The sequence below is a fragment of the Amia ocellicauda genome, chromosome 1, assembly GCF_036373705.1.
Source record: "Amia ocellicauda isolate fAmiCal2 chromosome 1, fAmiCal2.hap1, whole genome shotgun sequence".
NCBI classification, from domain to species: Eukaryota; Metazoa; Chordata; class Actinopteri; order Amiiformes; family Amiidae; genus Amia; species Amia ocellicauda.
In genome coordinates, this window is record NC_089850.1 from 1,806,877 (window position 1) to 1,951,055 (window position 144,179).

Below are 144,179 nucleotides of genomic sequence, written 5' to 3' on the forward strand. Positions count from 1 at the left end.
TTATTCTTAAAGCATTGGCAACACCACAGTATCATGCCAATAAAGCTTATTTGAATTTGAATTTATACATCAGACTTGAGTGACCATGGTCTGAGTCAAAGTCCTAGATTTTCGAGACTCAAGTATGAAGTTGAATTTAACGTAAGTGTTGTTCATAAAATTCAGAGAAAGCCCAGATTACAAAGATTAAAGCTTACTTGGTCTGTTTTTCCATTTCTCCTTATTGTTTATTTACAGAGGTGGGACCAAGTCATTGTTTTCCAAGTCACAAGTAATTCTCAATTCATTGCATTTAAGTACCGATTCAAGTCCCAAGTCAACACAGGTAAGTCCCAAGTCAAGTCCCAAGTAAAGGCCGGCAAGTCCAAGTCAATTCACGAGTCCTCAACTTTTAGCTTCAAGTCTTAAACAAGTCATTAGTGTGCTTTGCCCAAATTAGTGTCAGATTATTAATTACTATATGTACTAAATGTATACACATTTTATCCAGAAAGCTTTTAAAATATGTTAATCACTTCACAGTTTAACTTCATTTGAGATGAGGTATAGACGATTTTTTCACTAAGTGCACCCATCTATCTCAGTTCAATTTGTCTACCTTAGGATGTGCTTGAAACTTTCAAGTGTGACATAAACTTAAGGAAAAGCAGTGGAAAAAACACCACAACAGGCAACTATTACTATTACAATGTTGCTCATGATGCAGTAAGTTAAACTAAAAATATATTATTGTTTCAATCATTTAATGTGTCCTATGGGAGAAAAAAATATTAATCATAATAAAATGTACTTACCCTTCACTCCTTGTGTAAGCACTTCCTTGACTTCAGGGTTGACAAGTACATGGTGTACCACCCACTGCAAAGAAAAATTTGGATACAAGACAGCTGCTTTGAGGTATATTGGGTCTGAAAAAGACCCATCTTCTGTGCTTGCCATTTTCACATTGACAGAGATTCCAAGAAATCTTTTGGTCAGAGATGCCTGCAGACTTCTAACCAGGTTGCTTATGAAACAGACCTGAGACTTCAGCTTCTCCAAGTGGTGATTCAGAGCAAAAACAGAGGGAACAACAGAGCTGATGGTAACCATCCTCTCCCCCTGGGTCAAATCTGTTGCTTCTGCAAACGGCTTCAGGATGTCCACCAACTCCTGCAACTGATTCCACTCCCTCGTTGTGAACAACAGCTCCTTATGTCCAGACTGTTCCAGAACACAACTGACCTTTGGATGATCACATTCAATTACTGCCCGTACCTGTCTCAGTGTTGAGTTCCACCTTGTGTTAACAGCAGCTGGAATGCTCCTTTCACCAAATTCAGACTGAAAAACTTCATTGAATGTTGTGCTTGTGTGAAGCAATGAGCTGATTTTTGATGATTTTGAGAGAGAACGCGAGATAATATGTGTTTCTTTCAAGCCGTCCCCCACCACCAGTTGAAGAGTGTGGGCGAAACACTGAAGATGCTGTTTTCTTGCCATAGCAGCATCCAGGGATTGCTGCTCCTCTTGGCTTAGATCATTCCAGAGCTGTGGATCATCAAGTTGGTCCTCATCATGTGTGTCTTGTTCTTGTTCAGTGGGGAAGCACACAGTGAAGGCTTTCTTCCACAATAGACAGAGGTAGGTTGCACTCAATAACTAAGTCAGACAGGACTGAATTGGTTATAGCTTTCTGTTGTGGATGATTGGCACTGTACTTCCCAACATGGGTTTCTATGAATTGTGAAACGGAAGATTGCTGTGGATCATTTGGGATGCTTTTGTTCATCTGGTATTCTTCAAACCTGTGCATGGTAAAGATAATACAAAGCAGAGATGAATTACATTTCTATGAATGACAATATTCAGAATACATATCAAATACATTTGGATGGGTTTAAAATAATTATTTTACAAGTAGGATAATAAACATTATTACATGGCTCTATTTTAAATTCTAATCTACATATCATGTCCATATATTTATTTATTTGGCAAGTAGATTTTAGCCGGTCATTATCACAAAGGATAGATATCCCTTTAACCAGTTATGCTTAAAAAAGCACCAACATGTGTGGTGATCATAATAAATGGCGTTCCTTTATCAAGGTCATACAACGACGTAATAATAAACCGGTCGACACGGGTAGATTTTGCCCATTACATCAATTGCTAACACGTTAAATGTTAAATGCTACTGACCGCAGTAAAAAGAGTTTGCGGTTCGATATGCAGACTTTGTTGGCCTGTAAATCCGTCATTCACTGCCATGCGCTGCCGTAGGCCTATGTTACTGAACCATAGCTGACGTACAGTATATTAGTTAACTTACCTCTCTCTGTGGGTTTTCAGATGCCTCACAAAATTTGACGTTGTAGATGAGGAGTCTGTAATTTTTGAACCACAGGTTCTACATATTGCAATCCTTTTGTTGCCATTAAGGGTGTACTCTTTATATCCAAATTGTCACAGTTTCCATGCACTCACCCTCTCTCTCCACTAGAGGCCACTGTTACCATGCCTTTTCCTTCACTTCTCCCTGCTCTCATCTGTCACTCTGTCTATTAACATTCTGGTCACCCATGTGCACTCCTGTTCTATCCCTCTGTTCCTATTCGTCCTGCACCTTCCTACCAGGTTTCCTGTTCCTTTATAATCCCCTCACTTCCCTCAGTCGGGGCAAAGTTTTGCCAGTGTTAGTTCTACTGCAACTCCGAGCCCTGTTCCTCCGAGCCCTTGTTCCCTTGAGCCCCGTATCTGTCTTGTTCCCTTGACTTCCTGCCTGACTTCACGAGGTCAAGGGAACCTGCCTGTGTGTTTGCTTGATCCCACAAACCCCGCCTGTGACCTCGACCTCGTTCCTGCCTAGCCTTCATTGTCCTGCATTGCTGTTTCCTGACCCGCGTCTGTCCGACCACACACTGCACTTGGGTCCCCTGTTCCTGTGCTCCCCGAGGTGCAACTGTGACACAAATGCTATCATTTTTGGTATCATTTTTGCTGTGTCGTGTCCAGTCCTTATTTGCACACCAGTGGTGTTCAAACTTGGTCCAGCTTTCGTGGAAGCTAATTGGTTGGTTGTCTGATTGGTTGAATGTTGAAATGCAGATTTGAAAATCAAATTTATCCATTTATTTAGGAAATGAAATGTAAAACTCTTTGGTTTTAGAAAGTACAAGTCTTTCCAAGTCAGAGGGCTCAAGTCGCAATTTTTTTATCAAATTTGTGACTCGAGTCCGAGTCAAGTCTAAGTCACGTGACTCAAGTCCACACCTGTTTATTTATGTTTCTTAACACTATCAACATGAAATAAAATAATCTAAACTCTGTAAGAGACCATTTCCACTGTTAATTTTCCTAATGATATACTTAACATTAGTAAATAAAAGTAATTAAAAGTATTTTTTGTATCACGCTGCACAATGTTTTATATTATACAAATATATAATATTAAATATATCACATTGTATTTTAGAAAACCCTGTAAGCCTTGGATAAGGACATCAGACAAATAAATAATAAGTGCATTTTTCCTTCAATTAACCCGTTAGCCTACTTGGTCTGGATGTATATGGTCTGGATGAATTTCAAGATGCCAGCTTTTCTTCTATCATTCTCTGGCATAATTTGCATTCATCACTTGATTTTAACAACGCTACATTTGTGGAAAATTATTAAAGTCATAAACTGTAATCAGAGGAACAGCAGCGGCCATTGTCATCACTGGGTAGTTAACCTAGTAAGACTCCAACTCTGGTAGAATGTTTTGTTGCACAGTTCTCAGTTGTAGTAGGATAGCCATTTTGATTTTTGCACACCCCATATATTCTTTGATTCAATATGTATTTTAGATTAAGAGTTTGACTTTTTGGTAACACTTTAACCATAAGTGTCTAATATCTAACATTATACAGTGAGGGAAAAAAATATTTGATCCCCTGCTGATTTTGTATGTTTGCCCACTGACAAAGAAATGATCAGTCTATAATTTTAATGGTAGGTATATTTTAACAGTGAGAGACAGAATAACAACAAAAAAATCCAGAAAAACACATTTCAAAAAAGTTATAAATTGATTTGCATGTTAATGAAATAAGTATTTGACCCCTTCGACTTAGTACTTGGTGACAAAACCCTTGTTGGCAATCACAGAGGTCAGACGTTTCTTGTAGTTGGCCACCAGGTTTGCACACATCTCAGGAGGGATTTTGTCCCACTCCTATTTGCAGATCCTCTCCAAGTCATTAAGGTTTCGAGGCTGACATTTGGCAACTCGAACCTTCAGCTCCCTCCACAGATTTTCTATGGGATTAAGGTCTGGAGACTGGCTAGGCCACTCCAGGACCTTAATGTGCTTCTTCTTGAGCCACTCCTTTGTTGCCTTGGCTGTGTGTTTTGGGTCATTGTCATGCTGGAATACCCATCCACGACCCATTTTCAATGCCTTGGCTGAGGGAAGGAGGTTCTCACCCAAGATTTGACGATACATGGCCCCGTCCATCATCCCTTTCATGCGGTGCAGTTGTCCTGTCCCTTTAGCAGAAAAACACCCCCAAAGCATAATGTTTCCACCTCCATGTTTGACAGTGGGGATGGTGTTCTTGGGATCATAGGCAGCATTCCTCCTCCTCCAAACACGGCGAGTTGAGTTGATGCCAAAGAGCTCGATTTTGGTCTCATCTGACCACAACACTTTCACCCAGTTCTCCTCTGAATCATTCAGATGTTCATTGACAAACTTCAGACGGGCCTGTACATGTGCTTTCTTGAGCAGGGGGACCTTGCGGGCGCTGCAGGATTTCAGTCCTTCATGGCAATTGTTTTTTTGGTGACTATGGTCCCAGCTGCCTTGAGATCATTAACAAGATCCTTCCGTGTAGTTGTGGGCTGATTCCTCACCGTTCTCATGATCATTGAAACTCCACGAGGTGAGATCTTGCATGGAGCCTGAAGACTCTGTATAGGATGTTGAAGAAAGTGTTTTGTGATAATGATATAATGTTTTATATTAATACTAGCATTAAAAGTAGTTTGTATACAGACTGAGCAGATTAGATTTAGCAGGACAAGTAAAGGGTCAACAAGGTTGGTTTGTTAGAAACTCCTGTCAGTAATGAAAGATTACACAGTGCTGAAATAGCCTACAGATGTCTGCTGTGAATTTGTTTATGACTTAATCGTTTCTCAAGATAGGCAGGAATTGTTTCTGTTAATGGGCGATTGACACTAGGTAAATGACGACCGTGGGATCGCATCTTCCTGGTGCACATCAAAGACAGACATCTGCTTTTTGTATCCATCACCTCTTCACGGGAGGACAGATCGTAAACGGACCCGGACCTGTATCTTCTGATTGGATGAACAGCCATAAGATGTTACGTCATTTTTCCTATAAAGTTGTACTCATGTTTGTAAATATTAAGTCTCACTGAAGGAATTATTCCTGACGTGGGGCTTCCGAGCGGCTCGATTAAAGTTCTATTTGCTTTATCTCCATGACTTCTCCACTTATTTCTGAGACGGTTCTACAGAGCCCCAGACCGAGGGAGACAGTTATTTTGTGTTTCTTCCATTTGCGAATAATCGCACCAACTGTTGTCACCTTCTCACCAAGCTGCTTGGCGATGGTCTTGTAGCTCATTCCAGCCTTGTGTAGGTCTACAATCTTGTCCCTGATATCATTGGACAGCATTTTGGTCTTGGCCATGGTGGAGAGTTTGGAATCTGATTGATTGATTGCTTCTGTGGACAGGTGTCTTTTATACAGGTAACGAGCTAAGATTAGGAACACTCCCTTTAAGAGAGTGCTCCTAATCTCAGCTCATTACCTGTATAAAAGACACCTGGGAGCCAGAAATCTTGCTGATTGATAGGGGATCAAATACTTATTTCCCTCATTAACATGCAAATCAATTTATAACTTTTTTGAAATTAGTTTTTCTGGATTTTTTTGTTGTTATTCTGTCTCTCACTGTTAAAATACAGCTACCATTAAAATTATCGACTGATCATTTCTTTGTCAGTGGGCAAACGTACAAAATCAGCAGGGGATCAAATACTTTTTTCCCTCACTTTATGTTAGATAACATAAACGAGTCAGTGTTTAAAGACGGGTATGTTTCCTTGCATAATAAGTTGACTAAACACACAAATGTAGACAAAATAACTTATGCAGCTCTCTACGCTGTCCTTTTGTCTACAGTGCTTGCCCGTGTTCTACCCCAAAGGGAACAGTAGCATGAGCCTATGAGTTCCAGACATATTGCTACAGTCAGTACCAAATGCATCAACAGAACAAGGCCTGAAAAGTACTTGTTAAATATTAACTCATGAATTAACTACTGCATTAATTAATATTTTGGTTTATCTTTCTTCAAGTCTGAATAATCGGATGTAGTTACTAATGCAAATACATTTTGAAGTTAACATGAATAAAAATTACTCATTTCAATTATATATTTAGATGTTTGTTAATGTTAAGAGTAAAATGTAATTATTTGATGAAATAACATGAAATACCTTTGTTAACAAAGAAAAAGATTATCGATATATTTACAGAACATGAACAGTGCTTATTCGTGTTAACTAATGCATAAGTGTCATGGGTGGTAGAGGCACTACAAATAAAAATCAACCAACCATGATTAACTGAGGCGGAGGGTTCTTGACTACCCAGTGTTCCCCGCGCAGGCAGGTATGTACGCTTAGTACACGAGGATAGCAGATGCAATGTATACCACTTATTGTACACAATATCTAGCACAGTGGCTTTCAAACTGGTCCTGGAGTACCCCCTGCCCTGCTGGTTTTTGGTCCAACCAAGGTCTTAATTGCTTAATTGCATCCTTAATTGACCTAGAAAGCAATATACCATTCAATTAAGCAATTAAGACCTTGGTTGGATCAAAATAAATAAAATGGAGAACAGGGGCAAAAACTAAACCGCTATGAAGATAATTTAAACAGCTAAGCCAATTAAAATGCCTTTAAATGGGGATAAAAATAGTCCTAAAAAATTATAAAATTGTTAAAAGATGTAGCAGTCTTCTGTAATAATGAGGTCTCTAACTACATTCTAAATTTGGCAGTCAAGAAAGCGAGAGAGAATAAACAAAATAAAGCACTCAGTCCAATTTCACACGGAAATCCAGTTCCAGAGACGCCCTGTTGTGCCACCAGCAATAAGAAGTCCCGTTATGCTTCTGTGTACTTCCCGTCAGTCCAGTGTCTTGCACACTCTCTCTCTCTCTCTCTCTCTCTCTCTCTCTCTCTCTCTCTCAAAGCTGCGTCCTGTGCTTTCAGTGTCCTAATTGTTTCCAGCTCCCTGCGCCCGGCTCAATCACAGTTTGGACGTAAGCCGTGTTTCTGTCACTCCTACAATATCATAGTCACCCACCAGCACTGTGGCTTCTAGGTCTAACATCTTGTTCCTTATACTCCTGGCATTGAGGTACAAACATTTCAGGACTTTCCTACTAGCAGTTTCCCTTTGTTTTCTTTCCTTATTGGAACATCTCCCATTGTCAGAGCTCCCTGCCCCCCTGGTCCCTATACAGTCCACATACGATCTGCTGAACGCTTAAATCCTTGCCAGGCATGCTGGGTATTGTTTTTTACCCATTTCCTCTTCTCCCTCACCTATCATCCAGGCTCCAAAAACATCAAAGCAGACGCTTTATCCCGGCAATAGCTTGTAGACTTGTCCCCCTCAAAGGAGGACTCCCCACTGCCCTTGCCATGGCTGAAGAGCTCTTCTCGCAGGTGTTCAGGTTTTACGGGTTATATCATATCTTGACCGAGGCCCCCAGTTCACCTCTCGGATGTGGTCTGCCATTTTCCACCTTCAAAATATTAATGTCAGTCACTCCTCAGGGTACCACCCACAGACCAATGGACAAACCGAGAGGCTCAACCAGAAGATTTGACATTTTTCCGCACTAACTGCAGCTGTCAGCAATTGGAATGGAGCAGACTCCTTCCTTGCGTGGAGTATGCTCAGAACGTCTGTGTGAGTTCATCTACTGGTCTCACGCTGTTCCAATGTGTGCTTGGCTATCAGCCTCCCCTATTCCCTGGCAAGGAAGCTCACACAGACGTGTCTGCAGTTAACGACTGGTTTTCTGGCAAGATGCACATGTCCATCTTCAGCGTACAGTCCGGTGCCAGAAAATGCATGTTGACCGTCATTGCAGACCAGCTCCTCAGTTCCGGCCTGGGCAGGAGGAATGGCTGTCCATGCAGGACATGAAGCTGTGGCTACCTTCTAAAAACAAAGCCCTCGCTTTATTGGCCCCGTCAAAAACCTCCAACAAATGAATCGTCTCCTACCAGCTGAAACTCCCTCCTCATCTTCGCATCTCTCTGACGTTTCATGTTTCTCTGTTAAAGCCTGTTGTTGCTCCACCTTTCCCTTCAGTCATCAATCCAGTGGCCGCTCCTCCTCCCATTGACCTCAATGAAGGTCCCACTTGTACAGTCACTCCTCCAGTCCCGGCGGCGGTGGGACAGACTGCAATACCTTGTTGACTGGAAGGGCTATGGTTCCGAGAAGCACTCATGAGTGGATGCCTCTGACACCCTCGACCCTTCCCTTCTCTCAGATTTCCACAGGGACCACCCAGACTCTCCTGTTCCTCAACCCCATGGTCGTCCGCGTCGCCAACCCTCAAGAGTTGCCAGTAGGGCCAGTTCTGTTACATCTGCTCTCCTTCCCCAGTTCCCCATTTTTTATTAACTTTTCAGTTACTCTCTTCTAGTGTATCAGCAACTTACATTCCTTTCTTGCTTCTTATTAAAAGTTGAATTGCTTCAGACCTATCTTTGATATCAGAAAATGACCTTCCAATGTAGCTGGCAATTTAGAGGATAAATATTATTATTCATGCGTAATAATGGTAATAATATTGATGAGATGGAAAGGCTGCCAACCTGACACCTAACTGGCTCCACCTGGCACAACACAATCACCGGAATTCTCCAAACTCCTTGACTAGATCACTTCAGTCTATTTACTATAACCAAGACAGCAGCTTTGCTGAATTAACTTCAATTTAGGCAAACTAGAGGCAAGATTAACTTCAATTAATCAAAAACTTAATTGAAAATAAAATAAAAACAAGACTAGGAATGCTAAGAGTGCCTGAAAGTAGAAAAACAACAAGGTAGCTCTCTCTCACCTGTCCTGTCTCTGGCTTTGGCAACTGTCTGCTTATGTTTACCTTAAGTAACTTTTATCTAACTGCCACCAATTTAACCAATTGAACCTGAAAGAGCATGTATTATAGTTTATAGATATTGGAAAATTATTGATGACTATCAATTATCCTGTATTCTCCTAACGAGAGGTAAAGAGAATAGAAAGTAAAAATGTAACTGTCCTCCCACTCAGGGGGTCTCTGTATGTGGTCTCTGGTCTCTTATACCTACAAACACAAACTGTACAGTTTATTTTTTTATTTTTTTGCGGAACAATAATTTATTCTTCGATTATACAAGAAGTTCCCAGAACAGGAACTGAATGAGAACAGATCTGTATTAATAATAATAAATAAATAAATAAATAAAAGGGGAAGAGACACGGACAGAGACCGTAACAGCACGACAAATCCTACTGAAGTCTAAGTGTTATTATTATTATTTATTTATTGGCAGATGCCCTTATCCAGAGCGACTTACAAAATCTTAGTGCAATACAAAGTCCAAAAATACAGTGCAATTAAAAAAATAATACATTTTACAAATTCCAATTTACATAAATGTATACAATATATGAGGTCTTACATCCTGGATTGTAAAAGCTGAATGCAGGCAAGATGTTAGGTCACACTCAAGGGCCAAGGGAAAGGGAGCATAGCTGATACGAGTACTAGTATGATAAAATGTTGTAAAGTGCTATCTTACAGGAGAGTAAATGACTAAATTACAAGTACTGTCTGAAAAGTTTTGAGTAAGTGCCAGAAGGAGGTCAAGGACTTTTGACTTCAGTGGGAAGGTCGTTCCACCACTTAGGGGCCATGGAAGAGAAGGAGTGGGTTCTGGAGGAAGGGGAGTGGAGAGTTAGTCTTCTGGCACCAGAAGATTGCAGTGGTCTGGAGGGGATGCATGGGGAGACAAGGTTCTGAATTTTCCTTTTCTTCATTAGAACATAAGAAAGTTTACAAACGAGAGGAGGCCATTCGACCCATCGTGCTTGTTTGGTGTCCATTAATAACTAAGTGATCCAAGGATCCTATCCAGTCTATTTTTAAATGTTCCCAAATTTCCAGCATCTACCACATTGCTGGGGAGTTTTTTCCAGATTGTGACAACTCTCTGTGTGAAGAAGCGTCTCCTATTTTCCGTTTTGAATGCCTTGTAGCCCAATTTCCATTTGTGCCCCTGGGTGCGTGTCCCTGCTGATCTGGAAAAGCTCCTCTGGTTTGATGTGGTCGATGCCCTTCATGATTTTGAAGACTTGGATCAAGTCCCCACGTAGTCTCCTCTGTTCCAGGGTGAAAAGGTTCAGTTCCCTCAGTCTCTCCGAGTAGGACATTCCCTTCAGACCTGGAATAAGTCTGGTTGCTCTCCTCTGAACTGCCTCTAGAGCAGCAATATCCTTCTTGAAGTGTGGTGCCCAGAACTGTACACAGTTTTCCAGATGTTTTTTCAGCTCAAGGCCGGATGTATCACATTGCATAAATCAGGATACATCTGTTTTAACGACACAGGAACCCAACGACCAAAGACCTGAACCCAAGACAACACGTGATTGGACCCTTCTCGTAGCACCAAACGTCATTTTATCTATAAATGCTGTAACATTCTCGTTCGACGAGACTAACTGATAGGACCTTCCCAAAAGTTTCTCCCATGCTGGCACTTTAATAAACATATTACTTTCTGTAGTATAAAGCCTTGTCCACTTCTTCAAAAGGTTCTTCATCCACTATTACAGCATGGAAGGAATAGAACTATAAGAAGTAACATATGAGAAAGACCTAGGAGTTTATGTGGACTTATCACTTTCCCCATCCAAACAATATGAGGAAGTAATAAAAGAGGCAAACAAAATGCTACGGTATATTTTCAAAACTATAGAATTGAAAACAAAGTAAGTAAGTAAGGTAAGACTGTACAACACAATAGTTAGACCTCATCTGGAATACTGTGTACAGTTCTTAAAGGCTTAAAGGCATTCAAGACAGAAAACAGGAGACACTTCTTCACACAGTCATCACAATCTGTTTACCAGCAATGTGGTTGAAGCCAACAATTTGGGAACATTCAAAAATAGACTGGAAGTGGGCCTTGGATCATTTAGTTATTAATGGACACCAAACTAGCACGATGGGTTGAATGGCATCCTCTCGTTTATAAACTTTCTTAAGCAGGTGCTGTCAGGTTAAAGCCATAGAAAATGAATCAGGCAAACTTCTATTTTGAGTTTCTAGATTAAGTACCTCTATTAATAAAGGAAGTAATAATTTATTTATAATTCAGGAGGGAAGTTATCCTCTCCTGGAGATTTACTGGACTGTAATTTTTAAAAATAAATCTCAGGTATAAATCACCCCAAAACTCTAAATTCCAATGTTGTTTAAAATTAAAATATCAGTGCATTGTGTGACTGAAACAATAATAAATAAAGTTATATGTTGTATGACCATATGGAAATTGAAATTGACTTGATTGGTAAACCATATTATGTTTTGTGGCTTTCCAACAGAGTGACAGCATCAACACTAGTAGAGTGGGGTATTTTGATTATTAATAATGCAACCAAAAAAAAGAAGATGTGCGGCCCATGAGGACTGGATTTCTCTAACTATGATTAGCTACATATTTGCTGGACACCTATTGGAATTGGTAAGATTATTTACGTTTTTCCAACATATATTTCAAATGACCATAAGATGCAAACTACTGATCAGAAACTCACGAAAATGGGTATGGTGGTAGAAATATATAGGAGGTTGTCCCTTAACATCATACATACATTCTGGTGGCCATATTGGATTAAGTGACAATTATTGTTCTCTCTCTACACTCGCTCCCTGGGCCCCCTCTTCGCATCCCATGGATTCTCCTACCACTTCTATACTGATGATGCCCAGATCTTCTTGACCTCCTTTCGGCGCTTACTCAAGACACATCTTTTCAGACAGTACTTGTAATATTTGTCCTTTTAATCCCCGTTAGATAGCACTTCACAGAGTTTAATTATGCTTCTTGCGCTTTTGATTGTTTTCCTCCTTGCTCCCTTTCCCATAGCCCTTGACTGTGACCCTACATCTTGACAGCACTTAGCTTTTACTGTCCAGGATATATGACCTCACTTACTGTACTTGCCTGTGTAAATTGGAAGTTGTAAAATGTATTATTTTGAATTGCTATGTTTTATGTAAATTGAATTTGTAATGTTTGATGCCTGTACTTAACTGTATTTTTGCACTTTGTTTTGCACTGATGTTGTAAGTCGCCCTGGATAAGGGTGTCTGCCAAGAAATACAAATAATAATAATAGAGTACATTTATGAACTGTTACATGCAATGCATTTGGACCTGAAAAAGACAGGGAGCTGTCACAATTTTATATTGTCTTTGTATTTATTGTAAGATTTTTTTTTATATATGTAATTCATGTGTTTTGCGGGGTAAACACATTTGTTTACCCCGCAAAACACATGAATTACATATATAAAATATAAAATATAAAATGTGATATGTTAATATCACAGGTTCATTAACCTGTGATATTAACATATCACATTCATATTATATAAATATATACTTGGCCCCGTGCACTGCTACTTGCAGGTATATTTTTAATTGGTTGTAGTAATAAATTCTCAAAAAACAAAACAAAACAAAAAACGGAATAAAAATTGTGTATTAAAAAGTGTCTGGATATATGAATACCTTTAACAATTTTTTTTTTAAACCATTATTGTTAACTTAATCTTTTTTAACTTGATGTTGAGTTGAAATAAATTATTGGAATTAAGTTGTCCATACTTGTAGGAGTTTACTTTTTAAGCTACTTGATCGACGTTCAACACTGATTACACAATACTACTTACTGGCAACTTAAACTCGTTGCAAATTGGAAATACTTAAAACAATTACGTGCAAACTGTTAAGTAATTTCAACATTTTTTCTTTAGTGTGTGTAATCAATTAAAAAATAATATATCGTTTGTAAAAATAAATTAAAATGTGTGCCAAATTGCATTACTATGACTACTACATTTTACGTTGTACATCAATAGCAGTGACGTATGTAATTAAAAACAGGCTGAGCCATTTGACTTGGACACACTGAAAACACATAGGTAAAGTTTTGCATGATTACTATAATTATGAACAAATAAATTCAAATAATTAATTTTAACTTAACGTCTACACCAAGTTGACTATATCCAAGTAAGCAATACTTAAATTGTTATTTTATTCGTTTGTTTTAGTTAAGTAAGCTGCCATTAATTAGGCAATCGCAACTGAAGAACTGCTGCAGGAGTTTGGTGATCCAGGAAAGTGGTAAGAAATGAGGGAAACAACTGATTCACCTGGATAAACCGTAAATCTTGGTTATCCGAAGAATTCCTATCCATTATCTCACCAGGTGAATCACGCCATTGAAAAACAATACAAGTATCCACATATATTTTATTGTGGACAAAAGGGTGCACATGACGTCTCATCATTCAACAGAAACTTCCTAGATTCAACGTTCATGAACACAGTGGATTCTGGGTATCAAACCATATTACATGGCTCCACTTTAATTTAGTTGGGCAAACTACAATTAATTTAAGATTACTTATATATAATCATTATTCATTTTACTTACTTTTTTGTTTTCTTCAAACTTAAATATTTTAAGTAATTCTGATCTGCCACAAAATAAGTTTATGTTCACTTAAGTGATCTTAGTAAAAGCAACAAAAACAATGTTTTAATTCCCCTGATAACACAAAACGTTACCATAACGTTGTGTGTTATCTGGAATTTAGGAATATTAAATCTGTATAATGTACTTGACCCACAATTAATTGTTTTCAGTGCTGTGTCATGATCGCATTCTGTAATCAATCTTTATCTTTCAAGATCAATAAATTTCTAAAAAAATCAACATCCACACAACCATAACTTTAGTTACTATCAACTCAGTTAAAATGTGTGAGGGGTAAGAATGAGATTACAGGTGTAGGATTACACTGACCTGTGATGATTGTGAAATTTAGGAATATACGCATACTTTCGGTATAAATACGTTTCATAGTTGTGCGAATCACAATCTGATTTTATTGCGGGACTATTGTAACTTGAACATGTTAGCCAACTATATTAATATTTAAACAACACTCACACGACTAAATTAAATTATTCGCAATGCGGAACCTGCGATTTAAGAAAGAAACACCCTTCTTTTCGTCTTCTTGTGAACATTACACTTGACTAAAGCGGAAGGAATGTGAAACAATTGTGGTAGGTAACACTAGAGGTACAAGCGCCTGGGTAGTGTTCAGGGTACACAGGTGGTTTTTTCTCTCTCTCTCTCTCTCTCCATACTACTCAAGAAAATACCAGGAAATACAGGTGTGCAAATAAGGTGTGTTAGAAACTTTGACCAACGGGAACTTTTATTGAAACGCCATTGGTAATAAATGACACTGAGTGAGATTCTTATAAGAAACTTATTTTAATTACGACAGTAATCAAGTTGAAAGACACGTTTTATAGATTTTCAGCAATGGACGGAGCTTTTAGAAATTACAAGTGGCAACGCTGCATGTGAGACGAGTTTGTACAAACGGAAATATACAGTCTACGTGTACAGCTTTTTCTTCTGTGGATTTACTTTTTTGTTTGTTCTGGATGTAATTTTAAGATTAAGCGGTTACGTTAAAATGGGCACTACAGTACGACCAACATGTGCTTGTATTTGCCAGACCATCTTCCCTTGTTTATTTAGTGGAAAGGATGACACAGAAGAAACCGACAACAACAGAAAAGAAATCATAATTGAAAATATGAATGCGACAAATAACCGAGCTTTGCCACCCCTGCCACCTCCAGACCCCAGTTGTTGCTATGTCGCCCTATATGATTACACTGCTCGAACGGAAGACGATTTAAGTTTTAGTGCGGGTGATAAACTGGAAATTCTGGATAAAAGTCATGGTGAGTGGTGGCATGCTAGGGCAGTAAGTGGGATCTCGCTGAATAAAGAAGGCTACATCCCAGCTAACTATGTGGCTTCTGTGGAAAGCCTCGACGCAGAACCGTAAGTATTATATATACAAGCAGTGTTTTTATTTCATTATAAACAATTATTCACGGATTACTGTCATAACTCGTGTATCAAAATCTTGTCGGTCAGTAAAACAGGTGGTATTCCTTAACATATTGCAAATCTGACATATCCAAACTATATGCTGTGTAGCTATAATTATACGCTACTGTTGGGGAATATTTTATTGAGATGGGTCGTCGTGTTGTTGAAATTCCAAAAGGTATTGGGAATCAATACATAAACAATGGATCATATCCGTATAGTAAAAATAAATAAATAGAACATGTGGGGACTGGAAAACAGCAAACTTTGTTTTCAGGAAGTAATATTCTTAAATGTACTAGACAGCATTGTTTATCATGAGAGTGATAATAGGTCAATGGAATAAAGTTTAATACAAAACTATATTGAAGTCTGTTGCCTATAGATTTAATTATACAGTATAGCCTATATGCTGATTGTTTATCAATGGTAGTTTGTAGACACTGAGTCCGCATGTCCAATTAGAAATCAGTTGCACGTTTTCCTTAGTGTAAAAAGCGTACATTTCTAAACTGACCCCTCAATTGTTTGCCCTGTTCCCTCTGATGAAAACACTGATAACGCGTTGACTGGTTTATACTAGTACTTCTCTCGTCTTTAGACGCAGATGTGTATAAAAATATGTCCAGCTGTGGTTGACTAGCATTCAACGACAAAGTGTACTTTTGTCAACATTATCTAAACCTATACGTTCTCTTGTTACTCACACAAAATAACCCAGTTCGAGCAATTGATCGTAGTCGAAAGTATAAACCAACACTCACTGGTTGTTCCTGCTCTCCTCTGGGAGTATCTCAGTGACATGACTTGCCTATCCATCATTTTTTTTCCCACTTCAATAATTAGAATATACCAATGAGATGTGCATTTACTTAATTGAAATGGTCTGATTATAATACATTCCTTTCTCTCTTAACTAAACTGCAAGGTAAGATATCTGCTATCTGCTTTTAAGTCACAGCTTAGCTGTCCAAATAACTATTTAAAAATATTTAATGATTAATCATATTAATATGAATTTGTTTATAACCCTAATTTCAAAATGAAGTTTATGATGGGGCATTTTTGGGTGGTTCATATGGAAACATGGCCTATATTGGCAAAGATCAGATAATTAAATAATGTAGCTCATCATGAAAAATATAACCACAATAGCACATTTCAGGGTGCAGTAACAAATAATCAAAAATAGTATTACATCAATCAATCAATCAATTTTTATTTGTATAGCGCCCTTCGCAGGGTAGCCACAGAACGCTTTACAGACTGGTAAACATACAACAAACGTACAGCAAAATAATACATAAATACAATAAAATAAAATATAGACCTGTAAACATTTTACATGATCTAGAATAAATTGAGTGAACATTTAAGTAAATAAACCATTTAGGCACGGAGGAGAGAAAAACAAAAAAACTCCTATGGATGGCATGTAGGAGAAAATGAATCTCTGGGGGTCCACGGCTTAGGGTCTAGGCCTAATGGTTGCCTCCCCTCCAGTCAGTATGATTATTACAGCATCAAGGAGATCAGAAAGTTCTTTATCGGTACTGCTGGCTGTGCTATTCCCTCTGGAGGAGGCCTCTCGCTGACCATCGGGGGTGGGGGGGTTGGACCATCAACAGATTTTGGGTTGTGATGGCTCGTCAGACCTTGGGTGTGGATGCCCCGTTGGCCCTCCGTGGTGAGGTGCCTCTGGGGTGGGTTGTGCCTCATCAGACTTCCATGGTGGTGGACGAGGTGCCTCGTTGGACCCTCAGAGGGGGCTGTTGCTGGAAGACAAGAAGGCAGTCGTGCTCAGATACTGGTCATGCAGTGCAGGACATTTCCAAAGACAGTTGTGCAATTGCATGTCCATGGCACACCAGCGGCACTATGGGAAAGAAAAACAGAGACTAAACAGATGAGTCTTCAAGACATGATTTAAAGGCTAAGACAGAGGGAGAAGGAGATCTTTTAAGTAGGAAGTGCTTTAAATGTTAATAAGAGAACTTTAAAGTCTATCCTGTAGCGCACGGGCAGCCAGTGAAGAGAAGCCAATACTGGAGTGATGTGTTCATGTTTTTTTGTTTTAGTTAGAATTCTAGCAGCAGCATTTTGGACTAACTGAAGTGCAGAAATAGCTCTGTTTGTGCTGCCTGACAGAATGGCATTACAGTAATCCAATCTAGATGTAACAAATGCGTGTATCAATTTCTCAGTGTCCTGTAATGAGAGGATTGTCTTAGTCTAGTAATGTTTCTAAGATGGAGGAAAGAAGATTTTGACACATTCTGAATGTGTGATTCGAAGGATAGATTATGATCACAGATGACACCCAGGTTTCGTGCCATCTCCTTAGGGGAGAAATTAAAGTTATCATTACTCAGTTTTGTTAGTGCATGATGAACAGTTCGATTTTTGTCTCCTAAATTTAGGACTATAGTTTTGTCAGAATTAAGCATAAGAAATTTTTTTGTCATCCATGTTTAATCTCAGTCAGCAAATTAGTTTTTCTAGGTCTATGGTATTGTTAGGATTTACTGACAGATATAATTGTGTGTCGTCTGCGTAACTGAAAGTTAATATTATGTTGTCGAATTATATCACCTAAAGGGAGCATGTACAATTAAAAAAGTATAGGTCCAAGGACTGAGCCCTGTGTAGTTCTCGTTAATCTGTACATATTGGAGTCTGTTTGACAGATATGATTTAAACCATGACAGCACATTGTGAGACAGGCAAATACGTTTTTCTAAGCGGTGTATCAAGATTTTGTGGTCGATTGTGTCAAAAGGCGCACTTAAGTCTAATAAAATAATAACACTGGTGTGCCCTAAGTCGGAGGACTGAAACACGTAATTCAATACTTTTTACAGGGCCGTTTCTGTACTATGGCCGGAACGGAAGCCTGATTGGAATTTTTCATAAAGATGATTATCGGTTAAAAAAGCTTGCAATTGGTTTGCAACTAGTTTATGTAGAACCTTAGAAAGGAAGGGAAGGTTTGAGATAGGTCAATAGTGTTTAAGTTGGTTTTGGTTGGCACTGGATTTCTTAAGAAGTGCTATTTACAGCTATTTACATCTTTAATTACAGCTATTTTAAACGATTCAGGAACAGATCCTGAGGAAAAAGAGACATTAATAATATTGTGTATTCTGTGAATAATTAATGGCAGAGATTATTTTAGTAGTTTAGTGGGTTAGGGTCTAGTGCGCAGGTTGTTGTTTTCATTTTAGAATTAAGGAGACCAATTCCTGGTGATTTACTACGTTAAACGAGTCCAAGGTAGGCAGGGGCTGTGAAAGACTGCATGTGTCGGCTATAGTATCTGTGTATGTTTCCTGTTCTATCTGTTTTCTAATGCTGTTAACTTTGCTATTGAAATGATCCATGAAGTCACTACAGGTGAAATTGGGGGGGCTTTACCTGCTGGTTAGTAAGTGTCGCTATTGTGTTAAAAAGAAAACACGGGTTATTCTTATGCATCTCTATTAAATTGGAGTAGTTGGCAGACCTAGCAGAGGACAGGGCCTGCTTGTATCTTATTATACTGTCATTGCCATGCCATATGGAAGACCTCTAGTTTTGTTTCTCTCAATTTACGCTCACATCTACAGCATTCTGTTTTCAGTGAGCGAGTGTGTTCGTTAAACCATGGTGAGTGTTTTGTTGGTTTAATTTGTCGTGTCCTTAATGGGGCTACTGTATCTAAAGCAGTGCTTAGTGTATTGTTGAAATTATTTAATAATTAATCTACAGATCCTGTAGATAAAGCTAGCATTTGGCAACAGAGTAGTGAATTTATGAACAGTCAATCCTATTTGTTGCTAGAATGCACAGACATCTTTCCACTTTTACAGAACCGGTAAACTGATGCACATCATAGATATAACTAACTAGAGCTACCCAAGAGGGTAATTGTTGTTTCGAGTAGTTTTTACACCCACTGAATATAAAACATAACCCTTAAAGAAAGAAAGGAATATGTGGCTAGCCATGTTTGTACTATATGTTAAAGCCCATTACTTACTCTTTTGTTAACGTAAGAGAAATGTTGCTGACCTTTTTTCACTTTTCTAATATGGTGAAAGATTGCTTATTCATACCCTTGATACATTGTAACAAAATGCAGTTTCATAAAACTTTTTATAAAAACAGATGTTTGCTGAAATAAACCATACAGTAAAGTCCTCACTTTCTTCCTCACTGTGATTGAGGAATTAATTTACACTAAGTAATTGTTTTTTGTTTTTATTATGTTTTTACTGGTATTGTAAGGTAAGCTTCAAATAAAAATGTCTTCATGTTTTAGAGTTCATGCAGTATACACCATGTATATATGGGGTAATGCATTAATTTAAAATATGTCTTAATTCTTTAATCTTTGTCAATAAAATGTATAAGGATATGATCCAGGAGATTTGCATTACTCCTCAAATCTAAAGTAGCTACACTAACCTCACAAAATATGGGTTGCAAGTAACGGTTACATTAAATTACATACTTATAATCTTCACATTAATCATTTCACTGTTTAAAACCATTTTATATTCTTCAGTTCTTAGTAAAATAACTGCCTTACAACATTGCCACTCCTTACAAATTCAGAAATAATGGATACATGTTGAAATTAAGCCCTTTTTCACATATTTTATTCTTCTATGTACTGATTAGCATAATTTCAGGCTGACTTTATGGTGATGTCAGTTTTACCCTTGTGATTTCTTTGTTTTATGATTTATGTTATATATATTTTATCATAGTACAATTTCATTTTGATTAAACTACACAATGGCTGTGATAGCTGCCTATAAATACAGTACTGGTCAAAAGTTTTAGAACACCCCCATTTTTCCAGTTTTTATTTAACTTTAAGCAGTTCCAGTCCAGTGAATAACCTGAAATGGTACAAAGGTAAGTGGTAAACTGCCAGAGTTTTTTTTTTTTTTTTTTTAAGTTTAGGTTACCAAAAACTGAAAAATAATGTACATTTCAAAGTTACATATACTATGTTACTACTCCCTCTTAAGCATTATTTGGCTCTTGTGCATAGAAGTTAAACTGTATACCTACAATATGCACATTGTTTGAAAGCTTATTCTCTACTTATTTGGCTTATTGGCTACCAGCGTGTTTCATTCTCAAACACATCCAATTTACAGTTTCCGTGTCGCCAGCCGTCATTCAGAGCCCAGGGGGTAAACAAGCAGTCTGCTCTAGGGGGGTCTCATTCAGACAGTCACAGATCACTCAGTTTCGATCAGATTTCTTTGAAAATAGGTTTTGTTTTGTTCAGAACAACCTAACGATTAATCCAGTATTCAGTATTATTTGATGTTCTATCAAACACAGAAAAGTTCAGATCCAATTTTGTAAAATCGTTGTGCATTAGTATACTGTAAACAGAGTTTTCCATCTTGACATTTTGAGCGCTCATGTGTTGCTTCTACCAAAACGTGGATGGTCTTATTTTGATCAGTAGACTGTCTGGTTCCAGAATATGTCATAATTGTTAATATTTTCTGAGATTTTGTACTCCTTTTTCAATTAAAAACTGGAAAAATGTAGATGTTCTAAAACTTTTTACTGGTAATGTATATGTTTTTAATATATGTAGAAATGTTTGATTCTTATATTTTATTATGTGCCAAATTGTCCCCTTTTTGTATATTTAAAAACATGTTAAAATTTGTCTGTAATTCATGTCACCTCATGGTGAGGTTAATTTATACATAAAATATATGGATTACAGACTAAAACATATTTATATATAGCCAATATACAGACGGGTGACACATTAAAGGAGAAACCTGACTAAATGAGTGGAGGAACATAACAAATGCAGATGCCTCCAAACAGGTGTACTGCATGATACAATTAAGTAATTTACATCCTATCATGCTCCGTGGCATGTATAAAAATGCTGCGCAGGCCCAGCTGATCTTGATTATGGCAAGAGGAAAGGATCTAAGTGACGTTCAAAGAGGTGTCATTATTGGGGCACCATAGGCACTGTTCTACAGAGATGTGGAAAAAGTGATATGGTCAGATGAGTCATCCTTCACCATATTCTTGATAAGCGGGTGAGCGCATGTGTGGCATACACGAACAGAACAGTACAGGCCTGACTGCTTGACCCCTACAGTGAGGGGGTCCGGAGGCTCTGTTATGCTGTGGGGGGAAATTTACTGCCATGGTTTGGGTCCACTTGTGCCCTTAGAGGGAAGGGTCACTGCAGATCACTCCTGATGGGAGTGGTCTCTTCCAGAATGACATTGCCCCCATCCACAGGGCACGAGGGGTCACTGAATGGTCTGATGAGTATGAAAATTATGTATATGCTATGGCCTTTGCAGTCACCAGATCTCAACCAAAATTAAACACTTATGGGAGATTCTGGACTGACGTGTTAGACGGCGCTCTCCACCACCATCAAAACACCAATTGAGGGAATATCTTTTGGAAAAATGGTGTTCCATCCCTCCAGTAGAGTTCCAGAGACTCGTAGAATCTATGCCAAGGCACACCGAAGCTGTTCTGGTGGCTCGTGGTGGACAAACACCTTAAGGAGACACTTTATGTTGGTTTTTCCTTTAATTTGTCACCCGTCTGTATTTCAAATATACAAGAAATAGGCAATTTTTGTCATATGAAATGTATAATGATCATACATTTCTACCTTATATTACTATATGTATTTGTTCAGAGTATTTTAGTGGCTGGTACCACTTATTGTTTCCTAAGATTAACATTTTTGAAAGATGTCATAAAGAGTTTTAAGGAATCAAATACGTAGGCTACAACTACTCGAAATTAAACACAATGTCGGTTTTTAACTTAAGCTCTATTTTTTTCAGTTGGTATATTACCTTTTGCATTGTGGTTAATGTGTGACCTATTCTAGGAAGTCATTCAGGATAATGTTATATGTATAAAGTTCACAACTTGTAGAAATCCCCTTGACAGTAAGTTCAAACATCAAATCAGTATTGTTTCAGCCAACTTCAAATAAAAATAATATTAATAATAAATAGTAAGGTGGCACCTAAGAAGCAAGACAGGATTTTAATTAAAGTAAAATGCTTTTATTTAAAGGGATATTAATTGCAGTTAATACATGAATATAGCAGTTAATATATGATAACATAATAAATGAAGACATGAGCATTTCATTCCATATACCTTGTTTTCAGAAGTGCTGAGTTCTTTTAAAGATTGTGGTTATAAAACTGTTGAAGGAGGCCATTTTGTTAGCTGCAGTGATAGTCCTTGATGTCTTCAATAATTGAAATACTATTAAATAAAATCTGTAAATGCTTCCTCAAACAAATGTTCCATACACACATGTTGTATAGGTCTAAATACACAGTGCCTACAGAAAGTCTACACCCCTTTTAAAAATCCCCACCTATTGTTTCACTATAGGTTGTAATTAAAATCCATTAGAAACATTTTACAAAAATTTACACCACTTCCATGTGAAAAACGCATTATAGAAATTTGTAGAAAATGTATTAAAAATAAAAAGTTAAATAGCTTGGTTGGATAACCACCCCCCTAGGAACAGCAATCCTAAATTAATTCAGGTATAAACCAGCCCACCTGCTCACTGATTGGGTCAGGAAGAACTGTTACTTAAAACTGCTGGACCAATGGAGACCCAGGATCCACGCCTCCCTGTAAATCCCGCCCTCACGATAAAACAGTGCCAAAACTCGTTTTTAGAAAAACTATTTCTAATCAATAGGTAAAATAAAAGCTGTTCCTTATACTTTATAGGCCTGTGTATTATGTTTACTTGTTTATTTTTAACCTTGAACTTTACATAAAATATACATGTATCAAAGGTTGATTCCCCTTATCACTTATTTCCCATCAGACCAAAACCAGTATCACTTAAGAACATAACCTCTGTGGATTACTGTACTTGCTGATAAACATATGACTAAGACTGGAAGATATAAACATGCATACTTTGCTGAAAGTTATAAAGGAGCAATTATAGTAAACTCAGGTTACACAACAGCATAGACTCATGTGTCCTCCAGGGGGGTTTATTCCACCCATGTGGTGTGTTGCAGTAACCGCACAACAACACCAAGGTGTTGCACCACTCTCATTGTGCGCAAACTAGCCAGTCACCTAGCCCCACATGTTCACGCTATGTGAAAGGTAACATAAACCAATAACACAAATACAGAAATGCATGATCTGGACAGTCCCACAATTACAGTGCTTTGTGACCTCACTCCTGTTGAATACTGCATATTCCTACATGCAAGAGAAATCAGTCCCCAACAAGACTAATCACGTACGGCTCACCCTATAACACAACATGTAGCACTAGTCGAGAGGTGTACCCCCGACACGCTACAATATGATGAGGTCCACAAAGAAATCCTACATATGTCAGTGTTCATAACATCAGAGTATTCCAAAATGTCAGTGTTCAATCAGCCTGTTTCAGGGCATTGGATGTGTGTGTGTGTGTGTGTGTGTGTGTTTGTTTTAATCTCAGTTAAGTCTTACTTTTATTACCTGCTGTCACCAGATTCAGATTACATTTATATATATATATATATATATATTTTTTTTTATAGGAAATTGTTAGTTTTATGGAAAGTAAGTCGAAACAAGACATAAATCACATAGCAGATTTTAAAGTAATATGTTGAGCACCTTGACTCAATTTGACTTAATATGACCTGATAACAATTTTGTCTCTTCTTGAATTGTAGATGGTACTTTGCAGAGACTAAGAGAGCAGATGCAGAAAAGTTGCTATTGTCTGAAGGAAATAAGCATGGAGCATATCTGGTCAGACACTGTGAAAGCCAGAAAGGAGACTATTCTCTTTCAGGTAAGCTTTTTGCTTTTTTTTGATGAGGATTTTGAAAAATATTACACAAAATAATGTTAACTGCTTTAGTTAATGTTTACTCATGTCAAGTTTCTGATGTTTTAATTCTTAACCATGAAAAATCAATAACTGCTATAATATGAAGCTATTATTTAGGTGGCAAGTGGGTATATTTCTGTCTATAAAGTGTATTTATTTGTTTTTAGAGATCATAAGTTATCATTGGAAACAGCATTTTTACCCTGAATACATAAATATATATTAAAACTATCATTTTTTAAAATATCATATAGGGTTGCATCATGTTGAAAATCGTGAATGCGAAAGGTGGCACATTTATCACTTCCTACTACACTACTTCAAATCCACACTGCCTAAACAAAATCTCTCGTTCCAGTGAGAAGTGGAGAAATGTATTACTTATATAGCTGATATTTTAGATCTTTAAGAGGAGGCAGAAACAAAAAAGCTAGAACAAAAAATGGTGCGAAAACCAAAGCATAAAGAAAGATGATAAATACTTAAGCATTTGTCACTTTCTCTGCATTCCACATCTATTTATTTTATTCACCGCATTACCAATATGTTTATTGGTAGTAATGAGACCTAAAATTCTTGATTACATCAGTAATATATACAAAACAATATGGAAAACTTGATTTAAAGTAATATACTACATAGCCAAATGCAGTGGTAGAGCAATGATTACTTTGGCTCCCCCACCTCCAATATACATAAACATACACTTGCATTCACTTCACCCAGTCTGTTGGATAGAGTTTTACTAGTGTTCAGAATGACCTTTTGGGAATTGACACAAAGGAATAACAAATGGTGGTCACCTCTGGAAAACTGGCAGTGATAGTTGTTTTCAACAGTCAGCTTTTTCAGATATTTCCAGATGGTAACAGTTGTAATAAGAAGGGATATGCTTGCTGAAATGAGTAGAAAGTCCTTCACCTCCCTCATATGTGGAGCAAGTGTGCATGTCGTAGGTAGGTAGATAGAAAGTCCAATTCATCCAGAAAGGTAATGAGTAGGCCCAGACGGAATCTGCGGATGTTTAGTCTAAATTCTGCAGAACTTTTTCTGTAAATCATGCTGAAAATCTGCATGTATTCATTTTTATATTGTTTTATGCAACAACAACACAAAATAAATACTTGAATTATTATTTTTACTTTATTACACCTCAGTAACATAACCAATATATACACCCATTAGATTGAAGCATTAAATTACAATGCAAGCCAACTACATGTGTTTACCCTCTAAGGTCCTTCCCCCCATTTTCACCTGATTTTACTGTTGTCATATTTTTACTTATAACTCTGTAACTACAAGGGCTAGAGGCAAGTGTCAGCAAGTGAAACACAGCACAAACTGAATTTATGGTCAATATAACACTTTTTTTAGTGCTCCAGGCAGACTTTTGACACTGGACAGTGAAACTTCAAAGTCTTATGAAATTGTGTAAAAAAGAAGAACTCAAATCTGACCTCCAGAACAGAAATTACAGACATTTATATTAGTCTACCAACAGCCGGAATAACTATATATAAATAAAAAAGAATACTAAATGGGGAAACAGAATTCAAGAATATTGTCACTTTAGGCATTACATATGTAATTGCTATTCTTTACTGTTGCTGTAGTAACTCATTCCAGCCACAAAGCTGTAATGGCATTTTATTCTTTCACATAATACACTGTCTATGACTTTCATAGTGCTATAAACAGACTCTATGATTTGTTTTTGAAAGGTAACCTAGAAGAGGTCGAACGTTCCCTAACAGTGTTTATCACAGAGTGTAGAACAGGGGTGGGGAACTACCGGCCTCCGGCCATATACAGCCCCTGAGGCTGTTTGCTCCGGCCCTAGAGTCCATTTGAAAAAAATAATTTCTGTGACATATACTTAACACTAGAAGTGCTGAGCTTATGTATTAAACATCTCTACTGCATTTTATCTGCAAAACACGAAAATAAATAAGTTATAAACACATTTACCTAGAATAGCCAAAATTGGGTTATTTTCACCGGTCATTAAAATACATGATAACTCAAATATAACCCATAATCCTGCCTGCCCTTTACAATAGAGTCAGTCTGGCGCTCAAGCGGTGATGTCTACCTGTCTACAGTCTTTCATGCACTTTCATGCACACACATTGTACCGCATTGCAGGTGTTTTCTTACAACTGTAGTCAGATTGAGTGGATACAGTGATTACCCGCAAATAAACATGGATTCGAAACGGAGATTGAAGAGAGCTCGTTTTGGAAATGCTGTGTGTATGAACATGACTGATTCAGGGGCATCAGTGATACTGGGAATGACAATGATGATATGTGGGTTTGTGCCAGTGTGAAAACATTGCAAGTTAAACATTATTCCAATATTTACGTTTACACTTGTTTCATTATGTTATTGTATGCTGTTTTGAGCTTTTTGCTTATTGTAGGCTATATAGTTATTTATGTTTTGACTGCAGTGCGTGCGTTTAGAAAAAAGTGATTTGTTCTTGCATTAGAATGTACGTTTCATCTGTATTAATGTTTTGATGTAGGTGTATTAATTATGGTTGTGGCCTGTCAATACATTTTTGAACACTCGAATGGCCCTTGATAGGAAAAAGGTTCCCCACCCCTGATGTAGAAGCTCTCCGTGAAGAGGTTACTAGCATTTACGTGCGCCATTTTCAAATTGCTATTAACAAAAATTAAAAGAACCATCCAATCCAAATACTACCTAGATTAGTAACCTATCAAATACAGTAAACATAAAACTGTGTGTCAAAACTAAAAGCTTTTTTCACTGAACACCGATGTGAAAAGCCTGCCTCTCCTATTGAGTGACAGGGAGCAGCACCGAGATTTTCATTCCCTCCCCTTCTCCCCTAGAAGCTCAAGCCCAAATTGTGGTTTCACGCACACCTTTAATGAAGGTGTCATTTGATAGGTTATATCCCCACCAATAGCATATTACGAACCTTTTTGTACCCGAAGTCAGCAAGTTAGAAACAAAGGTTTGTTTACTTCAACACGTGTGCTTGCTAGTCTGAACATAAAACGCTTGTGTCGCCACTCATGTGGGAGGTGGCCGTACCCCTCTACTTTTTTGGGCTCTATAATTTGCAAGGTTTTAAATGCAACATACGCCGTATATTTCTGGGGAAAAAAGAAATTCGATCACAAACCACCATTTCCCATCAGCAGCGGTATCGCGCATGTATTCCAACATTCCATTCTATAATAAGCGATGACGCACAGGTTTGACTGGAATCTTAATGTTGTATTTCTTATTTCCTCTTTTAATTTAAAATGTCAATGCATGCTTTTTGCTGTTGTTGCATATGACTGTGGGAGTCATTAGAAGTGTACATTTTTATTATTGCCCATATTATGAAAAATGCATTAATGTATATGACAGACAGGAAACTAATAAACTGAACCCTAGTTGTGGATTTGTCTTGCTTTTATTTAATATCTGTTTTGTTAAAAACCAAAGCCAATAGCGCAGGTGTATTACTGATACGGTGGTTTCTGTGAGCTATTAAAGTATGTAAAGACAACATTCAGTAGAAGAGCAGAATTAGAGGTGGCAAGGTGCAAGAATCGTGCATGACTTGGGAGATGGCGAGGCTTGAGATGCAGGTGCAGGAAGTGCGGAGAACCATTCGCTTAATTTGCAAAATGTGGATTCTGTAGTTGACAGGATATGAAAAGAGATGAGGAAAGTGAACGACTTGACCTCAGAATGTAAAGCTCTGGCAGATGAAAGGGTCCGAATGGAGACAGAGAGGAAAGAGAGGGGGGTTCGGTTGTTTGACGCTGAGGTGAAGATAGATAAACTGAAAAAAGAATTCAGAAATGTTTCAGACAGATTATCCCAGACGAGTGTTAGAAATGTCAATAAAAGGATTAGACGTAGAGATGACAAAAATCAAGAAATACAGAGAGAGGCACTTCAGCTTAAGGAGGAGAAAGATCAGCTTGCATTGGCTAATGCTAAGTTAGAGCAGAGCACTGAGGTGCTAAAGGAAGATATGCAGAAGCAGATGGTAAAAGAATAGAGACCATGAAACGTATTTACTATAAAAGAAAATCTGCAATGGGTGGTGAACAGAGTTTAAGTGTGGCAGACAAGGTTAGAGAGTTATATGAAGAGGTGCTGTTCTAGCGGGGTGAATATGAAGAAGTGAGAGTTGGACAAGTTCTTAGAGAACAAGACCGAAACATACGTGGAAAATAGATATACGTATTAAGTGTATATGGACTTAGTTGCTAATATGGGAGTTAGCACACATAAGGCATCTCGGGTTGCTAGAGTAGTTTTTTAAAAACTGGGTGGTACACAGAAAGACTACAGAGTACAATTCTTACAGAAAATGATTGGACTCTCTGCACAAATGGGACAACAAAAATACGTCTTTTTTAAGGATGGTGCAAGGATGCATTTAGGACTCATGGAACAGTCATCAGGCTCTGCTCAGTAAACATTTGATACTGTCAGAGAAATGGTTCAGGACATAGTCAGATGTGGGGTGTGTGACTTGAATGTACATTTTTACATTACAAATCTTGCCGGGGACAGAGCTGCACCCAAGAAAAAAATAAATTACATTTTGTCTCAGTACAGATCAGATATTCTTCCAGAGATCATGGAAGACTTTGAACAGCATAGTAAGGCTGATAAGGCTAAACTTAAGACTTTTCTGTGGATTGCGTTTAGTTTATGGTTTGGCTTGTCAGGCTGATGTAACAAAGTGGAGACAAAGTAGTTAGTTTGTGCTTAGATTGGGTACACAAAACAGTAGGAGAAAGCAGGGTAGTTAGATTGATCAGAACTGTATGCAAGGCAATGCAGGAAGATGCTGTGAAAAAAAGTGGAAAACCAGTGCAATTAAAGACATTTCTGTTAGGCAAGGACAAATCTGAATTTGTGCCACTGGTACCATTCAAAGGTAACAGAATGAACTAGGGCTGGGCGATATGACGATATTATCAATTACATCCTCCAAAAGATAGGCCGCAAGCTCAGCCGCTGCCCGTTCTGCCTCACTCGTAGGTGGTTTTTTGGTATTTCCGAGGAGATTACGGGCAAATCTGTGTCTTTTCGTTCACATAAAGTAAAAAAACAACAACATATGAATCCAAATTAACATGTATTTATACTAAAGGAATACAAATATGACTACAAAAGATTTAGAAGTGAATAGTTTTTCGAAATTACGATTGTAAAATTATGTGAAAGAAAAGACACAGATTTGCCCGTTTTCTCATTGGAAATAGGTAAATTTCAAAATGTCACTGTCCTGGTCACAAACTTTGCTTTTGTGGGGAATAATAGCCATTTTCTATACTTTTGAGGCATAAGCAATTAGGAAATAACACTTACTACCCAGGAACAAAAAAAAAAAAAAATTGTTACACAGTGTAATCGATCCCTCAGGTCCAGGACGTGCTGTACCATAGAGGTCCGGGAGGTCGCGGCAGCCTCCCAGTCCTCCTTTATTAAATTGAGGATTCCCCTTGGCCGCCTCCTGTATAATAGCTCAAAAGGAGAAAAGCCAGTAGAAGCCTGGGGAACCTCATGTACCAAGAACAGCAGGGGTGGTAGTAACTTATCCCAGTCATGAGCATCTGTGCTTACAAATTTACTGATCATGTTTTTGAGGCCATCTGTTTGGGGATGATAAATTGAGGTTCTGATGGACTTAATCCCCATGGACTTAATCTGGGAAGAATTCCCTGCTGTTTTAATGTATGTATTTGTGTTTAATATTATCTGAACTGTTTGCAATTACATTGTAAGCTATTTACAATCAATGTGGTATTTATAAAACACTGGTATAATTGTTTTGTTAGTGGCATATGAAAACAGCCTTGCATTGTGCCTGCAGTTATTTTACTTGGTACTTGGTCACGTTACAGTAATGTGCTGCAAACATTGCAATTCTCCTGGCAATAGATACGCAGTTTTAACAGGATACGATGATGACCAAAAGTAAACCGATTTATTGATCAGTTAAAAAAATGAATTTGCGTTTCAGTTCACACTACTTAACTGAAAGTAAATATGCTTTGAAAACGTAAAAACGTTTGCCAGATTTTTTTCCTGTTGCACCCCATTCACACTGGGTTTGAATGCTGGAAAATTGCTGGCAAGGATGCATTCACACAGAAAAGATTGCCAACAAGAGCGCTGTAGCCATGGGACCGAGACGCTACAGATGCCAGTGGATCCGGAGAGGAGACCCGGACCGACACTCTGTATGTGTTTGTACAAGTTCGATCATTTCCCCGTTTAAAGATATGGCCATAGCAGTAAAATACTCCGAGATGGATATTTAGGAGACATTACGCTACCGTGTTATTGTTTATTTGTATATAGGCAAAACAATCATCATTCGGCAGCGCGACGCTGGTTATAATATTCACAAATATAGTAGTCTATATTGTTGTGTTCTGTATAAATGCATACAGTGTGTTTAAATAGACAGTTTGATGCGGTCACTATTCAGACTGTTGTCATACGATTATGAAAATGAATTGCTTTGCTGGTCACATTCTGCACAACATGAACGCACCCATGTATTATTTGGTTGTATCGGAAGTAGTCAATGTGTTTAGACTACATGTAGTAACTATTGCCATCATTAATATTATTATTTATTTATTGGCAGACGCCCTTATCCAAGGCGACTTACAAATTAAGAGCAATACAAAGTGCAAAACTACAGTACAGTTCCAAGCATAATGCAATTTACAATTTACACACCTGTATAGGAAATATACAGTAAACAATACAATGTAGTCATGTATGTATTTGTTATTGTACACGTTATGCTGCCATTTTTTATATGCACTAATCATGTAAAATGTAAATATCCGGTGTTTTATTAATACAAAAGGAACCAAGCTCACTTGATTATTGTCCTGAGAAAACACGGAATCGAATCACGACAACGAACCCGAATTACGAATTCAGCACGTTTGTACACAATGCAATGTTGAATGGGAGCACACTGATACATTGTTTCAAAGCAAAAGAACCGAACCGATTTCATTTGAAACGAACCCAGTGTGAGGGGGTAACACGTTTGCCTGTACAGAGATAATATCTTTTGTATAATTTATTGGTACATAACTTCTGACTTGTGTGACAATAGTCAGCAATACATACGCCAACCTGTTGGTTGATCAATAACACTGACAATTGCTGCGACTATATTATTTTCAACCTCTGCCATTTCTAACAACCCGGTCAATTAGACAAGGACCCCTGCCGGAAAATTGCCGGCAACAATTTGGAATCAGTGGCCGATTCACACAGACCTTGCCGGTGTAGGATACAATAGTTCCCGACCATAAAAAACTTCCCACCACCCTTTCCGGTTCCGTCGCTTAGATTTCTACACAATGCTGAGCGTGCATATTTTTAAACTTGAAAACTCATATGAGCAAACTCTATTTCCCAGCGGCAACTGCAAATTGACCTTGAAAACTCCTGGAATACATTGGATTAATGGAAGGAAACTGCGCTTTGTTTTAAAGTAGAATCATTATTTCCCAGCGATATGGTGGATGTTGATTATTAAATATTATACTATTAGTATTTGTAAAACGAATACACATTGATGTTAGATTAGTTATTTAACGGATTTGTTTTTAATACTCTAATTTAAAATTTAAAGTTATATGTGTATGATGTGCAAAAGAGTGATATTTGTTGACATTTTGTCAACGCAAATATGAATGTATGCAAACAATGTGACCTTTATTACAGAATCTACCCATACTTTCCACATGCCTGTCTGTAGCCATAATAATTAATTGTTCATCTAAAAAAACGCACCCCACCCTGCCTCCCTTTTATTTAATAAAGTACAGTAATACATGCAATGATATAGAACATCTTATTGTATTTAATACATGTAACTAATGGTGTGAACGTGTTTAATTCAAATCATCCAAATTATTTTCTCAATTTAAACGTATCACTATAGATAATTTAATAGATTAAAGGTTGTTTTACATTGGCCACATTTATATAAATTCTGATGCTGTATTATGCCACATAATCCTTATTGTTTATAAAAAGTTATGTACAAATATATGATTGATTTTTGCAATTTCTGTATTTTATATAAAGTCCACATACACCGATCAGCCATAACATTATGACCACCTGACTAATATTGTGTAGGTCCCACTTTTGCCGCCAAAACAGCCCTGACCCTGACCCAGGTGTGCTGTGGTATCTGGCACCAAGACGTTAGCAGCAGATCCTTTAAGTCCTGTCTGTCCAGCACATCCCACAGATGCTCGATTGGATTGAGATCTGGGGAATTTGGAGGCCAATTCAGGTCATGATAACGAGATTATCAGTGTTATTCACTTCACCTGTCAGTGGTCATAATGTTATGGCTGATCGGTGTATCACTGCATGGAATAGTACAGCGTATTGCAGTATTTTGACAGAGTATTTGAGTATTGACTCTTTATTAATCTTAACATGAATTACTTACTAATTAAATGCATCAGTGAGCCGCTGTAAATTGACATAATTGGTTGATATGTTATTAAGGAACATAGGATTAAAGATTTCGAAAAAGTGCTTTTCACACAAAAGTACAAAAGTACAACAAGAAAAGTCCCACTGGGAAACGAACGTGTCTTCTATTTTGCTGTGCAAACATTAGTTTAACACAGACTATTATTATACATCTTTTCAGTGTGAATGGGGTTTAATATTACATATTATATTTTACTTTATCGTCTAATTTAATTACTATACTGTAGGAACATTTTATTGTGTTGCAATACTAACAACACTGCAAGTCAATGTTAAACTCCACACTTCCAGCGCTATGGTGCCGATGCACACACAGCACACAGCCACAGCTCAGCGCTGCTCAGTCTGACTGAATGGCGGCGGCGGCTCTGGCAGTGGAATGTCGCAGGGTCAGTGTGTCTGCTCTGCTACGACATTCCAGTCTGAACACTTGGAGCGGCTGCACAGAGCTGCGTTTCGGTGCAGTTTCTGGCCAAACGCTGGACTCGCACCATTTGACAGTGTTTTGGGTTGTAGTTCACACACATCCAAACGTTAGACAAGGGTACTATGATAACTGTGGTGGTTAATATTTTAACTTTTATTAACTTTTAAAACATCCAAGATGGCGGATTTGACATTTATTAGGGTTAAAGTCACAATTTCGTTTTTTTTTTTTTTTGTGGTATTGCGCATATATAAGTTAAGGCATAATCTAACCATTTAAGTGTATAACAGATTTTTTTTTTTTTTAAATCGATCAACCACACTACGGGTAAGGCGTTTTATTTTTTTGTGTCTGATTCCATTTTTCTACTTTGTATTTGGTTTTCTTGCTGTATCGCGTCTTTCTGCTCTGTCTGAGAATCGCGTCTATTCTGTATGGCTTTCCTGGCTTCCCTAAGTGCGGTCTGTGAGCTCTCGCACCAACACACAGCTCAGCGCAGCCTAACCTGCTCGGATATGTTTGGTATCATAAGAAAGCTACAGCCCTGCCCTGTAAGAAAATGACAGATACGTGAGCGACAGGATTCGGAATAATAATAATAATAATAATAATAATAATAATAATAATAATAATAATAATATATAATATATAATAATAAACAAAGTTGTGTAATATGGGGAAACAATAATAATACGGATCTGACACAAGATGCATGAGAGTTGACAGGTGTGCTTTTATTGCTTCTATGTCGTTATTATTTCCACACGTCTTCTAATAGGAAAGTATTTTTACATAGACTAATATTAATTTAACAAAGTTGTTGGTTACATAATAATCAATTAAAATGTATTAATTAATGCGGAAACGATTTGTGATAGAGACTTGCGTTTCTAGCTGCTTAGTTGAGATTCTGCTGAAAAGAACCATGTGCGGTTTGTTTACATTGCGTCTTTGCCGGCATTTGCGCAACTGCAGAACATAGGCATAGTATTGACCAATGGAAAGGACGTTATTATGTATATGTCATCAGCCTAGACTGTATGGATATCTAGCCAATCCAAAGACCCTCTGAAAGCCCTGGAACTCAGGTGTCAGATTACACGCTGCCCCAGAGCGCACTGGTCAGGCCGCAGATGAGAGACTGTGTTGCATGATATGCTATTACTTGGGGGATTTTGTTATGTTACAGGAAGTAATACTTTAATTTCACTCATCATGTTTTAAGTTTTATTTTTATACATTTTCCGTGGGCTCGAGTAGATTCTGCGGGCTTGAGTAGATTCCGCGCTTTTTTGTTAACAATCTGTGCCCGCAGACTCCGTCTGGCCCTGGTAATGAGTTATAATACAACTTTTGAATAAACTTTGGAACTACGATGATTGATAAGTTTACTTTTCAATGTTGTTTTATAAACAAATCCGAACAGAAAATTGGTGCAGTGCAGATATCTATAATATATATATATATATATATATATATATATATATATATATATAAAAACACAGGGCCTATATATATATATATCCATTAAGTTTTTGACACTGTTCCAATACATTGTTCTATGTTTTTAATTAAAATCGGAACTAAAGAGCAAGTTATTCAATAGGTTTGTGTTTATGTTTTTGAACCGTGATGACAGATGAATGAAAAACGTGCAGAATGCAATTTTAGGTACCCGCCCAAAGCCACTTTTTCCAGACACAATGAAACATTTACCTTGTCAACCTTGTAAAAAAATTATAATCTGAATTGAGAACTTTTTTATAATTAATTGATTTATACATTAATTTATTGGCTCATTTATTAATTGACAGATTAATTAAGAATTAAAGATTTTATTTTAACCCTTGTAATGCTCCATATTAAGCAATGCACTGAATGGATTAGATTTAAGTAATTGACTGTTGACTACACTGTAAAAAATCCAGAAGACTTTTTAGAACACATTTCTGCAACACTTTTTGAACACTTTTTGGTGTTCATAAATTAAACACTGTTGATGTTCAGTTAAAGAACACTAGTGTTTTTAATAAAAACAGTAAAATGTAAATACATGCATGTACTTATAGAATTGCAACAGTTTTTGAAAACTTTTGGGTGTTTAATTTGACGTAGGTGTTCAGCTGCAGAACATGCAATTGATATTAAATTCTGGATTTGTCTGCGATAAAATAAATACAATTCACATTGCAACATATCATTCATATTTTTACCAAACTATTGAAAACAGGTTATTTTAACACTCACATCCCATTTCAGTCATCTAATTGTGCAGTTTCTTCAGATTGTTTAAATAAAAACATGGGACTTTTTTATTTTCTTATTCAATCTTAACATTTTATTAGTCTTATGTCCTGGAAGCAGAACAAATGTGTTTTTTTACATGCAATACATCAAACTTTCTTACTCCACAGTATTGAAGGCATTGTACTTGATTTATAAGAGCACATGTTCTTTTAACCATATTTTGATGCAGTTTGCTATTTTAAGTAATCTTGGAAAAAAAAAGCTGTTAATTAACAAATAAAATTATGTATTTTTACCTTAGTGTTTGATAGAGCTGGTGATTCTATTTCACCTTATTTGTTATTTGAACATAAGAGACCAGACATTACTCACTCACCCTTGAACTCACCTTCTTGCACTTGCCTGATTAAGCTTTCAGTTTTGTAATTGTGATTTTCTTGTCGCCAGTAATTTAACAATGTTCAATTAGGATGCCGATGTGGCTTAGCAACATTTGATTATGATTTAAAGGTAAGTGGTTCGAAGGAAAATAAACATTGAAAAATGTACGGATGCAAAATACTAAATGCGAAAGAATAAATGAATAAGTAAAACGCACCTGCGGCGTGATCGTCCTTTACAGAAGTGTCACAGTGTCTCATGCTTGCTGCCTCACTGTTACAGTGACCTTTTTTCATTAAAGAGTTTCATAAATTTGATGAACTTGCTTGACTTCACATCCAGAAATGGGTCATTTAAAATGGTCTTCTGCAAGAACTCTAGTAGCTGAGAATAAATTTTAGGATAGCTAAGATTAGACACGTAATACACAGCCAACAAAATCACAACTGCATCACTAACTCTATTTGCCTTGGTGTAGATACTGCACTGGTCGCCAACAACAATGGCTTCCTCCAAGGTGTCTCCTGAAGTAAACAGGATCAGCTTAAGTGCACTCCCAGCTTTGGACATCTGGTGTCTATCAACTTCAGTGCTCGGTATATACTAAAATTACAAAAAAAGAAAGAATTGGGCAAACCATCTTTAACAAAACCAAACCATCTTTAACAAAACCAAACTATAGGTCATTCAGTTGATTAGCACACTGTAAAATTGAATTTACTAAACACCATTATGAAATTACTGCTTTTTATTCATAATTGTTCCCCTTCTCTGGACTACACAAGAGCTTCCATGCATCAGTCAATGTCCTGTTGAAAGTATAAGCATAGGTCTGTCTGAATAATTACATTGATTACAAGCACGTTTTCATTCTTACACTAAGAAATACATTTATAAAACACATTAAAGAGGTAAGCCAAAATGTTCTGAACAAATATAGCGAAAAAAAAACAACTAAAGGTAGAATGTATTTAAAACAATAACTGCACATTATACTTTCCAGTATGAGAGCAAGAAGTAATCATATATGAATACCTCTTTCATCTCAATAACAGGACTTGTCTTTTCGCCTCTTCCCTTACAGAATGCCATCTCCTGTTCCAAGTACTGTAGAACAGCTATATCCTTCAGCTCTCCTTAAAACAAATGTATTATTTTAATATTCTATAACAATTTATGCAATAATAATGCAAATATTAGTAGTTTTCCCCCACACTTATGCAATAGTAACCATATATACACACACACACACACAATTTTGCTAAAATGTATGGTACACATAAGCAATTAACTTAACATATATTACTTGCACTGGATTCGCCATCATGCTCTCCACAGTCATCAACACATCCTCCAGTTTTCCGAAAATGTCTCCTGCATCATGTCCGTTTGTAGCAAGGAGGAAGTCATAGAAAACCTACAAAACAAAGACATTGTTGAGAACAGGTCAAATGCATTTATCATGTTTGGAATCTATAACTTAAGATACTTAATTGAATATATACCAATAGTTTATTTGACATGCTACTTCCTTCACCTTCAACATAACACAAACTTTAAAAAATCTAACTTACGTAATCCCCTTCCTCAAAACAAGGGTATTTCTCCAGTATTGGGCTTAATTTTCCATGAGGAATGGAGGACATCCACATCCGGCGGTTGTTATGAATCTCTTTTAACAGCATCTTTACATGGCTACCATTTGGTTTCACTTTCTGCCACTCTTTTTTCAGCTCTTCGTTTTGTCTGTTGTAGTCTTCCACGGGCAATAACAGAGACACTGCAGGTCCAACCTCATACGTTTTTTTTGGAGGAGGTGGTCCATTTTCTGATCCATCTGAATTTTGCTTTTTGTCTTTGTGGTGGATATGTCTCATCCTTTGACTCAGACATTTACAGAAGTGAGACTAAAAAGAAAAGCAAAAGGGTTGTAATTGAAGTCATATAATAAAATGTGGAAAGCACAACTTTTAATGATTGGTTATTTCAAATTGTGGAGAAAAACATGAAGAATTGGAGGAGGAAAAAATTGGGTTAAAAAAAACAAAAAACAGAAATGATACATACCCAAGGATGAATTCCCAAGTGGGATATGGAGGGGTACTGCTGTAGCATTTTTCTCCCAATTAGCTGATAATCGGCTGAAGTCATGGTTTCGTAAACAAGATAATGATGAGCAGCCTCATCAATCATTCGATTCCAAATGCTGGAAGCCATGTTGTTTTGAAGGTTTGCTTTTACATATTGCGAAAAAGTAGGCAATAGTGCTTTTCCTGCAGACACGTCTGGAATGAAAGGGTAAAAAAAAAAAAAAAAAGTTTAATGTAGTTCACAGGTCAGAAATCACTGCATTTAGATTTACTTTATTCCAAATACTATACAAGCGGATTTAACATGTCTGTATGATCAGGAATCACTACTCAAACCACACTAGGTAAAAAATAAAAATAAATACTGGAAACAAATTGGTTACATATCACTAGCAGAAATACAGTATTAAATCTCTTTCTGAGACCCTGATTAGAATTAATTTATTAAAAAAATAAAAGACAATAAGTACTTTAAATACCACTTATATTTGCAAAAGGTGCATTGTCAGGAAATCTATCCTAAACACTGGGTCCTGGAACCATCTCCTGCTGGGCCTGCGCTCCTGTGTCTTGAGCTGACTGAGTCAATGGGGGTGTTGACTGGCTCCATGCTCCTGAAGTATCTGTAGTACTTTTCCCTGACAGTATTGCAGCACTTCATCCTCATCCACCTCAGTTCCGTCCTCCTCTAGCACTACTCTGCACTTGCCTGCTGGTATGCTACGTTTTTGCTGACCTATATATATATATATATATATATATATATATATATATTGCAAATTGAAATGCAGTTATTGTTGTTTTTTTACATCACAACACTAACTTTTTAATACTAAGTATACTGCACTTAATACTTCAGACATTACACACATTAAATAATGTATACATGTTCTAGAACATGCATATATGCACTTTTGACTACATAATGATAATAGTCACATAATCAACACATTTCAATGTATAAAAATGATATGAACATTTACCTGCAAACAGGAGATCAGCAAGTTTATCACAATTAATCATCTTTTTGTTTTTTCGGTCACAACTCCAAACCTTGAACACTGCCATTGTCTGTAAAATAAAAATAAATAAATCAAATGCACTGTATAATTTGCATACATATAATAAATATTATGAATTAAGTTTATTAAAAAAAATTTAAGATATTTAATTTGAACTGACCTTTTATCCACAGAATGTCTTTTTTTCCCTTGTTATTTCTGTATTTGATACGTCACTGCCAAGAGGTGTTGATATACAAGATTGTACAATCATTTATTTTACTCTTAATCCTAAAAAAAACATGTCCAGCTCGGCGATGGCTTGTCAGACCTTGGGGTGTGGGTGCACTGTTAGCCCTCTATGGTGGGGTGCCTTTGGGGAGGTTGTGCCTCATCGTGCTTCCACAGTGGGGTATGAGGTACCTTGTAGCCCCCTCAGAGGGGGATATCAAAACATCCTTAAAAGTATACTGCAGCAGTGCTATCTCTGCAAAATACTATTTTCCTGGTATTAAAACTAATCAATTTCTCATTGAAAACCCAGCTCCCTTTTTGCTGGGAGGGGAAGGGGAGTGGTTTAACATCACCGTAACTAAATCTAACAAATTTAAGTGATTAAAGATTTCGCAAGGCCACTTTTTATGAACAATTCATATGAACCCTTGTGAAAAATGAAAATAAATAAATAATAGAAAATACAACCTACATGTAAACCATAGAATGAAATTCAGGATTTATCTATTGCAAATGAATACAAGATAATTGAAATTCTTCATATTCAAGTAAGGGACTAGAATTATTTTGTACAGTCATCCCCCGTAATTGATTCCAAGACCGGTGATGTTAGTCGAGACTAGAGCCCGACCGATACAGGTTTTATGGGTCCAATACCAATAATTGGGAAGCATGGATTCCTCAAATCTCTCCCTGTCAGAGTGAAATTGTGTCAAGGTGGGATTTTTACATTTTACATAATAAACTTAAATGTTTATCACCTAAACAATAAGGGCAATAAGGGAGAATAAAGGAAAAATATAAAAATATGCATGTTCTATACATTAGAACAAAGGCAGACACATAGTGCATAAAAAAAGCATAAGATATTGTTAAGTGCTGACATAGCTTATATTGGCATTTTACAATCGTCAGGTTCACAAGTCCTCCTCAGTCCTCAATAATGTCGATACAACAGGTTGTATTTGTAAGTGTAACTTATTTAATACTTATGTTAAACATATTGCAATACGAATCCTAGCCAAAACACGATGTACGATTTGAAATAGTTTTATATCATGTATAGTTTCAGTTTGATCCAACATTGTCTGAGATGCATTTTTTCACTCTCATTTTCTTTAGATTTTTCACTGTGATTGGAGTTTGCATGTCATTTGGAGACCGTTTTTGTTTGCTGATATCCAGTCAACATCTTCAGCGAACATTTACTCTTTATTTTAATTTCTATTGTGAATTTTGAAACGTTTTGAGAATTAGGGCTGCGACCAACACTGCATACTAGCGTACTAAATAGTATGTCAAAACAGTATGCCACCATTAGTAGTACGTCCAAATACACAGTATGAATATCATAGTATGCAAAAAGTACCCAGATGACATACTTTTTCCGTTTTGAAAACAAAGTATGGGAGCACTGGACACTTTTCAATCCTATAAGGCCATATGGAAAAATTGGGGTGTGTCTGATGTGTTCATTTCATGTCTGAGAAATTGGCGAACAACTCGGTTTTCAATTGTAATTAGCAAAAACTGTACAGATAGGCTAGCTATGTTAAGAATGACTGATATGAATGTAAATAAATAGTCATCATCTTTTGTTTACAGGAAATAGTCATTAAACCATGAAAAGAAAGTTAAAAATGGCGCAATTTGATTACATAATGAATGCGTCCAAATTCGTGCGTTCTGTTAATCTACAAGCTTAAAGTATATACTTCTGCAGTACATACTTCAGTGTAACTTCAGTGTGTAGTATGTAGTATGTGGTTTTGGACGCAGTCAAACAGTGACCAATACCATGGATACTCAAATGCAGCACAGCTTTCAGAAACACTTTCCATTGGTTAAAAGGGTTTTAATAAAACAAATTTGTATTGCTTTTAAAAGCTCAATGGGTTTGTTTTTGTTTCACCAAGAGTCAGAAGCTTCCAGCGGAAAACAAAAGCACCATAACTATGTTAAAAAACAATGATTAATAATTATAATAATGACTGTAAAACCAAACAAACATGTATTTATTGTTTCAAGCCTGATAATGGATTTTATGGTAATTTGAAAATATTTAGCCAATAGCTGTAGAAAATGTCGGTGGAATATGTGCCGATACAGATACTTCTGTATAAGGCCGATATCGCTGCTCTGGGCCCTATTCAAGACAGATGTTCCCATAAACAACATGTAAAAATGGGGTTCCAGACAATACATTTTGACCAAGAATACAATATTTTTATTCGCCCAAAAAATTTAATCTGATAAACAAATAACAATTTAAGGAGGAGGCACTTCAACAGAAAATAAAATCGAAAAGTCACTATTCAAAGCCTTCCTGAAAATTCATGAGTAAACGGTAAACCTTTAAATGAACTGAAAAAAAAACTGACTGCAGAATAAAGCTCTGGGCAGTGTGGCCAAACATAAAATGCCACTAGTAGCACAAAATCAATAAAATTCTAACCCAAAACCAGCCCAATATATATGACAAACCCAAAGTAAATCAATGTGTTGTTTTCACTACATTTACATAAACACACTTTCCCATTTTTTCATGTCAATATTTTTGTAGTTAAACCATTTACTAGTAATTGTATTACAAATAAAAATAATTGGTAGCTAAAGCAATATGCGAAGTGTACCAACTTGTTAAACTATAGAGGTTTTGTACACAATCGATGTGTCACTAGAAAAACAAACGTGTGCTTTCAGTTTTGTTGTTCGTGGATGTTCCGTGACAAGAACTTTAAGTTCAGGATTCGTTAAAAAAAAAAAATGAAATCGTAGCCTAATTATCAAAACGTTGGAGCAAATAAAAGCATCCAGTCCTTTCGTAAAAGTGCTGCATTTTTACGAAATTGTTTTTTATAATTGTAGGCTATGATAGGAAAAAAATGCCCAAATGTATTTTCCTGTTTAATAGGCTAAGGGGAGTCAAACTTAAAATGACACTTTATTGACATGCCTATCCCCCCTCATCAACAATATGTAAAAAAAAAAATATTTAATTTCTGTACCCTAAAAGTCTAATTATACCCACCATTCCAATATAAGGTTTCACTTTAAAGAGGTGAAAATAATAAATGCAAAAATGTTGTTTTTACATTATGTCTGTAGTCCTGTATAATCTATAGAATAATATATACTATTGTATTAGTACTGTATAATCTGTATTATAGTATATAAACTGTCAGTCATAGACTTGAATTTGTACAGATATAATATAAATGTAAGCCCAGCTTCCCATGAAATACAATAATACTGCAAAATTAAAATACAATTGGTTTGATGATCTATAAGTATTTCTGTTACTAGTCTTTTATTTGTATCATTACAGTTTTGGACATAACTGCAGTGAAGCATTACAGACTACGAAGATTGGATTCTGGAGGCTATTTTTTATCAAGAAGAAATGTTTTCAGTACCTTAAGGGAACTTATAGAACACTATTCAAATCACGAAGGTCTTTGTGTTTGTCTCGGTGAGCCATGCAAGAAGGTATGATTGGAATAAAGCTTGTGAAAAATTTGACAAATACTGTAAAGATCTACATTATTTTGCACTACTTGGAATTTATAAAGTTCTTATGTCAAGTAGATTTAACTGTGATTTCAAGTTAAATCTTAAAACAGAAAGCACAGATTAACAGTAGCCAAGAAGCCTTATAAAGGCTATCTGGTTTATGATAAGGATTTGCAATACCACAAGGGTGAATTTAATAATTTGTCTGTTCAGAAAATTAGATTGTCAATGATCTGTCAATGTGGTTGTAATCCAGAGAATAATTATGGTCAAATAGTTTTATTTTTATTATTATGTGATTATACTCATGAAACATAGAATGTTTGTGGTAGACGGAGGTTTATTTTATGTTGTTGATTTCTATATTCTTGTTATTTTTGTAGTTGGAGACTCCGCAGACTCATGGCTTATCCTACGATACCGTGGATAAATGGGAAATTAGCCGCAGCTCTGTCAAACTGCTTAAAAAACTAGGAGCAGGTCAATTTGGGGAGGTTTATGAAGGACTGTGGAATAACACTACACCTGTTGCAGTGAAAACTTTAAAATCAGGTATAGTAATCAGTACACATTGAATATATCATGTTGGACACCGCTAAAACACATACTAATATTGTGGATATAGATATATACACCGATCAGCCATAACATTATGACCACTGACAGGTGAAGTGAATAACACTGATAATCTCATTATCATGGCACCTGTCAGTCGGTGGGATATATTAGGCAGCAAGTGAACATTTTAACATCAAAGTTGATGTGTCAGAAGCAGGAAAAATGGGCAAGCGTAAGGATCTGAGCGACGTTGACAAGGGCCAAATTGTGATGGCTAGACGACGGGGTCAGAGCATCTCCAAAACTGCTGCTCTTGTGGGGGTGTTCCCGGTCTGCAGTGGTCAGTACCTATGAAAAGTGGTCCAAGGAAGGAAAAGCGGTGAACCAGTGACAGGGTCATGGGTGGCCAAGGCTCATTGATGCACGTGGGGAGTGAAGGCTGGCCCGTGTGGTCTGATCCAACAGACGAGCTACTGTAGCTCAAATTGCTGAAAAAGTGAATGCTGATTCTGATAGAAAGGTGTCAGAACGCACAGTGCATTGCAGTTTGTTGCGTATGGGGCTGCGTAGCCACAGACCAGTCAGGGTGCCAATGCAGACCCTTGTCCACTGCCGAAAGTGCCTACAATGGGCACGTGAGCATCAGAACTGGACCACGGAGCAATAGAAGAAGGTGGCCTGGCCTGATGAATCACGAGTTCAAGGTGGATGTGGGATGTCCAGCTGTCCATTTGTCCAGCTGTGGGATGTGATTGACAAACAAGTCCGATCCAACTTACAGGATTTAAAGGATCTGCTGCTTATGTCTTGGTGCCAGATACCACAGCATACCTTCAGAGGTCTAGTGGAGTCCATGCCTCGATGGGTCAGGGCTGTTTTTTTGGCAAAAGCGGGGCCTACACAATATTAGGCAGGTGGTCATAATGTTATGGCTGATTGGTCTATATTTCCCTGAATATATAAGATTCAATATAAATCACAGTTCCGGTCACTGTTTTGAAGTACTTGTTACCTTTACCTTTGAAATTTGAATTTGAAAGGGGATCTTTCCTAACAATATTGCAGTTGTCCAACTATAGACTAAAGACTAATAAATGTGAGCAGAGACATTGATGTTAACACATTAAAGTTGAATGTTAGGCTTCAAACTGTAAAAAGAAAATCAATATATGTGCTATATTCATTTAGTCTCAGGGGTGCAATACTACTTGTTAAACCAATCATAACAAAACTTCTCTCTTTGTAACCACATGCAATTCATAGGCCTAATGGGACTTGCACTTTATCCAAAGACAAAGTAATCTGTACAATTACATTGAGGCTTCTGCATAGATAGTAATGCACCTTAAAAATCACATCTGACTTTTTTTTTTTTTTTTCCCAATACACATTTGTTTAGGTACTATGGAACCCAAGGACTTCCTCAGGGAGGCACAAATAATGAAGAAGTTGAGACACCCTAAACTTATCCAGCTCTATGCTGTGTGCACTGTAGAGGAGCCAATTTATATAATTACTGAACTGATGAAAAATGGAAGTCTGCTTGAATACCTCCAGAGTAAGCATACTCCATTGATAAAGATCTCTGCTTATTAGGCAGCTCAGCTAAAAAATAGTATGAAAATAATTGAGTGGCCAAGTAGCTTACTTCCTTCTGTCTGCATAATTGTTTTTTCATGTGGCTGCTAAACTGAGTTATACTGAGGTATTTTTTATTTTGCTTTTTAAAAGTTGCATTATTTCATAATTGTCTTATTTCTGTTTTATGGATTGTAGATTACACTTTTTTTTCATTCAAACATTGTAACAAGTCGTGGTGTCTGACATACCTTTTAAAAGCTTAAAATATGGGTAGGGCCAAGATCACATTTAACTTTAACCTACCCATAAATCACACATTTTGTACCTTGTTGTGCCTTTGGGTACATATTCGTAATCTGCCATTTGTGAGTAGGTCAACATTTATATTTTGGTCAGTAAATTGGAGATTAAATATTTTCTGTCATACTAATAATTTAATTTATACTCCTTTTTTATGGTGATAATTGATTACTGTATAATAGGAATGCAACGATTATAGATTTTGATGGTACGATTATAGTCTGAAGAATAATCACGGTTTCACGATAATTATGCATTAATTTATTTAAACACTAGGGATGTACAGTGAGGGGAAAAAAGTATTTGATCCCCTGCTGATTTTGTACGTTTGCCCACTGACAAAGAAATGATCAGTCTATAATTTTAATGGTAGGTGTATTTTAACAGTGAGAGACAGAATAACAACAAGAAAATCCAGAAAAACGCATTTCAAAAAAGTTGAATTGCATGTTAATGAGGGAAATAAGTATTTGATCCCCTATCAATCAGCAAGATTTCTGGCTCCCAGGTGTCTTTTATACAGGTAACGAGCTGAGATTAGGAGCACTCTTTTAAAGGGAGTGCTCCTAATCTCAGCTTGTTACCTGTATAAAAGACACCTGTCCACAGAAGCAATCAATCAATCAGATTCCAAACTCTCCACCATGGCCAAGACCAAAGAGCTGTCCAAGGATGTCAGGGACAGGATTGTAGACCTACACAAGGCTGGAATGGGCTACAAGACCATCGCCAAGCAGCTTGGTGAGAAGGTGACAACAGTTGGTGCGATTGTTTGCAAATGGAAGAAACACAAAATAACTGTCAGTCTCCCTCGGTCTGGGGCTCCATGCATGATCTCACCTCGTGGAGTTTCAATGATCATGAGAACGGTGAGGAATCAGCCCAGAACTACACGGGAGGATCTTGTTAATGATCTCAAGGCAGCTGGGACAATAGTCACCAAGAAAACAATTGGTAACACACTATGCCATGAAGGACTGAAATCATGCAGCACCCACAAGGTCCCCCTGCTCAAGAAAGCACATGTACAGGCCCGTCTGAAGTTTTCCAATGAACATCTGAATGATTCAGAGGAGAACTTGGTGAAAGTGTTGTTGTCAGATGAGACCAAAATTGAGCTCTGCTGCCTATGACTCCAAGAACACCATCCCCACTGTCAAACATGGAGGTGGAAACATTATGCTTTGGGGGTATTTTTCTGCTAAGGGGACAGGACAACTGCACCACATCAAAGGGACGATGGATGGGGCCATGTACCGTCAAATCTTGGGTGAGAACCTCCTTCCCTCAGCCAGGGCATTGAAAATGGGTCGTGGATGGGTATTCCAGCATGACAATGACCCAAAACACACAGCCAAGGCAACAAAGGAGTGGCTCAAGAAGAAGCACATTAAGGTCCTGGAGTGGCCTAGCCAGTCTCCAGACCTTAATCCCATAGAAAATCTGTGGAGGGAGCTGAAGGTTCGAGTTGCCAAACGTCAGCCTCGAAACCTTAATGACTTGGAGAGGATCTGCAAAGAGGAGTGGGACAAAATCCCTCCTGAGATGTGTGCAAACCTGGTGGCCAACTACAAGAAACGTCTGACCTCTGTGATTGCCAACAAGGGTTTTGCCACCAAGTACTAAGTCGAAGGGGTCAAATACTTATTTCCCTCATTAACATGCAAATCAATTTATAAATTTTTTGAAATGCATTTTTCTGGATTTGTTTTTGTTGTTATTCTGTCTCTCACTGTTAAAATACACCTACCATTAAAATTATAGACTGATCATTTCTTTGTCAGTGGGCAAATGTACAAAATCAGCAGGGGATCAAACACTTTTTTCCCCTCGTTGTTTAAAATCACTGAGCATTCTTTAATTAGAGGTTTTATTGTACAACATTTCTTTTATGGCTTTTGTTTTTAACAGTTGCTGCCTTTCGAAACAGAAATCATACAGTTACCAAATAATACAGTACAAAATAATTAAAAATAAACAAAGTCTATATCTCTTTGGAATTAAATATAAGCTACCTCTGTAAACATCCATGTCATTATTTAAAAACAAAACAAATGGAGTCAAAGGCTACAGGGCTCTTTTGATCAACTAGCTTATATTACAATTTTTTTTAGTATTTTCTATTTGTGTATTTTTTTTATTTATTTTGGACCTGAGTAGAGAACTTGTGAAACATGGTGGAAAAAATTATCATTGGCTTTTGACTTACTTAACAGTTGCTGCCTTTTGAAACATAAATAATACAGTAACAGTGAAAATAAATGACAGTGAAAATAAATAAAAAGAAACAAAATCTATCTCTTTGGAATTAAATATAAGCTACATATTAGCTATGTCTTTCCCCTCTGAACAAACCAAGGAGTCAAAGGCTGCAGGAGCTCTGTCTTCATCAGGGTTCTTTTCACAAATTACACAATTATTTACAGTCCTTTCAGTTCATATTATAGTGCAAAAATGTGAGCATGTTCACATTTTCAGTGCTCAGTCTTGACCGCTGAGGAGACAGGATATGGCTACTTGTACTGAACACCCTTTCCGAAGGCACACTTGTAGCTGGGATACACAGGTACTTTCTGGCCACTTTCGAAAGCATTGACATTTCTTCCTCATGTGCCTTCCATCAAACCAGTGGGTCAGCATCAGCACTGATTGCAGGAAGGGACAAGTACAGTTTCACCTCAGAATCAAGTTTTTCTTGGCATTGCACTTCCTTTTGCTGCTGACCTGTTCTTACTTGTTGTAGCGATTCACTGTAACAATCCAGATAGGCTCTTCTCTTTCCTCTTGGTGGTGGTGGAGGTGCTTTGTGTGGTTGCTGCTGGAGGCTGTTCTGTGTCTGGAGGTTCTTGTGTTGTAAGTGACAGTGCTTCATCATTGCATGCTTTGACTGTGCAACCCAGATTCTCAGCAAAGCTACCCTTAAACCTGGGATCCACAAAACTGGATATGTTCAGCACATTCTTCATTTCCTCTGTATATCTTAGCTGCAGTAGCAGGTCTTCTCTCATTATCCATTTCATTTGTTTATTGAGAGTGCTGTCTTCCTCTTGATCTTGAAGTATCTCAGTGTTGATGTGCTCCAAGACTGTCTTCAGGGAGGAAAGTGTGACCTGTCTCTCTGAGGCCAGGATGTCAGTGAACTCATGGAGAGGGCAAATGAACTGGCTTACTTCCTCCAGGACAGTGATGTAATTGTCTTTATGTATGAGATGCCATGTGCTTCTGTCTCCTGCTAGCACCCCACAGACAGCCTGCTGCTGCTCCAAGAACCTGGAAATCATTTCAAATGTGGATCCCCACCTGGTGACCACATCGTGAATCAATGCATGCTCAGGGATGTTAAATTCTGCCTGCTTGTTTTTAAGCTCTCGTTTCTGTTTCCAGCTTCAAGAAAACACTTGCACCAAATGTTGGCATGCTCTGGTAGCGGATTCTACCCTTGGCATCTTGAGGACTTTGGAAATGGCCAGATTTAAATTGTGACCAAAACAAGAAAACCAAGCACAAGGAAAATGTTCAAAGGCTTTCTTCATGTTACTGGCATTGTCTGTTGTAATTCCAGACAGACTCTCTTTCTTTGTCTTCCAGTCCTGGAGCATGTTGTCCATCATTTCAGTGATATGCTCTGCCGTGTGGTCTTCTGCCGTGTATCTCAAGACAGTGAGACTTAAGTTGAAAGATAGTGAACTGTAAAGCTCATAAAAGGTTCTCCTCCACCACCAGTGCTGGTCCACAGGTCTGTAGTTGCACCAAACCATAAACCCTCTGCCAGCTGTTCCTCCACACTCGCTCATATCTCCTCGTACATGCTTGGGATTTTGTTTCTGGAGAAGTAGGTTCTTGTTGGAATTTTGTATTGTGGCACTGCACTTTTCATTAGATGAAGAAATCCATGTTTTTCCACAATCTGAAATGGCATCATGTCTTTTGAGATTAAATAGGCCACAGCTTTATTCAAATCTTGGGCTTGTTTTGAAGAGGGAGCATAAGACCCACACTTCACCAAGGATTCTGCAACAGTGGGTTGAACTGCAGTAGTACCAGAGGTAGTCTTTAGCTAAAAGTGAATAAGAACAATGAAAATAAATAATCCATGCCAAGATGAACTTCAATTGGACTTGCAGTAATGACTTGAGTTGATTTCTAAATTCTAATCCTAACCTACTATACCTAGCGTTTACTCAACACAGATGGGAGGAAGCAACAAGATGTAAATGGTCACACTGAAGCCCTTGAGGGGATTACATGCAGTTAATGAGAGTTAAATTATGAACGGTTTAATGCTCATTTTCCTGCTTTGCTGCCGTTGGTTTACATTGCACTCAACTCATAGCCCAACTCTTAACTCACTGCTGCTTCGTTGATTGTAAGTGACACTTTATCTAATTCCCTACCAACTCAATGTTTCATTAAGTAACTTGCCACTAAAGTATTTTTTTTTCTCGGTTATTATTTGTATTACCTTGACTTGGGCGTGTAAAGATGGATGGTGATCTCGAAGATGATGTATCAAATTTGAGGTGTTGGACACTTTATCCGCGACTTTTTTTCTGCAAGTTTTGCATATAGGATATCGGTTGTCTTTAAGTATTCTTTAAGTATCCAAAATACTCCCACACTGACGACTTTAGGCGTTTTTTCAGGGGAAACAGAGCAACAATGGTTGGTCCCTCGGTCATTGTTTTGCAAATTTTGCTAATGTAGGTATCCCCCCTTAAAGACAAATGTCGCTCTCTGTACAGCACAGCATTTTAAGCTAGTGTAACTTCGTTTTCATTCCGTCTGCAATATGCAGGTTGCGCCGGCAATGTTTGTTTAATTTTCCTCACTGTGTAACCATTGTTCATAGAAAAATAATGTACCATAATGTCGTTTAATGTCGAGTGAGAACAGAAACACACAGTGTAGCTGAGCTTGTACAGTTACAAAACGGTAACGTGTGAAATCGTTTAATCGCTGAATCTCTACTGTGTAATTCCATGGAGATAGATAATCTTTTTTTTTTTTTTTTTGCTGTGAAATTGGCTAAGAATCTGTGTTTGAGTTAACCCTCTATTGCTGCACATCATGTGCAACTGACTAATACCCCGTTTCCACTGGCCACGTTCAGCTGCACCTCAGCGTGGCCGTGCTGTAACTGTACACCTAAACTATACACAGCAGCGTTTCCACTCTCAGTGTCGTGAGGTATAGCTGCCCTAGGAAGGGACTGTGAGACACGAAAGGTCAAAACGCATCCTGGACGCTCGGCACTCTGGGATTTAGTGATTTAAATTGGAGGCTGAAATACCACTAACATTAAAATGCAATAAGCTTTGGGCTGAAATGTTTTTACGATATCTAAGACAGTCTTATAGTATAAGTTATACCAGATACTCAAAAGTAGAAACCGGGACACGTTGAAACAATATATAAAACAAATTACAACACTTAAAATGTAATTTAGTTTATTTTGTTTACCAGCGCATCATAAATAACCGTGTTACTTCTCCCTGTATCGTGAGCCAATTAACATTGACAATATAGCTTAATTTAAGTGTCCTAGATATTCGCCCTTATTATTTATCTGTGGGAGAATGAACTGCGTTGCATTATTAAATACAGCGCGCTGGGTTTAAATCTGTCCCGTGTAGCCGCTACATATCTACATCATGAAATAACACAGTATGACAGTCACAGCCAGTTTCTTAAGCAAAACTCATACATGTTTATATAAATACGACAACACTCTGGCATCCGTAACTTACTGGAACAGTTTTTCCACAAATTCAGTGTCAGCGTGTTTTCTCTGTATACCTGCAGCTTTATCAATGTTATCAATAACATCGCGGGGCATCAGCTTTTATAGGGAATGCGATTCCTTTAAAAAAATACCTTTGACACTGTATTGAATGGAGCAGTTGTATTAATCGCTATGTTTTGTGATGTTTGTATTTCTGCAGTCGGTAAAGCGTCTATATTTGGATTACCATTAACATACACTCACCTAAAGGATTATTAGGAACACCATACTAATACTGTGTTTGACCCCCTTTCGCCTTCAGAATTGCCTTAATTCTACGTGGCATTGATTCAACAAGGTGCTGAAAGCATTCTTTAGAAATGTTGGCCCATATTGATAGGATGGCATCTTGCAGTTGATGGAGATTTGTGGGATGCACATCCAGGGCACGAAGCTCCCGTTCCACCACATCCCAAAGATGAGATCTCGTGACTGTGGGGGCCCAATTGGCACTAAGGGGCCTAAAGTGTGCCAAGAAAACATCCCCCACACCATTACACCACCACCACCAGCCTGCACAGTGGTAACAAGGCATGATGGATCCATGTTCTCATTCTGTTTACGCCAAATTCTGACTCTACCATCTGAATGTCTCAACAGAAATCGAGACTCATCAGACCAGGCAACATTTTTCCAGTCTTCAACTGTCCAATTTTGGTGAGCTTGTGCAAATTGTAGCCTCTTTTTCCTATTTGTAGTGAAGATGAGTGGTACCCGGTGGGGTCTTCTGCTGTTGTAGCCCATCCGCCTCAAGGTTGTACGTGTTGTGGCTTCACAAATGCTTTGCTGCATACCTCGGTTGTAACGAGTGGTTATTTCAGTCAAAGTTGCTCTTCTATCAGCTTGAATCAGTCGGCCCATTCTCCTCTGACCTCTAGCATCAACAAGGCATTTTCACCCACAGGACTGCCGCATACTGGATGTTTTTCCCTTTTCACACCATTCTTTGTAAACCCTAGAAATGGTTGTGCGTGAAAATCCCAGTAACTGAGCAGATTGTGAAATACTCAGACCGGCCCGTCTGGCACCAACAACCATGCCACGCTCAAAATTGCTTAAATCACCTTTCTTTCCCATTCAGACATTCAGTTTGGAGTTCAGGAGATTGTCTTGGCCAGGACCACACCCCTAAATGCATTGAAGCAACTGCCATGTGATTGGTTGGTTAGAAAATTGCATTAATGAGAAATTGAACAGGTGTTCCTAATAATCCTTTAGGTGAGTGTATAGTTATAGCGATAATGAGGGATTACAAATATAAATAAAATATACGATTCTTCATGCGAATGATCACATACAAATTAGCTTCTGTTTTAAATATTTTAATAGTTTTAAGATAGTGTAAACAGGGGGGAGCTAAAAACTGTGCCATTTAAATAATTTAGAGAGAATTTACATTTGATTTCAATCCAGGACGAATATTTAATGTTTGCGTGTATTTATAACAAAAAATGTATTTCGTCAGGGCACACTGTATTGCAGTCCGATGCAGTCCATTCTCCGGCAAGATTTTCGCGATCTTTTCAACCACTCTTAAATCTGTGCCAAGCAATTAATCCTGTGTGTCACTTTTCCACCGTGCATTAATAACTGCTCCAGATTAATTGTTTTCCCAAGGTAAACACACATATTACTTCGTGAAAAAGTTTCTACCGCATCGAGAGCGGCCGCCATTACTGTAGTTACAATTTCACAATGCAGACGCTCTGAGTCAGGCTGCGTCAGGACGTCACATTACGTGCCTCGGACCAGTTTGGGACTGGCCGATACGATATACGAAACTGTGCCTCCTGAAACTAGTTCGGGCAAAGGCGGAGGTGCAGCTGAGCCCTAGTGGAAACCCCCTGGCACGGCACGGCCACGCTGAGGTGCAGCTAAACGTAGCTAGTGGAAACGCGGTATAAGATGGAAATAGTCCCTTTCAGAATACACTTCATAGTTAATTTGCTATATACTATGCCAGTAGAAAAAATATAATCTTAAAAATGCTTTTGTGACTATCAGTATACTAAATGGGCGCAAGTACTCACATATATATATATATTTTATTATTATTATTATTTTGTTTGTTTGTTTGTTTCTAATTAGTCATAGCTTATTTTGTTAATGTCTTTATAACCACTTGTTTGGCTACAGACTGGGCTTCCTACATAGACATCTGTAGGATAACAAATTAATTACAGTTCACGTAAACAGGTAGCGAAGAACTCAATGCCCTAGTTATGGGCTATTCACACTATAGGGATTATGTGTTGCATTGAACATTTTAGATTTGAACCCTGTTTAACCCTGTTAAATGTTTGTGACATATATGTTACACAGGGTTGTTGAGGGTTAATGTATATATATTTTTATACTAATATACAAGCTATTAAGCAGATTGATTAGTACAGATGTTACTGACTAAACTGGTGTTCCAAATAGAAATGTTGAAATTTGAATACATTTCCCACAAAAATGTTAATTGCCCACATTTATGAACTGAAACTTCATATAAATCTTCTTCTCTCCAGTTAAACTAAAATTAGCTTTTCCTTTTCTTAAGACTATCTGTTTTTTCTCATGTAGAGGATGGAGGAGCAAAATTGCGGATTCCTGACCAAATAGAAATGGGATCTCAAGTTGCTGCTGGAATGGCTTACTTGGAATTGCAGAATTACATTCACAGAGACTTGGCAGCAAGAAATGTGTTGGTTGGAGACAATAACATTTGCAAAGTTGCTGACTTTGGACTGGCTAGAGTATTTATGGTAAGCTTTTTTTTCAGAAATGAAAGGATAGGTTGCAAATGCCATTGGCCTCTGCACACATCACGCAAAACAGGTCCTAACCACTTCCTGTTATATAAAACGTGACGTCTGTGCAGGTTCATCCTCTTTTGCTGGGAGCTAGGACTCCCGCATGACCTTGCAACCCTTGGACAGTGCTTCCTTTTTCAGATAACTGGGGTTGCAACCTATCACTATCTATCGGAAGCACTGCTCACGGGGGAGGGGTTACTGTATAACATAACCATCACAAGTGAGGAAGCAGCGAGCTGATAAGGGAGCCTGCCCCGAGGTGTACCGCTAGGGAACCTCGGCAACACAACTCCAGACAGTAATCCCAGGGGCCCAGTAGGGCTGCACCTGGCCGCCCAGGAGAGAGGACGGCAGTCACGCTCTTACTGGGAACTCTTACGCCCTCCACTTACAATAGCAAAGCTGGCTGCTCTACTAGTGCAGCTAGGAGCGAGGCTGTAATCTACTTGCACAATATATGGCGTGGGCAATCAAGCAACTTGTGTGGCCATATCATGGCAGTGGACCCCTAATCCACACAAAAATCAACATATTACACAGTGGATTAGTCACCAGAGCAGCCAAACTGAACACAACAGTATATACAGCGAGGCAGCAGGACGTTCATGCTGCCTCCACGCAGTACAGGAGCATCCTCACTCAACTTACCAGTACAGAATGGACAGCTCCACTGTGCTGTTAGACTTACAGTATTGTTCAAATGACCTATGTACACCACAGGGTGCAGGAGCCAGCTCATACGTCACACACGGAACATCGCATAGCTAGGAGTGAGGCCTCACCAGCTCTACAATGTCATCACAAATTAACTATGTACATTGCGGGGCACAGGAAACTTCTCATGCACTCTCCGCACAACCACAGGAGCCGTGGCCACCAGCTCTACTAGCATAGCTAGGAACAAGGCCACTCCAGCTCGACTGTGTTGTGACAAATTAACTATATACACCACAGGGTGCAGGAGCCGGCTCATGCGCCACACACGGAACACATGGGCAATTGACGCCTGATGAATTGCACAGCTAATGCAGGGCAACTACAGCTCTTACCTTGTGAATAAATTAACTATGTACACAGCCGGGCACTGGAGAAGCGCCCTCCGATGTCGGACAACCGCAGCTGTTCCCTGCTCCGTGGCATAACACAGCCAGAGCGGGCCACAGACCTGCTGACCAAGGAACTATATACACAGCAAGGCAGTGAGAACAGCGGCAGTCTACTAATCAAGGACGGAGCCACAGACCTGCTGCTTACACAATATATACACATAGCGGGGTACAGGCAAGATGTATGTGCCACCGCAACACACTGTAACAATGAACAAACTATATACAGGGTGGCCTCATGACAGACCCTGGAACACATCGACAGGGTTGTCAGCAAGTCCAGGTGCTCGACTGGAAGACATAGTCTCGTGGAATGAAAAAACGTGGTTCAATAGCTCCATGCAGACCCTGGAGCCATCTCCCACAAAACCGATGCACGCTGGATGTACGAGCAGGGTGTGTAACTCGATTATGCATTTTGCAGAGCTGATTGCAAGAAAAAATGCCATCTTAAGTGACACCAGCTTCAGCTCAGTTGATTTCAGTTGCTCAAATTTGGCTTGAGAAAGTGCATCCAGCACTACATCAAGGTACCATGCGGGCACTGAGGGGGTGCGAGGAGGCTGTAGCAGTCAAGCTCCCTTCAGAAACTGTGCAGACCGAAAATGAGACCCATGGGGCTCACCATCGATCCGAACATGATGTGGAGATGGCCGCCAGATATACTTTGAGCGGACAAGGACTTGCCCTGGTCCAACAGCTCCTGTAGAAATTGTAATATGACCCCGACAAGGAAAGTGACTAGGTCATGTCATGACCTCCATCTTGGCACCAGGTGCTAAACGTCCGCCAGCGGTAGGAGTACTGTGACCTCGTAGAGGGAGCTCTCGCCAACTGGATAGTGGCTACTTCCGCATCTGACAGACCCCAGGTCATCAAGCGATCCCGCTCTGGGGCAGGCCCAAAGCTGGAGCAGGCCTGGGTTGGGGTGCCAGAGCGTGCCCTGCACCTGGGCCATCAAGTCCGCTCGTAGTGGGAGCTGCCAGGGCACTCCATTCAGGAGGGAGGTCAGGTCTGCGAACCAGAATCTGCAAGACCACTTGGGTGCTATCAGCAGAACTGTCGCTTGTTCTTGCCTGATTTTCTCCAGGACCACCTGAAGAAGGGGGAACAGTGGGAACGCGTAGAGAACATAAGAACATAAGAAAGTTAACAAACGAGAGGAGGCCATTCGAACCATCGTGCTCGTTTGGTGTCCATTAATAACTGAGTGATCCAAGGATCCTATCCAGCCTATTTTTAAATGCGAGACAGAGGAGACAGTGCAGCCACGTGTGAGCTAGCTCATTGATTCCTGAGCAGTCTCGGACAGAGAACCATAGTGGGCAGCAGGTGGACTCTGCCGAGGCAAAGAGATCAACTTCCGCTCTGCCATATCATTTCCACAGTTGTTGGATCACCAGCGAGTGGAGGCGCCCTACTGAAACCAGGGTGCCTCCCCGCTAGACAGTACAGTCTGCGCAACCTTCTTGCCTGTTTGCCACTGCTGTGTTGTCTATTTGGACCAGCTCTCGTCTGTCAAGTAGGACTGGTAAACAATGACACAGTCCAAGGAGTACAGCCTGTAACTCCAGGACGTTGATGTGGAGGGCCTGCGTAGGCACCGTCCATCTGCCTCGGACTCCACATCCATTGCAGACCACTCCCCAACCTTGCATGGAGGAGTCTGTTGTCATGACAGCTCGGTGGCAAACTGGCCCCAGGGGCACACCGAGGGTTAAATTGTGAGGGCTCCGCCACCGACGGAGTGCCTTCCAGCACACTGGAGTGATTGTGACTCTGCACCACCTGAACCTGAACCACTACTGCAGCGGCCTCAATTGGAGGAGGCTGAGGGGGAGGGTCTGTGATGCAGCCGCTAGGAGGCCCAGCAGCCTTTGACAAAGGGACACCCTGATGCGGCTTTCATCTGGAAGAAGGAGAGACATTCGCGTATGGAAGCTCCGTCACCAGCTCTCAGCCCGCATGCGGTCCTCCTCCCAGGTCACTTGTCTGCTGTCTCCATCCAGGAATAGAGCAGACAGACTCCCCTCCGAGGAGAGAGGCAGAGATCCAGGGCTCCAGAGCCCCGGCTATCACTTGCCAGAGTAGGTATTGGCCTGATGCGCCCGCTGACAGTGCCCAGACAGATGGGGCATAGGACCTCCCCACTCCAGGCGGGCAAGGTGCGTTGTCTGCAAGCAGCACAGTAGGAGGAGGGGGGTCTCAGTCTCAGGAGGCGGGGGTGCCAGTCAGTGTTTGCACCAGGGGGCACACAACAACTGGGACACTACCACAATCAGAGTGCCTAGCGGGACTGGCCGCTGTAAGGGTGTCTCCACCCGGCAACACTAGTGGACACGGAGGCACTGCAACACCAAACCAAGGCTGTGTATCCAGACACCAGAGTGTGGGATACAAGCACCGCGTAGGCCCAAAGGCTTAACCACACCGTGTGTGCTGGGGTTTCCAGGGACACCGGGTGATGCGGGGTCTGGGGTCCGAGGGGGCTGAGGGTAGTAGGCCACTAGCCAAAGCAGGGCCTAAAACCAAGGCCTGCACACACAGACAAGGGGCGAAGCAGAGCTCGATCCCGGCAAGCTGAGAGAGCGAGATCTCCTACAGCTGTGGGCTGTAGTGCGGGCGCAAGCCGGCGGAGGAGGCTCTCACGCAAGCGAGATCTCTTACGACACAGAGACTTAGACCAGGCAGCTGGGCCTCGGATTTTACTGCCGCTGCTAGCAGTCCTGCTGTGATGGAAAAAGCCCTGTGGACAAAAAATAAACACAGGAAGCAGTCGGAATATATAAGGCACTGTATAGACATGACTATTTATTTTTAAAAGCTCTTTGTTTTTGAAACTGAAACCGAAAGTGCATGGACAGAACAGAATCGGATAGCTATCATTAATAACTAACACAAAATAAATAGACACAGTGGTGAAGACGGTGTTGAACAACACAGCCGTGAAGACAGCCATCTGAAATACACAGAAAGGCAAGTCTTATGCACGAACAAGACACAGAGAACTCACGTTTTCAGGTCTAAGCGAAATGACAAAAGAGGACGAACCTGCACAGACGTCACAGAAACCCCCTAACAAACTATTTTGTGTCACTCCAAGAAATGCCTGTCCCATACTAATGATTGAGTCTTATATTCATAAAACGCTCAACAGCTCTTTAGCCTACTTATTCTAAATGTTTCAGAGCATGCCTACATTAAGTGTTTCATGACACTTAATCTGGACAGGCTTGGTTACTGTGTAATTTGCTCAACATCATGCATCAGTCTGCTGTTTACAGTTGAACTGTCTATTAAAAAAATATACATGTTAAATATGCACATTAGTAATTAGTACGGTAATTAGTTTATCAGAGTAAGCTTTTATTAGGGAATCAATGTTAGACTCACAAGGGTGTGTGTGTGTGTGACAGAGAGGTTAATGATAGACCATTGTTATTTATGGTTAAAGGAAAAAACAAGGATAATACCTTTTATTTATTGTACATTTGTGATTTTTGTAATGTTTGTCTGCATAAGGTGCTTGAAACTTAAAATGAAATAAATGGAGTAGGATTAATATGAAGTATGTACTATAATAGTGAAAAACAACTACTGTTTAAATAGCCTTTACAATATTCTATTTCAATTGAGAAAGCTAACTGTGTTGTAGAAGTGCCATTAGTAATGTGTGTGTGTTTATACCTCTTTACATTTCAATAAGCCTTTATATATCAGCATACACTAGGTTCCTGTTTGTTACAAATGTCACAATCAAAGCAAATTATCATGATCATCAGTTTTTATTTATAGAGCGCAATTCACATCAAAAAGACATCCCAATTTCATTTACATAAACATAACTATTAAAAACAGATATATGTAGTATGAAATGTTAAATACCGAAGGCAGTTCACCAGAATGTAATCATACAATGTGTTCTCACAAAAAGATGGAGAATGAAAATGTCTATGAGGCCAAAGAGGGCACTAAATTCCCAGTGAAATGGACAGCGCCTGAGGCAATTCATGAAAACAGGTTTACTATCAAGTCAGATGTGTGGTCCTTTGGAATCCTGCTGTATGAAATAATGACCTTTGGAAAGATGCCATACCCTAGTAAGTATCTTTTGTTTTTTCTCTTTTTAGTTCCTTGCTAATTTATAATGCAGTAAATGAACCATTAACCACTTCAAAACCATGACTTATGCAGGTACGTCAAATGAAAACCCTCACTCAGTACCATGCTGTACCTGCGTACATCACGTTTCTTATTCTATTAGCAGCTTTCAGATTTTGTCCCCAAAGGCAGTGTATTAAAAGCCGGGGAGGGCAATTATGTGACTTTTTTTTTTAATCACATTTTGTTTAGAGCAGAATGTACAATCCTTTCACCTTTTACAAGTATATAAATTGAGTGTTGTATTATTATTATTATAAACTAGATTGCGTTATCATATCCCACAACTTGCTGGGCGGGCTGTTTGAGACTGCGCTGTCTGACATGAGAAGCATCTGATCAAAGAACGCCGACACAAATTTCCGCTGATCTGGGATCCACCAATGGGATCAGTTGGATACTGCAGATCTGGGCAGAACAGAGCAAATCTGTGCTACAAGAACACGACCACCTTTCTTCACAAACCCTGCAGAAATCGATGTAATTGGATGACTTAATTTATTATTATTTTTATATTATTTTAGTTTTTATTAAAAAAAATAGAATTGCCAATCATTTAAGTAACAACTTAATTATTGTGCATCATACATTTACATTATATTTTTTAAAATATCTCTGAATCTCTGTGCAGAACTGCGCTTCTCGAACGCGACCCTTGTTTTGGAATTAAGCCAAATATCGAAAATTAATTCCATGTGTATTGCGTGTTGACGTAAACAAACAAACATGATCAATGCACAATGAATGAAGATGAGGAGTAGTGTGGGTGAAACTTCACAGCAAGGTAACCCCAGTGAATCTGTCCCGAAGAAAGGTGCGTTGTTGATATTGTGGACATGATTTAGTTTCAAGACAGCTGACACAGAACAGGGAAACATAATTCAATGTCAGTTGTCCTATTATTTTTGCTTTACGAACAGTATAAAATGGCCATTAAAAAATACCACCATACCATCAAAAATGTGAAAAATACCGTAATACTGTATTTTGCCAATATCGCCCACCCTTAAGTTGTAGTTTTGTTTTTTGTTTTTTAGCAAATGCTGTACAGTGCTGTGACGAAATATGTTCAGAAAACAGTGCTGAATATAAGGCAATGAAGCAGGCTTTGTGGCAGTCAGATCCATCACAATGCTGCACAAAGCCCTGTAGCGCTTTTATAGCGCATCCCTCCAAGTTTATTATATTGAAAATTCCAAAACATGGACAGAACAAGCCAGTGATGGCACAGGTTTTGATAGAGATTGAGTTTTAGTTGCTGTTCATTGTTTATTATTATAGTGTTTCAGTGTGTTTTCATTTGCATTTTAGTGTATTGTTTATTGTCATGTGAGTGCCAGTGTATTGTGTATTATCTGTAGTTGTTTCATTGTTTTGTTTATATCCATTTTAGTGTGTTTATTCCTATTATAAGTTATTTATTCATAATGAAGTATAATATAGCTAAAAAGTTATTTAGATTGCATTTGCATTGTTTTCTTTGTTGAAACAAAAACTTGTTTTTATCTTTTTACTGAACATGAATATGTCCGTCTTTGGAGGCTAGATATACATAATAAAAATTAAACCCTTTAGATCTATAACATGGCTGTTGTCACAGTTCCCTAGCCCTGACCCTCTTCCTCCACTAGAGGCCGCCAATGTTCTCTTGTCTTTTCCTGCTCCCTTCACTGCTTTCCTTTTTTCATTCTATCAATTAACATTCCTCCTCACCCTTGTGCACTTCTGCTTCTGTCCTTTGTTCTCATTGGTCCTGCTCTTGTCTTCTTAGTTTCTGCTCTCCTTTATAAACCCCTCACTGCCCTCACTCTGGGCAAAGTGTTGTCAGCTCTACCTGGTTCTCCTTAGCTCCTGGTTCTCCTTAGCTCCTGGTTCTCCTTAGCTCCTGGTTCTCCTTAGCTCCTGGTTCTCCTTAGCTCCTGGTTCTCCTTAGCTCCTGGTTCTCCTTAGCTCCTGGTTCTCCTTAGCTCCTGGTCCTGTACCTGTTTCTATTGACCTCCTGGACTTCGACCTTTTGCCTGTGACCTCGACCTCGCTATTGGATTCTCCTTGGTTTCTGTTTGCTCAGTGTAGTAGCTCTGCACTTGGGTCCTTTCTCTATCAGCTTAACGGTCCTCTCATGAGGTAACCGTGACAGAACACTTTGCCACATCATGGACCCAGTAGATCTCCTCTTTGATTTACACCAGGGAGACCGTCCCTTAGTAGAATATGTTAAGGAATTCTGCGTTTTAGCCAACCAGACGCAATTTGCAGTCTGAGACTGCAACTCCTTCGGCTCTGCCTCCAGTGGCGCCACCTTCCTTGGCATGAATACTTTTGAGAGCCACTGTAAAGGTTCTATACATCCATATATACACCTTAATTAAACCATGTGGCAAAAGTTATATAGATCTATACAGATACATAATACAACTTACATACAGAGAGATGTGGGAGATTATAAATCTGGACTACAGTAAAACGTTCCTTGATTGTTATCAAAAAATTGGTCATGTTGCAGGACTGGCAACTATTTCAAGGTTGACATTAATCCATACAATAAATATTCATAAGAGTCCAAGCTCCTATAAGCTTTCTGAGCTTCCTTTGTGTAATATGGAGACTTGTCTATGACTCGAGATAGTTTTCAGTATAATACTTTTTTTAGTTATTGTTGTTCCTTCGACACAGTAGAATATCAATAACTGTTTCAGGTAGTACAGGCACACTGATTTGCAATGGAAAATGTATTTATTTTCATAAATTGTGTAGGTCTATTTTTTTTAATTAAATATTTTTTGGTTTTTGCACCAAACTTTTTATACCCTCTTGCTTATCTACACTTTCTATTATATGCCAAGTGGTTTGTTAACTAAATATATAGTAGTATCTGTATTTTTAACCTTAAAAGCACCAACATATTTCACCCCCTAAAAGTGCAAATGGGGGTACTTTTGGACCCCAATTGTAAATGATGGAAAAATTACAGTTTCTATCAAACAGTAACACTTTTGTAACACAAGTAAATGGTTTTAAATCCCCACAATAAGCATGTATTTGAGATTTTTCACACATTCATAGCCAAATTTGTTGTTTTAATACAAATGTTTTTATATGTTATGGAGAGTTTTTTTTTTTTTTGTAAACTAATTCATCCATTGAAACTGGTCATGAACATTCAGCTTTCGGTGGTCCCATTCTGTGAGCTTGTGTGGCCTACCATTTCACGGCTAAATTGTTGTTGGTCCTAGAGGTTTCCACTTCAAAATAACAGCACTTACGGTTGACCAGGGCAGCTCTAGCAGGGCAACGATTTGACAAACTGACTTGTTGGAAAGGTTGCATCCTATGACGGTGTCATGTTGAAAGTCACTGAACTCTTCAGTAAGGCCCATTTTACTGCCAATGTTTGTCTAAGGAGATTGGATGACTAAGTGCTTAATTTTATACACCTGTCAGCAATGGGTGTTGCTGAAATAGCGAAATCCACTAATTAGAAGGGGTGTCCACATTAGGGATGTTAATGATTAATCGAAGATTGATTAATTGTTGATAACAATTTAATCAACGGCAATAAATTTGATCGACGTAGGCCATTTCAATTTAGTATCATTATGTAATTGTTTTTGGAGGGAAAACTACCTGAAGAAGCTAGCGGTAAAATCCAAAGAAGAATGAAGCGAACAAAAAGAAGCGTGGTTTGGGATCACTTTGATTTAAAAAAGGATCATGTTCACTGCAAATGCTGTGATTCTGTGTTAAAATATAACACCATGACTATGCCAATGATGTTTCACCTGACAAATGCAGAGGCTGCGTCCCAAATCGCACACTTGCTCCCTACACCCTTTGACAAATGTACACTTCGCGTGAGTGTGCACTTAAGTGAGGACGGTGTAGGGTGAAGCTAAAAGCGCTCAATGGGACACACTTTAGTGTCAGCATTCAGCATCTTTGCCTTTGACCGAAAAAGTAGCTATATGCAGTCTTTCTTGTCATCTGTCTCTGTATTTAATTAACAATAATAATAATAATAATAATAATTTTGAAATATCATTCGTTAATATCACCTCCTAGTTTTATAGGATACTACTTCAGTAATTAATTAATTGATAGGTGCCTAACGTTGATACATAAATAAACAATTTCTACAACTGTCTAGCTAGCATTACATTACATTTATATGCAGCCGGCGCTGCCATATTGTCCCAATTGACTTGTCTCCGCCTTTAACGCACAGAGTTCTGGGACTTCCGCATAAGTGCGCTCTTTTGTACACTCCGCCGAAGGGAGCATTGAAAAGACAAACAGCGCGATTAGGCTCCTGCACTCGCTCCCTGAGGGATTGGGACAGCGTTTAAGATCAAACAGTATGGCCACCGTAGTACTTCCGCCCCGCAAGGGAAGGGAACGAGGGAGCAAGTGTGCGATTTGGGACGTGGCCATACTGTTAATGACATGTTACAGAAACTACACACACACAAATACAAATAGCATCCTGTATGTACAGATCTATATTGTCTTGCATATATTGTTTATACATCTCTGTGTTTGTGAATTTCTCCTGCATCCATTTTTATATGTTACTAAATATTTGAATTAAATACATATATGGCGTTTTAGATGTTAAACTCCATAAAATGAATGGGCTATAAATACGTTCTTCTCCAACCGCCAGACCCGCAGTTTATGTGATAAGCTTTAGCCCACTGAATAATATAAGAAATATAGCCGACAATATGGACTGTAATCAAATTAGTAATTGTGAAAGATTTACAAGAATATTCATTGGTGAAACGCGATTTTCTGCACATCATATATTCATTATTTATTGTATTAGATTTGTACCTGATACAGCGCTTATCTGATCTGCTCAGCAAGTTTCTAACTTTCCTTTGGAATTTAATCCTGATCTCGTCGCAGACCCGGGTCTCTGGATCAATGCCTTGATCAGTCACTGTTTGATCATGAATGCTAATCGTTCATTCCGTACATGGAAAGCAAAGTACATTTTACCTCTTGTCCAAAATTGCCCAGCATGAAATATGTGGGCATTTTGTGGGATAAAATGTGAATTATATTAACAAAATGTGCAGTTCGAGGGACAAAATACTAATTATGTGCACAAATGCGTTTCATGGATGAGGAGTCATTTAGCAGACGCTCTTATTCAGGGCAATTTACATTTATACCCATTGTTACAGCTGGGCATTCTACTAGAGCACTACTAGAAGTACTTTGCTCAAGGGTACAACAGCACTACCCACCCTGGATTTGAACCCCCAACCTTCTAGTTATAGACATAACCACTACTCCACAGGCTCTGCCCCTTCAGGCTGCCCCAGCAGTAAAACCCCTTAAAAAACGATCTGCCGCTGCCGCTGAGAAGATGGCCATCCTTTCCCGACCCGCACACGCCATTGCCCAGAAAGCGAGACGCTGTTCGGCCTGCGAATGGATGTGCGATTAAGCTGATTTAACATGTTGTGTTTTATAGTATAAAATATTACCCAGTACTCACCAAAGCGAGAGACAAGGAGGAAAACCCCTTTGAAAGTGAACTGTCTGAAGAAGACTGAGCAAACATTACTATGAACTAGTAATAACTACTGTTATTTACTGTTATTGTTAATTCCTCTAAAATTTTAAAATTGAATTAATATTTATTTATATTATTTTATATATTAAGTCGTTAATAAATTATTCTAATGTGTTACACTTTAGTGTTGAAACAGTTGAATTCATATTTCTTCATACAGTTAATGTTACTACCATTATTACTGCACACTAATATTGATTGACAATCGCATAAGAGACCAAGATGACATGCGAAATACTACTAATAGCAAATTGCAATAGTAGAAACCAATGTATTTTTTTGGCTGGTACAAGGCAAAAACTAAATTTTGGACCCTGGACGCGGTCAAACAGTCCGACAAAACACTGTCGGCTGCCCGTTGTATTTTCTCTCAGCGCCCCTAAAAATAATACAACAAAGGAATCCAAGAATGAAGAAGTAACTCCGCGAAACAGTTAGTAACCCCGCTCTGACACCGGAATAAACAAGCTCTGTGAAGTTTCCCCCCCACTTACAGCACAAACGATAAATTACATATCATTCGTTTGTGCTACGTTTGTGTTTTTGAAATTATATTTGTGCTGCTTTGGTTTTGAAGATATTAACATTTATTTATTTTCGGCGAGTGACGTCACTCAGCCCCGCACAACAACAGAATCAAACCAAACATATCTCTTTCGTTTGTGCTACGTTTGTGCCAGTTTGCGCCGTTGAAACTAATGTTTGAACTATTATGGTTTTAACGTTATTCAAGATTTTTTATTAAATGAGTGACGTCACTCAGCCCCCTACAACATCAGAATCAAACCAAACATATCTTGCTAGTTTGTGCTACGTTTGTGCTGATTTGTGCCGTTGAAACTAATGTTTCAGCTATTCTAATATTAAAGGTATAACGAAATTAATTTATAATTACATTATTTTTGCTGAAACTCCTATTGCATATGAATAACAAACACACTAGGCTAAGGTCCTAGAACTAACAGAATAAAAAAAACAGGATCCAAAAACAGGATTGGATCTGGGCTCACTAGATCCGGATCATGAAAAGGCTTTGTAGGAAGCGGATCAAGATCCGGCGGCATTGATGCGAGTGTGTGATCCGGTATTGAGCAGCGCTACGGGACTGTGAGTCTCCTGTTAAACCAGCTGCCTGACTGCTGCTGTATCTGACCGCGGCTCCGCAGCTGCAGTGACAGAGTCAGTAATACAACTTTCAAAAAACTAACGGCATCCAGGCTACGATTTTGGTATTGATCTCAATTGTACTAAACGGATCAGAGCTCAATCTGAGCTCCAACCTGATCACAATTCATGCGACTTCATGGAGTTCGCCACCGTCACGGATATCGCAGGTATATAAGCAAAGGCAAAACCCATGCTGGGGTCACACTTCACGATTTTAAGCCCGATTTGGCCCTCACGACAGATCGGCACTGATCATCACGACAAGCAGCCTGGTCGGGGCACGTCCCCGCTGCCGATGGTCGTGTAGTGTGAGACTGGCTGCGATGCGATCGCTCCGATCTGATCGTAAGCTTGTCGGAGCCCCTACGATTTTATTAAACATGTTTAATATTTACGAGAGTGACGTGTTCAGCAGCCAATGAGAGCCCAGCTGACTGAAGAAGAGAGAAGAAACAGGAAGAATAAACATTTCAGGAGAATTGTGATACGTATTTATTAAAATACTTCAAATACCAATGGTTGTTTTGGGGCACGTTATTTTAAAATACTACACGCTTTTTGTGTATACAGCAGCAGCGGCTTGTGGTCGCGTTGTTTCCGCAGTTTTGCACAGATCTGCAGAAATCCACTGACCCCATTGGTGGAGCAGCGCAGATGTGCGCTACACTAACGTGACCTGTACATGTGCACGTCCGTGTTTGTTGACCTTTTCGCTGTGGGGATCACGCGTGTTTCTGCGAGATCTGACGGCTGTGACGCAGATCGCCACGACAAGGATGTCAGATCAGTCGTGTAGTATGTGTTCTCCTGTACTTAAGCGATCGTGTAGTGTGCGCTCCTTCACGACGCTAAAGACACATATTCGGTGCAAATTAGTCGTTAAATGTGAGCTGCCAACTGTTCACAAAATCGTGTCGGATTGTAGAAATCGTGTAGTGTGACCCCGGCATGGTGTTTGGTGAGGAAGGTGTATGAAAGCAATATATATTAACACCACATAACATATTAATCCTCACAGACATGACTGATCCTGTAGTGGGATGAACTGCGAAGCGCAATGATCGCAACCACATTTTTGAAGCTGCGTTTGGCGTTGAAAAGCAGTAGGTGACATTATCAGTGTAGACAAGTCTGGTTAAGCACAGATAAACAACAGAAATGTGACCTTAAATCATTTACAAATATTTGCACTTTCAATAAACAGTTTAAGGTTGAACAGTGCATTCTGCTTTTGTGTTTATGGTGAGGTGCAGTTGGTCTCCGGTTTTTATTATTAGGTTTTTATTTGTAAACTGATGTAAAAGCTATTTCTCCAGCAGCCGCGCAGCAACTGAACACGGCGGATGACAGCTCCGTTTGCAGCGCAGAGACTCCCACAGGCTCTGAATTATTATTATTATTATTATTAATAATAATAATAATAATAATAATAATAATAATAATAATAATATTGTAGTTGATGAGCTACAGAAACAGTGACGTAGCTTGCGATAAGCACACCAGTGCGAGAAACAGGCTGTGTACTTTGTGCTGGGGCAGAAGCAGACTGATTAACATGTATTGGGAAATGGAGTGAACATTTATAATTTAATGTCATTATATCTTTAATATTAGAATAGATTAAACATTAGTTTCAACGGCACAAACCGGCACAAACGTAGCACTAACGAACGATATGGAATTTATCATTTGTGCTGTAAGTAGGGGGGCCAACTTCACGGATCTGAAAAAACACCGTCGGCACCCCCTGCTCCGACACCGGAAAAAACGTCAGCACCGCCCCCCCCCCCCCCCCCCCTACAAAAACGTGAAAGTCTACAAACTAGAGATGGGCAGTTTGATTCTTTTTAGTGACTCGATTCATTTGATTCAGTTCAGTTTAATGAATCGATTAATTTCTTTCATTTCGTTCACTGATTCAGTGACCAATGCAGCCCAAATCAGGATTGGTTAGATAGACTTGAACCGGAAAGAACGAGTCGTTCACTGCACACCACAAAAGCGAAGAAAAGTCTATATTTGATTGGATTAAGTTCAATACAGTTGTGACATATATATTTAAAATCCCGGAGATAAAAACAGTTTGAAGCATTAACATTATTTAGCCAACACGATTAATCTAATTAAATGTAATATATTGTTTGGACAAGGGCGTCTGCTAAGAAATAAATAATAATAGTAATAATAATAATATCATTACATAAATGTCTTACGCATAGGTGTATCTCAATTATTATTAATATTAATAATTATTATTATAGGTCATTTTGTTGATTTACCTGATTTAACATTACAAAAACAGACCTCATAGCAATTTATTATATATTTTAGTTTTTTTTGGCAGACGTAGCCAATGAATACGGACTGTAATACACACACACACACACACACACACACACACACACACACACACACATTATGTACAGTATATAATATTGCATAAACGTCTAATCTCATTTTCTGACAGTAGTCTATACTCGGTCTGGATTATGTAATTGACGCCATTTTGGCTCATACATATTTATTTTTTGTGCACTAAGCAAGAGGGAATATGGAACCAACATGGCACATACGGTCTTCAGTTTTATAGCACTCTATGACTCGTCAGGACGAACGAATCCGCCAGACTGAGAGTCAGAGAGTCATTGAACGAGATTCGATAGGCGGGTCTCCAGCTCCTGAGCGCTGCTGCTGCTCACAGGGTGAATCAAAATAGCCGATTCAATGCGGACAGTGATCCGATTCCCATTGTTCACCAAAATGATTCGCGAACTGCACATCTCTACTACAAACGGCCCTCACTACCGACTGCTACACCGTGGACCGGAGAATCACATCAGCGTCACCTGCCATTACAGTGGCGGTGAGTGCAGGTGAAGTCCGCAGTCCTGCCAACCGACAGTATGCCAGTCCACAATACAGTGGACCACCCTGCCCAAAAACTAAGAGTCATTTAAATGTAAAACTCATCCAAAGATGGTGAGTCCGGTTGTTTTGTTCTTTTTAAATATAGGTTAAAAATACCTTTTCAAAAAATGATCTTTTGACTCAATTTCTGTTTTAAAATATGTTTTCATGTTTAATCCAAAAGTGAGGTAAAAGCGTTGCCAAGCAGGCAAAATACATTAGAAACAACGTTGTTTCAACGTCATATTTCAACGTTGAAAATACATTGAAAATTGATTGGATTTGCAAATGGAATCGATGTAGAATTTTCAACGGTGAAACAACGTTGATGATTCAACGTTGGATCAACTTGGAATAATCTACTTTGATTCAAGGTTAGATAGGCAACTTTGAAATTTCATAGAAAATTGGTTCCATTTGCAAATGGAATCGACGTTGAATCGTCAACGTTGATTCACTGTTGAAAATTCACCGTCGATTCCAATTGCAAATCCAATCAATTTTCAATTCAACGTTGAAATATGACGTTGAAACAACGTTGTTTCTAATGTAATCTAATATATACAACATTGAAATTTACTTGCAAATTGGTTGGATTTGCAAATGGAATCATTGTCAATTGTCAACATTCCTTCAACATCAATTTAATCAGCAAATGCAAACAAACAGAAAGAGAGTGATGACAGTTAATCTGGGGGGAGAAGAAAAGAAAACAACTAAAATACACTTTCTTGGTGTTAACTATACAAAAACAGTAGAGGAAAAAACACTGTACAGCTTCAGGATGGACCTAGAATGAAAACTCCAAACATCGTTTGTGTAGCTGAAATTACTTTATTGTCATGTGTTAGAAGAAAGACAGAACCCTGCACATATTGTGTAAAAAATAACACAAAATGTGTCATATTATTTGTGTAGAATTTCTACACTGTATATTAAACCTGAAAAACAGATTTTAAAAATGCTATCAATCTTTTTAAAACTAGTTCCATGCAAGTTATGGTTAGAGAGCACTTTTATACAAACCCATAGTTTTTCCAATATGTTTTATACAGGTCTCCAGTTGAAAGTAAAAAAAACAAAAAAACTATGCACCGACATTTTTCAAATTTCAAATATCATCAACGGTCACTCATAAAATATTTTAATTGTAGTTACTATTTTGATAATGCATTTGATTAATGCACACATAATACAGTTTTGTTATCCTGTACTGAAATATTTTGCTAGTAAAACTAGCCGTTAATTACTTATTTAAATTTACGAAACTCACTCATATTTTTCCTTTAGAGGAATGTGCTTAAATTGTAATATACCTTCATAATTTTCTACAGTATATAGCAGTTAAACATTTAATCAGCAAATACCCTTTCAATAGCCTACACTATATATATATATATACACTCACCTAAAGGATTATTAGGAACACCTGTTCAATTTCTCATTAATGCAATTATCTAACCAACCAATCACATGGCAGTTGCTTCAATGCATTTAGGGGTGTGGTCCTGGTCAAGACAATCTCCTGAACTCCAAACTGAATGTTTGAATGGGAAAGAAAGGTGATTTAAGCAATTTTGAGCGTGGCATGGTTGTTGGTGCCAGACGGGCCGGTCTGAGTATTTCACAACCTTGAGGCGGATGGGCTACAACAGCAGAAGACCCCACCGGGTACCACTCATCTCCACTACAAATAGGAAAAAGAGGCTACAATTTGCACAAGCTCACCAAAATTGGACAGTTGAAGACTGGAAAAATGTTGCCTGGTCTGATGAGTCTCGATTTCTGTTGAGACATTCAGATGGTAGAGTCAGAATTTGGCGTAAACAGAATGAGAACATGGATCCATCATGCCTTGTTACCAGTGTGCAGGCTCGTGGTGGTGGTGTAATGGTGTGGGGGATGTTTTCTTGGCACACTTTAGGCCCCTTAGTGCCAATTGGGCATCGTTTAAATGCCACGGCCTACCTGAGCATTGTTTCTGTCCTCACTCACCTAAAGGATTATTAGGAACACCATACTAATACTGTGTTTGACCCCCTTTCGCCTTCAGAACTGCCTTAATTCTACATGGCATTGATTCAACAAGGTGCTGAAAGCATTCTTTAGAAATGTTGGCCCATATTGATAGGATAGCATCTTGCAGTTGATGGAGATTTGTGGGATGCACATCCAGGGCACGAAGCTCCCGTTCCACCACATCCCAAAGATGCTCTATTGGGTTGAGATCTGGTGACTGTGGGGGTCAGTTTAGTACAGTGAACTCATTGTCATGTTGAAGAAACCAATTTGAAATGATTCGACCTTTGTGACATGGTGCATTATCCTGCTGGAAGTAGCCATCAGAGGATGGGTACATGGTGGTCATAAAGGGATGGACATGGTCAGAAACAATGCTCAGGTAGGCCATGGCATTTAAACGATGCCCAATTGGCACTAAGGGGCCTAAAGTGTGCCAAGAAAACATCCCCCACACCATTACACCACCACCAACCTGCACAGTGGTAACGAGGCATGATGGATCCATGTTCTCATTCTGTTTACGCCAAATTCTGACTCTACCATCTGAATGTCTCAACAGAAATCGAGACTCATCAGAACAGGCAACATTTTTCCAGTCTTCAACTGTCCAATTTTGGTGAGCTTGTGCAAATTGTAGCCTCTTTTTCCTATTTGTAGTGGAGATGAGTGGTACCCAGTGGGGTCTTCTGCTGTTGTAGCCCATCCGCCTCAAGGTTGTACGTGTTGTGGCTTCACAAATGCTTTGCTGCATACCTCGGTTGTAACGAGTGGTTATTTCAGTCAAAGTTGCTCTTCTATCAGCTTGAATCAGTCGGCCCATTCTCCTCTGACCTCTAGCATCAACAAGGCATTTTCGCCCACAGGACTGCCGCATACTGGATGTTTTTCCCTTTTCACACCATTCTTTGTAAACCCTAGAAATGGTTGTGCGTGAAAATCCCAGTAACTGAGCAGATTGTGAAATACTCAGACCGGCCCGTCTGGCACCAACAACCATGCCACGCTCAAAATTGCTTAAATCACCTTTCTTTCCCATTCAGACATTCAGTTTGGAGTTCAGGAGATTGTCTTGACCAGGACCACACCCCTAAATGCATTGAAGCAACTGCCATGTGATTGGTTGGTTAGATAATTGCATTAATGAGAAATTGAACAGGTGTTCCTAATAATCCTTTAGGTGAGTGTATATATATATACACACAAACACATATACATATATGTGTATTTATGTATGTATATTAACGGATATATATGTCTACTGTGTGTATATATATATATATATATATATATATATATATATATAAAAAAAGTGTGTGTGTGTTTTATTTATTAAGGGGAATTTTGCGCATTTTTTACCGTGTCACTCAAAATACAACCATGAAAAAAGTACGGACTGGGGAAATATAGTTGTTTGAGAGGATATTGTGTTTGTTATCTGGGGTCTGTTTGATTGTTTTGACTGTCACAACGTGTATTCAACCTGAAAGCAACGTATATTTCGACGTTGATGAATAGTTGCCAAAACCACGTAGAATAGTAGTTGTATTCTTGTAGATCCACGTCGCAACTAGATTTCAACCACGAAACAACGTTGAAATGACGTCGAGTGACAGCTGGGTTGCACTTTATCATTGCTTTTAGGGTTAAAATAACAGAAGAGAAGTATTTTTCACAGGAGCTCAAATATCAAATATTCCAAACAAGACCTGGCTTACTGATCTGTCATGGGTGGGAAAAAATAACAATAAACATTGAACATATTTAATGAAATTGTGAAAGGCAGATCAATTCAGCTAATTTCAGATTAATCAAAATACATACAACCAATTGAGTAAAGAGTGACGCATCTCTCTGACATGGAACCAGCCTTCTAGTAGGCTATTATTTTGTCTGTTGTATTCTGTTTTTTATTTTTTATTTACCACTTAGTTGCTAGCATTCTCTGAGCAGCATGCCTACCAGGCTAAATAAACACTTGTTGATCTGCTTCAAGTTTCCTTTTATACACTTTTCTTTAAAAAGCTTGAAATGAGTACCATTGTGTACCATAATGTATTATCTTTTTCAAAATGAAATTACATGGATCTTCACTTCAGTTGCCAGTTATGTTTTGATAACCTGTAATTGCATTTTCATATTATTAATTTATTATCATATATTAATTTCGATCTCCTAGCTGCAGTTTGAAAACATTTGAAAACTAATCCATATTTTCTTATTTGTTCTTTATTGTCTTTCCTTTTCTCTAGCTTTGACAAATTATCAGGTTATCCAGAAGCTGTCCTCGGGTTATAGAATGCCTTGCCCTCCTCTCTGCCCTCCAGTGCTTTATGAAATAATGTTTGACTGCTGGAAAGATATTGATTCTGATAGACCAACATTTGAAACCCTGCAGTGGAGACTGGAGGACTATTTTGACCTGGATATGAATTCCTACCATGATGCTAACAGCTATGGAAGATAACTCAAGAAATACAGCACCAGCAAATTCATCATCATTTGAGGTGGAATAACATTAGGGCAGATCTAGTGTAGCAAAGGATTACAATACAAATCGGACACATTTTAAAAGTACTAATAACTTTTTAGATTTTATTTGTTTAATTACCTTCCTCTTCCGGTGATGGATTGCATCAGAGTTTAATGTTAAATCTTAGTTTGACATTAATTCCGAGTCCTGACCTCAATATCATAGATGACCCTGGGAGGAAGAATGATGCATCAGGAAGTCGCCACAAGAACACAAAAAATTGGGCTGTGGGAGGAATTATAAAGAATTCCTCTACTCTTCTTTCAAATTAATTCCATTCATTATTAAAGCCATGATGTGGGCCTACACCTTATAATGAACCTATGTCCCCATTTACACTTATGGCAACATCTGAACACTGACAGCTACCAGAAGCAGGATCAAACTGCCCCCAAAGGACAGAATTAAATTTGAGTAATTAAGGTGTGCATTGAGTTGCTGAAATAGCCAAATCCACAAATTAGAAGGGGTGTCCACATACTTTTGGCCATGTAGTGTATAAATAGAAATGTAGTGTCCAGTTTATGTTCCTAAACCAAGATGAGACCCTAGTCTTTACTGTATACACTACATATGAAAAATAATCGTTACAGAAAACAATTACCTATCTTGAAATAAGTACATATTTTTAAATGAATTGTGCCATTAATTGTATTGTACCACATTTGCATTGTATCTTAACTTCAGTGATAGTACCCCTTTTGTGATTCTTAAATACTGAATGAAAAACTAACCACAAAAAAAACTCAATCAGTTGCTCCTGTACTATAAAATACAGTCAAGTGGTACAGTACATACTCTTCTGTGTTGAAGTCAAAAGTTAAAAATAATCGTCTGATTTACACAACAGTACTTTATTTTATTATATATTGTGATGCAATTGTTTACTTTTGTATTGTTAAGACCGTTGGTGTCTACTGTCTTGTCACTTTTATCAGTGAGATCACAAGTCAGCCTGTACATCATAACACAATCTTTAATCTGCAAATTCAGATTTTGTTTTGTCTTTCAGTTTAAGCAAGGGTTAAGGCTACATGCTGTTATATTTTGCAAAGGTAAAATTACAAAAGTTTAAAAAATCATCTGGATAATGCACCTTTTTTTGTTTATAATCATAAAGAAACCAAATAAAATCATTTGGATGGTAAACTCTATGATGAAGTTTACATGTGTGTTAAGTCATACTTGAGCCAAGATTAAATATCTCATCTCATGTTTTTCATGGGCTGTGTGCATTTTATTTGGAAAGAGCTGCTGTTAACCTGATGTAATTTAAATTAAGCAAAAGGGTGCTGTAATTATAGGTCATGATCAGTTTGGAATCTATTGATAGATGTCTTTGCTTATTACCAATAAATATATATTTCTGAAATCTGTCAGTGTTTTTTTTTTTTTTTTTTTTAGACCGGACAGTGGTATGTGCGGTGTCATAGCAGAAGAGAATTAGTTTCAGAATATACACACACACATTGAGAGTTGTGCCAGTGGGGTAGACTTGCTCCCAGACTTTCTGAACCTTATTTAAACCACTTATTGATTAATAATCTTCCGTTTCCTTTAATCATCTCATGATGTGTTATGTGATTACAATTACATATTATATTATTTATAGTCAGTTAATATGTCTATAATTTCAGCAAATGTAAGCCCTGGGAATCTAATGCTGTATGCACAAGTGAAGACCAAACATTGTGGGAAGCACCCAAATCACACTTTTTCACCCTACATTGCCTAATTTGACCTGATCATGACAGCAGAACATTTTATATAAGCTCAGGCATTCTACTGACAAAACAAAATTGTATAGAAAATGTAGACCCCTGATAGTAGGAATACAATTATTTTTCTAAGCATATTTTCTACATTTAGCTCATGGCCTATTAAAGAGAAAGCTAAAAAGGGTGGTTTACCTGCATAGTGTACAGTGTCCCAAGATCATTACATTCTAGAAATCCATCCATCCATCTTCAAAACCAATTATCCTGGTGAGGGTCACAGAGAAGCCAGAGCTGATCCCAGCTGGCATAGGGCATAAGGCAGGAATACACCCACAATGGGACACTAGTCCATCACTGGGTAACATATACAGGACAATTTAGGCCAATTAACCTAACCTGCACAGATTTGGACGGTGGGAGGAAACCAGGGTGCCCAGAGAAAACCCAGGACTCAAACCCAGGATACCTGGAGCTGTGAGGCAGCAGCACTAACCACTGTGCCACCATGCCACCCAGTCTTGCAGTAAATGCATCATGCTGTTTTAAAAACAAAGGATGACACAAGGGCTATAATATGGCTATTCTGGTCCACCATATTTTGCAAATGACAGACAGGGTGAATTAAAATATTGCTACCAAAGGGCAATGACTGATCTTCCTGGTGAATTATTATTATTATTATTATTATTATTATTATTATTATTTCTTGGCAGACGACCCTTATCCAGGGTGACTTACAACATAAGTGTAAAAATACAGTGAAGTACAAGGCATCAATCATTACAAAATCAATTTAGCTAAAACAGCAATTCAGAATAATAAATTTTACATATTACAATTTACAATTTACAATTTACACAAGTACAGTGAGTGACTTCCTACATCCTGGACGGTGAAAGCTAAGTGCTGTCAAGATGTAGGGTCACAGACAAGGGCTACGGGAAAGGGAGCAAGGAGGAAAACAATCAAGAACACGAGAAGCATAATAAAAACTGTGAAGTGCTATCTAGCAGGGATAGAGGACTAATATTACAAGTACTGTCGGAAAAGAGCAGCAGACACATAAACTCAAGAGCATGAGGGTGGAGGATCAGACTTCGTGACAGGTTGTGTAGGATATTTATGGGGTATGTCAGGCTGTTGAAGAGACAAGAGAATGGTGCTGTGGGCAGAGCTCACTGCCATGTTCATTGCCAGCGGCTGTGTATCATAAGCTGACAAGTGAGCCTGACCACAATTATACAACCCACTAGGACCTGTGTCCAATAAAGCAGCCTGTCACAGTGAACTACTACACACGCATTCAACCATTTCATAAACCAATGACAGTTTTTAGTTTTACCTGTTACTTTTTATATTTGAACGATGGACAGGATGAAAAAGTAAAAAAAAACTGTTAGTGAGACGATGTGGTCTATAGAGTCAGTGTAGATAGTTCCACAAAATCAACCATCATAGTATTAGGACATGTCTAACTGTGTAAATGTACACACTTTGAAAACATATGGTTATGTTTAACACACATTAAGCCATGTTAAGCATTTTAGACTCTCCCTCTGTGTTGTGAGCCATGTTTGATGAGAATGGAGATCGATAGTACTACTGATCATTTAGGATGCCTTATCTATGCTTTGTTTTTTGGAAGTCAGTGAGACAAGAATTGCAAATGCACAGCAAGAATTGTGAGCATGCAGCAAGTGCCATGTGTGCGCAGACAAAACAATATTGAACTAATACAGAACAGAATTGTAAATGTAAAATAAAAACCGCACGTGTAGAAAATTCAGTTTTGAGTGTAAAAGTTGTATTTCTGTGCTTGCAATTTTTTACAGAGAATTCACTCCATATCTATATTTCTTCTCAGATTTGTGGGATAGATTTGCATGAGTTATTTTGTGTTTGAAAATCACAGATTTTGTGACTCGGTCTTGAACTTGACCTTGCATGACTCCGACTCAATTTAGCATAAGCTATAATTCCTTTCAAAAGTATGAGGATAAATAAATAATAGATCAGAATTTTGTTATGCAGTAAAACTTGCCCCGACTCCAATTGAAACCTAACTGCAGTTATACAGGTAGATATGAGAACGAATGATTGGTGGCCAAACAAGACACAAATCAATTCGGACACATGTGCTTTTTTAAAATAACAAATTATATTTTTCAAGGATATACAAAAAATATAAAAAACTATGACAATACATATTGCTAAATGTTCATATGCGATAGCCCTTTAACATTGAATACGATTTTTAAACAGCAGTGTGGAGTAGTGGTTAGGACTCTGGACTCGGAAGTGAAGGGTTATGGGAGGGTGATCAGTGCCAAAATTAAGATGAACATGATCATGAAGATGATTATGAAGATGAACATGGAGATGATTATGAAGATGATTATGTTCATTGGATTAGCCAATAAGCACACTGGCTACCTACCACCCACTAGCTCTGATTGACAGAGTTCAATGTTTTGTCACATTGAAAAAGAAAAAGAAATACAAGAGACGCTACAAAATTTAAAAGCGCACTGAGAAATGTAAATATATACAGGTTGAGAATAATGAATGAATAAATAAATGATGAAATAAATAAATGATGAACTAAAAAGATAGGCCTAAATTTCCACATATTTATATATTTATTTATTTATTTTCTCTGTGTATTTATTTTTAATATTAGAATGGATAGTCCTCCATATTCTTAAACTGTTTAACTCCATGAAATTAAATATATTTGTAAAAACTCTATATATCTAAAAACATCCATCCATACATCATAATTCGAACCCGCAAAATACCAGACTCACAGTCATGCGCTTTAACCACTGCATATACACCGATCAGCCATAACATTATGACCACCTGCCTAATATTGTATAGGTCCCCCTTTTGTCGCCAAAACAGCCCTGACCCAATGAGGTATGGACTCCACTAGACCTCTGAAGGTGTGCTGTGGTATCTGGCACCAAGACGTTAGCAGCAGATCCTTTAAGTCCTGTAAGTTGCAAGGTGATGCCTCCATGGATCGGACTTGTTTGTCCAGCACATCCCACAGATGCTCGATTGGATTGAGATCTGGGGAATTTGGGGGCCAAGTCAACACCTTGAACTCGTGATTCATCAGACCAGGCCACCTTCTTCCATTGCTCCGTGGTCCAGTTCTGATGCTCATGTGCCCATTGTAGGCGCTTTCAGCAGTGAACAGGGGTCGGCATGGGCACCCTTACTGGTCTGCGGCTACGCAGCTCCATACGCAACAAACTGCAATGCACTGTGTGTTCTGACACCTTTCTATCAGAACCTGCATTCACTTTTTCAGCAATTTGAGCTACAGTAGCTTGTCTGTTGGATCAGACCACACGGGCCAGCCTTTGCTCCCCACGTGCATCAATGAGCCTTGACCGCCCATGACAATGTTGCCGGTTCACCGCTTTTCTTTCCTTGGACCACTTTTGAGAGGTACTGACCACTGCACACCGGGAACACCCCACAAGAGCTGCAGTTTTGGCGATGCTCTGACCCAGTTGTCTAGCAATCACAATTTGTCCCTTGTCAAAGTCGCTCAGATCCTTACGCTTCACTTCAACTTTGAGGACAAAATGTTCACTTACTACCTAATATATGCCACCAACTGACAGGTGCCATGATAACGAGATTATCAGTGTTATTCACTTCACCTGTCAGTGGTCATAATGTTATGGCTGATTGGTGTATATATCCTACCTATATCTGTATATGTAATGTTTGTACCTCAATGCCAGGAGTATAAGGAACAAGATGTTAGACCTAGAAGCCACAGTGCTGGTGTATGATTATGATGTTGTAGGAGTGACAGAAACATGGAAAATGGAGTAGCATTATATATCAGAAATGACACTGAGGTAGAATAACTCAAATTAGATACTGCTAATGAAGCAGAATCTTTGTGGGTTAAACTTTTGAATAAAAGATCTGAAGGATTAGTGGTAGGAGTGTGTTACAGATTGTACAATGTAACATCTTTCTGACTATGTAATCAAGACTGCATGTAGCAAGGATATGGCTGTTATAATGGGGGATTTCAATGTCCCAAACATAGACTTGTAAAGCCCAGTTGGGACTACAGAAGCAGAAATAGAAATGGTAGGGACTACAGTTCCCATGAGGCTGGTGTGTACCATCCGGGGGGGTTGTAAGTAAAGACGTTCTGTGTATAATCACGGTGTGCTGTCTCCTGTTTTATACCTGTTTATACATGGTGTCAGAAGTGGCGAAACACATACCTACGTAATACAGCTTAGTTTAGTTAGCGAAAAGAGGCTGCGCGTTTAGTAAAAAAAAAAAAAAAAAGGAACGGTAAAAGACCGAATTTAATACGCGGTGCAGGCGCAGTGAAAGCTGCTGTGTGTGCATGAGCTTTTTTAGTCTGTGAGTTGCTAGGCAAAGGGCCAGCTTGGCAGTGCAGGCAGAGAGGAGAAAAGCAGGGAAACGGGACATAGAAAGACTTTCCCTGAACGTAAATCTACGAGGGAAAACACAGAGATGGCATCGACAGCGGTGCAAGTTATACACCCGGAGCCTTTCGACTTCGCAAATCCGGTAGAATGGCCACGATGGATTAGAAGGTTTGAAAGATTTCGCATCGCATCAGGGCTTAATGTTAAACCAGAGGAATATCAGGTCAACTCCCTTGTGTATGCAATGGGGGATGCAGCTGATGATATTTTAGCAGTTTTACCATTAACTGATGTAGATAAAAAGAATTATGATAGTTAAAGAAGCGTTTGCACGGCACTACATAGGAAAACATAATGTGATCTTTGAGAGAGCTCAGTTCAATATGAGAGGTCAGAAAGAAGGTGAGAGTGTGGAGTCATTCATCACAGCTGTACACAAACTTGCAGAACATTGTAGCTTTGGAGTTCTAAAAGAAGAGTTCATAAGAGACCTAATTGTACTGGGAATAAGAGACAAAAGACTGTCAGAACAGCTACAAATGGACTCTATACAAAAAGTGAGACAAAGTGAAACTGTTAAGAAACAGCAAACAATTCTGCACAGCAATGCTGGGGGAGGCAACACATCAAACGTGGATGTTCTAAAGATAAATATGAAAAAAGGGAAGAAACAGACATGGCAAAAGCCACACAAGGAGCAAAAGTCAGACACTCACAGAGAGAAGGAGTGCAGCCGGTGTGGTCGAGGATGCAAACACTCATGGAAAGATTGTCCAGCTAGAGAAGTGGAGTGTTGAAAGTGTCTCAAAAAAGGGCATTATGCTGTAGTCTGTCGTACAGGTGAAGCAGTACATACAGTCATGGAAGTAGGACATAGACACCAAAGACTTTGCTTTTCTAGGGGCAATTGATTCAGAGACCTCAGAGCCATGGATGGAGGAAATCTGCCTAAACGGAGACAAAGTTAACTTTAAACTCGACACTGGGGCAGATGTCACGTCTATACCTACAGCGGTATACAAACCTGAACGAAATGCTTGCTGCTGTAAACACAAAATAAATAATTTGCACCAGATACATATCCACCTAAGGTGGAAAGCTGCTTTAAAGGTGGAATGGCAGCAAATGGCGCAATACCTCACAGAACATTTACCTTGTGACAGGACTGGCACAGCTGCTTGGCAGACCAGCTATAGAGGCTTTAAGACTAGTGTGCAGAGTAGGAGAAGTCAGAGACAATACAAATGACTTAAAAGCTGCATATTCAGCTGTTTTCCAGGGATTAGGGGAACTAAAAGAGCCTTATCACATTGAGCTCGAAGCAGGAGCCAAACCCTGTGCCCTTTCCACACCTAGACGGGTCCCTCTGCCCCTCAGAGACAAAGTGCATGTTGAGTTAAATTGAATGGAAGAGATGGGGGTGATCTCGAAAGTGACTGAGCCCACAGAATGGTGTTCAGGTATGGTTGTCATCCCAAAGCCTAATGAGAAAATAAGGATTTGTGTCGACCTCATTCCCCTGAATGCAGCTGTGAAAAGAGAGTACCATATCCTGCCAGCGGTGGACCAAGCACTGGCAATGATGACAGATGCAAAAGTTTTCACAAAGCTGGATGCCCAATCTGGATTTTGGCAGATTCCGCTCACACCAGAGTCACGACCCCTCACAACTTTCATCACTCCTTTCGGGAGATACCAGTTCAACAGACTCCCCTTTGGCATTGCATCTGCACCCGAGCATTTCCAGAGGAGGATGTCTCAGATGTTAGTGGGTTTTGACGGGGTTCTCTGCCATGCAGATGATGTTATAGTGTGGGGCAGAGACAGGCAAGAGCACGACCAGAGACTGCACAGGGTGCTTCACAAAATGCAAAAGGAGGGCCTCACTCTGAACGAGAAATGCGAGTTTGCAAAAGAACACGTAATTTTTGTGGGACACAAGGTCTCAGCAAAAGGCATTGAGCCTGACCCTGATAAAGTTAAAGCAATTCTCCAGATGCCAGAGCCAAAAAAATTTCATCATCTCATGGGCATGGCTAATTATCTAGCTAAATTTCTACCTCAGCTGGCCACAGCAACCATGCCATTGAAAGAGCTGCTGAGGAACAGAAATGAATGGATTTTGGCAGAGCTCCAAATGATGGCTTTCCAGAAGCTGAAAGAGGAACCAAGTTCTCCAAAGGTGCTTGCGCAGTACTCCAACTCAGCAGAAACAAGCGTTGCTGCCGATGTATCAGCATACGGTATCGGAGCAGTTCTCACCCAGAAGCAGATTGATCGCTCCTGGCAACCAGTGACATATATTTCAAGAGGCTTAACAGACACAGAGAGGCGCTACATGCAAATTGAAAAGGAGGTGCAAGCGGCCACATGGGCATGTGAAAGACTCACATCTTACCTCCTAGGGCTGCACTTCACACTGCTGACGGACCACAAGCCCTTGGTCCCACTGCTGAGCACCAGAGGCTTAGATGACCTTCCACCACGAATTTTGAGATTTCGTGCTGCTGCTGCTGCTGCTGCGCTTTTTATATGACATTGTCCATGTTCCTGGGAAGAGTCTCATCATACCCTTTCTAGGGCTCCACTAGGGGATCCGCCAACGGCAGCAGATCTTCAACTGGAGAAAGATGTCCTGGTCTTCATCGACAGTTGTATCCTGTCTCCCTGCCACAGACAAACGACTGGAGGAGATCAAGAGGGCACATCAGGAAGATGAAATTTGCAAAATAGTGACAAAATACTGCCACACAGAATGGCCAGAGAAACACAGATTTAATCCAGAGATTATGCCATACTGGCAAGTCAGAGCAGATCTTCACATCTATGGTGAGCTTCTCATGAAAGGAGAAAGACTGGAAATACCATGATCTCTGAGAGCTGAAATAATACAGAAACTCCATGAAGGACATCAGGGGATTTCAAAATGTAGAGCCAGAGCCCAGGAGTCGGTATGGTGGCCTGGCATCTCATTTCACATAAGGCAAATGGTGGAGAGATGTGAGATCTGTCAGACACATAGAACACAGTACAGAGAACCACTGCTACCCACCAAAGTACCAGAAGGCAAAAGGTGGGGAAGGATCTGTTTGAGTGATCCAAGAAGACTTACCTGCTAATAGTGGACTAATTCTCGAGATTCATTGAGATAGCAGAGCTCAGGCCCACTTCGGCTGAAGTTACTATTCGGGCTATCAAAGAGGCCTTTGCCCGCCATGGGTCTCCTGAAACTGTGGTGTCTGACAATGGGCCACAGTTCTCAGCAGAGGAATTTAAAGGTTTTGCAAAAGAGAGTAAATTCACACATAATCACAAGCAGCCCACGTTACCCCCAAGCAAACAGCGAAGCAGAACGTGCTGTACAAACCGTTAAGAATCTGTGGAAAAGAGACACTGATCAAAGCAGAACACTGTTGGCATATCGAGCCACTCCAATGGAGCACAGGTTTTCACCTGCTCAATTACTCATGGGGAGAAACCTGCGAACCTCTGTACCCCAGTCTACAGCCAAACTAGACCCTAAGTGGCCGGATGTGAGGGTTTTTCGAAAGAGGGATGAGCACGGGAGGCGTAAGCAGACAGCACACTACAACCAGAGACACCGCTCCAGACCTCTCCCAGAGCTCACTTCCAGACAGAAAGTTTGGATCACCACAGAGGAAATTCCAGGAGCAGTGCCAAGACCTGCCAACACACCAAGGTCATACTTAGTAGAGATGGAAAGGGGTCTTCTCAAGAGAAACAGAATCCACTTTCGGCCTACAGGAACTATTATTAGTTCCGGTAGAGTTTCAAAGGCACCGGAGAGACTGGACTTACACAAAAAAAAAAGTGTAAGAATGAAGAGGTGTTCATTAAGTCTAAGATAGTTTAAAAGTGTTATGTAAGAGAGCACACAATGTTATGTTAAAAGAACAGTTTATTCAAACAGAGTATTGCTGAGCTAAAAGGAGGTGGTGTAGTGGTAGGGACTACAGTTCCCATGAGACTGGTGTGCAACTTCCGGGGGGGTTCTAAGTAAAGACATTCTGTAGTATAATCACGGCGTGCTGTCTCCTGTTTTATACCTGTTTATACAGTTGAGATGGTAAATGACTGCTTTCTAAGTCAATTTGTCAGGGAACCAACCAGGGAGAGCACATGCATTGACTTGATCTTTTCAAATGACCAAGATAGAGTCAGAGGGACACACTAATTAGAGAATCAATGGCAAACTATGATCACAATATGGTTAGCTTTGAGGCACACTTTAAAAAAACAAGGACCAAGTCTAAAAAAATGGAAAAGGGATAAGGAAAGCAAAGAGGGAAATAGAAAGAAACATAGCTCTTAGAGCTAAAACTAATGCAAAGAGGTTTTTTCAATACTTCAATAAAGGGCAAAAATAGAAGTATCTTGGAAAACAAACAAGATGTGGCAAATGTTCTAAGTGAGTATTTCACAGAGGTTTTTACAGTAGAAAAAACAGATAACAAGCCACAGGTTAACAACTGAAGACTCTGTATAGGAAAGTTGAAGAAAGTGTTTTGTGATAATTATATAATGTGTTATATTAATACTAGCATTAGAAGTAGATTGTATACAGGCTAAGCAAAAGGTCAACAAGGTTCATTTGTTAGAAACTCCTGTCAATAATAAAAGACCACACAGTGCCGAAATAGCCTACAGCTGTTTTGTTGAAAATCCGTTTGTGACTTAATTGTTTCTCCAGATAGGCAGGAATTGTTTCTGTTAATGAGCGATTGACACTAGGTAAATGACGACCGTGGGATCGCATATTCCTAGTGCACATCAAAAACAGACATCTGCTTTTTGGATCCATCACCTCTTCACGGGAAGACAGATCGTAAACAGACCCGGACTTGTACCTTCTGATTGGATGAACGACCATAAGATTTCACGTCACTTTCCTATAAAGCTGCACTCATGTTTGTAAACATTAAGTCCTCACTGAAGGAATTTCCTGACGTGGGGCTTCCGTGCCGGCTTGAATAAAGTTCTATTTGCTTTAGCTCGACGACTTCTCCACTTATTTCCGAGACGGGTTCTACAACAACTATTCCAGTCAAATCCTAAGAGAGATCAGGATAAATGAGGAGGAGGTACTACAGGGACTAGCAGAATTAAAAACAAACAAATCACCTGGGCCAGATGGTATATTCCCAACAGTACTTAAAGAAATTAGGGACAAAACTGAGCCAGGAAATTACAGACCAATCAGTCTAACCTGCATTACTTGTAAAATGTTGAAAACAATTATTAGACAGAAAATATAGGAGCATCTTAATGAAAACCATATTCTTGGAGATAGTCAACATAGGTTTAGACGAGGCAGATCATGTCTTACTAATTTATTTGAATTTTTTGAACATGCAACTGCAGCTGTAGATCACGTGAAAGCATATGAAATTATATACTTACATTTTCAAAAAGCTATTGATAAGGTTCCACACCAAAGACTGATCCTTAAATTGGAAGCTGTAGGCATTCAGGGTAATGTAAGTAGATGGATTATGAACTGGTTGATGTATAGGAAACAGAGGGTGTTAGTGGAGTTACACAGGGATCATTACTAGGGCCTTTGCTTTTTCTAATCTATATTAATGATCTGTACTCTGAGATAGTTAGCAAACTTGTCAAATTTGCAGATTATACTAAAATAGGTGTCTCGCAGATACAATCTCGGCAGCACAGGTTACACCGGGCAGATGAAATTCAATGTGGACAAGTGCAAGGTATTACATGCAGGTAACAAAAATGTCCACTATAATTAAACTATGGGAGGGATAGAACTAGATGAAGTAATGCATGAGAAAGACCTAGGAGTCTATGTACACTCCTCACTTTCTCCATCCAAACAGTGTGTGGAAGCAATAAAAAAGGCAAACAGAATGCTAGGATATATTGTCAAAAGTGTAGAATGTAAAACAAGGTAAGTAAAGTTAAGACTGTACATTGCACTAGTTAGACCTAATCTGGAATACTGTGTGCAGTTCTGGGCACCACACTTCAAGAAAGATATCACTGCTCTAGAGGCAGTTCACAGGACAGCAACCAAACTCATTCCAGGGTTGAAGGGAATGTCCTACTCAGAGAGACTATGTGGGGACTTGATTCAAGTCTTCAAAATTATGAAAGGCATTGACCACATCAAACCAGAGGAGCTTTTCCAGACCAGCAGGGACACACGCACCCGGGTACACAAATGGAAATTGGGCTTCAAGGCATTCAAGATGGAAAACAGGAGACACTTCTTCACACAGAAAGTTGTCACAATCTGGAACAAACTCCCCAGCGATGTGGTTGAAGCTGAAAATTTGGGAACATCTAAAAATAGACTGAATAGGATACTTGGATCACAACAGAGTAAAATGTAGGACTTGATTTAACACCTCCCTTTATCTATAGATACCTTGCAAGTGAATAGATGCGTCTGTGTACATTTTCCCAAAAAGAAAAAAAAAAAATATATATATATAATATGGAAACTATTAAGTTTTAACTTCCATTGAAACACGTCTCTCCGCCATTGCTCTGTGTTGAAATGTCTGACTTCTGACCAGTTTCTATGGCAACATTGTAATAGTGGACAGTCTGCATCTTCATGTTAAATCATGTTCATGTTCATAATCATGTTCATGTTCATCTTCATAATAATCTCCATGTTCATCTTCATGTTCATAATCACATTCATCTTAATTTTGGCACTGATCACCCTCCATAAAGAGTTGTGGGTTCAATCCCCAGATGGGGGGTACTGCTGTTTTACCCTTGAGCAAGGTACGTTACCTAGATTGCTCCAGTAAATGCCCAGCTGTATAAATGGGTACAGATGTAAAAATAATGTGATATGTTGTAACAATTGTAAGTCACTCTGGATAAGGGTGTCTGCTAAGAAATCAGATAATAATAATAATAATAATAATAATAATAATAATAATAATAATAATAATAATATGCCTAGTAAATGAAACCCTAAATCTAGAACGACCCCCCCTCCCCCATTTGTTTTTAAACAAATAAATTAAATAATGTTTTGTGTGTGTCTGTCATTACAAAACAAGAGTAAAATTCTTCCCCCACTACTAGATTAGGACATTTAAAATACATACCGAATCAAAGATTATATGGTGTTTGCAAAAAACTATATGACTATCATACTACAATTGATTTAAGGATAAAGTAGAGTAGGACTGTGCAACAAAATTAGGTTATTATTAGGTTAACTTACAGTGATAGCAATGGTTGCTGATCTTCCACCGATTATAGTTTATGGCTTTACTAATTTTACCACAAAGGCAGCGTTGTTGAAATCAAGAGCTGAATGCAAATATGGATTGAAAAGATTGAAGAAAAGCTGGAAACAACAGGCATCTTTCATGTGTACATCTAGACCTGGAAGTGGTCTCTGATTACAACTTATATTTTTAAAGTGTAACAAGAAAGCCAAAAAGGGTTAATTAAAAAAAAAACAGCTGTTATTATGGCCTATGAGGGCCAAGCGATCGAGTTTGCTGTTCTTCCATTCGCCCTGTCGCTAGCCCCACGCACTTTGTTCAAGTGCATAACGTCGTGTTCGCCCCCTTGCCTTGCCAGGGGGTCCACGTCCGCACAGGCCCTCCATATCAATGTCCTGGAGTTACGAACATTGCTCCTCGGACTGTGTCATTTCCTGCCAGTCCTACGGGACAGACGTGTTGGTTTGGATGGACATCACAGTGGTGGTTGCTTATATCAACAGGCAAGGAGGTCTCCGGTTGCGTAAACTGTACTGTCTAGCACGCCATCTGTTTCTGTGGGCGCAGCTACGGCTCCGCTCTGTCAGAGTAGTTCACCTCCCTGGCCTATCCAACACGGCGGCGGACCTCCTCTCTTGGGGAGGCCCCCCGGTTTCGGAATGGTGCCTCCACATGCTTGTGATACAACAACAGTGGAGCCGGTTCGGCAGAGTTGAAGTGGAACTCTTTGCCTCAGCAGAGTCCACCCACTGCCCACTATGGTTCTCCATCCAAGACCGCTCAGGACCCCTAGGGATTGGCACGCTAGCCCAAGCATGGCCGAACTGTCTCACCTATACGTTCCCACTGTTCCCACTTCTCCCAGTGGTCCTGGAGAAGGTCAGGAGAGAACAAGTGACAGTTCTGCTGGTAGCCCCACGGTGACCTGATCGCCCTCCTCAACGAAGAGCCTTGGCAACTCCCAGTGAGAGCGGAATTGTTGTCCCAGGTGCTGGGCATGCTTTGGCACCCCAAATCCAGGCCTCCTTCAGCTTTGGGCTTGGCCCCTGAGCGGAAGCATTTGATTGCCTGGGGTCTGTCAGACGTGGTAGTAGCCACTATTCAGTCAGCGAGAGCTCCCTCTACGAGGTCGCAGTACTCCTACCGGTGGTGGACGTTTAGCACCTGGTGCCAAGACGGCGGTCAAGACCCAATTAATTGTCCCATTGGGGTCATATTAAAAATTTTACAAGAGCTGTTGGACCAGGGCAAGTCCCCATCAACGCTCAAAGTGTATCTGGCGGCCATCTCCGCATATCATGTCTGGATTGTTGGCGAGCCCCCTAGGTCTCATTTCCTGGCTGTGCAGTTTCTGCAGAAAGCTCGACGGCTACGGCCTCCTTGCACCCCTTCACTGCCCGCATGGCACCTTAATGTAGTGCTAGACGCACTTTCCCAAGCCCCATTTGAGCCACTGAAGTCAGCTGAGCTCAAGCTAGTGTCACTTAAGACTGTGTTTTTTCTGGCAATCATCTCTGCAAAATGCATGAGTGAGTTACATGCCCTGTCCATACACCCATCGTGTGTCCGTTTTGCGGGAGATGGTTCCAGGGTCACGCTGCAGCCTAACCCTGCGTTCCTCCCAAAAGTGCTGTTTCCATTTCTAGTCAACAGGCCTATTGAGTTGATGGCTTTTCATCCTCCTCCCTTCGCTTTGGATCAAGAGAGTCGGCTTCACCTGCTCTGCCCTGTGTGGGCCCGCAGGTGCTATTTGGAATGCACAAGGACATTTGGCGCTCGGACCACCTGTTTGTGTCCTATGGAGCATGGACACAGGCCGAGGCATTTTCAAAGCAGTGCCTCTTGCATTGGATTGTGGACACTATTACCATGAACTACAAGTCCACCGGGACCCCGGTGCCTGAACACCTGGTGGCCCACTCCACTTGAGGAGTTGCCACATCATGGGCCCTTCTTCAAGACGCCCCCTTGACAAGATATTTGAGCGGCTGCAGCTTGGGCTTCGCCGATTACATTTGTCCAGTTCTACAGGTTGGATGTGACAGGACTGGTCCCTTCCATTGGGAATCTGGTGTTGGCTGCAGTCAAGTCCCAGCAGCCCACAGGCTCTGGCTCCTGATTTCCTCTCCCAGTCTGCCCCTGTTAAGCACATCCTGATGGAGCTATTTGAACCATGTCTTTCCCTTCCACCAGACTATGCCTTCCAGTCGAGCATCCATGCGAGCTGCTCCTGGACTTGCTGACAGCTTGTCGATGTGTTCCCAGGGTCTGTCATGCAACCTACAGGTACGTTATCTTATGAGGCCACCCTGTATATAGTTTGTTCATTATTGCTCAAATGCAACTCCAATTATCTATTATCTATCAGAAGTGATTACATCTCTTAAAATGTACAAAATAATTCACTACATGCATAATAATTAACATAGATTAATTTAAGTAATTTGATTACATTTGACTCTTTAAATTTAAAACCCCTACTATTAAAACTCATTAAAAGGCTCTGATTTAGGAAATTATTAATTCAATTAAGGGTTCAATTAAGTAATTGAGAACTCGGTTGGAACAAAAACTAGCAGGACATGTGTTACTCCAGGACAGGTTTGAGAACCACTGACCTAAAGGAAATAGCTATACTACAACTCCTTCTTAATTGCTTCTATCAGGCTCAAAATGGCCCACAATTAGAAATATGTACTGCCTTATATTTACTACAAGTGCATTATGTTGGATTCTCAATGCTGGTGGGATGCGGATTGCACTAATTTAGTAAACTCTTCATGTCTTTTTTATTCCTGAATTGGCAGCCCCAAACCATGCAGCCAGGTCAGTACCTAAATCTCACCTTTTGCGTTGCTAGTTAGAAACACCTACCTGACTCTGAGCCATATATCTTCTAATGTGTCCTTTTACTTTTTTTCCAATATTTTATGTAAGATTTATCCATGGATCTAGTATGAACCCACTTATTCTAAAATAGATACTGAGTGCCTTGTTACTTCAGTGCTGACATTTAATTCTGGATAAGCCCATGGGGTGGAGAACTGATTTGCCGTGGACAGGCTGGAGGACCCCTTGCATATATAATTTGGCCATAAACTGTACAAAAAAATATTTCCTGTTGCTCCGCACATGCATAATCTAGTCTATCGACAGCACATAGATATTGGTGAGTGGCATTCCATCCAGGGTTGCTTACATTGATCATGATCATACCATGTTGCCTTTTACTCTTAGACCAGTGGTTCTCAAACTGGAGCACCCCCAGGTGGTACGCCAGACTACCCTGTAATTTATTGTGTGCACAGAAAAAATTGTAATTAAAAAACATAATAATAATAAGAGACGGGTTTTCATATTTTCTATTTTAATAAAAAATATTTATTACATCTATTAAGTTCCTGTTAGCTATGTCGGTACTGCGCGCGCAAATACTTGAGTGTTTATATCACTCTTGAGCTTTCAGAGAGATAGTTTAGCGCCACATTCACCAATAGAACAACTGAAAATGAATACCTCACAAAAATCAACTATTATATCACGGCTGAAAGGACAAGACTCCAAGAGGACTGATCCCAGCTCCGATAGATCAGATACACATGTTGAGAATAATAAATCGGTCACCGACACTAGCTCTGATGCTGAACCCGATACAGACGGCACTGCTGGTGTTAGCAAGTGTTGTAAAACGGCAACAAGGCAGTACAATCCAAATGATCTAAGTTTGGAATTTACTTACACCGGGAAGGAGGAAGAGCCAAGACCACAGTATGTCGTGTGCTGTGAGATTCTCAGCAATGAGAGCATGAAGTCAGCGCATCTGAGGCGGCACATAACCACAAAATATACGATCTTGAAGGATAAGCCTGTTGATTTTTTTCAAAGGAAACTTAAAGGTCTGAAGCGCAAGTCCACCATAAGGAACAGTGCTACTGCAGTTTCCAAAGCACAAGAAGCACCTTACCATGCTAGTCTGCGGATTGCTAAAGCAGGTAAGCCCCACACTATTGGTGAAGAACTTTGTTTACCATTGGCAAAAGAGCTGACGCATATTAATGTGTGGAGAAAAGCTGCTAAACAGCTCGACCTGGTGCACCTTTCGAATGACACAGTCACCCACAGAATTATTGAAATGGCAGATGATTTCAGAAGTATGCTGATAGAGCGCATTAAGATAAGCAGATGCTTTTCACTACAATTAGATGAGTCTACTGATGTTGCCGATTTGGCCAATTTGAACGTTTATATTAGATATGAATTTGAGGGCCTGTTCCATGAGGACTTTTCTGTTCTGTAAGCCGCTACCAACAAGAACTACAGGGGAGCATATTTTTCTTCTGAATGAATTAATGTATTGAAGAGAATGGCATCAACTGGAAAAAATGTGTCAGAGTTTGTACAGACGGTGCCAGAGAGATGACAGGCTGACACAGCGGTGTAATTGCACAGATTAGAGAGGTCGCTCTGGATATGAAGTGGACGCACTGCAGCATCCACCACGAGGCACTGGCAGTCAAGAAAATGCCTGATGATTTAAAATCTGTGCTAGTGAATTTCATCAAAGCCTGACCAATTAATTCAGGCCTGCTCAGTCTGTTTTGTAATGAAATGGGCAGTGAACATGTGCAGCTTTTGCTACATACTGAAGTGAGATGTTTATCAAGGGGCAGAGTGCTCACGAGGCTCTTTGAACTGCACTGAACTGAACTGAATCTGCGAGGTACAGATGTTTCTGCATGACCAGAAATCTTCTTTGATGATCCAGTATAGCTGGTACAATTAGCCTACCTGGCTGATATATTCTCACGTTTGAATGAGCTGAATATAGGACTGCAGGGGCTCTCTTTAACAATTTTTGAAGTGTCTGACTGCTATGAAGAAAAAGCTACAGCTTTTTGTTAATAAAATCAAGGCAGGCAATGTCTCTGCTTTCCCAACTCTGAAGAACCATCTGCACACATATGGTGTGGCACTTGATGTTGCAGTTTGTGATGTGATTGTTGTGCAACTCTTGTCATTGGAAGAACAGTTATCAGAGTATTTTCCAGTAGAGGCAACACCAACGTGGATCAGGAACCCCTTTACTGTTGATGTCACAGGAATACCCAAGGATCTGTCCTGTGCAGGAGAAGTTGCTCGAGTTATCATCTGATGATACTTTGATGTCAGAATTTAAACAACTGTCACTGTTGAACTTCTGGCTCCAAAGACAAAGTAACTACCCAGCCCTCTCATTAAAGTCTGTGTGGTTTTTGATGCCTTTTGCTACTACCTATCTTTACGAGAAAGGTTTCTCTGCTCTCACTGCAATCAAGACAAACTATCGCAACAAAGTGAATACTGAGCCAGATCTGCGTTTGAAGCTCACTGCCCTCGTCCCTGACATTGCAAGGCTTTCCTCGGCTAAACAGGCTCACCCCTCTCACTAAAATGGTAAGTGCTCAGTGCTATTTTTATTATTTGTGCATGTGTGTGCGTGTGCTCATGTTGGTCATTGAGATTTTCTTTGGTTCCTATGAGAAGGTGACTTGTAGGTGGTACTTGGATGCTTTGGTTTGATCATGGGTGGTACTTGGTTAAAAACGTTTGAGAACCAGTCTTAGATAGATGATATCCTGAAGATAAGAGTAAAGGGAGAATTGTCCATGGTTGTGTGCTGTTAGAGCAAGTTCTTAAAAAAAATGCTCTAATATTTTCCCTGTATGGCCCATCCTGTTGGCCAGTCACATCCAGTTTCCCCTTTGCAATTTTGTAAACCCCAGCCATACAAGTCAGGAGTTCCAAGAAGATGATGGTGAAGGCTATTGTATACATCATTACGAATTATCTGAAAATACAATGTTTGTGCGCCACACTCCTGAAATTAAAAATAATGACTCATTAAGCATTTAATCCACATACAGGTTACAGAGACAATGGGGAATATGGAGATTATGTGGATTTTTCTTTTGTGCAATATGGTTTAGTTTGAGACCAGTGCTCCCATCTAGCTTTCCCTTCTATGTTTAAGGCTACACTGGTATCAGTGGTCATTAAAACAATATATGGCCCATGCCACATGGGGTCCATACCAGACATGGGTCCAAGTCATAGTTCTGCAAGTCAGAGACAAGTCTCAAGTTTAAACCTTCGAGTCTTGAGTCAAGTCTCAAGTAATGATGGAAAAGACTAGAGTCAAGTCCCAAGTTACAGGGTTTACATCAAGTCAAATCCTGAACTGGGGCTTCCAAGTCTTCAAGTCTTACTTTTAAAGTATAAATATATTATTTTCATTATCATTTTATTTTTATAGGTTTATTGCCTCAAATTTAACAAACTTATTTAGTTGATTATATAGGACTTATGTATGTCGAATGCTCCCTAGGTCCAAATGGGTATTGACCTACTTGTATTGAATTTTGAACTTGAATTAGAAAGCCTATACAGTTATACAGTGGAAGCTATATGGTTACCATTGGATACTATTAACACTATATTACTATTGGCTGCTGTTATTGTTATGGGGATACAATGAGGGTTTGGGGGGGGGGATTTGGTCATGAGGGCTGAGGTTAGCCATGTATATCTCCGGGTTGCAGAAAAAAAGAGATACACTGATACCTCTGCATGCAGTGTAACTCATTACTCATTAGCACAAATCAAAATCATCCTCACAGAAATGCTCACTTACCTCAATTTCCTTTCCTTCCCTCATCCACTGTATTAATAGATTCTAAACTTATATTCAAATATATGATTGTAGATACACTGTACACTGAATTTCTGCAACATATTAAAAATAATCCGCTGAGAAAAGTTATGCACCTGAAAACTCAGGCATTTAGAACTCACGCAAAAAGGTTAAAGAGGTGAAATTGGGTTATGTGCCTAGGTTGGAAGGTTCAGTTGCTTTGGATACTGTGTCTAAAGAAAAAATAGAACATATGGTTATAAGCCATAATCTGTATCATATGTCTTGTGTATGCGTTTTTATATTTTGGAGGCAAGGTTGAAATATGTCCACACAATAAACAGTTAGGCTGTTTATTTATAGAAATTAGGAAACCATTTTGGGGGCCTATTCCCTGTTCACAAACAGTGCCACAGCATGAAACTACTGTAGGTTTAAAGGGGACCCTTAATACTATCAATTGGACCAGACATTATTTTTGGGCCATTCTTTTAAATGAGAGAAATCAAGCCTCGGAACACTCACAGTGGATGGAGCAGTGGGATTCTGTTCAGTTTTAGAAAATGTGTATAAATTATTAGGCTTCCATGCACAAACTTTCAAACAATGTTCTAAAGTGCTCATAAATGCATAAAAACTCACGGAACTTGGCAGTGTTGTAGAAACCACTAATACCTATATATACAGTGAAAACTGCACATACTGGCCACATGGTGCTGCAGCCACATTGTGAAATACTAAAAAAATCTTCTAATCCAAAACCAGTTGACATATGCATATGCCACTTCATAGTCATGCACACCTTGTGCCACACTAGTATGCTTGTTCATCAGAAGTCAATTGGTCACACAGTTTGGCCACCATGTTGCATCATCCTGTGACACTTCCGGTGCCTTCTAATCCAAAACTGTAATGCCCACTGTGCCACAAATTGGCATGCATGACACTAGTACAGAGTACTAGCAAGGTGGTTAAAGGGTTGCCCCAGTGAAAAACACATTTACAAAGAAAAAATACAAACGTTACACATTTTCTAAATAATGGAATACAGTACACACATTAAGCTCTACACATATGTTCATGCCCATCCCTTGAACCTACAACCAGAAAATGAAGTTTATAGGGTACACGGTTAAGTTGCCATATTGGATCATGCATTTTATGTGTGAGCATATTAAAACAGCTACTGTTCCGGAACTATAGGACCCAGTGTGCTCAAACTATACTGCATAAATATTGTAATCTATCAAATTTGTGAAAGGCAAGTAACTGGCGTGCAAAAACATGCCCGCAACAGACCAATGAATATGTACATTTCAAATTTGACCCCAAAAAACCCCCATAAGAGATAGTCAAAGTTGAAACAATAATAACTGGCAGTGTTATTCTTGATTGTAGAGAGTTTCGTCACCACTGGTTAAACGGCGTTGCCGTCACAAGATGTCACAAAGATCTGTCACAGTTGATGAAGCCGCGTTGCTAGGACACAAAACGTGGCTGCTGTACATCAATCAAAATGACAGTTTCACATTTAAGCCAGAACATGACATTGCTTTATGTAGACCTCTACCTCCATCTGTGGACAAATTTTGCAATTTGTTTGCATTCATCATCTTGAATATCACGGGCATTAAATCTACACATATATGCTAGAATTAATTGTACCTTGCACAATTGAAACATGTAATCAAGACATGTATATTAAAGTCCACTGAGATTGAAATACACACTTCAAATGACACAAATGAAAACCTCAAATGTATACTACAGTACTGTGCAAAAGTTTTAGACAGGTGTGAAAAAATGCTGTAAAGTAAGAATGCTTTAAAAAATATACATGTTAATAGATTATATTTATAAATTAACTAAATGCAAAGTGAGTGAACAGAAGAAGAATCTAAATCAAATAAATATTTGGTGTGACCACCCCTTGCCTTCAAAACAGCATCAATTCTAGGTACACTTGCACAAAGTCAGGGATTTTGTAGGCATATAATCAGGTGTATGATTAAATATATACCAAACAGGTGCTAATGATAATCAATTCAATATGTAGGTTGAAAGACAATCATTAACTGAAACAGAAACAGCTGTGTAGGAGGAATAAAACTGGGTGAAGAACAGCCAAACTCAGCTAACAAGGCGAGGTTGCTGAAGACAGTTTACTGTCAAAGGTTAAACACCATGGCAAGACTGAGCATAGCAACAGGGCAGGCAGACAGGGGTTTCCAGATGTGTTGTCCAAGCTCTTTTGAAGAAGCACAAAGAAACGCGCACAGTTGAGGACCGTAGACGCAGTGGTCGGCAAAGAAAACTTACTGTAGCAGATGGAAGACACCATGCTTACTTCCCTTCGTAATCGGAAGATGTCCAGCAGTGCCATCAGCTCAGAATTGGCAGAAAACAGTGGGACCCTGGTACACCAATCTACTGACCGGAGAAGTGTTGTCAGAAGTGGCCTTCATGGAAGCCAAAATATTTGTTTACTTTCATAATAAACATGAAAGATCGCTATGTTCTTTGCCACCGTCGCTTCAGCAAAGCACCTCTCACGCGATAAGAACATAACATAAAATTTAATTGTCTTTTGCAAATCAAAAGTAAATAACTCTGCTTATGTGAATTTCTCCTCCATATCCGTTCTTATATGCTATTACATATTTGAATGAAATGGATATAGGCGTTTCATCTGTACACTTTTCAAAATGGATGTTAAAAATACTTCCTTCTCCAACCGCCAGGACCTGCAGTTTATGCAGTAGACTATACTTAATATAATATAGCGGACAATCTGGACTTTGTAATAAAATTAGTAATTGTGAAAGATTTATAATCATGTTGATTGCTCAAACACCTGTTTTTCTACACATCACATATTCATGTATTATTATTATTTATTTTATTAGCAGATTTGCACTTCGCTCTTGTCTGTCTGTCCTGATCTGCTCAGCAAGTTTCGAACTTTCCTTTGAAATTCAGTCTTGATCACGTTGCAAACCCAGGTCTCTGGATCATTGCCTAATTATTCACCTATTTTATTATGATTGCTAATTCTTAGGGCACTAGTGTTGAAAAGTGTTTTCTGCATTGATCTGAGCAGCTGTAATGGACAGACATTTGTCAGTCTGCTTACATATGTGCATACCGATTTGTGCACCAGTTTACACACTTTATTTATTTACGTATATGCACTCGTTTTGAAAAAAATAAGAAAAACACTAAAATGTTCAATGTAAATGCAGCGTTTCTGACCTGAAAGTGTTCTGTGAGATTCATATGTGAAAACAGTTTTATCCAACTTTTAGTTTTTCAGTTTCGTCACACAGGAGCGGCGTACTGCGAGTGTATGTGGTACTGTAACGTGCTGTTCCCCAAGGGGGTTGGTAAGGAAGCTGGGAATCCACTGTGGTCTCACCCTTGAGTTGTAATTGGAGAAAGTGTCTGACTGGCGGGGGAAAGTGTAGGATAGGACGAGTTTGGGAAGTTAATGCGTGTGTGCGTGTGTGAGGGGCTGCAGCTTGTACGTTGTTAGAACAGACCAGTTAGTGTAACTAATAGGACAATAAAAAAACGTTACCTGAAATGTTCTCCTTCGAGTCTTTCCTCCTTACCAATCGGGGACTCGTAACAGTATGACACGTCAGTGGTTCTAGTATTAAATAGCTTGATCTATTGTGTAGGCCTACCTAAGTAACATAAACGTGGTTCAATACAGTTAATTAATGTACAGGGAAGCTTGATTTTATTTTCAAAGTTAATATGCAATGGGGAAACACAAAGCCATGTTTCCATCCAAGCTTTTTTATGCGTATTATCTAATGAGAAAAGCTGGATGGAAACGACAAAATTCGACAAAGCGATCATGTAATAATTGTAACAGGATAAGCGGGCCATCGGCGGCAAATGTGAACGCTTGAGTCATGCATCTCAACACCTGCAAGGCATTGGTCCAGAATTTTGACGAGACAACATCTGTGTGAATGTAGTTATAATGGTTTAAAACATGGTTTCCAATATCAAGTTAGGAATCAATGTTAGTGTACACATTATTAATAGGCAGGCCACGTTTGCTCACTCAGTATTCCCGGAATTAACTCTCGCTAACTACATTTACATTGATATGAATGAAGTGTTACAATGGTCTGTAAAGTTAAAACAACTATCGTTAGCTACACACTTGTACTGTACTGGTAGTAGGTGTGTGTGCCCCCGTGTCCCCCTGTATATTTTTGTTTTCTTCACGTTAATTGCCTGCAGTGGAATGAAAACACTTTAAATAAACCAGTATAACACGTGACAGCTTTTACTTGGCTCAAGTGCATGGGTTTATATTCAAAAGCACAAAAACAAAAAAACCTTTTCCTCTCAAAGTGCACCAGATTGATGCATTGAACTGTTAACATTTTCTCCTGGAGGGGCATTCCCCCAGACCCCCTAGAAGGCTCAGGGTTCAAAAATCCAGTCATACTGTTAAAATACATTTAAAATGTGTAGCTGACCTGCACTAATCATGAGTATTTCATTTAGTACAGAGTATGTGTGTTTTTGTGATGTTACAGTGCCTTGTCAAGGTATTCACCCCCCTTGGCATTTTTCCTATTTTGTTGCCTTACAACCTGGAATTTTAAATTTATTTTTTGAGGGGTTTGTATCATTTGATTTACACAACATGCCTACCAATTTGAAGATGCAAAATATTTTTTTATTGTGAAACAAACAAGAAATAAGACAAACAAACAGAAAACTTTAGTGTGCATAACTATTCACCCCCCCTAAAGTCAATACTTTGTAGAGCAACCTTTTGCAGCAATTACAGCTGCAAGTCTCTTGGGGTACGGTTCTATAAGCTTGGCACATCTAGCCACTGGGATTTTTGCCCATTCTTTAAGGTAAAACTGCTCCAGCTTCTTTGGATGGGTTCCGCTGGTGTACAGCAATCTTTATGTCATGCCACAGATTCTCAATTGGATCAAATGGACTAGGCCATTCCAGATATTTAAATGTTTCCCCTTAAACAACTCTAGTGTTGTTTTAGCAGTATGCTTAGGATCATTGTCCTGCTGGAAGGTGAACCTCCATCCCAGTCTCAAATCTCTGGAAGACTGAAACAGGTTTCCCTCAAGCATTTCCTTGTATTTAGCACCATCCAGTTTCCCAGTCCCCGTCGATGGAAAAACATCCACACAGCATGATGCTGCCACCACAATGCTTCACTGTGGGGATGGTGTTCTTGGTGTGATGAGAGGTGTTGGGTTTGCACCAGACATAGCAAAATATTAGTCTCATCTTCTTCCATATGTTTGGGGAGTCTCCCACATGCCTCTTGGCAAACAGCAAATGTGTTTGCTTATTTTTTTCTTTAAGCAATGGCTTTTGTTTGGCCACTCTTCAGTAAAGCCCAGCTATGTGGAGTGTGGAGGCTTAAAGTGGTCCTATGGACAGATACTCCAATCTCTGCTATGGAGCTTTGAAGCTCCTTCAGGGTTATCTTTGGTCTCTTTATTGCTTCTCTAATTAATACCCTCCTTATCTGGTCTGTGAGTTTTGGTGGGCAGCCCTCTCTTGACAGGTTTGTTGTGATAACATATTCTTTCAATTTTTAAATAATGGATTTAATGGTGCTGTGTGGGATGTTCAAAGTTTCAGATATTTTTTTTATAACCCAACCCTGATCTGTACTTCTACACAAGTTTGTCCCTGACCTGTTTGCCACACTCCTTGGTCTTCATGGTACCACTTGCTTGGTGGTGTTGCAGACTATGGGGCCTTTCAGAACAGGTGTATAAATACTGAGGTCATGTGACACTTAGATTGCACACAGGTGGACTTTATTTAACTAATTATATAACTTCTGAAGGTAATTGGTTGCACCAGATCTTATTTAGGGGCTTCACAGCAAATACATATGCACGCAGCACTTTTCTGTTTTTTATTTAATTTTTTAAAAGTTTTTTTTTTCATTTCACTCCACTAATTTTGATTATTTTGTGTATGTCCATTACATGAAATTCAAATAAAAATCCATTTAAATTACAGGTTGTAATGCAACAAAATAGGAAATACGCCAAGGGGGATGAGGCACTGTATATTTCTGTCTAGTGTTGTATTTCAAAGACCATAAGTACATTGTTTTTGCAAATGCTCAATCCTTGAAATGTTTTTAGTTGTAGTCCATATTGAGGGATATCTGAGCTTTTCTTTAAAAACATTAAACTATTTGAATTGGAATAACAATTACAAAAAATGTCTAATTTGTCACAGCTTCTATGTTGATTTCATATTGGTTTCTTAGATTATTTTACCCTAGGTGGCTACAGTGACACATGGAGGATAACAGTTTAAATAATGGTTACATAGGAAGTCAAGTAAGGAACAAAAAGATATAAAACTATAAAAACAAATAAAGCTATACAATCTAACTTAAAATATGCAAATATCCTGTTGTAATTTGATTTGAAAATTGTTGTCCTGCTGTACAGTGGCATAGTGTAATGTTACATTCTGCATTACAGCCCAAAATGTTTTCCTTTTTTTTTTTTTTACAATTTGTAATCATATTATACAATACTTACCAGAGCACTAGGATTAACATATTGCCGATCTTTCCTTTATTCAGTTTTAGTTTTTTCTCTTGGAGGACATATATGTAAGCATGTAAATCATAGACAGTGAAATGAATTAGGGAGGAAAAGCCTTAGAACTATGTGATACTTAGAAATATATGGTCTAATAGACCTGATTAAATACATGTTTATTTTTTTATTTTATTTTTTTACAAAACAAAAGCCGATCAGGCATACAGATACATTCAATTGTCACAGTTTTTCATGATGCTTAAAAAAACTCTGTTCAAAACTATTTTGTATGTACAGTGACTGAGATTTGTTTTTTGTAACATTTTTTAAAAGATACATTTTCTTAAGATCTAATTTTTGTTCTATTTTATATTTTGTAAAAAACAAAAAGTTAGAGTATGCATTCTACAAAGAAATCTGTTTATGAACAAAATAAAAAATAACATTATCTAGAAAAGAAACAAAACAAAATGCTATCATAGAAACAGCTTTTGTCAATAGGCCTCCAACACTTTATAGGATGAGAATGGCTTGACAAAATGGTAGTCTAAATTCCCACAGTGAGGACACTGTTGCACATTGCTGTACTCTGAAAAATACTGCATCCCCACTCGTACATCTATCACAGGCTTCCCACAGTGCTTGCAGTTCAGACGAGCCTGTGAGTGAACAAAAAGTAAAAATGCATAAGCAATTCGGGAACACAGATTTCTAGCAGTTAAGTATTTGTATTTTGTACTATTGGTGGAAGCAGTCAGATTATAAGCATGAATTCAGTGATAAGTACCTGATATTTTGATAAAATCTACTAAAACAAAACATCCACACAAATGCAAAACATAACTGTCTTTCTAAAAGCAATTACAAAATAAAAACATTTACCCAACCCAGTTGGTACATAACACTGTTTTGGTTGTGTCAGTAACTGTCAAGACACACTCTCGGTACACATAGGAGACTGCACCAGCAGGACCAATTTCGTATGTTGGCATTGTGGTGTTTTGGAGCATAATATTCTAATTCTTACATATACATGAAATACATTCAGACCAGGAAGATACATTATTTTTGTTTTATTTTTATATACACTTGATTTAGCCTTAAAGGAGTGATGTACATCTGAAGGAATCATGCAGAACATCTGGAAGTCATATCTACTGGTGAGTGCTCTGAAAAGGCCACTGTCCTGATGTTTTGGATTATATAATTATTATACAATGGTTAAATAAGGAACACCAAAATGGGAGCATTTATGTTTTCGTTTCAGTTTTGTGTGAAGTTAGCATTCAAATAAGTTACATGCATCGTTTCTGATAAATGGGGAACACAAAAAAGGGACAAAGCACTTAAATAACTTTATGACTAGCAGAAACTAAAGCTAATGGTCAATTGGAAAGGGTAGCTATTAGGGAGGTGGGGCCTCCATGGACTTGTTTGTCCAGCACATCCCACAGATGCTCGATTGGATTGAGATCTGGGGAATTTGGAGGCCAAGTCAACACCTTGAACTTGTGATTCATCAGACCAGGCCACCTTCTTTAAATTGCTCTGTGGTCCAGTTCTGATGCTCATGTGCCCATTGTAGGCACCTTCGGCAGTGGACAGGGGTCAGCATGGACACCCTGACTGGTCTGCGGCTACGCAGCCCCATATGCAACAAGCTGCGATGCACTGTGTGTTCTGACACTTTCGATCAGAACCAGCATTAACTTTTTCAGCAATTTGAGCTACAGTAGCTCGTCTGTTGGATCGGACCACACGGGCCAGCCTTCGCTCCCCACGTGCATCGATGAGCCTTGGCTGCCCATGACCCTATCACCGGTTCACCGCTTTTCCTTCCTTGGACCACTTTTGATAGGTACTGACCACTGCAGACCGGAAACACCCCACAAGAGCTGTAGTTTTGGAGATGCTCTGACGCAGTCGTCTAGCCCTCACAATTTGGCCCTTCTCAAAGTCGCTCAGATCCTTACGCCCATTTTTCCTGCTTCTAACACATCAACTTTGAGGACAAAATGTTCACTTGCTGCCTAATATATCCCACTCACAGACAGGTGCCATGATAATCAGATTATCAGTGTTATTCACTTCACCTGTCAGTGGTCATAATGTTATGGCTGATCGGTGTATATATACATACAAATACACACACACCACACAGTATTAGAAGCTCAGTTTCAATTAGAGGCTTTTAGAGTTTTGCAAGACACCATGCAACAATGAAGGGATGCTGATACTGTGTTTTCTTGGACAGATGTGGTTTTACTAATTGCAAGGACACAGCTGTGACATAAAGAATTTAACTATCTATTTTATCTTTGCATGTGTTTGACTTTGGAGAAAGCTGCTGCTATGCTTTGTTTCAAAATGTTGATGAACATGTGAGTTTTGCAGACTGGTAACTGTTTTGTGTGCACAACATACACGTTGGATTTGCATGATCATTTCTGAGCAGAACAAAACAAAAAATATCTATGCACTCCGAATTTAACAGTCTGTTTTCGCTGTCTATTTTGCACTTTTTAGATATATAAATGTACTCATTGAGTTGATGTTATTGGAACTCTTCAAATGCAGGTGTAAATTCGTTGCTAACTATTTTTTTTCTCAAAAAACTTGAATAACTTTTTTTCTAATGAAGTGTGGATGTGGTTACAAGGAGAATTATGGGTTGTAAAAAAATAATGAAACCGTTGTCATCTATGTTTGATCATTTCTTCTTAATATTATTGCATTTTGCAATAAGCAGAGAATCTTGTCATGGTTTTAAGCCTTCACCCTCTCTCTCCACTAGAGGCCGCTGTCTCCCTGTCTTTCCTTTCCCCTCATTGTTCTCTTCTCACCTGTCAATCGCCTATTAACATTCCGGTCTCCCATGTGCACTTGTTCACTCTTCCTCTGTTTCCATTGGCTCTGCACCTTTCTTCCCAGTTCCTGCTGCCTGTCTTAAACCCCTCACTGCCCTTACTCGGGGCAAAGTCTCGTCAAGCAATGCTTACGCCTCCGAGCATCAACCCCCGACCACATTTTCGCCCAGCCCTTGTTTGCGCTGTTTGCCTGATCCCCCGACCACGACTCTGCCTCGCCTTTCTTGCCCCGACCCACGCCTTCCCAACGATCCCTCGATCCAGCACTGTACCTGGGTCCTCTGTTCCCGAGGCACACATGACAGAAGACTTCGCCCAAAATGGACCCAGCAGATCTGCTCTTCGAGTTACGCCAGGGAAACCATCCCGTGGAGGCATATGTCGAGGACTTTTGCGCTCTGGCAGCTGAGGTGGACTTTAACGAGGTTTGCCTCCAGGCCCTTTATCGTTGGGGGCTAAGCGAACCCATAGCCTTCTTGCTGCGGGCAGGTCAATGCGACTGGACCCTGGTCACGTACATTGACGCAGCGCTGCGGTTGTGTGGCTCGGCCTTTACAGTAGGAGTTGTAGAGCTGTTGCCGCCGTCCACCCAGAGGTCCCGAACCAGAGCAGTTGCCGGCTCCGCCCTCGACGGTCCTGGCGCCTGTGTCTTCGGCTTCCATGCCTCCCAAGGCTCCGCCTTCTACGGCTCCCAAGGCTTCCATGGCTCCCAAGGCTCCGCCTCCCGGAGCTCCCATGGCTTCGCCAGTCAAGACTCCCCTGATTTCCACGGCTCCGCTTCCCGAGCCTTCTACAGCTCCCAAGGCTTCCATGCCTCCCGAGGCATCCACGGCTCCGCCTTCTACGGCTTCTGCGGCTCCGCCTCCTGCTGCTTCCACGGCTCTGCCTCCAGTGGCGTAGTCTCCCGTGGTTCAGCCTCCCCTGGCGCCGCCCCTTGTCTGCGCCTCCTCCCTCGGCTCTGCCTCCTGTGGTTTTGCCTTCCTCGTTGCCGCCCCCAGAGTGTTCAGCACATCTGCCTGACCTGCACCCTGTCCCTGTCCGGTGGTCCTCTTCCAGACCTCCGGACCCTGTCCTAATCCTGTGGCCGCCTTCCCGGCCACCGGACCCCGCTCCCGTCTTGTGGTCGCATCCTAGATCTCCGGACCCTGTCCCGATCCTGTGGCCCTCTTCCGTACCCTGTCCCTCTCCTGTGGCCGTTTCCTAGACCTCCCGGCCCAGTCCTGTCATGTGGCCGTCTGGCCCGTTTCGGCTACGCCGATTGTGGAGAGGGGGGTACTGTCATGGTTCTAAGCAATCACCCTCTCCCTCCACTAGAGGCCGCTGTCTCAGTCTTTCCTTTCCCCTCATTTGTTCTCTTCTCACCTGTCAATCACCTATTAACATTCCGGTCTCCCATGTGCACTTCACTCTTCCTCTGTTTTCTATTGGCTCTGCACCTTTCTTCCCAGTTCCTGCTCCCTGTCTTAAACCCCTCACTGCCCTCACTCGGGGCGAAGTATCGTCAAGCACCGCTTACGCCTCTGAGCCCTGTCTCCTCCGAGCCCCGACCACGTCTTCGCCCAGCCCTTGTTTGCTCGGTTTGCCCGATCCCACGACCCCCGCCTGTGACCTCGACCTCGACCACGACTCTGCCTTGCCTTTCTTGCCCTGATCTGCCGGTACCTGACCCCACGCCTTTCCGACTATCCCTCGATCCAGTACTGCACCTGGGTCCTCTGTTCCCGAGCCCCCGAGGCACACGTGACAAATCTGAACATTCCCAAAATAACAAACAAAAAGAAAATAACCTTTCACTGCCGCATAACTGTGGACCCTTGCATTAAGACATACCAATTATTTAAATTTGATTTCTCCTCCATATGATACAGATCCAAATTTACCAAATAGCTACAGACATATCTCGCATCTCCTATTCCTATCTATGGATTAAGAGAGAGTAACTGCAACCCAACTACACTGCATTCTTAATGCTAATGACATTTATGAAAAAAATAGGCTTTTGTACTGCCACAGTACTGACAAAGTAGTAAATAATTAGTTGTTGTCCTCTGATTATTATGATTGTTAGATTTATGTGTGTCTTTTGATACTATTGACCACTATATCTTAATAGGCTTAGAACCCTCATAGGCTAGAATCATAGCTGACATGGTGTGCTTCCACTACTTTAAAGTTGAAGGGTTATGAACCTGCATGTTACGAACCTGCATTTACTATCTGCTTTCTGATCCAGTAAAGCTCTGATAGTTGTGTGTAATCCACAAATCCAGGTTGCATTCCAATATGGTAATATCACACACACACACACAAACGACTTTTAAAGGCATCTTACTCACTTTGATATTTGAGAATGTTATCCACTATTTTCCATATAAACACATTCAGAGCACATAGGCAAAACAACAATAACACATTATAATATAATTATATTATAACATTATAATATATATATGTATATGTGTATATATATATATATATATATATAATATATATATATATATATATATATATGTATGTGTATATATATATATGTATATGTGTATGTATATGTGTGTGTGTGTATATATATATATATATATATATATACACACACACATATGCATATATGTATGTTATATAAAAGGTATGGCTTACTTAACCATGTGACCTAACAATGAAAACAATAAAAGTGGCTTCAGCTATTGACTGCAGTTCCTATAATATCAGTTGGTAAATAAACATTTTGTGAGCAAAATGTATTGTTTCACAGACAGATGGAGCACTGTAATTGAATTTCTTTAATTAACCAAGAGATAGCAAAAGCTCACAAATTAATATGTTGGAATATTGTTCATGTCCTTGCTTCAGTATTAAAAGAATGGTACCAAGATTAAGCTTCATTCGACGAGTGGTTTCTACGGAGACCCTAAAGGGACATGGTGGTGCAAAAATTATGAGATGGGAGGACTTTTTTTTTTTTTTCAAATCTTTTGCGTTCTATATATATACACTCTTAGAAGTCCTAGTCCTGTGACACATTTTGTGTTTTCTACACAATATGTGCAGGGTACTGTCTTCTAACACAATCGAAGTGTGTTATTTAACCACAATCCTCTGCGAAATGTCTCAACTAATCGCTTCCACATGCCCTTAACTGGAGGACAGAGCGGAGTGTTTGAACTTTCTACAAAACGTGTTCTGTGGCCACGAAATTACAAGAGGTGAGTAACATTAATTTTTTTGAATCCTTAGTTTGTGTTCTGTTTGACTTAATTTTACAATGGCAACAAAAGTAATTAATTATCGTATTAGTACATAAGAGCCCTGCTGGGGGCATGTGAAACAAAACCCCTTCGAAATTCATCTCGAAATTTAAACTTCGTGTTTAACATGAGAGATTCTTGTTTTTTTTTAAATTATTATTATTATTATTATTATTATTATTATTATTATTATTATTATTTTTAAGGGTTCTAGTGTTACGTTGGCGATTCGATTTTTCTAGAAGGACAGCTTATAGTAGTAGTATAGTAATAGTTGTTATACGCATTATTAAAAAATAATATTAAAGTACAATATGCCGGTAATGTAATACATTAGTGATTCTGAAGCCTCGCTAACATCATCAGTGATGTGGCGGCCGTTCAGGGGCGCAGGAGACCAGGGTTCGAGTCTCCGCCCCGCCGCGACACGGAATCCGCCACTGCGTTACACTGTGTTTTTGTATTGTGTATGGGCTCAAATTAGCGCCATAAGTATCGCATAAAAAAAAAGAATCGCCTTAAAAAAAAAAAATTGTAAACAAACAAAAAAAAACGATAGCAAAACTCGCCTGCAGCCCCTGTATTTGCTTGCGATGCTGCAATTTTTGCTTTCGCCGCCAGTTTCTTTGCTTTCGATTTTTTTTTTTAGTTTACGAGTTTTGACTGTTTTGTTGTGAGGGTGGGATTTACAGAGAGGCATGGATCATGGGTCTCCATTGGTCCAGCAGGTTTATGTGACGGTTCATCCTGACCCAATCAGTGAGCAGGTGGGCTGGTCTGGATGGGACTCGACTGTCACGGTTTCAACAGCAGCGCCGATTCTGCGACTCATTAAACACCCTGGCCGCGTTCACTACACGCATACTTTGCCAAGTCTGCGCAGACGTTTCGCATTTTTAATTTATGATTAAAAACTTTTAAAATCAATTCTTGAAATCACTTAAAATTTTTAAAATCTTTGTGATTTTAACGAAAAACAAAATAATTAACTTCAAATAAACATGTGCACAAGTGAGTGAGAAAGACAGATTGATTAAGTCCCTGCCCTTTGTACACACCGCCCGTCGCTACTACCGTTTGGAAGGTATGAGACAGACCTCACTCCGTGTGCCACCTAGTCAGGGTGTGTGAATCACCCTTGAGTCATGTCATGAATGATCTTATTAATTTCATGCTAGATATGGCTAAGTACAACAGAAATAATATATTTTAAAGATTGACAGTTCAACAATAAAATAATATGCATGTGTAGTGGTGTACGTATACATTATAACCTAATTTCCACGTATTATGTGAATTTATAAGTTGCACACCTGGCAAGGAAATCCATAATAATACATACAAAATATTGTACATGTGTATTTCTCTGAATGCACAGGTTTAATGTAGATTCGAAAGCAGTGTTTATATAATATTGTACACACACACACAAAATCTGTTCTAATTAATTTGATCAGTATGTGAGTATTTAACCCTTAAGTGTCCCAACAATGAGTAGGAATAAAGATTTATACTAATTAAAGATTATTAACGGATCGTAAAGCTACTTAATCTGATATGAACTGATTAAATGGCCCATTTTCTGATTACACTGTAAAGTATGAAGCTGGTGGAGCACGAAGGGAACTTTGATTGCATTAACTTCTGTGATTAGGACTGAATTCTCTCAACACCGACTCCATGTTTGTTCTGCTAGAGTCTGCAGCTCCAATGCCAAAGCTGTCCACGCTCCGTCTGCACAGACCGTGACGTCACACTCAGACTCCCGTCTGCAATCTAGCTGGCAGAGAAGTGTCGTGAACGCGGCCCCTGTGTGTCCAGAGACCTGCAGTCAAGAGCTGCACAATCACTGGATCCCACCGTCATTTGAGCCCAAACATACAGCACTGAAACACAACACAGGATTCACATGCTACGTGCACAGTAACATGTTTAATATCATGTTCATATTAATGTAACCTGCAGAGCACTTTAATTCAGCTGCTCAGATAACACAGCGCCAGACTGATGCAGCTCACATCATTTTGCAAGAGGCAAATGGAGGTGCATCGTATTCATTAAGAGCATGTGATGTCCCAGTTGATGTGTAGGTATGAAACACACACACACACACGCATACATACATGCATGCACACTATATATATGCACAGTCACCTACAAAATTACTAAAATTGATAAAGATGCGAATAAAGTCTGTATAAAATAAACACATGTAATATGTAGAAAGTACGGAAGCGTATTGCTGCCACACGAAAAAAAAAAACACGTAATTATGTGATAACTATCACGTTTTTACATTTATAGGGAATTATGACGTTTTTACGTGTTAGTGAATTATCACGTTTTTACGTGATAGGGAATTATTACGTTATTACGTGATAGGGAATTGCCACATAATAACAAACTGAACGAAATGGAATACCGGAGACAAAGCAATGATGTCAGACGTTGAGGATTTTGTACGAACTTACTTTAGGTTGCTACTAACTCAATACTTATCCAATGACATTTTAAATCACAAACACAATCAATCTTAAAAATATCTGTGAAAATAGCAATGCACCGTTTCGCCTTAATCAAAGTCCATGCGTCCAGATATTATTTACATCATCTTTATTTACACATTTTCTTCAAAACAAGGTACAGGTAGTTGAAAACCGTTCTGTGACCCAACAATACACCATCTATCCCCCGCCCCATCCACTTTCCTGAACTATTTCACTCCTTCCCCTTTCTCACCCAATTATCAATTACATTAATGATCAAGTTATCAAATGAAAAATAATTGAATTATGTATACTCAACGCAACATACAGAAATACAAGTTAAACAAAACATATTATTATAAATGTTTATTAATACATAAATTGGCTCCTACAAACATTACTATTTGAAGATCAGGAATATGTATGTGATCATGGACAAACAGAGCATGTCGATCAAATTGAATCTGGGACATCTCACATTCTATCGAGACAACAGTAATAATCTAATAATTCATATTGAGTAGTTTCTATTTTAAGTTATCCTGAACAAATGCACAGTATTTATATCGTCAGACTATCGTTTTAGGCTGGTTGGAAACATACATACACGCAGTATGACTCCCCAAGCTTATTTGTAACATTCACACATTATTATTATCTTGAGTAAAACAAACATACATGGACACACGCACAAAACATGCCTATGCACATGCTGAACTTAATATGTGTATTTTCTGAATATATAACCTCCATTCCTTGAAATGTCTAGTATAATCAGTATTTTACCATAGTGAAATTGCAGTTTATGGGATTTAGTTTATAAAACAGCTTTGTTGAAAAACTTAAATTAAAATGTCAACCATTGCACAATAAATGTACGTGTTGCTTAATTTAAGATAAACATTTTGCAAAAGAATCGTTGTTTCGGATACACCTGAGTGTCCTAATGTTTATTATGACATGGTGTATATGAGCCAAATACTGTAACATTTCCCTGGGGCTAAATCCCAACCTAAAGTAAGTTCGTACAAAACGTCTGACATCATTGTTTTGTCTCCGGTATTCTAGTTCAGTCTGTTATTATGTGACAATTCCCTATCACGTAATTACGTGATTATATATATATATATATATATATATATATATATACACTCACCTAAAGGATTATTAGGAAAACCTGTTCAATTTCTCATTAATGCAATTATCTAACCAACCAATCACATGGCAGTTGCTTCAATGCATTTAGGGGTGTGGTCCTGGCAAGACAATCTCCTGAACTCCAAACTGAATGTCTGAATGGGAAAGAAAGGTGATTTAAGCAATTTTGAGCGTGGCATGGTTGTTGGTGCCAGACGGGCCGGTCTGAGTATTTCACAATCTGCTCAGTTACTGTGATTTTCACGCACAACCATTTCTAGGGTTTACAAAGAATGGTGTGAAAAGGGAAAAACATCCAGTATGCGGCAGTCCTGTGGGCGAAAATGCCTTGTTGATGCTAGAGGTCAGAGGAGAATGGGCCGACTGATTCAAGCTGATAGAAGAGCAACTTTGACTGAAATAACCACTCGTTACAACCGAGGTATGCAGCAAAGCATTTGTGAAGCCACAACACGTACAACCTTGAGGCGGATGGGCTACAACAGCAGAAGACCCCACCGGGTACCACTCATCTCCACTACAAATAGGAAAAAGAGGCTACAATTTGCACAAGTTAACCCAAAATTGGACAGTTGAAGACTGGAAAAATGTTGCCTGGTCTGATGAGTCTCGATTTCTGTTGAGACATTCAGATGGTCCTACCTGGTCCTACCTGAGCATTGCTTCTGACCATGTCCATCCCTTTATGACCACCATGTACCCATCCTCTGATGGCTACTTCCAGCAGGATAATGCACCATGTCACAAAGGTCGAATCATTTCAAATTGGTTTCTTGAACATGACAATGAGTTCACTGTACTAAACTGGCCCCCACAGTCACCAGATCTCAACCCAATAGAGCATGTTTGGGATGTGGTGGAACGGGAGCTTTGTGCCCTGGATGTGCATCCCACAAATCTCCATCAACTGCAAGATGATATCCCATCATTATGGGCCAACATTTCTAAAGAATGCTTTCAGCACCTTGTTGAATCAATGCCACGTAGAATTAAGGCAGTTCTGAAGGCGAAAGGGGGTCAAACACAGTATTAGTATGGTGTTCCTAATAATCCTTTAGGTGAGTGTATATATATGGAAGTAGCCATCAGAGGATGGGTACATGGTGGTCATAAAGGGATGGACATGGTCAGAAACAATGCTCAGGTTGGCCGTGGCATTTAAACGATGCCCAATTGGCACTAAGGGGCCTAAAGTGTGCCAAGAAAACATCCCCCACACCATTACACCACCACCACCAGCCTGCACAGTGGTAACAAGGCATGATGGATCCATGTTCTCATTCTGTTTACGCCATATTCTGACACTACCATCTGAATGTCTCAACAGAAATCGAGACTCATCAGACCAGGCAACATTTCTCCAGTCTTCAACTGTCCAATTTTGGGTTAACTTGTGCAAATTGTAGCCTCTTTTTCCTATTTGTAGTGGAGATGAGTGGTACCCGGTGGGGTCTTCTGCTGTTGTAGCCCATCTGCCTCAAGGTTGTACGTGTTGTGGCTTCACAAATGCTTTGCTGCATACCTCGGTTGTAACGAGTGATTATTTCAGTCAAAGTTGCTCTTCTATCAGCTTGAATCAGTCGGCCCATTCTCCTCTGACCTCTAGCATCAACAAGGCATTTTCGCCCACAGGACTGCCGCATACTGGATGTTTTTCCCTTTTCACACCATTCTTTATAAACCCTAGAAATGGTTGTGCGTGAAAATCCCAGTAACTGAGCAGATTGTGAAATACTCAGACCAGCCCGTCTGGCACCAACAACCATGCCACGCTCAAAATTGCTTAAATCACCTTTCTTTCCCATTCAGACATTCAGTTTGGAGTTCAGGAGATTGTCTTGACCAGGACCACACCCCTAAATGCATTGAAGCAACTGCCATGTGATTGGTTGGTTAGATAATTGCATTAATGAGAAATTGAACAGGTGTTCCTAATAATCCTTTAGGTGAGTGTATATATATATATATATTTTTTTTTTTTTTCGCGTGGCAGCAATACGCTTCCGTAAGAAAGCGATTGTCCACAACTTTTATTAAAAGCATGCTTTGTTTATAATTAAATTTCATGTAGCTGCTCCACTCAGTCTATGGGTCAGTCAGCGGTGAAGTCAGATGTGTTGCAGAGAGGTGACTGTCAGACCAGACCACCCTGTTCACTGATGGGGTTAGGAGGAACCATCACTCAAACCTGCTGGACCAATGGAGACCCAGGATCGACGCCTCCCTGTAAATCCCGCCTTTACGACAAAACAGCAACAAAACTTGTAAACGAAAAAAAAAAATCAAAGCAAAGAAACTGGCGGCGAAAGCAAGAATTGCAGCATCGCAAGCAAAGACAGGGACTGCAGGCGAGTTTTGCTATCGTTTTTTTTGTTTTTGTTTTCGATACTTTTTTTATGTTTACAATTCTAAAAATTTTGCATTCAATTTGTTTATTTTGAATGCGATACTTATGGCACTAATTTGAGCCCATAATTGTGTCTCAGGGGGATTTTAATGTATATAGTGAGGTTTAAATAATACTTAATAGAAACGGATACATTATCATGTTACTTCACTTTCGACCTGTCCATAGGCCTGCTGTGGAACTAGAGACGTTGAGTATCCCTCCCCTGCACAGAGACGCTGTGAAGCGCATTGAGCCTCATCTGCACTCACTGTCCCAGCAGTGGCATCAGCGCCACTAACCACAAGATATTACTGCACTGGAGTCTGTATGTGGGGCTGTTATACTTGCCAACATTGAATGTATAACATATTAGTGTTATTTATTTATTATGTATTCATTCATGTTATTTACACAATTAAAATATACAGATTTAGATGTTTAACAGATGTTAATTTAAAAAGTGGATTATTCCACAGATGTTTACTGCACAATATGCTGTATATAACTTTTTAAAGAAATTAGTATTATCCATTATTTGACATAACTAATTTTCAGAAAAGCATCTTTAGCGTAAATAAGTACAATTCATTACACTTGCATTTTTTATATATTGTAGTCTTGCATAAATTGTTTATGATTGTAATTTGTTGTGTACTGAATAAATTACATCTGCTACATTTTTGCAATATTATAATTAATATGAAGGTTTATCTGTTTACATTAAACTACTACATAGTTTCCTTTGTAAAATTAATATTTTGTTTAGCTTTAATAAGCCAACGTGTTGAGTAAAACTAACATATTACAGTGTTCATGAAATAACACATTATTTGTGTTAATATTCCTACACACAGCTTGTGTTAACTTTAACACAACATGTGTTGTCCTTAATCACACAGATTCTACGAGTCTCTGGACTCTGTTGTTTTTTCACACATTTGTTCTAAGAGTGTACAGATGGGTGACAAATGAAAGGAAAATACAACATAAAGTGTTTAATGTTTCATCTAGTTTATTTTGTTTACCAGCGCATCGTAAATAACTGTGTTGTTTCTCCCTGTATCGTGATCCGATTAACATTGACAATATAGATTATTGTAAGTATCCTAGATATTCTCCCTTATTATTTATCTGTGGGAGAATGAACTGTGTTGCATTATTAAATACAGTGTGCTGGGTTTAAATATGCCCCTTGTAGCCACTACATATCTATATCATGAAATATACAGTATGACAGTCACTTAAGTTTCGCAAAACGAATATATGTGTATATAAATATGGCTACAACACTCTGGCATCTATAACTTACTGGAACAGTTTTCCTACAAATTCAGTGTTAGCCTGTTTTCTCTGTATACCTGCAGCTTTATCAATGTCGCAAAATAAAATAATCACACATCAATAACATCGCTGCGCATTAGCTTTTATTGTGAATGGGATTCCTTTAAAAAATACATTTGACAGTGTAATTAATATATCAGTTGTATTAATCGCTAAATTTTGTAAGGTTGTAAGGTTTGTATTTCTGTAGTCGGTAAAGCGTCTATATTTGGGTTACCCCCTAACAACTGTAGGGCATCCCCCTAAACGCTGCACCACTTCAATATAGTAACTTCCTATCAGCTTCGGATTGCTACTAGTTGTGTAGGCATTAAGCCAGATAATTTTCCTCGAAAAGCCATCAATGCAACCATTAATACAAATACCATATGGTTTTAATTTATTGTACGAGTCCAAGTTCCAAATAAAGTTGGGTCCTTTAGCAAAGTAGTTGCGCCGTCTGAGACGTCTGGCTCTCCTCACGGGAACTCCTCTAGGGTCCAATTCCTTCAGCACCAAGCACACATCCTCTTTTCTCACATGCAGACCACTTTCTCTGCATTTGGCGTACATCCATCGGTACCCATGAAGTTGTCCAGAGTATTGCAGCTGATTATGGATGAACTCAACAAGGTCCACTAAGTCTAACAAGTCTAACACTAACAATTTTCTTCTATCGCGTAATATCCTTTTTAGGTGTCTTCCACTTAAGTGAAAACCATGCCTTGAGCTTAGGACTGACCTTATTTCTTTATATTTTAGCCCAAGCTCAAAGTAAAACTCTTTGAACCGCTCCATTGTGAACGTGTGATGTCTGTACCACTGCTCTGCTGCCAGCATGAAATTTAACCAGAAGTACTGTTTGTTCGAACTCACAACACGTTTTGCGAGAGAACGCAAAGATTTGGAAAAAAAAAAAAAAAATCCTCCCATCTCATAATTTTTGCACCACCAAAGGGGTGGGTCCCTTTAAGGGCTCCGTAGGTTTCAGACAAAAAGATTTTTCATACATACCTGCCTAACCTTGTGACCAATTAATCTTCCTGAGAATTTTCAATTGCACCATAAAATCTACCCATCTCTAAAGAAAGATACTCCTGATTTTATCATGACAACACAGACAATAAATGAAAACCATTTGCACAAAATTTAAAACAAAACTGACTTATTATCCACTAATGGTTTTCCACTGTTGATTGTTCATATCCTGAGTGTGCCTAAAATCCACAATAATCTTTACAGTTTTAGATGTATTAAGTTCAAGATCATTACTGGCACACCAAGTAACTGTTCTATCTGCCTCCAGTTGATACTGAGTATCGTTATTATCAGAAATAAGGCCAATTATAGTGGTGGTGTCAGCATATTATATGATTTTAACTGAACTGACCAGAGATCTAAAATAATTAGTGAACAAAAAAAAAAGCAGCAGAGAAAGTACACAACTTTTCAGGGTGCCTATGTTGATTGACAGAGGGCTAGATGTTAACTTGTTCATCCTGACTGACTGACATCTACAGCTCAAAAAAATCTAATATCCAATAGCACATGGCAGGATCAATATTTATGTCCTTTAATGTATTAAAAAAATGAAGTGGGTTAATACTGTTAAACGTGGAACTAAAGTCTATAAACAAAATACATGCATAGGTATTGTGTGTCTCCAAGTCATGTAAAGTATAATAATGGGCTAAGCTGACTGCATCCTCAACAGACCTGTTAGTCCAATAAGCAAACTGAAGTGGATCCACCAATGAAGAGGTGAAGTTTGTGTGATAAGTCAGGACCAGGCATTCACATGCCTTCATGGCCACAGATGTTAAAGCAATTGGTCTATAATCATTAAGACAACTTGCTTTAGAGGATTTGGGCACAGGAATAATGGTGGATTCCTTGAAGCACTGTGGAACTTTACACTGACTAAGAGAGAGATTAAAAAAAAAAAAATGGAGTTAATTGACTACCACAATAACTGAGCATAGCAGGGCTTAAATGGTCAGGCCCAGCGGCTTTCTTCTTTTGTCTACTAATTTGAACGTTTTGTTCCTTCTAACAAATAAGCTGAACTTGCATAATGACTAAACCAAAACCTCAGAACAAAAACGAAAAAACAAACACCAAGGCGGAAGACCAGCTCCTCTCAGATGCAGTACAACAAAGTGCCGAGTCGTTGCAAAAGGAGGCCACAGGTACAAACCCAACTTCTTCTGACATACTCACTGCTATTGTGAATGTAAACAAGACGTTAAATGACAAATTTAATAGCATGACAGCAATTTTAAAATAGTCATCCACGTCTGATTTGAGCACCTGGGTTTCTGAGGTAGAGAATCATGTGTCTGAACATGAAGGCCGCATCATGTGTCTGAACATGAAGGCTGCATTACAGTTCTGGAACAAACATACACAGGAAAGTATGTGGAAAGTACATGAATTTGCTACCTTACAGTATAAATTGGGAGCTCTAGAAAGCAGGTCAAGGTGACAAAATATTAAAATTGTCGGAGTTCCTGGGGGATATGAAAACTGATGCCAGATCGAGTTTGTGACCGAGCTGATTCCTTGAAGTATCTTGGAAAAGGAACAAGATGTGGCAAATGTTCTAAATTAGTATTTCACAGAGGTTTTTACAAAAGAAAAAATGGATAACAGGCCACAGGTTAACAATCAGTCCAGTCAAACGATAAGGATAAATGAGAAGGAGGTACTAAAGGGACTAGCAGAATTAAAAACAAACAAATCACCTGGGCCAGATGGTATATTTCCAACAGTAATTAAAGAAATGAGGGAAATTTAAAGGCCGCAAACTAAAATATTCCAAATGACACTTATAACGGGATGTGCCAACTGACTGGAAGACGGTAAATTGATTGTCATATCAATCCACAAGAAAGGGGACAAAACTAAGCCAGGAAATTACAGACCAATCAGTCTCACCTGCATCACTTGTAAAATGTTGGAAAAAATTATTAGACAGAAAATAGAGGAGCATCTTAATGAAAACCATATTCTTGGAGATAGTCAGCATGGGTTTAGAGGAGGCAGATCATGTCTTACTTTTTTATTGGAGTATTTTGAACATGCAACTGCAGCTGTAGATCATGTGAAAGCATATGATATGATATACTTAGATTTTCAAAAAGCTTTTGGTAAGGTTCCACACCAAAGACTGATCCTCAAATTGGAAGCTGCAGGCATTCAGGGTAAAAGTAGATGGATTATGAACTGGTTAGTATGTATATTTCATAATCTTTCCACATACTTGTTTTCATGTTAGTGAATGCAGCAGGTGTACACATTATGCAGTAAAGGAGCTTACTGCATGCAAAATATGTTACCATTGTTTAGTGAATAAGGCTGATAGTATCCAGTCACATAATGTGTCTTGATTAATATACTTTAAAGTTAAAATTCAAAGATACTATACAAACAGTAGTTTACACTATATTTTTAACATTACATTGATTGCACTATTGAAATTACTTTGAATGCACTAGACATGCCATTGTTTGTCTGCTGTAAATGGTTAGTGAATGTAATACTTTAAATCAATAGCTTAATTTAAGATATCAGTTGCAATTTGTTCTTTCTTGTACATATTGTCTCACTAAGAGCTAAAATTTCAATCCTGTACTGTACACATTACATTATGAAAATATATATATATATTAAAAATCCAAACACTTACTTGACAACATGGCGAGGCTGCCAGTATGTCATATGTATACATGGTTCCCAGCTGATGCCAGCTACCATCCCATCGAGACTTGCATTTTATACAGATAATTTTATGAACGCCCTCTAAGCAGTCTACACAGATCGCATACAGGTGCATCAGCCTCCCTTCAGAAGAGAAGAAAGAAAGAGTTACATGATACAAAACACTTTGTAATTCAGTTCTGTAGTGGCAGAATCATTCCGACATAAAAAAGCATATGATAGTTGGCAAAGTGTACACCAAGACAATGAAATATAAAAGCATACTACAATTATACCCTTGTATACACAGCTTCAAGACATCAATTTAATTAAACAAACCCTCTAAAATGCCAGGTCCCAGAATGTTTCAAAGTTTAATATTTAACTAATAATAAGCATCAGATGCACTTTATTATTATTGTAATATTTTGTTGTTGTTGCTGTTGCTGTTATGTGAAGGCAACTTCACTAGTTTTTACAAATATTCATACACATGGTTCTACTTAAACACATCATCACAAGGGTGACAACATGACTATAAAAAAATCATTCATACATTGCAGTGGATAACATGAAGGTATAAGAGAAGATAAGTTTCTACTCGTATACAATATTGCAGTTTATTCCACCACTGTGGGGCAAGAGAAAGAGCAAGCCTGGGCAATCAGACATCTGGGGGAAGGCACGAGTATTCAACTTGTACAATATGAAATCCGAAGGAGAGAACGGATGTAAGGTCAACAATAGGATGCCAGTGTAGGGTATGCAATTGAGGAAAAGCGATAATGAGAGTATACATTATAAGCAGCAGAGATGTGAATAAACTTAAGAAGGCAAATGTCAGAAGCAGGAAGAAAAAACACAGAGCTGCAGTAATTCATTTCTAAAAAGAAAAGGGCCTGGCCTAAACGATGAGTAGAATAAGTGAGAAATGTATGTATTCTATAGATTTTTCTCAGACAGAAAAAAAAAGAGTGACAAGGGGGAGATGCATGTTGAGAGAAGAGGTATCAAAGGTGATACCAAGGTTTTTGGTGGAGAAAAGAGGGGAATTAACATCGAAAGGTATGTAAGAAAGAAAAGTAATGTAGAGGAGACTAGATTTAGAGGTGGATCTTTAGGTTATGCAAATCCATCTAGGATGATAGGTGAAAGGCAGTTAGGAATAGGAAGTTAGGAAGTTATAATACTTAGGAAGTGATAAGTGTTGAAAATCAACACTGAAATGGTAAGAGAACTCATGAAAGACTGGGTGTATAGAGAAAAGAGAATGTAGACAGAGAAATTAGTGTCCCAGCAGCAATCCATGAGAAACATATTGTAATGTTCCACTGCACCAAAATTGAGATATAAAAGGGTTCATGAAGGGAAACAGGTTGAGGAAAGGCAGTAGGGTGGGGCACAGAGAGGGTATACAATGAGGAGGGCGAGGTCTGTTATAACAAAAAAAAAAAGGAATAAGAATACAAAATAAAAATAAATCAGTTCTGATTTATCTTCAGTCATGAGTTGGTCTCCATGTTTGGAGAATCCAGTGGTCATGACAATGATGTTGGCAAGCACTCTGTAACCCAATTAACTAAGAAGTTGAATCAGGCCTCCAAGCCACAATAGCATGGCACCAAGAAGGAGAAGCATCCATGGTCCCAGAAGAGAGATGATGGTGATCTCACTCAGCTTGAGATTTTAAGTCAACTAAATAATTGTAGTGAGGACAATAGAGACCACAGAAAGATGTTGAAGCTTTAAAGCTGTCTATCAGGCTCTCACTGAGATATGTGGAAGAACAGAAAGCATCAATCAGTAAAGTGTAGTTTAGAGCAAGAAACAGAGAAGCAAGTGATTGTTTTTTGCAATACCATATCCAGGTTTACAGTCAGAGTTATTAGACCAGATGGTGAAAGCAGTTTATCAAACTGTTAGAAAACACTGATCTTCACTTCCAAAAAAGCATATGCTGAAATAAGCTTTATTATCTGCGATTCATGTCAAAATTGTGTATTGGACTGAAAAAAATGTCATGCTTTAATACAAATTCGAGCTGATTACATGTCTGCCATAGTGAACAGAGATGTTACTGAAGAGACTGACTTGTGGCAATGAGGTAAAAAAGTGCTTTTCCTAACTTTGAAACTCCTTATGTGAATCAGCCTACTTATTCCCTATGGTGAGTTGATCAATTAATAAATGTAAGACATGCAAGTTTATGTACGAGTTTCCACAATATTGCAATAACACCTCAAATGGGGACGCATTTGGCATGGGGGATAACCCTACAATGAATCCCAGCAGTTTTTCTTCTCCATATTAACTTCCAGGACCCAAGCATCTGCCTGTCCCAGTGAATAACATGCTTGCCTTTTTCAGTGGAAATGTGACCCTACAACCATCTACATTTGGGAACCAGCAAGTTGACTGTCAGTAATGGCACCACTCACCATACCAAGCTACCAGCCTACCATGATGCAACCCCAAATGCCAGCTATTCACACTAGAACCACAGAAATGCAGAGTTGGCCACCCCAACAATATAGTTAGAACCAGGGTGAGCTAAGAAAGGTGGTAAGAAAAATCCTGTAAAAGAGGTGAGACTGGGTGTGCGGCTGCCTAGACCACTTGGCTTGCCACTGCCGGAAGAAACACAAATGGCTAGAATCTGACTCGGACAACCACAAAAAAAGTCTCTACAATTTCATTGTAGGGTTAGTGAAATGCCAGCAGCACAAAACACAATGATTAGGTGTTAATCATGTAACACAGACAATGGCAGAGATGTGTGAGTAGGAAAGCTGCTGCCTGGATGCGGGGCAAAAGGGAGGGATTGTATGATATCTTACCCCAAAGTAAGGGCAACAACTAGCACACATGCACAGATTTAGCTCAACACCAGCAATATTGCACCCATTCGTGTATCGCTTCACCACATGCCTTGGGCCTGCTACAAGAAGGTAGAATGTCAGATGTTGGATATATTACAGAATGGAATAATTGAATCATCAAGACAGATGGCACAAAATGCTTCTGTGTGGACTACTTTTAGCTTAGTTACTTGTAAGGATTCTTATCGTATTCAAATTGATGATACCTTGGAGGCCTGGTCTCAGTGTTTCTCTTCACTGGACTTGAAGGTACTGGTAGATTGAGTTGACCCAGCATCATGACATTTTTTGTTTTTTAAATCCTTTGTACCAATTGTCTTCAATCATCACTACAGCATATTCACAGCTGACTTCCTCTTTATCCTGCTGGATTAAACATGAGACAATGTTCATGCATTGCTCTTAGTTCCCGAGAGTGGGGTCAAGTTTAAAAACCATAAGCTGAAAGATCCAAAATAGGCAAAATAGATCAACGGGAAAGAGCAGAAGCCGGTGAAGTCCTATAGTTTGCTTAACTTTGCAGCTTGCCTTGTGACTATATCTTCCTTTACCTTATGCATGTTCTTGATGTGGGTTCTGTTGTGATGCATTCTAATCAGTGTCTTAATTTCATATCTATTTCTAATTGATATTTAAAGTAATTACGGTCTTGAACTACAAATCCTGTTTCTGTTTTCTCTGTTCACTGCTACCAACTTCACTTCACTTCTCTGTGCTTTGTTTATTTCTTTGACATATTCTGAATTACAACTATTTTATGGTTTCTACAGTTTCTTTTCTGCTTGAACTCTATTCCTGCCAATTGGTATACTACTTCCTATTTTATCATCTTAATGTACTGTTATACATGCAAAATGGACCTTGTTTTATCCTTTTTGCATGGAGAAAAGATTGACATTACTTAATACTTTAGTCAATTTGTTGTTATAGTTTGATCACTTGTTTCCCAATTGTTGCTAAGTCATTGATCTTTAGTATAGCGATACTGTGCATATTGGCCACTTCTTTTGGATTTTCCTGTTGTCAGAGTATAAGCAAATGTTAAGAAGCATCTATTCTTGTAAATACACTTTGCTACATCATTGACTAAATATTTTTCTTTCTGTAACAACTGTATATGTATAAAGGTCTTTGTTTCTTTATCTGTCCTTTCTAGTGCAAGCCTACTGAGAGGGTGGCCATCCTCATCCCGGGCCCTCTACCAAGAACAGAGTAAGTCATTCACTCTGATTGCTGTGGATTAGTGGCCTGAGGCCTATGCACTACCAGAAGGCTGTGGTAGTGGCAAAAGCCTTATGGGAAAATACCTTCCACAAGGTCTGTAGGCTTCTACGGGTCCAAAAGACATGCACAAAAGAGGTCACATATCTCTTTTCATGGAGCAACACCAGTGTGATTGGGACAAACACCCATCCTCAGTTGCTCATGACTTATAGGACAGCAGTCTATCAAGTCTTAGGTTGTACCCCTATATCCATCGTGTTCTGCAGAGAGCTCAGAACACCCACAGAATTGTTGTATGATTATCCGCCTGATGAGGGCAACAGCGGGGTCAGGACCCAACTTATGTTCACACATTTTCAAGACTACATGAACAAAATCCACCAATTTGCACGCCAACAAATGAGAACATAGTGTCACCAGTGTGATGTATATCAGGGATACAGGGGTGTGGGTCTACTTGCTGTGCAAGACTAGAGGCAGGAGCCCAAAACTCACCAATTCTTGGGAGGGCCCTTGTACTGTGCTTGAACAGATCTCAGACATGGTGTACTGGGTGCAGATGAAAGGAAGGCGGTGGAGGGCCATACTGCATCAGGATCAGCTGGCGCCATACCGGCCCAAAGGATGCAGAGGAGCATGAAATCCAAGGGCCCCCATCTGAAACACAGGATTTGTCCCTTGATTTAACCACACTTTTTCTAGAGCTTGATGGTTTCCGCATTTCCCTGGGAGCAACTATAATGAGTGTATGCCAAATGCTACTTCAGAAGGGGGAGATGAAGAACCTAGCATGCAGGGGGCAACAGGATCCCTTGGAGGGCATCGTGTCTGCTGCAGCCCCACACAAACCAATGAGGGCCAAGAGAGCCCAAAAACCTGTGACTTGTAAGTCATACCCATACGTTTAGAGTAAATCTTTCTATGTTATTGTTATTGGGATTCGAGCAAATTTTGGTTTTGTACATAGCTGGAACAGTTTAATCACATTGATGAATGCATCTTAGGGGGATGGACAGTGTAGCGTGACCATCTAATGAAGGGAAAAAGGTTGGGGAATAACAGTACTGGAAGAGGGCGCCCAGAGAGGGTATAAATGAAGGAGGAAGAGGAAGGAGGGTCCACTTAAGTGGTAAAACAATAAGATAGAGAATATTAATAAATAAGACGGAGAGGGAGACATATGAGGAAACCTGAAAGGATCATAATTTACCTAGGCCTATATATCATAACATTTTGATTGCCTTTTATATTGCTTCCATAAAATTTATGGAATATGGAGTTTTCAATTTATTTATTTATTTATTTATTTATTTATGTATTTATTTGGGGGCAATGTATACTACTCTGTATAGGAATGCACAAAATGTGTTAAGTTATTGTGATCATATTCTTTATGTACTTTATACTTTGTTTCACATGAGCAGTTGTTAGTTTTATTAGCTAGCATTTCACTCTCCTAAGAGATTAAAAAAAGCCATGAACAACAATTTCAAATAATCTCTGGTGAAAGACCTGGGGAAAATGCTATTTGTTGAAAACTATCACCCCCCCTCAGGTTCAATATCTTCAACTTTGCAATGGATAACAGCTGTTCCAGAGTCACATACAATTCCTGAAATAGTTTTTTGAGTTTCAGTTTTTAGGATGACCACCCAAGTATGCATTTTGTCCACTACATGATGTAAGGATAATACAGTATATTATTAATTTGGTGTACAGAAGCATTTTCGTGCATGAAATTATGTATGACACAAACCGCGCACCACAGAAAACAGGTTTCCATTTAACATTACGTGCAAGTATTGTTGGCAGACACCTATACAAAACTCTGCGTACAACACCCAAGCATGTTCGCAGAGAAGCAGACGCAGAAGTATAATTAAGTCTTACCATGATGTGCATTAAATGCAAAATGTTCCACTGTGTTGCCTAAAAGGGGAATTGTTTATCCCTCTTGAAAAGGCTTTAAACACAATACCGAAATTATATTATGGAAGTCAAAATGTATAGTTCTTGTTTTGCTGATTACTTAAATTTGTTTAGAGACTTTAAACTCAAATGTTTAATTGCTCACTCTCAATCTGAAATAAAAGTTATGATTGAATATATACCAATTTCATGTTTAAAGATTCAATTCCTTTGCAAAACCAAAATATTAATATAACAAAATACAGGGAAACCCTCTATGTACTGATATCTATGGTACCATGTACTGTGTATTTTGGAGTGTGTGTACCACAATATAAAATATGTAAAGATTTTATAAAAAACTAAGATTTCTTTACCTTAGTAGAAGATAAAGAAGATTAACTTTTATCAGTCTATATGTCAAAGATGAATTGTTAACGAGACAGCCCAGCATGGTTCTGGAATGTTATGTTATATTATCGCCCAGTACCATAATCTTTTTATGAAATTACTTTGCTAACTCTTGGTTTTTCTTCCATCAAACTGTGCACTTAATAGATTACTGTTGATTGTCTTTTACTCCAGCTTCCTATTTACTATCAGTCTGATTGTTGGTCTGTTTGTCCCTTTATGAAAATGGTACAGTGAGGGAAAAAAGTATTTGATCCCCTGCTGATTTTGTACGTTTGCCCACTGACAAAGAAATGATCAGTCTATAATTTTAATGGTAGGTGTATTTTACCAGTGAGAGACAGAATAACTACAAAAATATCCAGAAAAAACGCATTTCAAAAAAGTTATAAATGTATTTGCATGTTAATGAGGGAAATAAGTATTTGATCCCCTATCAATCAGCAAGATTTCTGGCTCCCAGGTGTCTTTTATACAGGTAACGAGCTGAGATTAGGAGCACTCTCTTAAAGGGACACCTTTAAAAGACACCTGTCCACAGAAGCAATCAATCAATCAGATTCCAAACTCTCCACATGGCCAAGACCAAAGAGCTGTCCAAGGATGTCAGGCACAAGATTGTAAACCTACACAAGGCTGGAATGGGCTACAAGACCATTGCCAAGCAGCTTGGTGAGAAGGTGACAACAGTTGGTGCAATTATTCGCAAATGGAAGAAACACAAAATAACTGTCAGTCTCCCTCGGTCTGTGGCTCAATGCAAGATCTCACCTCGTGGAGTTTCAATGATCATGAGAACGGTGAGGAATCAGCCCAGAACTACACGGGAGGATCTTGTTAATGATCTCAAGGCAGCTAAGACCATAGTCACCAAGAAAACAATTGGTAACACACTACACCATGAAGGACTGAAATCCTGCAGCGCCCGCAAGGTCCCCCTGCTCAAGAAAGCACATGTACAGGCCCGTCTGAAGTTTGCCAATGAACATCTGAATGATTCAGAGGAGAACTGGGTGAAAGTGTTGTGGTCAGATGAGACCAAAATCGAGGCATCAACTCAACTCGCCGTGTTTGGAGGAGGAGGAATGACCCCAAGAACACCATCCCCACCGTCAAACATGGAGGAGGAAACATGCGTTGGGGGTGTTTTTCTGCTAAGGGACAGGACAACTGCACCGCATCAAAGGGACGATGGACGGGGCCATGTACCATCAAATCTTGGGTGAGAACCTCCTTCCCTCAGCCAGGGCATTGAAAATGGGTCGTGAATGGGTATTCCAGCATGACAATGACCCAAAACACACAGCCAAGGCAACAAAGGAGTGGCTCAAGAAGAAGCACATTAAGGTCCTGGAGTGGCCTAGCCAGTCTCCAGACCTTAATCCCACTGAAAAGCTGTGGAGGGAGCTGAAGGTTCGAGTTGCCAAACGTCAGCCTCGAAACCTTAATGACTTGGAGAGGATCTGCAAAGAGGAGTGGGACAAAATCCCTCCTGAGATGTGTGCAAACCTGGTGGCCAACTACAAGAAACGTCTGACCTCTGTGATTGCCAACAAGGGTTTTGGCACCAAGTACTAAGTTGAAGGGGTCAAATACTTATTTCCCTCATTAACATGCAAATCAATTTATAACTTTTTTGAAATGTGTTTTTCTGGATATTTTTGTTGTTATTCTGTTTCTCACTGTTAAAATACACCTACCATTACAATTATAGACTGATAATTTCTTTGTCAGTGGGCAAACGTACAAAATCAGCAGGGGATCAAATACTTTTTTCCCTCACTGTAACAGCTTCCTTGAAGGAGTAATGAGATGTTCAATATCTGAAGACACATTCTAAAATAACAAACCTGCAATATCTGGCTCTGAGAAAGTCAAAGGTCAGAAGTAATGAGATATTCGGAAAGGGAATCTATGATTTCCTATTAGTGTTCAATTGTAAGTATGGTGCTAAGAATAACCTTTCAGAAGTTATTAGCTGTTTAATGTGTTGGGGTCCTTGGAGGCATTAAGAGAATCTGGACCACCAATCAGCACAAAAACAATAGCATACATTTTCAGATATAGTGCAAAAAGCTTGCAGAGTGTCATTTTAATGCCTGAAGGACTGTAGGAGGAGATGTGTTTTACAATAAGTGGTTGGAAACTAGAATAATAACTAGAATGGGTTTCTGAAGAAACTTAGTCTGCGTTACTTTTACGTCTAGTTTTTACATTCATTAAAGCGTAGCTGCTGAATGCAAACAGTACACTCACCTAAAGGATTATTAGGAACACCTGTTCAATTTCTCATTAATGCAATTATCTAACCAACCAATCACATGGCAGTTGCTTCAATGCATTTAGGGGTGTGGTCCTGGTCAAGACAATCTCCTGAACTCCAAACTGAATGTCTGAATGGGAAAGAAAGGTGATTTAAGCAATTTTGAGCGTGGCATGGTTGTTGGTGCCAGACGGGCCGGTCTGAGTATTTCACAATCTGCTCAGTTACTGGGATTTTCACGCACAACCATTTCTAGGGTTTACAAAGAATGGTGCGAAAAAGGGAAAAACATCCAGTATGCGGCAGTCCTGTGGGCGAAAATGCCTTGTTGATGCTAGAGGTCAGAGGAGAATGGGCCGACTGATTCAAGCTGATAGAAGAGCAACTTTGACTGAAATAACCACTCGTTACAACCGAGGTATGCAGCAAAGCATTTGTGAAGCCACAACACGTACAACCTTGAGGCGGATGGGCTACAACAGCAGAAGACCCCACCGGGTACCACTCATCTCCACTACAAATAGGAAAAAGAGGCTACAATTTGCACAAGCTCACCAAAATTGGACAGTTGAAGACTGGAAAAATGTTGCTTGGTCTGGTGAGTCTCAATTTCTGTTGAGACATTCAGATGGTAGAGTCAGAATTTGGCGTAAACAGAATGAGAACATGGATCCATCATGCCTTGTTACCACTGTGCAGGCTCGTGGTGGTGGTGTAATGGTGTGGGGGATGTTTTCTTGGCACACTTTAGGCCCCTTAGTGCCAATTGGGCATCGTTTAAATGCCACGGCCTACCTGAGCATTGTTTCTGACCATGTCCATCCCTTTATGACCACCATGTACCCATCCTCTGATGGCTACTTCCAGCAGGATAATGCACCATGTCACAAAGGTCGAATCATTTCAAATTGGTTTCTTGAACATGACAATGAGTTCACTGTACTAAACTTGCCCCCAGTCACCAGATCTCAACCCAATAGAGCATCTTTGGGATGTGGTGGAACGGGAGCTTCGTGCCCTGGATGTGCATCCCACAAATCTCCATCAACTGCAAGATGCTATCCTATCAATATGGGCCAACATTTCTAAAGAATGCTTTCAGCACCTTGTTGAATCAATGCCACGTAGAATTAAGGCAGTTCTGAAGGCGAAAGGGGGTCAAACACAGTATTAGTATGGTGTTCCTAATAATCCTTTAGGTGAGTGTATAATACAGTACAATACATACAGTTTAAAAGCTTAAATAGCTTAAAAGTGCTGCAACTTTATTTGCATATCAGTAGTAGTTTTCAGACTAGCATATACAGGGTTAGGAGGGTTATTTTTAAAAAGAATTTTGTTACAGAATAATAATTACCTTGTTTTGAAAATAATCTATAACCTAATCCAACACATTACTCCAAGTCAGTAATGTAATCAGAATACTTTCAGATTACGCTTGGAATCCTTTTTTTGTCTTTATTAAAAAACAAATGCAGCTGAGTTCAAGAAGATAAACACAAATGTACCACACATTCTAATATGGATGATGGATTGAAATTGTTTAATAATAATTAATAATTAAAATGGTAATCAAGATTTGCTTCAGTTTAATTCTCTTTTATACTTTGCATTTTGTAGTATTGTATGCATTTTTAAACAAGTAAAACTGCATTTTGATGCCCTTTATTTTTTTCCAACTTCCCTGTGGCAACAGGCCTGATTTTAATATAATAATATAATGTATATACTTTATTATAAGTACATAATACATGCATACATGCATAGCTGAAGCTGTTCTGAATCCATAGATACCACATATATAGCAGTAGCATTTATAATAGCTGAGCTGAATTGTATAAGCCCCTCTCTCGCTCTCCCCCTCCTCCCCCATCTCTGGCACTGCTTGGTCTGTAACCCGACACTGATCAGCTGCCTGAGACAGGGTTTTTTGGATTGGCTAGTAATGGCAGCTCTCCATGGCATATGACACACACAGTAAACCCTCTCCATTGGGCAATTCCAACCCCATGTGCTGCTTTGCACATTGAATTTCTAAAATCAGGAAGTACGCGATGTAAACAAACCACACATGGCTCTTTTCAGCAGAATCTCAGCTATGCAGCTAAAAACACTGCATGTCTTTATCTCAAATCATTTCTCAAATAATTAATACTTTGTAATTGATGCCCGAATTTTGGGCGTATCCGCCTAAGTCGTCCTTTAATCAAACAAATTCAATAATTTTACCAAACAGATGCAAAAGATCATCAATTCAATATGTAGGTTGAAACACAATCATTAACCGAAACAGAAACAGCTGTGCAGGAGGAATTAAAACTGAGCGAGGAGAAAAACAAACTCGGCTAACAAGGTGAGGTTGCTGAAGACAGTTTACTGTCAAAGTCATACACCATGGCAAGACTGAGCACAGCAACAACAAACAAGGTAGCAAGGTCTCTCCCAGGCAGAAATTTCAAGGCAGATAGGGGTTTCCAGATGTACTGTCCAAGCTTTTTTGAACAAGCACAAAGAAATGGGCAATGTTGAGGACCATAGACGCAGTGGTCGGCCATGGAAACTTACTGCAGCAGATGAAAGACACATCATGCTTACTTCCCTTCGCAATTGGAAGATGTCCAGCAGTGCCATCAACTCAGAACTGGCAGAAAACAATTAGACCCTGGTACATCCATCTACTGTCCGGAGAAGTCTGTTCAGAAGTGGCCTTCATGGAAGACTTGTGGCCAAAAAGCCATACCTCCAACGTGGAAACAAGGCCAAGTGACTCAACTATGCATGAAAACACAGGAACTGGGATGAAGAAAAATGGCAGCAGGTTCTCTGGACTGATGAGTCAAAATTTAAAATATTTGTCTCTAGCAAAAGGGAGTTTGTTCGCCGAAGGGCTGGAGATTGGAACCCGAATGAGTGTCTGCAGGCAACAGTGAAGCATGGTGGAGGTTCCTTGCAAGTTTGGGGCTGCATTTCTGCAAATGGAGTTGGGGATTTGGTCAGAATGATTGGTCTCCTCAATGCTGAGAAGTACAGGCAGATATTTATCCATCATGCAATACCATCAGGGAGGCATCTGATTGGCCCCACATTTATTCTGCAGCATGACAACAACCCCAAACATACAGCAATAGTCATTAAGAACTATCTTCAGCATAAAGAAGAACAAGGATTCCTGGAAGTGATGGTATGGCCCCCACAGAGCCCTGATCTCAACATCATTGAGTTTGTCTGGGATTACATGAAGTGAGAGAAGCAACTGAAGCTGCCTAAATCCACAGAAGAACTGTGGTTAGTTCTCTTTGGGCCAATCTACCAAAAACTGTGTGCAAGTGTACCTAGAATAATTTATGCCATTTTGAAGGCACACCAAATATCTGGTCACACCAAATATTGATTTGATGTAGATTTTTCTTCTGTTCACTCACTTTGCATTTAGTTAATTGATAAATATAATATATTAACATGTCTATTTTTGAAAGCATTCTTACTTTATAGCATTTTTTCACACCTGCCTAAAACTTTTGCACAGCACTGTATATATACGCCATAACATTATGACCAGTGACAGGTGAAGTGAATAACACTGATAATCTCATTATCATGGCACCCATCAGTGGGTGGGATATATTAGGCAGCAAGTGAACATTTTGTCCTCAAATTGTATGTATTAGAAGCAGGAAAAATGGGCAAGAGTAAGGATCTGAGCGACTTTGACAAGGGCCAAATCGTGAGACGACTGGGACAGAGCATCGGCAGTCAGAAGGAAAAGCGGTGAACCTGCGACAAGGTCATGGGCGGCCAAGGCTCATTGATGCACGTGGGGAGCAAAGGCAGGCCCATGTGGTCAGATCCAACAGACAAGCTCAAATTGCTGAAAAAGTGAATGCTGGTTCTGATAGAAAGGTGTCAGAACACACAGTGCATCGCAGTTTGTTGCGTATGGGGCTGCGTAGTCGCAGACCAGTCAGGGTGAACATGCTGACCCCTGTCCACTGCCAAAAGCACCTACAATGGGCATGTGAGCATCAGAACTGGACCACGGAGCAATGGAAGAAGGTGGCCTGGTCTGATGAATCATGAGTTCAAGGTGTTGACTTGGCCTCCAAATTCCCCAGATCTCAATCCAATCAAGCATTTGTGAGATGTGCTGGCCAAACAAGTCCGATCCATGCAGGCCCCACCTCGTAACTTACAGGACTTAAAGGATCTGCTGCTAACGTCTTGGTTCCAGATACCACGGCACACCTTCAGAGGTCTAGTGGAGTCCATGCCTCGACGGGTCAGGGCTGTTTTGGTGGCAAAAGGGGGACCTACACAATATTAGGCAGGTGGTCATAATCTTATGGCTGATTGGTGTATATATAATTTAAAAATCAAATCAATTACAGTCCACTGTGGAGGAAAGTCCCTGTCCAGGAGCTCTGTGTGGAGTTAACGCCATGCTTTTCAATGCATTATTTTGCATGTCGCATACCAGTTTTTAGCTCAGCGCACAGCTATGAATATACCAAGAATCATGCACAATTTCAGCTACTCCTCCTATTTTTCGCCTTGCATACACTTAAAGGGTGAATGGCGCAGAATGGATTGTGCTGCGCAAAACAGGGTTTTGAATATGGGAAATAATGTGCATTTTTAAGCAACAGCCATAGCCAATAGCCAAACCCCTCTGTGTGGTTTGCAAACCTTACAAATATCTAGACCAAGGACTTTAATCTTAATCTGGAACACCTCTGATTACACACAAGAATAAAGGAAAGATTTTATTTTTCACAATTGAAAGCAATCCAAGCACATATGTCAGGTCAATTTAACATTGTAGTGATTTAAATTCCTAATTAATACAGAAGCTAAATTATTATTAACATCAGCAACAACAACAATAATGTAGTAGTAATAGTAGTAGTTCATCAGTAAATAAAAATGATCAAAGAAGGACAAGAGAGGAAAAGAGAGGCAGGGTTATGTATTTATTTCATCCAATGTGTCTGGTGTGCATTGAAATACTGCAGTTCACTTACATCCAGTGTAGATGTAGCTTCAGTTACATTTCTACATGTCATAACATAAAATGGTAATTAATGCGTTGGATTTAAAGGACTGTATGCAAGAAATCCTTATTATACTCGTAAAAAAAAAAGTATATTTCAATATTAATTTGCTACTAAGATAAGGTTGTTCGGACATGTTAACAAGGTTAACAAAGTGGTAAAATGGGAAAGGAACAATTCAATATGTTAACACATTATGAGACTACTCTGATCACTGATTGTTATGTTACTTCATATTATTATCTGCATCTATTAACTGCACCTGTTATACCACTAAAAAATATTAGATGACACATAGGCCTATATATCCCTTGAAAGGATACACTGGTCCAGTACAAGTTTAATTAATTCCATGAAACGAGAGGACTATACTCTTTAAACTATACTTTTGAGTTCCAGATGATTGGCAGTTACCATCCAGCACCTGTTCCTCTCTCTATGGACTTGTAATCTGGTGGGGGGGTACTTATTATGAAACATGTAAATTGCAACAAGCCCTGGCAGCTGATTACCGGTGTATGGTTTCTTAAAAGGCAGACTCTTATGCATGTGGACAACAGTAATCTGCATGGCAGGGGATGTTACTAGGGAATCTTGTAGGACAGGACTTAAAGCACAGCTATCACAGATTTAAAAATTATTGGTTTATATCTTCTCGTATGTTGGTGGTAGTATATATGTAAAACATATTTTTTTTACTATAAATAATTTAATATTAATATTTCATATTAGCAACTTACAAAACTTAAAAGTGAAACCTTCACAACAAACGTTGGCTGCTATCCATACCCCAAAGGACAACTCTTTCAGGATTTCAAGATGTGACATTTTATCAATTAATATAGTTTGGATGCAGGGAGACCTTATAGCACCCAGGTAGAATAAATGGGTCACCAAACCAAATTGCAGAGTACACTTTTTCTGTCTGGTTTTCTCAGAGTATAATACTATTTGCAGCACACCTTATAGCCACATGAGGCACTATATTGCAGGACACTCTGTAAGACTGAACCAAAACAATCCTGTTTTGCGTTCCCTTTAAGCTAAATTTCAATCATGCACGTGCAGACCACATCTCGAACAGATGATAACCACTAGCCTATTAGCTAACTACTAGAGTTGCCAGCCCCTTTAATTTCGTATTGTAAGTCGAACATAAACATAATAGATTTCTTCAAGCGATAGATCAATTTGTCATTAGAAATAAAGGGCCAGAGCCAACCTAACAACTGCTAACACTAGCCAAGATACCGCCAGCAAGGCAGTATTGGGGACGAGGTCATATAAGGACTTTTTCTTCAAATATGGTTTTGTTAATTGTTCAAATACAAATCACTACAAAAAGCCTATGTGTGTTATATTGTGAGAAAGTTGTGGGGCAAAATAACAATACATTTATTTTAAATTAACAAAAAGCGTGAGGGCTAAAACAGAAAAGCAAGGCAGCAAGGCAGTAAAGTTAAATACATATGTACTATTAAATACATATTATATTTTATTGTAGAGTAAAATGTATATTTAAACTTTAATGTTTCTGGTTGGTGTCTATATTAACTACTTAAATGACAGCGGAATTAGTAGGTCTTATTATATTCAATATATGGTTCATAATCATACACATGGTGAGTATAAAACACACATTTGCAGTTATTACTTTAAACGCTGGCGATGCGGACAGATTGATGGCACCGCGAGCAGAGCGCTGCGAGACTGAGAGACCGTGCGCGCGCAGCTTCCTGTCCCAGATCACGTGAAATCTCGTAGTTCTGTACACTTAGCTGATGTTAATTAGCGATTTGATAATGTTAGTATATTTTTGTCACAGACTAAATCACGTTTCGTAATTTCACCATTAATAATGTAATGGCGAATATGACTTTAAATGTGTCTTGACGTGACCTGAGGGCAGGCCGGGGGCGTCCGGCTTCGAGTCGCCCGCCAGACCTGAGAGACAGCTTCAAGATCAACTGCGTGAGTTGGGTCCTTTTAATACAGTATATTATGACATAATTTGCTTTTGTCTCGTATAAAATAGTAAATATAATTATATATATATATATATATATACACTCACCTAAAGGATTATTAGGAACACCTGTTCAATTTCTCATTAATGCAATTATCTAACCAACCAATCACATGGCAGTTGCTTCAGTGCATTTAGGGGTGTGGTCCTGGTCAAGACAATCTCCTGAACTCCAAACTGAATGTCTGAATGGGAAAGAAAGGTGATTTAAGCAATTTTGAGCGTGGCATGGTTGTTGGTGCCAGACGGGCCGGTCTGAGTATTTCACAATCTGCTCAGTTACTGGGATTTTCACGCACAACCATTTCTAGGGTTTACAAAGAATGGTGTGAAAAGGGAAAAACATCCAGTATGCGGCAGTCCTGTGGGCAAAAATGCCTTGTTGATGCTAGAGGTCAGAGGAGAATGGGCCGACTGATTCAAGCTGATAGAAGAGCAACTTTGACTGAAATAACCACTCGTTACAACCGAGGCATGCAGCAAAGCATTTGTGAAGCCACAACACGTACAACCTTGAGGCGGATGGGCTACAACAGCAGAAGACCCCACCGGGTACCACTCATCTCCACTACAAATAGGAAAAAGAGACTACAATTTGCACAAGCTCACCAAAATTGGACAGTTGAAGACTGGAAAAATGTTGCCTGGTCTGATGAGTCTCGATTTCTGTTGAGACATTCAGATGGTAGAGTCAGAATTTGGCGTAAACAGAATGAGAACATGGATCCATCATGCCTTGTTACCACTGTGCAGGCTGGTGGTGGTGGTGTAATGGTGTGGGGGATGTTTTCTTGGCACACTTTAAGCCCCTTAGTGCCAATTGGGCATCATTTAAATGCCACGGCCTACCTGAGCATTGTTTCTGACCATGTCCATCCCTTTATGACCACCATGTACCCATCCTCTGACGGCTACTTCCAGCAGGATAATGCACCATGTCACAAAGGTCGAATAATTTCAAATTGGTTTCTTGAACATGACAATGAGTTCACTGTACTAAACTGGCCCCCGCAGTCACCAGATCTCAACCCAATAGAGCATCTTTAGGATGTGGTGGAACGGGAGCTTCGTGCCCTGGATGTGCATCCCACAAATCTCCATCAACTGCAAGATGCTATCCTATCAATATGGGCCAACATTTCTAAAGAATGCTTTCAGCACCTTGTTGAATCAATGCCACGTAGAATTAAGGCAGTTCTGAAGGCGAAAGGGGGTCAAACACAGTATTAGTATGGTGTTCCTAATAATCCTTTAGGTGAGTGTATATATATATATATATATATATATACACAGTGGGGAAAAAAAGTATTTGATCCCCTGCTGATTTTGTACATTTGCCCACTGACAAAGAAATGATCAGTCTATAATTTTAATGGTAGGTGTATTTTAACAGTGAGAGACAGAATAACAACAAAAAAATTGCGATTATTCGCAAATGGAAGAAACACAAAATAACTGTCAGTCTCCCTCGGTCTGGGGCTCCATGCAAGATCTCACCTCGTGGAGTTTCAATGATCATGAGAACGGTGAGGAATCAGCCCAGAACTACACGGGAGGATCTTGTTAATGATCTCAAGGCAGCTGGGACCATAGTCACCAAGAAAACAATTGGTAACACACTACGCCGTGAAGGACTGAAATCCTGCAGCGCCCGCAAGGTCCCCCTGCTCAAGAAAGCACATGTACAGGCCCATCTGAAGTTTGCCAATGAACATCTGAATGATTCAGAGGAGAACTGGGTGAAAGTGTTGTGGTCAGATGAGACCAAAATCAAGCTCTTTGGCATCAACTCAACTCGCCGTGTTTGGAGGAGGAGGAATGACCCCAAGAACACCATCCCCACCGTCAAACATGGAGGTGGAAACATTATGCTTTGGGGGTGTCTTTTTGCTAAGGGGACAGGACAACTGCACCGCATCAAATGGACGACGGACGGGGCCATGTACCGTCAAATCTTGGGTGAGAACCTCCTTCCCTCAGCTAGGGCATTGAAAATGGGTATTCCAGCATGACAATGACCCAAAACACACAGCCAAGGCAACAAAGGAGTGGCTCAAGAAGAAGCACATTAAGGTCCTGGAGTGACCTAGCCAGTCTCCAGACCTTAATCCCATAGAAAATCTGTGGAGGGAGCTGAAGGTTTGAGTTGCCAAACGTCAGCCTCGAAACCTTAATGACTTGGAGAGGATCTGCAAAGAGGAGTGGGACAAAATCCCTCCTGAAATGTGTGCAAACCTGGTGGCCAACTACAAGAAAATGTATGTATATAATATAATATAATATAAATATATGAGGAACTTCTTACATTTAAACTTAACATTTGTATAATATCCCTGTAACAATGGTAATGATTTTGAGTAGGCCTGGATATGAAAAGTTTAATTTCTAATTGAAATATTTACGTTATGTATTGGTTTTGAAAAGTTAATTTAATCAAGGTGAAAATACAGATTTTCAAATACAGTGGATGTTATTATTGTATTATGGTTTGACGTTTACAAGATCAGTATGAACCTTTCTTGTTTGTTTATATGCCTATTTGTTTCACAATGCACGTATTAACCGAAACAGTAGTTTGGGAAATGGCAGCTAAATTAATTGTGTCGGAAAGCCCTACGGGTGACATGTGTTATTTTATGGGAAGATGAAACACTGTGCATTGTCAGTGATGAGGACATTGTGTCTATGAATGTCCAAACATTAAAATATGGAAATTAAGTCACTGCACGCTAAGTGAAGCAAACATACGCTGCCTTTTTAAATGTACATGGCTTGGATTAAGACATCTGATGATGATGATAATTATTATTATTATTAGAAATGTCTGCAATAATAACCAAAATATTTTATAAATATAAATGTTGTCCCAGATAGTGTTACCCGGCAGTATTTAGCAAGGTATAGGTGCTAGAAATAACGTCACTGCCAAATAGTGTCAACAGTGATGCATTTTCCTTAACTGTCCTAGGCTGGGATTAAAATCAAAACTCTGACCCACCCGCTAATAGAAAATGACACAACTGTACTCAGTTACGGATTCATTTTTAGTAAGATGACCCTTTCTTCTAATCATAAATGTAACCGCTATGATGTACAGGTATGTAGTTTGCTATTAGTGGGTGGGTAAGTTTTGATTGAATCCAGCCCCTAGTCTGCTTCTTTTTCTGCGATATTTGTTTAAGCTGTACCTTTCACTGTTGTAGTATTAGGAGTACATTTGTGATACAAGTATGGTCTGCAATGCTAGTCTGTAGGGCTGTGCGATATGACGATAAATATCGTATGACGATAGAAAAACGTCTATCGTTTCATATTATGCTATATCGTTTATATCGAGGTGTCGCAAATTGCAATCTTTACGGCAGTATTTTACGTCATTAGGACGCTTTGCGTTCTTCCCGGTTCTTCCACACTGCTGGATGCAGGTAGAAATGTACATCAGAAACACAGACAGACATGGAGGAGAGTGAACTGATACAGAATAACCAACATAACCAAGAGACACTTTAATGCGCAAGCGCACACGTTGCGCCCCACTCTCGTCGCCGGGCTAAACGCGAACTGCAAGCACCCCCCACCCCCTCTAATTTAGATTATCATTTGTATAAAATTTATAATAACATTTGTTTGCATTTTAATAAATTGGAAAGCAATGCAAACACATGCAGAAAGTATCATTTTCTTTTTATTAAGATGGTGAAGTGGTTCAACAGTTGTATTATTATTATTAATAATATAACCATTTTGTATTAACATCGTGCTGTACCGGTAAGTAGAATCGAAACGCGAGTCAGTGAAGAAATGTTCCTGTCTAGCAGATGTTAATGCGCCACTATAAACCCAGTTGTGGTAAATCTTCCTGAATCTGTACCATTACAGAGCATGTGTTGTGTGATTACTATTACTTGTGTTATTGTTGTTATGTGACAGTAAATCATAATGTGTATATTTATATATGTGCTCTGAGGAAGATAAGTCGAAATGCATAAGCATTATAATGTTCACTTTTTCTCTAATAAATAATTTTTGGGACATCGGTGAATATGGACTGTTTTTAGACGGGAGCTGCTGTCCATCCTTCCTTGACCGGATAATTGTTCTATTTAAAATCCCTGGGATAAGACACCCCGCATTTAAGATTTATTAAAACTAATGTAACGCCAGCTATTTTTAAACTTATGTGTGTGTGTGTGTATATATATCCCATAACAACATAAAACACGTAATAGTAATCACACAACACTTGCGCTGTAATGTTGCATTCTGCATATATTTACCATGACAGCCTGCATGTAGTATTTGTTAGTTTTGCTTATTGAAGGATTAATGAAATACTTGTAGTTTGAATGTCTTTGGTCTTATTTTGTGGCTTGATTGGATTTAAAAAAAAAAAAAAAACGAGATATATATCGTATATCGCACAAACTTCTAAAAATATCGAGATATTGTTTTTAAGTCATATCGCCCAGCCCTACTAGTCTGTATTATTGTTTACATAATTATTGAAATCTGTATTTAAATAAATCAATAATTAACATTATCATTCCATAGGTTCAATGGAGGATGCGTTATACCAGCTAGCAGATCATCTTGATGTATTTTTTAGAACAAAGAAACATACAAGAACAGTTTACAAAAAGAAAAATCAAACCCAAAACATTTGAGGATTACATCAGTCTTGATGGAGAAGGTAAGTAGACTATTGACGCATAGTTAATGCAGCAATATGTGGTAAACGCAAAGTTTCAAATTAATCAGTATCAGTATCAAATTACTGTATTAAGGTAAACACAAACTACGAGTATACAGTCCTTACTCAAAACATAAAAGTAAAATGTTGTACATAGATTATTCAAATGTGTTGTTTATTTGAAAACATTTGCCATATTTAATGTATTTGATTTTGTTTTACAGCAGAAGAAAAGCATTAATAAAGGCAATTATAGTACCAAAACAATTTGTATTAACTTGATTCATCCAAAGTGATAAAATGGGGCACCTGTAAACTGACATCTTATCACCCTGACCTGTGCAGCTTTCTGCTCTCCCATTCAATGGACAATATGGTATTAATGTGAGCTCTAATGATTGGCTTATTCTCATCCTAAAATCTTACTGTGTTAATGTTATATGTTTTATGTTTTATAACTACTATGTCATTAAACTAACATGTTTTTTCTTCTTTCTTTAGTGTATGCCATCAACTAAGAATGAAGGATTCAGATTTAAATAAAGCACTACATTCAAAAGCCCTTTGGAAGCATTACTTCCAAAAGGGCAGTTTTGATTAATCGTGTAAAGTAAATCACGGCAGGGGAAGAGCAGGCCATATATACACTACTGTTCAAATGTTTGGGGTCCCTTAGAAATGTCTGTAAAACTTGTTCAGTGTATGTCTTAGTTGTTGAATCTTTTTATGTTCATACAAATATTTACACGTTAAGTTTGCTGAAAATAAATGCAGTTGAAAGTGGGAGGACATTTTTTTTTTGCTGAATATATCAGCAATTTTTTGCTGAACCTATCACACTGAAAACTATCTGAAAAATTGTATCCAATAGAACATTAGGAAAAAAATGTATATCTGATCAATGTATATGTACTATAAATGTTAATTACAGTAGAAACTATACAAAACAACATTAACAGTCTGCATTTTAATTATTTTACCAGTAATTCTGAATTACCTTGAATATAAGCTACTATAAATCAGCTATATTAATTAATTATCACATACATTCAAACATTACGATATACAAATGGTCAGTTAATTAGGGGCCTACAGTAATCCATTCCTGTACGCTGCTAAAAAAGTATTTTAGATTACTGCTTTGTTTTAAACATTAAAGCTTTTGATTATTATTTTTCACTTTCTTTAAAAAAATACATATATATATATAAAATTATGTTTACAAATAAATTACCAGATTTTTGTATTTGAGGACTTGGATTTTACTGATTTATACCCATTTTAAACACACTCAATATTATTTTCAGTTTCTTATCGGTAATTATTTGTTATGAAACACTACTTCACAAGCTTGTTTGATATTATGACATTATCTTGTCAGCACTCACATCGAAGCTGATCTGCAGTGCACAACTCACACAGATGCTTGCTGGAGGTCATTGTTTAATATCGCACACTGTGATTGGCTCACTTATTGTGGCATTGAAGACAGTGCAAACAGCACAAGAAATTAAGCAAAAGTGAGCTTTGGGATAAACAGTGTATATTGGTAACTTTTGTAGAACTTTATGGTTTTGAAATAAAATGTAATGTGTTGAATAGAACAATATGTATTGTTATTTACTTGATTTTAAATAAATATGCATACCATACATTTGGATACTTAATTTAAATGCAACAGACACTTCATAAAGTTTGAGCATTTAATCTAGGCAGGGGTTCTCAACACTGGTCCTGGCGAACCCCCGTGACTGCTGGTTTCTGTTCTAACAGAGCACTCACTTTTTTAATTGAAACCTTAATTGGAATTATCAACAAACACCTGAGAGCTGAAGATAACATGACATTTCTAATGAATCACTTATTTTGTTCAATTACAGGTTTGCTTAAATAACGGAAAGCTGAAAGCACAGGTGAGCGAACATTAGAAGAGACAGTGGTTTGTCAGGACCTGGGTTGAGAAACACTGATGTAGGCTATAGTAAAACCTTCAAAACCCGATAATTGTTTTTGCAACGATTTTCAAACGGTTTAAAATAATATAAAACGAAAACACAGAACACTGTGTGTATGATAATGAGAAAACAACAATTAAAACAGCATTTCCACTTTATTTCACAAAAACATTTCAATCTACACGAGATCTTCATCAGGATCCATATCCAGATCCATACATCCATATCCTGAAGATCTTGTGTAGATCGAAAAGTTTTTGCTAAAAACCTGTGAAGCATGGGTTACATAAATACATTTTATTTGTGCATTGGAGCTGTGGTAAGTGAGCAGGTATTTATTTTTTACTTCATATGGATTTTTTTGTACCCTGCACCTACTAAGTAAGTTGGAAGTGTGTATGATTCTGGCAGATCCTAACCAATTTAGTCACAATCGCTTACACGGATTTACATAATTCTGCTCAGAATCTATACAAATACTGTGAATTTACTGGCTGAATGGTCAGATTCTGTTATGAATTACGGTAATTTGAAGTACAAGAATGCAACTAATTACCTTGAGAATCTGTGCAGAATGCCGAAAGTCTAGGTGTTGTGAATGCACCGAGCTTCTTTGTGTTGCTATATGGATAGGAGTTGTGCTTAGTGTGTATGCGCTTCATACAGACTCTCCCAAGACATGGAAAACCCTGTGTACATAATATCTGGCACAGACCACTGTGTGCCATGACATTCATAATAACCACATGTATTACAGAGTATGTACTAAAAGGAAAATATAAACAGGACAATACAATTTTATTCTGCACCAGCCCCCAAATTACTTGCACAGGCTCCTGTAGTCTCTGTGAATGGCGTTCTCTCCTGCCACAATATGTAAAGAGAAACTTGTGAACCAGAGTTTGAAGCCATTTAAATTAAAAAGGCATTCAGATACAAATCAATGCGAGTTGACGGGAAAGCCACTGAGAAAAGCAACAGAGATTAAATTATCAGCCCAGATTCTTTATAAAAATGAGACATTGAATGATAAAGCACAGTCAGTTAGTCTCTCATATGGTTTCGTACAATGTAGATAAAGAGAAAATTCCCCACATTGTTGCATATAAATAAATTCTGCTGGCTGCAACTAACATGGTTAGCACTGTTCTAGATGAAAAGTTATTTCAGACTGTGCAACTTTGTTACTTTATGCGAGATATGTCTGTGAAACTGAATTTGTGGAGTACGACAGGTGAACAAATATTTGAATAACTACATGCTTGTTAAGTGTGGACTGGAATGGACAAAATGCAAGGGGATAACAAGTGATGAGGCCATGAACATAACAAGGAAAAACATGGAATAGTGAAAAGGATCAAGGATCAAGCAGTTGAACAGGACATCGTGTGGAATCATTGCTTTGTTAATTGTGAGGCATTAGCAGCCAGAAGGAATATATTCTGATCTCAACAAAGTACTTAAAGAGGTTGTGAGAGTTGTAAACTTTATGAAAGGCAGTGCTCTCAACAACTGGCTTTTCGCTGCGCTGTGCTTTTCTCCACTCGGTAACAATTTCAAGACAGGCAACTGCCAACTGCCAGTCTTCACACTATTTGGCACCAACAGTGGAAAGAAGTAAGCCCACCAGACTCTCCCGCTCAGGGGCCAAACCCAAAGGTCCAAAGAGTCCTGGATTCAGATGTCACAGCTTGGCCAAAGCCTGAAACAGTAGGTCTGCCTGCAGTGGAATCTGCTATACACTCACCTAAAGGATTATTAGGAACACCGTACTAATACTGTGTTTGACCCCCTTTCGCCTTCAGAACTGCTTTAATTCTACGTGGCATTGATTCAATAAGGTGCTGAAAGCATTCTTTAGAAATGTTGGCCCATATTGATAGGATAGCATCTTGCAGTTGATGGAGATTTGTGGGATGCACATCCAGGGCACGAAGCTCCCGTTCCACCACATCCCAAAGATGCTCTATTGGGTTGAGATCTGGTGACTGTGGGGGCCAGTTTAGTACAGTGAACTCATTGTCATGTTCAAGAACCCAATTTGAAATGATTCAACCTTTGTGACATGGTGCATTATCCTGCTGGAAGTAGCCATCAGAGGATGGGTACATGGTCGTCATAAAGGGATGGACATGGTCAGAAACAATGCTCAGGTAGGCCGTGGCATTTAAATGATGCCCAATTGGCACTAAGGGGCCTAAAGTGTGCCAAGAAAACATCCCCCACACCATTACACCACCACCACCAGCCTGCACAGTGGTAACAAGGCATGATGGATCCATGTTCTCATTCTGTTTACGCCAAATTCTGACTCTACCATCTGAATGTCTCAACACAAATCGAGACTCATCAGACCAGGCAACATTTTTCCAGTCTTCAACTGTCCAATTTTGGTGAGCTTGTGCAAATTGTAGCCTCTTTTTCCTATTTGTAGTGGAGATGAGTGGTACCCGGTGGGGTCTTCTGCTGTTGTAGCCCATCCGCCTCAAGGTTGTACGTGTTGTGGCTTCACAAATGCTTTGCTGCATACCTCGGTTGTAACGAGTGGTTATTTCAGTCAAAGTTGCTCTTCTATCAGCTTGAATCAGTCGGCCCATTCTCCTCTGACCTCTAGCATCAACAAGGCATTTTCGCCCACAGGACTGCCGCATACTGGATGTTTTTCCCTTTTCACACCATTCTTTGTAAACCCTAGAAATGTTTGTGCGTGAAAATCCCAGTAACTGAGCAGATTGTGAAATACTCAGACCGGCCCGTCTGGCATCAACAACCATGCCACGCTCAAAATTGCTTAAATCACCTTTCTTTCCCATTCAGACATTCAGTTTGGAGTTCAGGAGATTGTCTTGACCAGGACCACACCCCTAAATGCATTGAAGCAACTGCCATGTGATTGGTTGGTTAGATAATTGCATTAATGAGAAATTGAACAGGTGTTCCTAATAATCCTTTAGGTGAGTGTAGCTCCCTGCAGAAGGGCAACACCTGGGGCTGGTTGTACTAACAGGATCAGAAAACAGGATTGGATCCGGATCATGAAAAAGCGCTGTACGAAGCAAATCAAGATCAGGCTCTGCTGATCCGATTTTTTGATCCAATTATTAAGCAGCATGTGTGGTAACTAAGGAGTTTCCTATTGGCATAAACCGGCTCGTCAGTCTCTGGTGCAGCTATTTGAACTTCTACTTCTCTAATGACACAATGTTAATCATAAACCTTTCAGAAAACTATACTGTGCTATTGCTGATGAATTTATTAATTAAATAAGCTTAGTTGTTCACTACGTCTCAATGCATTTTAATGTCAGTCTGCTTATCGTTGCCACTGGATCCTACACGTTCATTTGTAGTCTGTCTTCTGAAAAGTTATCCGTCAAGGACAGGGCACATTGGATCAGTTAAAACACAACCTTTCCAGTTTCTTGCACTGGTGTGCGTTTCTTTAACTCCTCAACTACAAAAATTATATAATAATAATTAGCCAATAATCAATTTTATTTATAACGCGCTTTTCTCATACCCAATAGCGTCAAACAGTCAAAACAGACAAGATCAAACAGGCAACACAGCAGCAGCAACTCAAGAGTATTTAAAAAAAAACTTGCAACTAAGAGTAAGAGAGATCTTAAAAAGCTTTTTAAAAAGGCGAGTTTTAAGAAATGTCTTAAAACTATGGAGTGTAGGGGCGCTTCTCAAAGCATTGCACAGCCGTGGAGTTAATTATGTTGATCAACATTAGTGATTCATTGATCAATTATGTCTGTGAGGTTAAATATGCTTCATGTTGTTAATCTATACCGGTTTCTTATATATGTATATATATCTATATGTCTTCCTTCTGAAAAACCTTTAAATATCTGCGGTCTGCATGTTTGACGCCGGCGAACTAGATGAAGTATACAGAATTCCTGCATTTTAAAAAGTCGGATCAAACTTTGATCCTGCTCAAAAGCAGGAACATTTTTGAGCTTGGATCTGAGCTCAGATTGAACCCTGTTCTGTTTAGTACAACACAATTGAGATCCCATAAGTACAACCTGCCTCAGTGGGGAGAACCATATACTTAAAGGCCACAAAGAACCTACTAGAAGAACTGTCGCCTCTTGCCTCCTGACCTCCAAAAAGGCAGGGAGGAGTTGGATTGCTTGGAAGACATATAGGAGTATTTGTCAATCCCAGGAGGTGTGCGGCTCCAAGAGATCGATGCCTTGGGATCTAATGTTGGTGAACAGAAACCTCCTTGGTGATTGATATAGGTCACAAACACAATATTGTCCATCTTTAGCAGCACGTTTGTCCTAAAGGACCATCAGGAATTGCTGAAAGATGACCCCCCTAATTGGCAGGGTTTTGATGTGGAGAGACCTGTATTTTTTCTGTGAACAGGCTTCCTATGAACCCTGGGCACAATATTGGAACAACCTTAACTAAAGTAGTTAATAATGTCATTTTATCCTCTGATGTATATAAGAATTATTATTGGTCTTTTAAACTTAAGTGCTGCCTTTGACACTATGAACAATCAAATTCTTATAGACTGCCTTGAAAATTTTGTAGGCCTCTTGACTCTTATTGGTTGGTTTTAATCTAACAAACTGATTGCAGATTGCATTAAATAGTAACAAACACCCCTCATATCTATCTGAAGTTAAATGCATCTGCATTGACACAATATTTCCAATAAAATGTTTATGATGATACACAATTATATGTATAATTTAAACCTTATGACACTATAAATACATTGTCTCAGTGTTTCTGAGATAAAACAAAAATGGATGACAAAGAATTTCCTTATGCTGAATTCTGCTAAAACAGATAGTTTAATTTTAGGGACAACCAAATTATCTGGCAATGCAATAT

At 39.1% G+C, this 144,179-nt stretch overlaps 2 protein-coding genes across 5 annotated transcripts in view; one reads left to right on the plus strand and one right to left on the minus strand.

Moving 5' to 3' along the window:
- Positions 1 to 14,457: 14,457 nt before the first annotated feature.
- On the plus strand, positions 14,458 to 74,487 carry frk (fyn-related Src family tyrosine kinase). Of its 2 annotated transcripts, none has more exons than XM_066700017.1 (8): positions 14,458 to 15,247; positions 24,025 to 24,146; positions 42,435 to 42,595; positions 43,003 to 43,171; positions 44,577 to 44,735; positions 53,409 to 53,590; positions 58,682 to 58,847; positions 59,174 to 60,807. In XM_066700017.1, exons 1-8 carry the CDS (start codon positions 14,871 to 14,873, stop codon positions 59,245 to 59,247), a joined length of 1,410 nt encoding a protein of 469 aa, XP_066556114.1. In that variant the 5' UTR covers positions 14,458 to 14,870; the 3' UTR covers positions 59,248 to 60,807. The 2 variants fall into 2 exon arrangements, with proteins under 2 accessions (XP_066556114.1, XP_066556044.1); XM_066699947.1 differs by lacking the exon at positions 59,174 to 60,807 and adding an exon at positions 72,835 to 74,487 and having other exon boundaries at positions 14,461 to 15,247.
- Positions 74,488 to 99,909: 25,422 nt separating this feature from the next.
- Positions 99,910 to 144,179, minus strand: part of heca (hdc homolog, cell cycle regulator) — a 66,520-nt gene continuing 22,250 nt past the window's right edge. Inside the window, exons 3-4 of one of the 3 annotated variants that reach the window (XM_066700122.1) lie at positions 116,903 to 117,057; positions 99,910 to 100,411 (exon numbers count right to left, since the gene is read on the minus strand). In XM_066700122.1, the coding sequence (XP_066556219.1) occupies positions 100,247 to 100,411; positions 116,903 to 117,057 (320 nt within the window). In that variant the 3' untranslated portion in view covers positions 99,910 to 100,246. Of the gene's footprint in view, positions 100,412 to 116,902; positions 117,058 to 121,511; positions 121,674 to 144,179 lie in introns of those variants that run through there. The other 2 variants (XM_066700238.1, XM_066700186.1) reach the window with 2 other exon arrangements.

What these genes read in the sequence shown, in the direction of transcription:
- frk (XM_066699947.1), top strand. Translation starts at nt 14,871, where the DNA reads ATGGGCACTACAGTACGACCAACATGTGCTTGTATTTGCCAGACCATC. An exon ending in TCGGTGAGCCATGCAAGAAG is followed by an intron (nt 42,596 to 43,002) that starts GTATGATTGGAA and finishes TTATTTTTGTAG; the next exon opens with TTGGAGACTCCGCAGACTCA. An exon ending in TCTGCTTGAATACCTCCAGA is followed by an intron (nt 44,736 to 53,408) that starts GTAAGCATACTC and finishes TTTCTCATGTAG; the next exon opens with AGGATGGAGGAGCAAAATTG.